Source organism: Phoxinus phoxinus, assembly GCF_949152265.1.
Source record: "Phoxinus phoxinus genome assembly, chromosome: 23".
Lineage (NCBI taxonomy): Eukaryota > Metazoa > Chordata > Actinopteri > Cypriniformes > Leuciscidae > Phoxinus > Phoxinus phoxinus.
The window spans coordinates 26,901,847-27,046,025 of NC_136898.1; positions in this window are offsets into that span (position 1 = coordinate 26,901,847).

Below are 144,179 nucleotides of genomic sequence, written 5' to 3' on the forward strand. Positions count from 1 at the left end.
TGGCATAAGAGTCTATGAACTTGAACTTTCTATACATACTCGTTGACTCCTTTTGAGGTTATGTCAGCCATAAAGAAGTCCATATTTGACCCAAGGAATATATTTCTGGTCCAAGAGTCCATGAACTTGAACTTTCCATACCAGAATCGACCTACTGAAAATATTATTGGCCAAAGAGATCTTGAACTTGAACTTTCTATACATACTCGTTGACTCCTTTTAAGGTTATGTCACCCATAAAGAAGTCCATAATTGACCCAAGGAATATATTTCTGGCCAAAGAGTCCTCAATCTTGAACTTTCTATATAGACTCCTCCTGATGCTCCATAAGCCGTATAGAAGTTCATATCTGACCTATTGAACTTATTTCTGGTCAAAGGGTCCTCAAAAGGTTTTAAGCGATATAAACTTGCGATCAATTTGATGTTAAATCGGTACTACAGAGGTCCCTTTTTGAACAGATGAACATATTTCTGACTTAAGAGTTCTTGAAGTTTAACTTCCATATATCCAGATTGACTTCTTGCGATGTTATAGTAGCAAGACAGGCTATAATTGACCCGCTGAAAATATTTCTGGTAAAACAGTTCTCGATTTTGAACTTTTTATACATGCTCATAGACTCCTTATGATGATTCATCAGCCACACAGCAGCCCATAAATTATCTACTGAACATTTTTCTGAAAAAAGAGTCCTCGATCTTGAACAATCAAAACACACTCATAGACTCTAGAATCTGATGTTTCTTCAGCCATGCAGTATTTCAGATTTGACTTATTGAACATATTTCTGACTGAAGCGTGATTGATCTTGAACTCTCTATTAATGATTGTAGACTCTTTCAGGTAGTAGTACATCAGCCAGACAATTGTCCATATTTCATTATTGAACATATTTCTGGTCCAAGAGTCCATGAACTTGACCTTTCCATACCAGAATCGACCTACTGAAAATATTACTGGCCAAAGAGTCCTCGATCTTGAACTTTCTACTTATAGACTCCTTCTGATGCTTCATAAGCACTTTAAAATTCCAAATCTGACCTATTGAACTTATTTCTGGTCAATGGGTCCTCAAAAGGTTTTAAGCGATATAAACTCATAGACTTATTCTGATGTGAAATCAGTAATAAAGAGGCCCCTTTTCTAACTACAGAACATATTTCTGGCCTAAGAGTTCTTGAACTTTCTATACATACTCGTTGACTCCTTTTGAGGTTATGTTAGCCATAAAGAAGTCCATAATTGACCCAAGGAATATATTTCTGGCCAAAGAGTCCTCAATCTTGATTTTTCTATATAGACTCCTCCTGATGCTCCATAAGCCGTATAGAAGTCCATATTGAACTTATTTCTGATCAAAGGGTCCTCAAAAGGTTTTAAGCGATATAAGCTTGCGATCATTCTGATGTTAAATCGGTAATACAGAGGTCCCTTTTTGAACAGATGAACATATTTCTGACTTAAGAGTTCTTGAACTTTAACTTCCATATATACAGATTGACTTCTTGTGATGTTATAGTAGCCAGGCAGGCTATAATTTACCCGCTGAAAAAAATTCTGGTAAAACAGTCCTCGATTTTGAACTTTTTATACATGCTCATAGACTCCTTATGATGATTCATCAGCCACACAGCAGCCCATAAATTATCTACTGAACATTTTTCTAGCAAAAGAGTCCTCGATCTTGAGCAATCAAAACACACTCATAGACTCTAGAATCTGATGTTTCTTCAGCCATGCAGTATTTCAGATTTGACTTATTGAACATATTTCTGACTGAAGCGTGATTGATCTTGAACTCTCTATTAATGATTATAGACTTTTTCAGGTAGTAGTACATCAGCCAGACAATTGTCCATATTTCACTATTGAACATATTTCTTGTCCAAGAGTCCATGAACTTGAACTTTCCATACCAGAATCGACCTACTGAAAATATTACTGGCCAAAGAGTCCTCGATCTTGAACTTTCTACTTATAGACTCCTTCTGATGCTTCATAAGCCCTTTAAAATTCCAAATCTGACCTATTGAACTTATTTCTGGTCAATGGGTCCTCAAAAGGTTTTAAGCGATATAAACTCATAGACTTATTCTGATGTGAAATCAGTAATAAAGAGGCCCCTTTTCTAACTACAGAACATATTTCTGGCCTAAGAGTTCTTGAACTTTCTATACATACTCGTTGACTCCTTTTGAGGTTATGTTAGCCATAAAGAAGTCCATAATTGACCCAAGGAATATATTTCTGGCCAAAGAGTCCTCAATCTTGATTTTTCTATATAGACTCCTCCTGATGCTCCATAAGCCGTATAGAAGTCCATATTGAACTTATTTCTGATCAAAGGGTCCTCAAAAGGTTTTAAGCGATATAAGCTTGCGATCATTCTGATGTTAAATCGGTAATACAGAGGTCCCTTTTTGAACAGATGAACATATTTCTGACTTAAGAGTTCTTGAACTTTAACTTCCATATATACAGATTGACTTCTTGCGATGTTATAGTAGCCAGGCAGGCTATAATTTACCCGCTGAAAAAAATTCTGGTAAAACAGTCCTCGATTTTGAACTTTTTATACATGCTCATAGACTCCTTATGATGATTCATCAGCCACACAGCAGCCCATAAATTATCTACTAAACATTTTTCTAGCAAAAGAGTCCTCGATCTTGAGCAATCAAAACACACTCATAGACTCTAGAATCTGATGTTTCTTCAGCCATGCAGTATTTCAGATTTGACTTATTGAACATATTTCTGACTGAAGCGTGATTGATCTTGAACTCTCTATTAATGATTATAGACTTTTTCAGGTAGTAGTACATCAGCCAGACAATTGTCCATATTTCACTATTGAACATATTTCTTGTCCAAGAGTCCATGAACTTGAACTTTCCATACCAGAATCGACCTACTGAAAATATTACTGGCCAAAGAGTCCTCGATCTTGAACTTTCTACTTATAGACTCCTTCTGATGCTTCATAAGCCCTTTAAAATTCCAAATCTGACCTATTGAACTTATTTCTGGTCAATGGGTCCTCAAAAGGTTTTAAGCGATATAAACTCATAGACTTATTCTGATGTGAAATCAGTAATAAAGAGGCCCCTTTTCTAACTACAGAACATATTTCTGGCCTAAGAGTTCTTGAACTTTCTATACATACTCGTTGACTCCTTTTGAGGTTATGTTAGCCATAAAGAAGTCCATAATTGACCCAAGGAATATATTTCTGGCCAAAGAGTTCTCAATCTTGATTTTTCTATATAGACTCCTCCTGATGCTCCATAAGCCGTATAGAAGTCCATATTGAACTTATTTCTGATCAAAGGGTCCTCAAAAGGTTTTAAGCGATATAAGCTTGCGATCATTCTGATGTTAAATCGGTAATACAGAGGTCCCTTTTTGAACAGATGAACATATTTCTGACTTAAGAGTTCTTGAACTTTAACTTCCATATATACAGATTGACTTCTTGCGATGTTATAGTAGCCAGGCAGGCTATAATTTACCCGCTGAAAAAAATTCTGGTAAAACAGTCCTCGATTTTGAACTTTTTATACATGCTCATAGACTCCTTATGATGATTCATCAGCCACACAGCAGCCCATAAATTATCTACTGAACATTTTTCTAGCAAAAGAGTCCTCGATCTTGAGCAATCAAAACACACTCATAGACTCTAGAATCTGATGTTTCTTCAGCCATGCAGTATTTCAGATTTGACTTATTGAACATATTTCTGACTGAAGCGTGATTGATCTTGAACTCTCTATTAATGATTATAGACTTTTTCAGGTAGTAGTACATCAGCCAGACAATTGTCCATATTTCACTATTGAACATATTTCTTGTCCAAGAGTCCATGAACTTGAACTTTCCATACCAGAATCGACCTACTGAAAATATTACTGGCCAAAGAGTCCTCGATCTTGAACTTTCTACTTATAGACTCCTTCTGATGCTTCATAAGCCCTTTAAAAGTCCAAATCTGACCTATTGAACTTATTTGTGGTCAATGGGTTCTCAAAAGGTTTTAAGCGATATAAACTCATAGACTTATTCTGATGTTAAATCAGTAATACAGAGGCCCCTTTTTGAACGACTGAACATATTTCTGGCATAAGAGTCTATGAACTTGAACTTTCTATACATACTCGTTGACTCCTTTTGAGGTTATGTCAGCCATAAAGAAGTCCATATTTGACCCAAGGAATATATTTCTGGTCCAAGAGTCCATGAACTTGAACTTTCCATACCAGAATCGACCTACTGAAAATATTATTGGCCAAAGAGATCTTGAACTTGAACTTTCTATACATACTCGTTGACTCCTTTTAAGGTTATGTCACCCATAAAGAAGTCCATAATTGACCCAAGGAATATATTTCTGGCCAAAGAGTCCTCAATCTTGAACTTTCTATATAGACTCCTCCTGATGCTCCATAAGCCGTATAGAAGTTCATATCTGACCTATTGAACTTATTTCTGGTCAAAGGGTCCTCAAAAGGTTTTAAGCGATATAAACTTGCGATCAATTTGATGTTAAATCGGTACTACAGAGGTCCCTTTTTGAACAGATGAACATATTTCTGACTTAAGAGTTCTTGAACTTTAACTTCCATATATCCAGATTGACTTCTTGCGATGTTATAGTAGCAAGACAGGCTATAATTGACCCGCTGAAAATATTTCTGGTAAAACAGTTCTCGATTTTGAACTTTTTATACATGCTCATAGACTCCTTATGATGATTCATCAGCCACACAGCAGCCCATAAATTATCTACTGAACATTTTTCTGAAAAAAGAGTCCTCGATCTTGAACAATCAAAACACACTCATAGACTCTAGAATCTGATGTTTCTTCAGCCATGCAGTATTTCAGATTTGACTTATTGAACATATTTCTGACTGAAGCGTGATTGATCTTGAACTCTCTATTAATGATTGTAGACTCTTTCAGGTAGTAGTACATCAGCCAGACAATTGTCCATATTTCATTATTGAACATATTTCTGGTCCAAGAGTCCATGAACTTGACCTTTCCATACCAGAATCGACCTACTGAAAATATTACTGGCCAAAGAGTCCTCGATCTTGAACTTTCTACTTATAGACTCCTTCTGATGCTTCATAAGCCCTTTAAAATTCCAAATCTGACCTATTGAACTTATTTCTGGTCAATGGGTCCTCAAAAGGTTTTAAGCGATATAAACTCATAGACTTATTCTGATGTGAAATCAGTAATAAAGAGGCCCCTTTTCTAACTACAGAACATATTTCTGGCCTAAGAGTTCTTGAACTTTCTATACATACTCGTTGACTCCTTTTGAGGTTATGTTAGCCATAAAGAAGTCCATAATTGACCCAAGGAATATATTTCTGGCCAAAGAGTCCTCAATCTTGATTTTTCTATATAGACTCCTCCTGATGCTCCATAAGCCGTATAGAAGTCCATATTGAACTTATTTCTGATCAAAGGGTCCTCAAAAGGTTTTAAGCGATATAAGCTTGCGATCATTCTGATGTTAAATCGGTAATACAGAGGTCCCTTTTTGAACAGATGAACATATTTCTGACTTAAGAGTTCTTGAACTTTAACTTCCATATATACAGATTGACTTCTTGCGATGTTATAGTAGCCAGGCAGGCTATAATTTACCCGCTGAAAAAAATTCTGGTAAAACAGTCCTCGATTTTGAACTTTTTATACATGCTCATAGACTCCTTATGATGATTCATCAGCCACACAGCAGCCCATAAATTATCTACTGAACATTTTTCTAGCAAAAGAGTCCTCGATCTTGAGCAATCAAAACACACTCATAGACTCTAGAATCTGATGTTTCTTCAGCCATGCAGTATTTCAGATTTGACTTATTGAACATATTTCTGACTGAAGCGTGATTGATCTTGAACTCTCTATTAATGATTATAGACTTTTTCAGGTAGTAGTACATCAGCCAGACAATTGTCCATATTTCACTATTGAACATATTTCTTGTCCAAGAGTCCATGAACTTGAACTTTCCATACCAGAATCGACCTACTGAAAATATTACTGGCCAAAGAGTCCTCGATCTTGAACTTTCTACTTATAGACTCCTTCTGATGCTTCATAAGCCCTTTAAAATTCCAAATCTGACCTATTGAACTTATTTCTGGTCAATGGGTCCTCAAAAGGTTTTAAGCGATATAAACTCATAGACTTATTCTGATGTGAAATCAGTAATAAAGAGGCCCCTTTTCTAACTACAGAACATATTTCTGGCCTAAGAGTTCTTGAACTTTCTATACATACTCGTTGACTCCTTTTGAGGTTATGTTAGCCATAAAGAAGTCCATAATTGACCCAAGGAATATATTTCTGGCCAAAGAGTCCTCAATCTTGATTTTTCTATATAGACTCCTCCTGATGCTCCATAAGCCGTATAGAAGTCCATATTGAACTTATTTCTGATCAAAGGGTCCTCAAAAGGTTTTAAGCGATATAAGCTTGCGATCATTCTGATGTTAAATCGGTAATACAGAGGTCCCTTTTTGAACAGATGAACATATTTCTGACTTAAGAGTTCTTGAACTTTAACTTCCATATATACAGATTGACTTCTTGCGATGTTATAGTAGCCAGGCAGGCTATAATTTACCCGCTGAAAAAAATTCTGGTAAAACAGTCCTCGATTTTGAACTTTTTATACATGCTCATAGACTCCTTATGATGATTCATCAGCCACACAGCAGCCCATAAATTATCTACTGAACATTTTTCTAGCAAAAGAGTCCTCGATCTTGAGCAATCAAAACACACTCATAGACTCTAGAATCTGATGTTTCTTCAGCCATGCAGTATTTCAGATTTGACTTATTGAACATATTTCTGACTGAAGCGTGATTGATCTTGAACTCTCTATTAATGATTATAGACTTTTTCAGGTAGTAGTACATCAGCCAGACAATTGTCCATATTTCACTATTGAACATATTTCTTGTCCAAGAGTCCATGAACTTGAACTTTCCATACCAGAATCGACCTACTGAAAATATTACTGGCCAAAGAGTCCTCGATCTTGAACTTTCTACTTATAGACTCCTTCTGATGCTTCATAAGCCCTTTAAAAGTCCAAATCTGACCTATTGAACTTATTTGTGGTCAATGGGTTCTCAAAAGGTTTTAAGCGATATAAACTCATAGACTTATTCTGATGTTAAATCAGTAATACAGAGGCCCCTTTTTGAACGACTGAACATATTTCTGGCATAAGAGTCTATGAACTTGAACTTTCTATACATACTCGTTGACTCCTTTTGAGGTTATGTCAGCCATAAAGAAGTCCATATTTGACCCAAGGAATATATTTCTGGTCCAAGAGTCCATGAACTTGAACTTTCCATACCAGAACCGACCTACTGAAAATATTATTGGCCAAAGAGATCTTGAACTTGAACTTTCTATACATACTCGTTGACTCCTTTTAAGGTTATGTCACCCATAAAGAAGTCCATAATTGACCCAAGGAATATATTTCTGGCCAAAGAGTCCTCAATCTTGAACTTTCTATATAGACTCCTCCTGATGCTCCATAAGCCGTATAGAAGTTCATATCTGACCTATTGAACTTATTTCTGGTCAAAGGGTCCTCAAAAGGTTTTAAGCGATATAAACTTGCGATCAATTTGATGTTAAATCGGTACTACAGAGGTCCCTTTTTGAACAGATGAACATATTTCTGACTTAAGAGTTCTTGAACTTTAACTTCCATATATCCAGATTGACTTCTTGCGATGTTATAGTAGCAAGACAGGCTATAATTGACCCGCTGAAAATATTTCTGGTAAAACAGTTCTCGATTTTGAACTTTTTATACATGCTCATAGACTCCTTATGATGATTCATCAGCCACACAGCAGCCCATAAATTATCTACTGAACATTTTTCTGAAAAAAGAGTCCTCGATCTTGAACAATCAAAACACACTCATAGACTCTAGAATCTGATGTTTCTTCAGCCATGCAGTATTTCAGATTTGACTTATTGAACATATTTCTGACTGAAGCGTGATTGATCTTGAACTCTCTATTAATGATTGTAGACTCTTTCAGGTAGTAGTACATCAGCCAGACAATTGTCCATATTTCATTATTGAACATATTTCTGGTCCAAGAGTCCATGAACTTGACCTTTCCATACCAGAATCGACCTACTGAAAATATTACTGGCCAAAGAGTCCTCGATCTTGAACTTTCTACTTATAGACTCCTTCTGATGCTTCATAAGCCCTTTAAAATTCCAAATCTGACCTATTGAACTTATTTCTGGTCAATGGGTCCTCAAAAGGTTTTAAGCGATATAAACTCATAGACTTATTCTGATGTGAAATCAGTAATAAAGAGGCCCCTTTTCTAACTACAGAACATATTTCTGGCCTAAGAGTTCTTGAACTTTCTATACATACTCGTTGACTCCTTTTGAGGTTATGTTAGCCATAAAGAAGTCCATAATTGACCCAAGGAATATATTTCTGGCCAAAGAGTCCTCAATCTTGATTTTTCTATATAGACTCCTCCTGATGCTCCATAAGCCGTATAGAAGTCCATATTAAACTTATTTCTGATCAAAGGGTCCTCAAAAGGTTTTAAGCGATATAAGCTTGCGATCATTCTGATGTTAAATCGGTAATACAGAGGTCCCTTTTTGAACAGATGAACATATTTCTGACTTAAGAGTTCTTGAACTTTAACTTCCATATATCCAGATTGACTTCTTGCGATGTTATAGTAGCAAGACAGGCTATAATTGACCCGCTGAAAATATTTCTGGTAAAACAGTTCTCGATTTTGAACTTTTTATACATGCTCATAGACTCCTTATGATGATTCATCAGCCACACAGCAGCCCATAAATTACCTACTGAACATTTTTCTGGCAAAAGAGTCCTCGATCTTGAACAATCAAAACACACTCATAGACTCTAGATTCTGATGTTTCTTCAGCCATGCAGTATTTCAGATTTGACTTATTGTACATATTTCTGACTGAAGCGTGATTGATCTTAAACTGATTAATGATTATCGACTCTTTCAGGTAGTAGTACATCAGCCAGACAATTGTCCATATTTAACTATTGAACATATTTCTGGTCCAAGAGTCCATGAACTTGAACTTTCCATACCAGAATCGACCTACTGAAAATATTACTGGTCAAAGAGTCCTCGATCTTGAACTTTCTACTTATAGACTCCTTCTGATGCTTCATAAGCACTTTAAAAGTCCAAATCTGACCTATTGAACTTATAGAAGCGTGATTGATCTTGAACTCTCTATTAATGATTATAGACTTTTTCAGGTAGTAGTACATCTGATCAAAGCGTCCTCAAAAGGTTTTAAGCGATATAAGCTTGCGATCATTCTGATGTTAAATCGGTAATACAGAGGTCCCTTTTTGAACAGATGAACATATTTCTGACTTAAGAGTACTTGAACTTTAACTTCCATATATACAGATTGACTTCTTGCGATGTTATAGTAGCCAGGCAGGCTATAATTTACCCGCTGAAAAAAATTCTGGTAAAACAGTCCTCGATTTTGAACTTTTTATACATGCTCATAGACTCCTTATGATGATTCATCAGCCACACAGCAGCCCATAAATTATCTACTGAACATTTTTCTAGCAAAAGAGTCCTCGATCTTGAACAATCAAAACACACTCATAGACTCTAGAATCTGATGTTTCTTCAGCCATGCAGTATTTCAGATTTCACTTATTGAACATATTTCTGACTGAAGCGTGATTGATCTTGAACTCTCTATTAATGATTATAGACTCTTTCAGGTAGTAGTACATCAGCCAGACAATTGTCCATATTTCACTATTGAACATATTTCTGGTCCAAGAGTCCATGTACTTGAACTTTCCATACCAGAATCGACCTACTGAAAATATTTAGGCCAAAGAGTCCTCGATCTTGAACTTTCTACTTATAGACTCCTTCTGATGCTTCATAAGCCCTTTAAAAGTCCATATCTGACCTATTGAACTTATTTGTGGTCAATGGGTCCTCAAAAGGTTTTAAGCGATATAAACTCATAGACTTATTCTGATGTTAAATCAGTAATACAGAGGCCCCTTTTTGAACTAATGAACATATTTCTGGCATAAGAGTCTATGAACTTGAACTTTCTATACATACTCGTTGACTCCTTTTGAGGTTAACAAAGAAGTCCATATTTGACCCAAGGAATATATTTCTGGTCCAAGAGTCCATGAACTTGAACTTTCCATACCAGAATCGACCTACTGAAAATATTATTGGCCAAGAGATCTTGAACTTGAACTTTCTATACATACTCGTTGACTCCTTTTAAGGTTATGTCAGCCATAAAGAAGTCCATATTTGACCCAAGGAATATATTTCTGGCCAAAGAGTCCTCAATCTTGAACTTTATATATAGACTCCTCCTGATGCTCCATAAGGCATATAGAAGTCCATATTTGACCTATTGAATTTATTTCTGGTCAAAGGTTCCTCAAAAGGTTTTAAGCGAGATAAACTTATAGACTCATTCTGAGGTTAAATCGGTTATACAGAGGCCCCTTTTTGAACTGATGAACATATTTCAGACCTAAGAGTTCTTGAACTTTAACTTACTATAATATATACAGATTGACTTCTTGCGATGTTATATTAGCCAGACAGGAGTCCATAACTGAAAATATTTCTGGTAAAACAGTCCTCGATTTTGAACTTTCTATACATACTCATTGACATTGCTATGCAGTATTTCAGATTTGACATATTGAACATATTTCTGACTGAAGCGTGATTGATCTTGAACTCTCTATTAATGATTATAGACTTTTTCAGGTAGTAGTACATCAGCCAGACAATTGTCCATATTTCACTATTGAACATATTTCTGGTCCAAGAGTCCATGAACTTGAACTTTCCATACCAGAATCGACCTTCTGAAAATATTACTGGCCAAAGAGTCCTTGATCTTGAACTTTCTACTTATAGACTCCTTCTGATGCTTCATAAGCCCTTTAAAAGTCCAAATCTGACCTATTGAACTTATTTCTGGTCAATGGGTCCTTAAAAGGTTTTAAGCGATATAAACTCATAGACTTATTCTGATGTTAAATCAGTAATACAGAGGCCCCTTTTTGAACTACTGAACATATTTCTGGCCTAAGAGTTTATGAACTTGAACTTTCTATACATACTCGTTGACTCCTTTTGAGGTTATGTCAGCCATAAAGAAGTCCATATTTGACCCAAGGAATATATTTCTGGCCAAAGAGTCCTCAATCTTGAACTTTATATATAGACTCCTCCTGATGCTCCATAAGGCATATAGAAGTCCATATCTGACCTATTGAATTTATTTCTGGTCAAAGGTTCCTCAAAAGGTTTTAAGCGAGATAAACTTATAGACTCATTCTGAGGTTAAATCGGTTATACAGAGGCCCCTTTTTGAACTGATGAACATATTTCAGACCTAAGAGTTCTTGAACTTTAACTTACTATAATATATACAGATTGACTTCTTGCGATGTTATATTAGCCAGACAGGAGTCCATAACTGAAAATATTTCTGGTAAAACAGTCCTCGATTTTGAACTTTCTATACATACTCATTGACATTGCTATGCAGTATTTCAGATTTGACATATTGAACATATTTCTGACTGAAGCGTGATTGATCTCGAACTCTCTATTAATGATTATAGACTCTTTCAGTTAGTAGTACATCAGCCAGACAATTGTCCATATTTCACTATTGAACATATTTCTGGTCCAAGAGTCCATGAACTTGTCCTTTCCATACCAGAATCGACCTACTGACAATATTACTGGCCAAAGAGTCATTTCTGGTCAATGGGTCCTCAAATGGTTTTAAACTATTTAAACTCATAGACTCCTTCTGATGTTAAATCAGCCAGACAGAGGCCCCTTTTTGAACTACTGAACATATTTCTGGCCTAAGATTTTTTGAACATTAACTTACTACATATTCATATTTGACCTACTGAAAATGTTTCTTGCCAAAGAGTACTCGAAACTTGACCTTTTTTATACATACTCTGTGACTCCATCTGATGTTAGGTCAGCTATACAGAAGTCCATAATTGACCCAAGGAACATTTTTCTGGCCAAAGTGTCCTCAATCTTGAACTTTCTATACATACTCATAGTCTCCTTCTGATTTTTCATAAGCCATATATATGTCCATAAATGGCCTATTATTATTTCTGGTCAAAGGTTCCTTAAACGTTTTTAAACTATGTAAAATCATAGACTCCTTCTGATAATAAATCAGCCATACAGAGGTCAAATTTTGACTCTTGAATCAATATGTATATGAAGTTAATGTTCTATGGTTCTTTGGCTAAAAATACATTCAGAGGGTCACATAGTGATTTAAGTGATTTATCATCAGAATAAGTCTATCAGTATTCAGTTAGCTAACTTGTGAGGACCCTTTTTGCCAAAAACATTTTCAATTCGCCAGATATGGACACCTATATGGCTTATGACGAATCAGAAAGAGTCTATGAAAGTTCAGATTGAGAAAGTTCAAATTGAGAACTCTGGCCAGAAATATGTTCTTTGGGCCAACAGTGGACTTCTGTATGGCTGATATAACATAAGAAGAAGTCAATGAGTATGTATAGAAATTTCAAGTTTCGAGTATTCTTTGGCCAGAAAAATGTTAAGTAGGCCAAATATTAAATTTTTCAGGCTGATATATGTATATGCGTATATATGTGTGTATTTATGTGTATATGTATATATGGTCATATGATGTGTATATGTGTGATGTTTTGTCTCTGTTTTTAGGGTGACTTTTTCTTAACATTCTGTCAAGGGTCTACAGATGTAAAATAGCCTTTTAGGCTAATTCTGGCACATTTACATTTATGTTTATTAATGTGCATTGCCCCTGTAAACACAATAAAAATCTCAGTAATATCAAATTAGGTCAAATCTGCAGTAGGTCAAATATGGAATTCTGTCTGCCTGATTTATCATCAGAAGGAGTCTCAAAGCGTATATAATTTAAAAGCATTTGAGGACCCTTTGACCAGAAATATGTTTAATCAGTCAGATATGGACTTCAATAAGAACATCTATATGGCTTATAAAGCATCAAAAGGGGTCTTGTATAGAAAGTTTGAGATCAAGGATTCATTGGCCAGAAAAATATTCGTTGGGTCAAATATGAACTTCAGTATGGCTTTACATCAGGAGTCAACAAGTATGTGTAGAAAGTTAAAGTTTTGAGTACTCCCTGGCCAGAAATATTTTTAGTAGTTAAAATTTTGACTGGCGTCTGGCTGATCTGAATTTATGGTAAGTTAATCTTTGGCCAGAAATGTGTTCAGCAGGTCAAAAGGAGTCTATAAGTATAGAAAGTTAATGTTAAAAATTTAACATTAGAAGGAGTTGATAAGTTTATAATAGTAAAGAAAATTCTTTGGACTAAAAATGTTTCAATCGGTCAAATTTGGATTACTCTCTGCCTGATATAACATTACGAGAAGTCAGTCTGTATGTATAGTGAGATAATGTTCAAGGACTCTGGCAAGAAATATGTTAAGTTGGTCAAAAAATTACTTTTGTATGGCAGATGTAACATCAAAAGGAGTCTGCAAGAATGTATGAATGCAAAAATGGACTACTGGATGGTTAATATAACATCGCAAAAAGTCAATCTGTATGTATAGTAAGATAATGTTCAAGAACTCTTTGGCCAGAAATATGTTCATTATGTCAAAAAGGGACCACTGTATAGCTGATTTATCATCAGAAGGAGTCTATAAGTTTATTTAGTTTAAAACCTCTTGAGGACCCTTTGACCAGAAATAAATTCGATAGGTCAGATATTGACATCTATATGGCTTATGAAGCATCAGAAGGAGTCTATGAATATGTATAGAAAGTCCAAGATCGAGGACTGTTTTACCAGAAATATTTTCCTTGGGTCAAATATGGACTACTGGCTGGTTAATATAACATAACAAGAAGTCAATCTGTATGTATAACAAGATAATGTTCAAGAACTCTTTGGCCAGATGTTCATTAGGTCAAAAAGGGGACCTGATGATTTATCATCAGAATGAGTCTATAACTTTATATAGTTTATAAACTTTTGAGAACCCTTTGAGCAGAAATAAGTTCAATAGTTCAGATATTGACATCTAAATGGCTTATGAAGCATCAGAAGGAGTCTATGAGTATGTATAGATAGTCCAAGATCGAGTACCTTTGGCCAGAAAAAAATTCAGAATGTCAAATATGGACTTCTGTATGGCTATTTTAACATCAGAAGGGGTTGATACATTTACAATAGTAAAAAACATTTTGAGGAGTCTTTAACCAAACATATGTTCAATCGATCAAATATGGACTACTGTCTGGCTGGTAAAACATCACGAGAAGTCTTTATAGTACGAGAAGTATTTATAGTAAGTTAATGTTCAAGGTCTCTGGTCAGAAATATGTTCAGTAGGTCAAATATGGACTATTGTATGGCTAATGTTCAAGATTGAACATCAAAAGGAGTCAACATGTATAGAAAGTTATATTGTGGAGAAAGTTCAAAGACACTTTGGTCAACAAAATTTTCAGCAGTTCATAAAGGAAGCTCTGTAAAGCTGATTTAACATCAGAAAGAGTCTATTCGTTTATTTAGTTTAAGAACTTTTGTAGAAACTTTGACCAGAAATAAGTAGTAGTAGTCTATGAGTATGTAGAGAAGGTTCAAGATTGAGGAGGCTTTTTCCAGCAATATGTCCAGTAGGTCAAATATGGACTTCTGCATGGCTGATTTAACATTAAAAGGAGTCTATCGAGGACTCTTTGGCAAGAAAGATTTTCCTTGGGTCAAATATGGACATCTGTATGGCTGACGTATAAGCTTTGCACTTGTTGCATTGCCATGCATACCAAACTAACTCATTCCCATGTGCATTAAAGAGATAACATACTCATTGCGTTGTGCTCTGAGGAGATAAACTGTACGCTGTTGCATTGCATTTCACAGACGATCTAACGTTGTGCCTTGAAAAATTACTTATACGCTATAAACTTGTTGCATTGCATTGCATACCAGAACTAACTCATTCCCATGTTCATTAAATAGATAACATGTGTTGTTGCATTGCATTGCACAAACGATCTAACTTTGTGCATTAAAAAATTACATACAAGCTATCCATTTGTTGCATTGCATACCAGAACTAACTCATTCACATGTGCATTAAAGGATAACATATGTTTGTTGCATTGCAATTGCACAAACGATCTAACTTTGCGCATTGAAAAATAACATATAAGCTATGCACTTGTTTCATTGCATACCAGAACTAACTCATTCCCATGTGCTTTAAGGAGATGACATATGTGTCTTTGCGTTGGAATAAACGATCTAAAATTGTGCATTGAAAAATATAAGCTATGCACTTGAATTAAAGAAATTAACATCTGTTGTTGCATTGCACAAACGATCTAACTTTGTGCATTGAAAAATAAAATACAATCCACTTGTTTCATTGCATACCAGAACTAACTCATTCCCATGTGCATTAAAGAGACAACATATGTTGTTGAATTGCATTGCACAAACAATCTAACTTTGTGCATTGACAAAAAACATTCCCATGTCCATTAAAGAGATTAACATATAAGCTATGAGTGCATTGCATACATACAGTAACTAACTCGTTCCGATTGTGCATTGAAGAGATACCATTTTTGGAGTAACATTCCATTGCATAAAAGATCTAAATTATATAGTTAGATATAACAATACATTATTATTGAACGCATCATTATTAGATCGTGTTATCTTTTCCTTGCACATGAGGTATGTTATTTGTAACGCAGAAGCTAATGCAATTTCCCGTCAATGCAAAAATGAATAAGTTAGTTGTTGTTGTATAGTTATATGTGTCATAGCAGGTATACAGAGGTCCCTCTTTGACCTACTGAACATATTTCTGTCCAAAGAGTTCTTTGGACAGAGGACCCTGGTTTTAAACCTCAGAAGGACATAGGCTATAGAATCCTACTGATGTTACATTACCCATACAAAACTCAATTTTTGACCTACTGGCAGAAAAAATTGAGTTGAAAACATTGACTCAATGTTTCTGCCAAGAGACCATGAATATTAACTTACTCAAATATACTCAAATACAGTCCATATTTGACCTATTGAACACTATTTTGGCCAAACAGTCCTCAAAATGTTTTTACTATTATAAACTTTTAGACTCCTTCTGATGTTAAATCAGCCACAGAGAAGTCCATATTTCAACTACTGAACATATTACTGGAAAAAGATTTCTCGATCTTGAACTTTCTAAACACACTCATAGACTCCTTCTGATGGTTCATAAGCCATTTCGAATTCCTTATCTGACATATTTCTGGTCAATGGGTCCTCAAAAGGTTTTAAAATATATACACTCACAGACTACTTCTGATGTTAAATCAAGCATACAGAGGTCCATTTTTTACCTACTCAACATATTTCTGGCCAAAGAGTATTCGAACTTGAACTTTCTAAATATTCTTGTTGACTCGTTCGGATGTTATATCAGCCATAAATGTTTTACCAACTGAACATATTTCTGGCCACAAACCTTGAATATTAACTTACTAACTGACTTCTCTCAATATTAAATCAGGCAGAAAGTTGACAAATTTTTGACCTACTAATTACTGGAAAAAGAGTTCTGACTCCTTCTGATGCTTCATAAGCCATTTAGAAGTCCATAGTCCATATCTGAACTACTCAACATATTTTTGTCCAAAGAGTCTTTGAACATTAACTTTCAATGCATATGGACTCCTCTTGATAATACATTAGCCATACAAAAGTCCATATTTGACCAACTGAACATATTCTGGTCAAAGAGACCATGATCTTGAACTTTCTGTACATGCTCATTGACTGTATCTTCAGCCATACAGTAGTTCAAATGTTATATTTTGAACATATTTCAAGACACCTTGAATTTCTGGCCTAAGAGTCTATGAACTTGAACTTTCTATACATACTCATTGACAGTGCAATGCAGTATTTCAGATTTGACATATTGAACATATTTCTGACTGAAGCGTGATTGATCTTGAACTCTCTATTAATGATTATAGACTTTTTCAGGTAGTAGTACATCAGCCAGACAATTGTCCATATTTCACTATTGAACATATTTCTGGTCCAAGAGTCCATGAACTTGAACTTTCCATACCAGAATCGACCTACTGAAAATATTACTGGCCAAAGAGTCCTCGATCTTGAACTTTCTACTTATAGACTCCTTCTGATGCTTCATAAGCCCTTTAAAAGTCCAAATCTGACCTATTGAACTTATAGAAGCGTGATTGATCTTGAACTCTCTATTAATGATTATAGACTTTTTCAGGTAGTAGTACATCTGGTCAATGGGTCCTCAAAAGGTTTTAAGCGATATAAACTCATAGACTTATTCTGATGTTAAATCAGTAATACAGAGGCCCCTTTTTAAACTACTGAACATATTTCTGGCCTATGAGTTCTTGAACTTGAACTTTCTATACATACTCGTTGACTCCTTTTGAGGTTACGTCAGCCATAAAGAAGTCCATATTTGACCCAAGGAATATATTTCTGGCCAAAGAGTCCTAAATCTTGAACTTTCTATATAGACTCCTCCTGATGCTCCATAAGCCGTATAGAAGTCCATATTGAACTTATTTCTGGTCAAAGGGTCCTCAAAAGGTTTTAAGCGATATAAACTTGCGATCATTCTGATGTTAAATTGGTACTACAGAGGTCCCTTTTTGAACAGATGAACATATTTCTGACTTAAGAGTTCTTGAACTTTAACTTCCATATATACAGATTGACTTCTTGCGATGTTATAGTAGCCAGACAGGCGATAATTGACCCGCTGAAAATATTTCTGGTAAAACAGTCCTCGATTTTGAACTTTTTATACATGCTCATAGACTCCTTATGATGATTCATCAGCCACACAGCAGCCCATAAATTACCTACTGAAAATTTTTCTGGCAAAAGAGTCCTCGATCTTGAACAATCAAAACACACTCATAGAATCTAAGAATCTGATGTTTCTTCAGCCATGCAGTATTTCAGATTTGACTTATTGAACATATTTCTGGCTGAAGCGTGATTGATCTTGAACTCTCTATTAATGATTATAGACTTTTTCAGGTAGTAGTACATTAGCCAGACAATTGTCCATATTTCACTATTGAACATATTTCTGGTCCAAGAGTCCATGAACTTGTACTTTCCATACCAGAATCGACCTTCTGAAAATATTACTGGCCAAAGAGTCCTTGATCTTGAACTTTCTACTTATAGACTCCTTCTGATGCTTCATAAGCCCTTTAAAAGTCAAAATCTGACCTATTGAACTTATTTCTGGTCAATGGGTCCTCAAAAGGTTTTAAGCGATATAAACTCATAGACTTATTCTGATGTTAAATCAATAATACAGAGGCCCCTTTTTGAACTACTGAACATATTTCTGGCCTAAGAGTTTATGAACTTTAACTTACTCTAATATATATTCAGATTGACTTCTTGCGATGTTATATTAGCCAGACAGGAGTCCATAACTGAAAATATTTCTGGTAAAACAGTCCTTGATTTTGAACTTTCTATACATACTTATTGACATTGCCATGCAGTATTTCAGATTTGACATACTGAACAAATTTCTGACTGAAGCGTGATTGATCTTGAACTCTCTATTAATGATTATAGACTCTTTCAGGTAGTAGTACATCAGCCAGACAATTGTCCATATTTCACTATTGAACATATTTCTGGTCCAAGAGTCCATGAACTTGAACTTTCCATACCAGAATCGACCTACTGAAAATATTACTGGCCAAAGAGATCTTGAACTTGAACTTTCTATACATACTCGTTGACTCCTTTTAAGGTTATGTCAGTGTAGTGGCTATTTTATGATATTCATTGATCTTTAGTAAAATATAGATGATTCAAAGAATGTCACATGTGTGACTCTCACTTGTTAGTGTGAGAAGATTCTGTTTATGTACCTGGGAAGGCAGAAGGGAGAGACACTCCAGAGAACAGACGAACGAGGACCTCTGACCTAGATGTCAGAAGGCCATTTGGTGAAGGAGGGCTTAGGAGTTGGCTCTAGTGACGAATCGAAACTAGTGTTATGGCTTCCTTGTCTATGGAAAACCACTGGATGGAAAACTACTGTGGGAGGAGGGCTCTGAAGAAGAAGACCTTGAATCTTAGATAAAAGCTGGTTCAGTCTGTCTGGGGGTGTGTCACTCTTCTGCACAGGGTAACAGCTGTGTATTAGACTGCTCCTTCTTGCAAGAATAAATACTTTAATTTTATAATTTGACTCTGAGTCTCCCTTACGCAGTGATGTTTGTTTGATGAATTTTTGCCACAACAATTTGGTGTCAGAAGTGGGATTCCTTGGACGATGCCTCCTGGACCTGAGATCGGACGGTGTTTGGCCACCTGGACTGAGTAAGTTCCAGCTCTACCTCGTAAACTTGAGAGAGATGGGGCCGACCGATTTCAGAGCCAGGAGGATCGGACACTGGAATCAAAAGAACTCAGGTGGCTCCGAACAACATATCTCTGGGTAAGGTATAATTCAATTAAGTTTAATTGGGGGAAGAGTGAAATTGAACCATATTGGCTGAGAACTGTTTTCTGTGGTACGTAATCTGAAATTAATTGAGATCTACGTACAGATCAAGATATTTCAAACAGATACGAGGAAAATAATCTGAAATTAATTGAGGTCTGTGACAGAACAAGATATTTCAAGCAGATAAATAATCTGGAATTAATTGAGAACTGTGACAGACCAAGACATTTCATACAGATAGGTACCTGAAATTAATTGTTCCACCACGGAGCAAATTATTTTTGGGTGCTGAAGCTAATTAGGGGGAACCAAGACAATCGTAACAGATTTTTTTGGTAAACCGTAATTAGGAGGACACTAATAGTGTAACCCGTCCGGCTGGGTTAAAAGAAAGGTCGGATTTGGCAGGGACGCCTGACAAATAAAGAGAACGCGCGTAAAAGAGAAATCCACAGAGAACAGATAAGCGGCCAATATGGGGAAGTATCAAAAGCAAGCTTGCGAAATTTTGGTATACCGGTGTTTTGTCAAATGAGATAAAATTAAGGGCAGAAATGTATGATATTGAGCACCACAAGATTCAAGATGGTGCGGGAATCAGTTGAACAGGGCAGTGAGAAACAAAGGTTGTTGTGTCTGCGTTCAACGTGTGTAAAAGTGAAAAAAAACAATGAGGTGTTGGCTTAAAGCAGATAAAAGAGAACGGAATCGATGTAGAATGTATTTCCATATAGTAAGATTGAATATAACTGATAAAAGGGTTTTTATTTTTCATCCATTAGATGGATGCATGACATTAGATGTCAGAAGATTTTGTTTGTAACAAAAGTTGAAGTAGCAAGCAGCAATAAGGCTGTCTTTGTGAAGGATTGAGATTTGAGTAATATGATATTTTGGTTTCTGTAAAAACAGTAAGTAGGATAAGTGGGACAGAGACAGTAATGATAATACTTGTTGAATCTGCAGACTAACCATTTTGAGAAGAAAACAACTGTAGAAAATGTATGTTATGAAAATAACATTTCTGATCAAATTTATGGAACTATATATGAACGGCTGTTAAGTCAGATTAAGAAATGGTATGAAAAGTGAGGTTCAGATTAAAATAATAAGGTATTGAGTATGATTAACAGGGATTAACATGAAATAAAGATAATTAATGTTTCATTTAGCAAAATGGGGAACAATTCTATATTTTAATGGTAAAATAAAGAGTGAAATTATGTTTATTTTTGGTTTGACAACCATTATCTTTTGAACCTAAAGACTCCAGCTATGCTGGGAGTACAGCAACAGCGCGTGCTTATTCAGCCCGGTTAAACAGAAACTTTGTGAAAACTTTGTTAAAACAATTTATGGATTTCCGTGCAGTTTATGAAAATTAATGTTCTGCCAATAATAATGATGAAGATTATGATTTGGCTAGTGTGATCCGACACTGGTGGACTGTAAGAGGAACAGAGAACTGCTTATCAGCTCTGTTTACATTCTGATTGGGACACACTGCTTCAAGGGTGTCAGTAAGCTGAAGCTGCTAGAAAGCTCACAGAGAGATCAAGTGTGCAGTAGGCAAGGGGACAGAGAATGTTTTAATTGTGGTCCGCTGCATTTAGCAGTAACTGAAAATGACCACTAAGAAAGGTGGAAAAGGAAGTTGATGGAATGTGAAAGTGACGTGTATTAATGTGGGTTTGAAAGTAGAACAGGATTTGAAGACGATATTAAAGTTTTCGTCTGAGAAAGAACTGATAATGTGAATGCAGTGCTAAGTAAATGAAAGAAAAAAGAAAGTTGATAGATGGAAGTCATAAGTAGAATGAAAGAAAAAAGAAAGTTGATAGATGGAAGTCGTAAGTAGATTGAAAGAGAAAAGAAAGTTGAAAGATTTAAGTTGTAAGGAAATCCTTTTAAAAGGAAAGAACTAAAGTACCAGTAGATGTAAATTGCAGATAAGCAAAATATTTGTAAAAGTAAAGGTAACTAAAAATATGATTGTCTTATAATGAAACGCTTAAAAAAAAAAAAGGTTTTGGAAGATCCTAATTGTAGATTGGTAAACCCCTAGAAGAGAAAATATGGAAAATATTGTCAGATAAAGTTGTAATTGAAAACCTGACAACTAAAATGTAGATGTTTTAATGAAACGTTATTGAGAAATAGAATAACTATTTGTTGCTAAATGTAAAAATGTAGAAAGGGATCTGATTAAACAAACAGCTTGGTAGTGTTGACCATGAAGCAGCTAGAAGATGTTTTGGTTTCAAAAGATAAGATTGGGACTTGGCTGAAACTGACTCAATATGAGTGGAAATTTGTAATGTCTAAATTCCCTGATGTATGGGCAAAAGACAACTATAAAATTATTCTAAAATTGAAAAGCGTATGTAATTTCTGGCAAAGATGCCTTAAGCTGCCAGAATTAAAAGATAAAGTAGAGAATGTTTAGTATGACAAAAAAAGTGTACCAAGTCCTGAAGGCCTCAGAGTCTCTGTCTCATTCAATGTCAGAAGGCTGTTATCTTAGCCTGTCATGACAATAAGCTATTTAGTAAAGCACAGTGTTTCAGTTGAAAATTATAGACACAGATGTTAAAAGAAATCATGTTAAAGGAAATCATTGCCATTCAGAGGGCAATTTGTACTTAAATATTTTAGATTTGTAAAACTGAATGACTTTAAAGAAGTCTTTAAAATAATAATGTAGACCTGAATGACAGAAGTGACATTTTTGTACTTTGTTATTTTAGGACCAGTAACGTATTTGTCTGATCTTAGCCTTCACCATGACACAGGACCTATGACCATGCTATAGATGTACACTGAATAGACGATGTGAATTTTGTTCACTGAGATTTTGTTGATTCGGACATGTCTAACAGATTTGAGTGATTAAATACTGTTGTTGTTAACCTGTCTCCCTTAACAATATTAGGCAGTCCAGATGGAGGTGAGGTGACTCTTGAATGTGTCTTTCCTAAGCTCCAGAGAAAAAAAAACAGCTGAGTTCTGTTGAAGAAACTGATTGTGTGATGCGAGCGGGTCACTAGTGGGTACGTGGCTACTCAAAGACGGGATGATTTTCCTGGCCAGGAGACATTCTAACGCAGGGGGTCCCGGACACTGCATCTCCGGATGGAGGTGTTATATGTGAGAAGGTATGAGAGTTGAGCGCTGATTACCAGAGGCCACTGGGGTCAGCAGAGCATTGTGGGGTCAGCAGAGCATTGTTTGACCGAGAGAATGTAAGTTCCTCTATACCACTCACCAGAGAAAACCCCCCCTCGCAATTCACTGTATGGCTTGTTTTCAACTGTGACAAGTCTGATGGAAATTATAGATAAAGAGCTGATGGGAAATGTGCTTTCAGGAGCCAGCTGAGACCATCTGATTGTCGTTATTTGTTGGGGAGACAGTGACATAACATATTAATTTATATCAGGAACATGATGTTGCCTTATGGGCAAGGAAAATTATAGAAGTGTTGATTTTGAACTAATATGTCTATAAGATGGTTTTAACTCCTGAAAATCATGAGACATGGTGGGTGGCTAAAGATTAAGACAGTTTTTAGTAGAGTTTGGATAACAAAGGTTAGGAATTGAGAATTTATACAAGTATTCAAATTAAAGACAATCTTAGGAATGCTCATAGCATAATGTATTTTAGATTATTGTAATGGTTCTAATTTGAGTTAAACATTTGTATATTAACATTTGTGAACTATTAAGGGTTCTAGACTATGATTAATTAAGTTTCAGTCTTAGGAGGCTGTTTGAAAAGATTATTTGTGTAAGAGAGACGGCTGAGTGGAGGAAGGGATTTGGTACTCTGTCTGTCTTTCTGTTATCAGGCCTGGTAAGGCAAGCTTAAACAAAATAATGATAATGAACCAAAACAACCCAGCTGACTTTTCTAAAGACAAAATAATGAACATTTGAAACGGTTTGAAGAGGCCATGTAAAATTATATAAAAGCTACAGAAAAATGTGAAGTTTAAATCTTATTTAAACCTTAAATATTATACTTTTAGAGTTAATAAAAAAAAAGAGCGAACATTGTAAATGAGCAGTTAACATGCTGTATACAGTGTCTAGCATGAGTGTGTGTGATGGTGACAGCACTTTATGTCTTGTAGGTGTTAAGTTTAGGGCAGCTATTCCGCCTGAATAGTGAGTATATTGTGTCTTTAACCTCTGGAGAGTGTTTTTTTTTTCATTACAGATGAGTTAAGGCAAGTGACAAATTTTAAAGAAGGCAAATGCTGAGTGAATCTGATGAGAAGATGATAGAGAACATGGGACTTTATTTGAGTTGATTGGTCATCACGCTCCGTCTGGTAGTAATTACTTTTGTCATTTATGATGTGGATTTGAATTACTTTTGGATAAGTTTAGGTATTTATATAAATTGGAATTGTGGAGTTGTAGATCGTGGGTTGAAATAAAAGAAGATGTTATAGATTTGACAGCAACAACAAAGATGTGACACATTGGCTAAGTCAATATCAAATTATGCAGAGAGCCATTTGATTTATGATTATCGTAAACAGGAGGAGAATGTTTTTTTTGACTGACATTGACCAAGTCTGTACAGCACGACCTGACGAGATGAAACTACTGACGACTTTTAAAAATGGTTGCGAGACAAAACAACAGGCCTGAAAAGCAGGATACGCAGTGAGAATGAGGGCCGTTGCCCTTCAAATACTTCGATAAGAAAATGAAATTGTGGCTTTAAGTGAAGAATGTAATATTTTTGTTTCAGAGACAGAGAAAGATGTCTGGAGGAAATTTGTCTGAAGACACTATGTTAAATGTTATGTTAAATTGATGATCGAGTTGTGTCGACCATCAAAAGGGGGATGCTTTATGTTTTATATTCTTTATGGAATAAATGTTGGGAGAACACTATGGGTAATTGGGTAAAAGCCCTGAAAGAAGCCAGTCTTCTGCCTAACAAAACTGCTGTCTGGATTGTTGTCAACAGGACGTTTCCAAGGGCATCGAAGGCCGTGGCAGAATAGTAGACAAAAGAAAATACGTACTTTACTATCTGATGATAACCTCAAAATTTGTTTTGCTTTACAGAGAGCATGCAGGATTGGGAGACAGGGCAAAATGTGCCCAATGAAATAATGGCAGAGCATAACTTTAAAATTTTCCTGTTGCAGAATGTCAGGATGGATTGCATCGAGCTGAACTGATTCTGCTTCCAAATGTATGAATATTGACTTGTGAACGATATGTGTTTTTCAGGGGAAAAGGACTCTGACTCTAATAAGCAAGAAATGTCTAATGATAATATGTTTCATTTTGTAAACAGATGGTGAAAATTCCACAGGTCACACCAAAAGGGACGAGGGAAAGACAAGCGTTCACTAACAAAATACTTAAAGTCTCCATTCACAGGTGACAGTAAGCAGGAAATGGTTCATTCCATTGGGGGTGTGGTGGTGATCCCATTAGTCCATGAGGCAAACGAGATGATCAACACGCCTGGAGGAGGATGTGGACCAACTAATGAATTAAGAATGTGGTTTTGGGATGATTTTGAGGACTTTATTTGAGTAAATTGAAATAGAGCTTAGTATTGATATTGGTATATGACAAATGATTTGATTGGTTACTGATTCATTAGAAAATATTTAAGGCAAATGTTTTGAGGAAGAGAAGATCTATTAATTCATGTAAATTATGGGGATTATTATTGAAGCTTATTAAGTAGAACCACTGCCTGATTGAATTAAAAGTAAAAGAACAAAATATGGTTAGGGAAATGGATATGGGGAAAATGTTGAATGTGCAGGAGTTATGATTGTATGTGTTATTCTGATAATTTTGTTATTCATGGGTGAATGTGAGAAAACTGGAATGTCTGTTCAATTGAAAATGACAGTCTATCTGGATGATGATGATGGTGAACAAAATTATGCAGATGATTCAAGTAGAGATTACAGTTAAATGTGTTGATGTTTTCTTTTTCTTTCTGAGAACGATTGATATGTAAAGAGGGTTAAAAGTAGCAGTCATCCGTGTTACGAGATGGCGTACAAGGACAGGGTTTGAAACTGAGGGATTTTTCTATTTTTTTTTTATTTTATTTTTTTTATTTTTTTTTTTATTTATTATCTGTTTGTTTTCCTACTGTGCTATAATCTTTTTCCTTACTAGTGTGACTGCGGTAGTGAGCCCGGCATTAGTAAATTGTTTACTTGCTTGCTAAATAATTAATGGGCCTTCCCCAACAAAAAAACAGCCTTATGCTTCTTCATTCTAAACTTTTTCTTCACAGGTTCAAGGAGAGTGATCTTTTATGATGTGATGTAATGACTTGAACTTGCATTTATTATTGTTGTTATTATTATTATTATGTTTGATTAATAATGATAAAAAGTGAGGAGTGTAGTGGCTATTTTATGATATTCATTGATCTTTAGTAAAATATAGATGATTCAAAGAATGTCACATGTGTGACTCTCACTTGTTAGTGTGAGAAGATTCTGTTTATGTACCTGGGAAGGCAGAAGGGAGAGACACTCCAGAGAACAGACGAACGAGGACCTCTGACCTAGATGTCAGAAGGCCATTTGGTGAAGGAGGGCTTAGGAGTTGGCTCTAGTGACGAATCGAAACTAGTGTTATGGCTTCCTTGTCTATGGAAAACCACTGGATGGAAAACTACTGTGGGAGGAGGGCTCTGAAGAAGAAGACCTTGAATCTTAGATAAAAGCTGGTTCAGTCTGTCTGGGGGTGTGTCACTCTTCTGCACAGGGTAACAGCTGTGTATTAGACTGCTCCTTCTTGCAAGAATAAATACTTTTAATTTTATAATTTGACTCTGAGTCTCCCTTACGCAGTGATGTTTGTTTGATGAATTTTTGCCACAACATCAGCAATAAAGAAGTCCAAAATTGACCCAAGGAATATATTTCTGGCCAAAGAGTCCTCAATCTTGAACTTTCTATATAGACTCCTCCTGATGCTCCATAAGCCGTATAGAAGTTCATATCTGACCTATTGAACATATTTCTGGTCAAAGGGTCCTCAAAAGGTTTTAAGCGAGATAAACTTATAGACTCATTCTGATGTTAAATCGGTTATACAGAGGCCCCTTTTTGAACTGATGAACATATTTCTGACCTAAGAGTTCTTGAACTTTAACTTACTATAATATATACAGATTGACTTCTTGCGATGTTATATTAGCCAGAAAGGAGTCCATAACTGAAAATATTTCTAGTAAAACAGTCCTCGATTTTGAACTTTCTATACATACTCATTGACATTGCCATGCAGTATTTCAGATTTGACATACTGAACATATTTCTGACTGAAGCGTGATTGATCTTGAACTCTCTATTAATGATTATAGACTCTTTCAGGTAGTAGTACATCAGCCAGACAATTGTCCATATTTCACTATTGAACATATTTCTGGTCCAAGAGTCCATGAACTTTAACTTTCCATACCAGAATCGACCTACTGAAAATATTACTGGCCAAAGAGATCTTGAACTTGAACTTTCTATACATACTCGTTGACTCCTTTTAAGGTTATGTCACCCATAAAGAAGTCCATAATTGACCCAAGGAATATATTTCTGGCCAAAGAGTCCTCAATCTTGAACTTTCTATGTAGACTCCTCCTGATGCTCCATAAGCCGTATAGAAGTCCATATTGAACTTTCCATACCAGAATCGAGCTACTGAAAATATTACTTGCCAAAGAGTCCTCGATCTTGGACTTTCTACTTATAGACTCCTTCTGATGCTTCATAAGCACTTTAAAAGTCCAAATCTGACCTATTGAACTTATAGAAGCGTGATTGATCTTGATCTCTCTATTAATGATTATAGACTTTTTCAGGTAGTAGTACATCTGGTCAATGGGTCCTCAAAAGGTTTTAAGCGATATAAACTCATAGACTTATTCTGATGTTAAATCAGTAATACAGAGGCCCCTTTTTAAACTACTGAACATATTTCTGGCCTAAGAGTTCTTGAACTTGAACTTTCTATACATACTCGTTGACTCCTTTTGAGGTTACGTCAGCCATAAAGAAGTCCATATTTGACCCAAGGAATATATTTCTGGCCAAAGAGTCCTCAATCTTGAACTTTCTATATAGACTCCTCCTGATGCTCCATAAGCCGTATAGAAGTTCATATCTGACCTATTGAACTTATTTCTGGTCAAAGGGTCCTCAAAAGGTTTTAAGCGATATAAACTTGCGATCAATTTGATGTTAAATCGGTACTACAGAGGTCCCTTTTTGAACAGATGAACATATTTCTGACTTAAGAGTTCTTGAACTTTAACTTCCATATATCCAGATCGACTTCTTGTGATGTTATAGTAGCAAGACAGGCTATAATTGATCCGCTGAAAATATTTCTGGTAAAACAGTTCTCGATTTTGAACTTTTTATACATGCTCATAGACTCCTTATGATGATTCATCAGCCACACAGCAGCCCATAAATTACCTACTGAACATTTTTCTGGCAAAAGAGTCCTTGATCTTGAACAATCAAAACACACTCATAGACTCTAGATTCTGATGTTTCTTCAGCCATGCAGTATTTCAGATTTGACTTATTGAACATATTTCTGACTGAAGCGTGATTGATCTTGAACTCTCTATTAATGATTATCGACTCTTTCAGGTAGTAGTACATCAGCCAGACAATTGTCCATATTTCACTGTTGAACATATTTCTGGTCCAAGAGTCCATGAACTTGAACTTTCCATACCAGAATCATCCTACTGAAAATATTACTGGCCAAAGAGTCCTCGATCTTGAACTTTCTACTTATAGACTCCTTCTGATGCTTCATAAGCCCTTTAAAAGTCCAAATCTGACCTATTGAACTTATTTGTAGTCAATGGGTCCTCAAAAGGTTTTAAGCGATATAAACTCATAGACTTATTCTGATGTTAAATCAGTAATACAGAGGCCCCTTTTTGAACGACTGAACATATTTCTGGCATAAGAGTCTATGAACTTGAACTTTCTATACATACTCGTTGACTCCTTTTGAGGTTATGTCAGCCATAAAGAAGTCCATATTTGACCCAAGGAATATATTTCTGGTCCAAGAGTCCATGAACTTGAACTTTCCATACCAGAATCGACCTACTGAAAATATTATTGGCCAAAGAGATCTTGAACTTGAACTTTCTATACATACTCGTTGACTCCTTTTAAGGTTATGTCACCCATAAAGAAGTCCATAATTGACCCAAGGAATATATTTCTGGCCAAAGAGTCCTCAATCTTGAACTTTCTATATAGACTCCTCCTGATGCTCCATAAGCCGTATAGAAGTTCATATCTGACCTATTGAACTTATTTCTGGTCAAAGGGTCCTCAAAAGGTTTTAAGCGATATAAACTTGCGATCAATTTGATGTTAAATCGGTACTACAGAGGTCCCTTTTTGAACAGATGAACATATTTCTGACTTAAGAGTTCTTGAACTTTAACTTCCATATATCCAGATCGACTTCTTGTGATGTTATAGTAGCAAGACAGGCTATAATTGACCCGCTGAAAATATTTCTGGTAAAACAGTTCTCGATTTTGAACTTTTTATACATGCTCATAGACTCCTTATGATGATTCATCAGCCACACAGCAGCCCATAAATTACCTACTGAACATTTTTCTGGCAAAAGAGTCCTTGATCTTGAACAATCAAAACACACTCATAGACTCTAGATTCTGATGTTTCTTCAGCCATGCAGTATTTCAGATTTGACTTATTGAACATATTTCTGACTGAAGCGTGATTGATCTTGAACTCTCTATTAATGATTATCGACTCTTTCAGGTAGTAGTACATCAGCCAGACAATTGTCCATATTTCACTGTTGAACATATTTCTGGTCCAAGAGTCCATGAACTTGAACTTTCCATACCAGAATCATCCTACTGAAAATATTACTGGCCAAAGAGTCCTCGATCTTGAACTTTCTACTTATAGACTCCTTCTGATGCTTCATAAGCCCTTTAAAAGTCCAAATCTGACCTATTGAACTTATTTGTGGTCAATGGGTCCTCAAAAGGTTTTAAGCGATATAAACTCATAGACTTATTCTGATGTTAAATCAGTAATACAGAGGCCCCTTTTTGAACGACTGAACATATTTCTGGCATAAGAGTCTATGAACTTGAACTTTCTATACATACTCGTTGACTCCTTTTGAGGTTATGTCAGCCATAAAGAAGTCCATATTTGACCCAAGGAATATATTTCTGGTCCAAGAGTCCATGAACTTGAACTTTCCATACCAGAATCGACCTACTGAAAATATTATTGGCCAAAGAGATCTTGAACTTGAACTTTCTATACATACTCGTTGACTCCTTTTAAGGTTATGTCACCCATAAAGAAGTCCATAATTGACCCAAGGAATATATTTCTGGCCAAAGAGTCCTCAATCTTGAACTTTCTATATAGACTCCTCCTGATGCTCCATAAGCCGTATAGAAGTTCATATCTGACCTATTGAACTTATTTCTGGTCAAAGGGTCCTCAAAAGGTTTTAAGCGATATAAACTTGCGATCAATTTGATGTTAAATCGGTACTACAGAGGTCCCTTTTTGAACAGATGAACATATTTCTGACTTAAGAGTTCTTAAACTTTAACTTCCATATATCCAGATTGACTTCTTGCGATGTTATAGTAGCAAGACAGGCTATAATTGACCCGCTGAAAATATTTCTGGTAAAACAGTTCTCGATTTTGAACTTTTTATACATGCTCATAGACTCCTTATGATGATTCATCAGCCACACAGCAGCCCATAAATTATCTACTGAACATTTTTCTGAAAAAAGAGTCCTCGATCTTGAACAATCAAAACACACTCATAGACTCTAGAATCTGATGTTTCTTCAGCCATGCAGTATTTCAGATTTGACTTATTGAACATATTTCTGACTGAAGCGTGATTGATCTTGAACTCTCTATTAATGATTGTAGACTCTTTCAGGTAGTAGTACATCAGCCAGACAATTGTCCATATTTCATTATTGAACATATTTCTGGTCCAAGAGTCCATGAACTTGACCTTTCCATACCAGAATCGACCTACTGAAAATATTACTGGCCAAAGAGTCCTCGATCTTGAACTTTCTACTTATAGACTCCTTCTGATGCTTCATAAGCCCTTTAAAATTCCAAATCTGACCTATTGAACTTATTTCTGGTCAATGGGTCCTCAAAAGGTTTTAAGCGATATAAACTCATAGACTTATTCTGATGTGAAATCAGTAATAAAGAGGCCCCTTTTCTAACTACAGAACATATTTCTGGCCTAAGAGTTCTTGAACTTTCTATACATACTCGTTGACTCCTTTTGAGGTTATGTTAGCCATAAAGAAGTCCATAATTGACCCAAGGAATATATTTCTGGCCAAAGAGTCCTCAATCTTGATTTTTCTATATAGACTCCTCCTGATGCTCCATAAGCCGTATAGAAGTCCATATTGAACTTATTTCTGATCAAAGGGTCCTCAAAAGGTTTTAAGCGATATAAACTTGCGATCAATTTGATGTTAAATCGGTACTACAGAGGTCCCTTTTTGAACAGATGAACATATTTCTGACTTAAGAGTTCTTGAACTTTAACTTCCATATATCCAGATCGACTTCTTGTGATGTTATAGTAGCAAGACAGGCTATAATTGACCCGCTGAAAATATTTCTGGTAAAACAGTTCTCGATTTTGAACTTTTTATACATGCTCATAGACTCCTTATGATGATTCATCAGCCACACAGCAGCCCATAAATTACCTACTGAACATTTTTCTGGCAAAAGAGTCCTTGATCTTGAACAATCAAAACACACTCATAGACTCTAGATTCTGATGTTTCTTCAGCCATGCAGTATTTCAGATTTGACTTATTGAACATATTTCTGACTGAAGCGTGATTGATCTTGAACTCTCTATTAATGATTATCGACTCTTTCAGGTAGTAGTACATCAGCCAGACAATTGTCCATATTTCACTGTTGAACATATTTCTGGTCCAAGAGTCCATGAACTTGAACTTTCCATACCAGAATCATCCTACTGAAAATATTACTGGCCAAAGAGTCCTCGATCTTGAACTTTCTACTTATAGACTCCTTCTGATGCTTCATAAGCCCTTTAAAAGTCCAAATCTGACCTATTGAACTTATTTGTGGTCAATGGGTCCTCAAAAGGTTTTAAGCGATATAAACTCATAGACTTATTCTGATGTTAAATCAGTAATACAGAGGCCCCTTTTTGAACGACTGAACATATTTCTGGCATAAGAGTCTATGAACTTGAACTTTCTATACATACTCGTTGACTCCTTTTGAGGTTATGTCAGCCATAAAGAAGTCCATATTTGACCCAAGGAATATATTTCTGGTCCAAGAGTCCATGAACTTGAACTTTCCATACCAGAATCGACCTACTGAAAATATTATTGGCCAAAGAGATCTTGAACTTGAACTTTCTATACATACTCGTTGACTCCTTTTAAGGTTATGTCACCCATAAAGAAGTCCATAATTGACCCAAGGAATATATTTCTGGCCAAAGAGTCCTCAATCTTGAACTTTCTATATAGACTCCTCCTGATGCTCCATAAGCCGTATAGAAGTTCATATCTGACCTATTGAACTTATTTCTGGTCAAAGGGTCCTCAAAAGGTTTTAAGCGATATAAACTTGCGATCAATTTGATGTTAAATCGGTACTACAGAGGTCCCTTTTTGAACAGATGAACATATTTCTGACTTAAGAGTTCTTAAACTTTAACTTCCATATATCCAGATTGACTTCTTGCGATGTTATAGTAGCAAGACAGGCTATAATTGACCCGCTGAAAATATTTCTGGTAAAACAGTTCTCGATTTTGAACTTTTTATACATGCTCATAGACTCCTTATGATGATTCATCAGCCACACAGCAGCCCATAAATTATCTACTGAACATTTTTCTGAAAAAAGAGTCCTCGATCTTGAACAATCAAAACACACTCATAGACTCTAGAATCTGATGTTTCTTCAGCCATGCAGTATTTCAGATTTGACTTATTGAACATATTTCTGACTGAAGCGTGATTGATCTTGAACTCTCTATTAATGATTGTAGACTCTTTCAGGTAGTAGTACATCAGCCAGACAATTGTCCATATTTCATTATTGAACATATTTCTGGTCCAAGAGTCCATGAACTTGACCTTTCCATACCAGAATCGACCTACTGAAAATATTACTGGCCAAAGAGTCCTCGATCTTGAACTTTCTACTTATAGACTCCTTCTGATGCTTCATAAGCCCTTTAAAATTCCAAATCTGACCTATTGAACTTATTTCTGGTCAATGGGTCCTCAAAAGGTTTTAAGCGATATAAACTCATAGACTTATTCTGATGTGAAATCAGTAATAAAGAGGCCCCTTTTCTAACTACAGAACATATTTCTGGCCTAAGAGTTCTTGAACTTTCTATACATACTCGTTGACTCCTTTTGAGGTTATGTTAGCCATAAAGAAGTCCATAATTGACCCAAGGAATATATTTCTGGCCAAAGAGTCCTCAATCTTGATTTTTCTATATAGACTCCTCCTGATGCTCCATAAGCCGTATAGAAGTCCATATTGAACTTATTTCTGATCAAAGGGTCCTCAAAAGGTTTTAAGCGATATAAGCTTGCGATCATTCTGATGTTAAATCGGTAATACAGAGGTCCCTTTTTGAACAGATGAACATATTTCTGACTTAAGAGTTCTTGAACTTTAACTTCCATATATACAGATTGACTTCTTGCGATGTTATAGTAGCCAGGCAGGCTATAATTTACCCGCTGAAAAAAATTCTGGTAAAACAGTCCTCGATTTTGAACTTTTTATACATGCTCATAGACTCCTTATGATGATTCATCAGCCACACAGCAGCCCATAAATTATCTACTGAACATTTTTCTAGCAAAAGAGTCCTCGATCTTGAGCAATCAAAACACACTCATAGACTCTAGAATCTGATGTTTCTTCAGCCATGCAGTATTTCAGATTTCACTTATTGAACATATTTCTGACTGAAGCGTGATTGATCTTGAACTCTCTATTAATGATTATCGACTCTTTCAGGTAGTAGTACATCAGCCAGACAATTGTCCATATTTCACTGTTGAACATATTTCTGGTCCAAGAGTCCATGAACTTGAACTTTCCATACCAGAATCATCCTACTGAAAATATTACTGGCCAAAGAGTCCTCGATCTTGAACTTTCTACTTATAGACTCCTTCTGATGCTTCATAAGCCCTTTAAAAGTCCAAATCTGACCTATTGAACTTATTTGTGGTCAATGGGTCCTCAAAAGGTTTTAAGCGATATAAACTCATAGACTTATTCTGATGTTAAATCAGTAATACAGAGGCCCCTTTTTGAACGACTGAACATATTTCTGGCATAAGAGTCTATGAACTTGAACTTTCTATACATACTCGTTGACTCCTTTTGAGGTTATGTCAGCCATAAAGAAGTCCATATTTGACCCAAGGAATATATTTCTGGTCCAAGAGTCCATGAACTTGAACTTTCCATACCAGAATCGACCTACTGAAAATATTATTGGCCAAAGAGATCTTGAACTTGAACTTTCTATACATACTCGTTGACTCCTTTTAAGGTTATGTCACCCATAAAGAAGTCCATAATTGACCCAAGGAATATATTTCTGGCCAAAGAGTCCTCAATCTTGAACTTTCTATATAGACTCCTCCTGATGCTCCATAAGCCGTATAGAAGTTCATATCTGACCTATTGAACTTATTTCTGGTCAAAGGGTCCTCAAAAGGTTTTAAGCGATATAAACTTGCGATCAATTTGATGTTAAATCGGTACTACAGAGGTCCCTTTTTGAACAGATGAACATATTTCTGACTTAAGAGTTCTTGAACTTTAACTTCCATATATCCAGATCGACTTCTTGTGATGTTATAGTAGCAAGACAGGCTATAATTGACCCGCTGAAAATATTTCTGGTAAAACAGTTCTCGATTTTGAACTTTTTATACATGCTCATAGACTCCTTATGATGATTCATCAGCCACACAGCAGCCCATAAATTACCTACTGAACATTTTTCTGGCAAAAGAGTCCTTGATCTTGAACAATCAAAACACACTCATAGACTCTAGATTCTGATGTTTCTTCAGCCATGCAGTATTTCAGATTTGACTTATTGAACATATTTCTGACTGAAGCGTGATTGATCTTGAACTCTCTATTAATGATTATCGACTCTTTCAGGTAGTAGTACATCAGCCAGACAATTGTCCATATTTCACTGTTGAACATATTTCTGGTCCAAGAGTCCATGAACTTGAACTTTCCATACCAGAATCATCCTACTGAAAATATTACTGGCCAAAGAGTCCTCGATCTTGAACTTTCTACTTATAGACTCCTTCTGATGCTTCATAAGCCCTTTAAAAGTCCAAATCTGACCTATTGAACTTATTTGTGGTCAATGGGTCCTCAAAAGGTTTTAAGCGATATAAACTCATAGACTTATTCTGATGTTAAATCAGTAATACAGAGGCCCCTTTTTGAACGACTGAACATATTTCTGGCATAAGAGTCTATGAACTTGAACTTTCTATACATACTCGTTGACTCCTTTTGAGGTTATGTCAGCCATAAAGAAGTCCATATTTGACCCAAGGAATATATTTCTGGTCCAAGAGTCCATGAACTTGAACTTTCCATACCAGAATCGACCTACTGAAAATATTATTGGCCAAAGAGATCTTGAACTTGAACTTTCTATACATACTCGTTGACTCCTTTTAAGGTTATGTCACCCATAAAGAAGTCCATAATTGACCCAAGGAATATATTTCTGGCCAAAGAGTCCTCAATCTTGAACTTTCTATATAGACTCCTCCTGATGCTCCATAAGCCGTATAGAAGTTCATATCTGACCTATTGAACTTATTTCTGGTCAAAGGGTCCTCAAAAGGTTTTAAGCGATATAAACTTGCGATCAATTTGATGTTAAATCGGTACTACAGAGGTCCCTTTTTGAACAGATGAACATATTTCTGACTTAAGAGTTCTTAAACTTTAACTTCCATATATCCAGATTGACTTCTTGCGATGTTATAGTAGCAAGACAGGCTATAATTGACCCGCTGAAAATATTTCTGGTAAAACAGTTCTCGATTTTGAACTTTTTATACATGCTCATAGACTCCTTATGATGATTCATCAGCCACACAGCAGCCCATAAATTATCTACTGAACATTTTTCTGAAAAAAGAGTCCTCGATCTTGAACAATCAAAACACACTCATAGACTCTAGAATCTGATGTTTCTTCAGCCATGCAGTATTTCAGATTTGACTTATTGAACATATTTCTGACTGAAGCGTGATTGATCTTGAACTCTCTATTAATGATTGTAGACTCTTTCAGGTAGTAGTACATCAGCCAGACAATTGTCCATATTTCATTATTGAACATATTTCTGGTCCAAGAGTCCATGAACTTGACCTTTCCATACCAGAATCGACCTACTGAAAATATTACTGGCCAAAGAGTCCTCGATCTTGAACTTTCTACTTATAGACTCCTTCTGATGCTTCATAAGCCCTTTAAAATTCCAAATCTGACCTATTGAACTTATTTCTGGTCAATGGGTCCTCAAAAGGTTTTAAGCGATATAAACTCATAGACTTATTCTGATGTGAAATCAGTAATAAAGAGGCCCCTTTTCTAACTACAGAACATATTTCTGGCCTAAGAGTTCTTGAACTTTCTATACATACTCGTTGACTCCTTTTGAGGTTATGTTAGCCATAAAGAAGTCCATAATTGACCCAAGGAATATATTTCTGGCCAAAGAGTCCTCAATCTTGATTTTTCTATATAGACTCCTCCTGATGCTCCATAAGCCGTATAGAAGTCCATATTGAACTTATTTCTGATCAAAGGGTCCTCAAAAGGTTTTAAGCGATATAAGCTTGCGATCATTCTGATGTTAAATCGGTAATACAGAGGTCCCTTTTTGAACAGATGAACATATTTCTGACTTAAGAGTTCTTGAACTTTAACTTCCATATATACAGATTGACTTCTTGCGATGTTATAGTAGCCAGGCAGGCTATAATTTACCCGCTGAAAAAAATTCTGGTAAAACAGTCCTCGATTTTGAACTTTTTATACATGCTCATAGACTCCTTATGATGATTCATCAGCCACACAGCAGCCCATAAATTATCTACTGAACATTTTTCTAGCAAAAGAGTCCTCGATCTTGAGCAATCAAAACACACTCATAGACTCTAGAATCTGATGTTTCTTCAGCCATGCAGTATTTCAGATTTGACTTATTGAACATATTTCTGACTGAAGCGTGATTGATCTTGAACTCTCTATTAATGATTATAGACTTTTTCAGGTAGTAGTACATCAGCCAGACAATTGTCCATATTTCACTATTGAACATATTTCTTGTCCAAGAGTCCATGAACTTGAACTTTCCATACCAGAATCGACCTACTGAAAATATTACTGGCCAAAGAATCCTCGATCTTGAACTTTCTACTTATAGACTCCTTCTGATGCTTCATAAGCCCTTTAAAAGTCCAAATCTGACCTATTGAACTTATTTGTGGTCAATGGGTTCTCAAAAGGTTTTAAGCGATATAAACTCATAGACTTATTCTGATGTTAAATCAGTAATACAGAGGCCCCTTTTTGAACGACTGAACATATTTCTGGCATAAGAGTCTATGAACTTGAACTTTCTCTATACATACTCGTTGACTCCTTTTGAGGTTATGTCAGCCATAAAGAAGTCCATATTTGACCCAAGGAATATATTTCTGGTCCAAGAGTCCATGAACTTGAACTTTCCATACCAGAATCGACCTACTGAAAATATTATTGGCCAAAGAGATCTTGAACTTGAACTATCTATACATACTCGTTGACTCCTTTTAAGGTTATGTCACCCATAAAGAAGTCCAGAATTGACCCAAGGAATATATTTCTGGCCAAAGAGTCCTCAATCTTGAACTTTCTATATAGACTCCTCCTGATGCTCCATAAGCCGTATAGAAGTTCATATCTGACCTATTGAACTTATTTCTGGTCAAAGGGTCCTCAAAAGGTTTTAAGCGATATAAACTTGCGATCAATTTGATGTTAAATCGGTACTACCGAGGTCCCTTTTTGAACAGATGAACATATTTCTGACTTAAGAGTTCTTGAACTTTAACTTCCATATATCCAGATTGACTTCTTGCGATGTTATAGTAGCAAGACAGGCTATAATTGACCCGCTGAAAATATTTCTGGTAAAACAGTTCTCGATTTTGAACTTTTTATACATGCTCATAGACTCCTTATGATGATTCATCAGCCACACAGCAGCCCATAAATTACCTACTGAACATTTTTCTGGCAAAAGAGTCCTCGATCTTGAACAATCAAAACACACTCATAGACTCTAGATTCTGATGTTTCTTCAGCCATGCAGTATTTCAGATTTGACTTATTGTACATATTTCTGACTGAAGCGTGATTGATCTTAAACTGATTAATGATTATCGACTCTTTCAGGTAGTAGTACATCAGCCAGACAATTGTCCATATTTAACTATTGAACATATTTCTGGTCCAAGAGTCCATGAACTTGAACTTTCCATACCAGAATCGACCTACTGAAAATATTACTGGTCAAAGAGTCCTCGATCTTGAACTTTCTACTTATAGACTCCTTCTGATGCTTCATAAGCACTTTAAAAGTCCAAATCTGACCTATTGAACTTATAGAAGCGTGATTGATCTTGAACTCTCTATTAATGATTATAGACTTTTTCAGGTAGTAGTACATCTGATCAAAGCGTCCTCAAAAGGTTTTAAGCGATATAAGCTTGCGATCATTCTGATGTTAAATCGGTAATACAGAGGTCCCTTTTTGAACAGATGAACATATTTCTGACTTAAGAGTACTTGAACTTTAACTTCCATATATACAGATTGACTTCTTGCGATGTTATAGTAGCCAGGCAGGCTATAATTTACCCGCTGAAAAAAATTCTGGTAAAACAGTCCTCGATTTTGAACTTTTTATACATGCTCATAGACTCCTTATGATGATTCATCAGCCACACAGCAGCCCATAAATTATCTACTGAACATTTTTCTAGCAAAAGAGTCCTCGATCTTGAACAATCAAAACACACTCATAGACTCTAGAATCTGATGTTTCTTCAGCCATGCAGTATTTCAGATTTCACTTATTGAACATATTTCTGACTGAAGCGTGATTGATCTTGAACTCTCTATTAATGATTATAGACTCTTTCAGGTAGTAGTACATCAGCCAGACAATTGTCCATATTTCACTATTGAACATATTTCTGGTCCAAGAGTCCATGTACTTGAACTTTCCATACCAGAATCGACCTACTGAAAATATTTAGGCCAAAGAGTCCTCGATCTTGAACTTTCTACTTATAGACTCCTTCTGATGCTTCATAAGCCCTTTAAAAGTCCATATCTGACCTATTGAACTTATTTGTGGTCAATGGGTCCTCAAAAGGTTTTAAGCGATATAAACTCATAGACTTATTCTGATGTTAAATCAGTAATACAGAGGCCCCTTTTTGAACTAATGAACATATTTCTGGCATAAGAGTCTATGAACTTGAACTTTCTATACATACTCGTTGACTCCTTTTGAGGTTAACAAAGAAGTCCATATTTGACCCAAGGAATATATTTCTGGTCCAAGAGTCCATGAACTTGAACTTTCCATACCAGAATCGACCTACTGAAAATATTATTGGCCAAGAGATCTTGAACTTGAACTTTCTATACATACTCGTTGACTCCTTTTAAGGTTATGTCAGCCATAAAGAAGTCCATATTTGACCCAAGGAATATATTTCTGGCCAAAGAGTCCTCAATCTTGAACTTTATATATAGACTCCTCCTGATGCTCCATAAGGCATATAGAAGTCCATATTTGACCTATTGAATTTATTTCTGGTCAAAGGTTCCTCAAAAGGTTTTAAGCGAGATAAACTTATAGACTCATTCTGAGGTTAAATCGGTTATACAGAGGCCCCTTTTTGAACTGATGAACATATTTCAGACCTAAGAGTTCTTGAACTTTAACTTACTATAATATATACAGATTGACTTCTTGCGATGTTATATTAGCCAGACAGGAGTCCATAACTGAAAATATTTCTGGTAAAACAGTCCTCGATTTTGAACTTTCTATACATACTCATTGACATTGCTATGCAGTATTTCAGATTTGACATATTGAACATATTTCTGACTGAAGCGTGATTGATCTTGAACTCTCTATTAATGATTATAGACTTTTTCAGGTAGTAGTACATCAGCCAGACAATTGTCCATATTTCACTATTGAACATATTTCTGGTCCAAGAGTCCATGAACTTGAACTTTCCATACCAGAATCGACCTTCTGAAAATATTACTGGCCAAAGAGTCCTTGATCTTGAACTTTCTACTTATAGACTCCTTCTGATGCTTCATAAGCCCTTTAAAAGTCCAAATCTGACCTATTGAACTTATTTCTGGTCAATGGGTCCTTAAAAGGTTTTAAGCGATATAAACTCATAGACTTATTCTGATGTTAAATCAGTAATACAGAGGCCCCTTTTTGAACTACTGAACATATTTCTGGCCTAAGAGTTTATGAACTTGAACTTTCTATACATACTCGTTGACTCCTTTTGAGGTTATGTCAGCCATAAAGAAGTCCATATTTGACCCAAGGAATATATTTCTGGCCAAAGAGTCCTCAATCTTGAACTTTATATATAGACTCCTCCTGATGCTCCATAAGGCATATAGAAGTCCATATCTGACCTATTGAATTTATTTCTGGTCAAAGGTTCCTCAAAAGGTTTTAAGCGAGATAAACTTATAGACTCATTCTGAGGTTAAATCGGTTATACAGAGGCCCCTTTTTGAACTGATGAACATATTTCAGACCTAAGAGTTCTTGAACTTTAACTTACTATAATATATACAGATTGACTTCTTGCGATGTTATATTAGCCAGACAGGAGTCCATAACTGAAAATATTTCTGGTAAAACAGTCCTCGATTTTGAACTTTCTATACATACTCATTGACATTGCTATGCAGTATTTCAGATTTGACATATTGAACATATTTCTGACTGAAGCGTGATTGATCTCGAACTCTCTATTAATGATTATAGACTCTTTCAGTTAGTAGTACATCAGCCAGACAATTGTCCATATTTCTGGTCCAAGAGTCCATGAACTTGTCCTTTCCATACCAGAATCGACCTACTGACAATATTACTGGCCAAAGAGTCATTTCTGGTCAATGGGTCCTCAAATGGTTTTAAACTATTTAAACTCATAGACTCCTTCTGATGTTAAATCAGCCAGACAGAGGCCCCTTTTTGAACTACTGAACATATTTCTGGCCTAAGATTTTTTGAACATTAACTTACTACATATTCATATTTGACCTACTGAAAATGTTTCTTGCCAAAGAGTACTCGAAACTTGACCTTTTTTATACATACTCTGTGACTCCATCTGATGTTAGGTCAGCTATACAGAAGTCCATAATTGACCCAAGGAACATTTTTCTGGCCAAAGTGTCCTCAATCTTGAACTTTCTATACATACTCATAGTCTCCTTCTGATTTTTCATAAGCCATATATATGTCCATAAATGGCCTATTATTATTTCTGGTCAAAGGTTCCTTAAACGTTTTTAAACTATGTAAAATCATAGACTCCTTCTGATAATAAATCAGCCATACAGAGGTCAAATTTTGACTCTTGAATCAATATGTATATGAAGTTAATGTTCTATGGTTCTTTGGCTAAAAATACATTCAGAGGGTCACATAGTGATTTAAGTGATTTATCATCAGAATAAGTCTATCAGTATTCAGTTAGCTAACTTGTGAGGACCCTTTTTGCCAAAAACATTTTCAATTCGCCAGATATGGACACCTATATGGCTTATGACGAATCAGAAAGAGTCTATGAAAGTTCAGATTGAGAAAGTTCAAATTGAGAACTCTGGCCAGAAATATGTTCTTTGGGCCAACAGTGGACTTCTGTATGGCTGATATAACATAAGAAGAAGTCAATGAGTATGTATAGAAATTTCAAGTTTCGAGTATTCTTTGGCCAGAAAAATGTTAAGTAGGCCAAATATTAAATTTTTCAGGCTGATATATGTATATGCGTATATATGTGTGTATTTATGTGTATATGTATATATGGTCATATGATGTGTATATGTGTGATGTTTTGTCTCTGTTTTTAGGGTGACTTTTTCTTAACATTCTGTCAAGGGTCTACAGATGTAAAATAGCCTTTTAGGCTAATTCTGGCACATTTACATTTATGTTTATTAATGTGCATTGCCCCTGTAAACACAATAAAAATCTCAGTAATATCAAATTAGGTCAAATCTGCAGTAGGTCAAATATGGAATTCTGTCTGCCTGATTTATCATCAGAAGGAGTCTCAAAGCGTATATAATTTAAAAGCATTTGAGGACCCTTTGACCAGAAATATGTTTAATCAGTCAGATATGGACTTCAATAAGAACATCTATATGGCTTATAAAGCATCAAAAGGGGTCTTGTATAGAAAGTTTGAGATCAAGGATTCATTGGCCAGAAAAATATTCGTTGGGTCAAATATGAACTTCAGTATGGCTTTACATCAGGAGTCAACAAGTATGTGTAGAAAGTTAAAGTTTTGAGTACTCCCTGGCCAGAAATATTTTTAGTAGTTAAAATTTTGACTGGCGTCTGGCTGATCTGAATTTATGGTAAGTTAATCTTTGGCCAGAAATGTGTTCAGCAGGTCAAAAGGAGTCTATAAGTATAGAAAGTTAATGTTAAAAATTTAACATTAGAAGGAGTTGATAAGTTTATAATAGTAAAGAAAATTCTTTGGACTAAAAATGTTTCAATCGGTCAAATTTGGATTACTCTCTGCCTGATATAACATTACGAGAAGTCAGTCTGTATGTATAGTGAGATAATGTTCAAGGACTCTGGCAAGAAATATGTTAAGTTGGTCAAAAAATTACTTTTGTATGGCAGATGTAACATCAAAAGGAGTCTGCAAGAATGTATGAATGCAAAAATGGACTACTGGATGGTTAATATAACATCGCAAAAAGTCAATCTGTATGTATAGTAAGATAATGTTCAAGAACTCTTTGGCCAGAAATATGTTCATTATGTCAAAAAGGGACCACTGTATAGCTGATTTATCATCAGAAGGAGTCTATAAGTTTATTTAGTTTAAAACCTCTTGAGGACCCTTTGACCAGAAATAAATTCGATAGGTCAGATATTGACATCTATATGGCTTATGAAGCATCAGAAGGAGTCTATGAATATGTATAGAAAGTCCAAGATCGAGGACTGTTTTACCAGAAATATTTTCCTTGGGTCAAATATGGACTACTGGCTGGTTAATATAACATAACAAGAAGTCAATCTGTATGTATAACAAGATAATGTTCAAGAACTCTTTGGCCAGATGTTCATTAGGTCAAAAAGGGGACCTGATGATTTTTCATCAGAATGAGTCTATAACTTTATATAGTTTATAAACTTTTGAGAACCCTTTGAGCAGAAATAAGTTCAATAGTTCAGATATTGACATCTAAATGGCTTATGAAGCATCAGAAGGAGTCTATGAGTATGTATAGATAGTCCAAGATCGAGTACCTTTGGCCAGAAAAAAATTCAGAATGTCAAATATGGACTTCTGTATGGCTATTTTAACATCAGAAGGGGTTGATACATTTACAATAGTAAAAAACATTTTGAGGAGTCTTTAACCAAACATATGTTCAATCGATCAAATATGGACTACTGTCTGGCTGGTAAAACATCACGAGAAGTCTTTATAGTACGAGAAGTATTTATAGTAAGTTAATGTTCAAGGTCTCTGGTCAGAAATATGTTCAGTAGGTCAAATATGGACTATTGTATGGCTAATGTTCAAGATTGAACATCAAAAGGAGTCAACATGTATAGAAAGTTATATTGTGGAGAAAGTTCAAAGACACTTTGGTCAACAAAATTTTCAGCAGTTCATAAAGGAAGCTCTGTAAAGCTGATTTAACATCAGAAAGAGTCTATTTGTTTATTTAGTTTAAGAACTTTTGTAGAAACTTTGACCAGAAATAAGTAGTAGTAGTCTATGAGTATGTAGAGAAGGTTCAAGATTGAGGAGGCTTTTTCCAGCAATATGTCCAGTAGGTCAAATATGGACTTCTGCATGGCTGATTTAACATTAAAAGGAGTCTATCGAGGACTCTTTGGCAAGAAAGATTTTCCTTGGGTCAAATATGGACATCTGTATGGCTGACGTATAAGCTTTGCACTTGTTGCATTGCCTTGCATACCAAACTAACTCATTCCCATGTGCATTAAAGAGATAACATACTCATTGCGTTGTGCTCTGAGGAGATAAACTGTACGCTGTTGCATTGCATTTCACAGACGATCTAACGTTGTGCCTTGAAAAATTACTTATACGCTATAAACTTGTTGCATTGCATTGCATACCAGAACTAACTCATTCCCATGTTCATTAAATAGATAACATGTGTTGTTGCATTGCATTGCACAAACGATCTAACTTTGTGCATTAAAAAATTACATACAAGCTATCCATTTGTTGCATTGCATACCAGAACTAACTCATTCACATGTGCATTAAAGGATAACATATGTTTGTTGCATTGCAATTGCACAAACGATCTAACTTTGTGCATTGAAAAATAACATATGTTATGCACTTGTTTCATTGCATACCAGAACTAACTCATTCCCATGTGCATTAAAGAGATGACATATGTGTTTTTGCATTGCAATAAATGATCTAAAATTGTGCATTGAAAAATATGCTATGCACTTGCATTGTATTGCATTGCATTGCATTGCATTGCATTTTATTGCATTGCATACCAGAACTAACTCATTCCCATGTGCATTAAAGAGATGACATTTGTGTTATTGCATTGCAATAAACGATCTAAAATTGTGCATTGAAAAATATAAGCTATGCACTTGAATTGCATTGCATTGCCTTGCATTGCATTTTATTGCATTGCATACCAGTATTAACTCATTCCCATGTGCATTAAAGAGATAACATTTGTTTTTGCATTGCAATTGCACAAACGATGTAATTTTGTGCATTGAAAAATAACATTTTGTAATTGCATACCAGAACTAACTCATTCCCATGTGCATTCAAGAGATGACATATGTGTATTTGCATTGCAATTAACGATCTAAAATTGTGCATTGAAAAATATAAGCTATGCACTGCATTCTATTGCATTGCATTGCATTGCATGCCAGAACTAACTCATTCCCATGTGCATTAAAGAGATGACATATGTGTTTTCGCATTGCAATAAACGATCTAAAATTGTGCATTGAAAAATATAAGCTATGCACTTGCATTGCATTGCATACCAGAACTAACTCAATCCCATGTGCATTAAAGAGATAACATATGTTGTTGCACTGCATAGGAGAACTAACTCATTCCCATGTACATTAATGGATAACATATGTTTGTTGCATTGCAATTGCACAAACGATCTAATTTTGTGTATTGAAAGATATCATATTAACTATGCACTTGTTTCATTGCATACCAGAACTAACTCATTCCCATGTGCATTAAAGAGATGACATATGTGGTTTTGCATTGCAATAAATGATCTAAAATTGTGCATTGAAAAATATGCTATGCACTTGCATTGTATTGCATTGCATTGCATTTTTTTGCATTGCATTGCATACCAGAACTAACTCATTCCCATGTGCATTAAAGAGATGACATTTGTGTTTTTGCATTGCAATAAACTATCTAAAATTGTGCATTGAAAAATATAAGCTATGCACTTGCATTGCATTTTATTGCATTGCATTGCATTGCATTGCATTGCATTGCATTGCATACCAGAACTAACTCATTCCCATGTGCATTAAAGAGTTGAAATATGTGTTTTTGCATTGCAATAAACGATCTAAAATTGTGCATTGAAAAATATAAGCTATGCACTTGCATTGCATTGCATTGCATTGCATTGCATTGCATTGCATTTTATTGCATTGCATTGCATTGCATTGCATTGCATAGCATTGCATTGCATTGCATTTTATTGCATTGCATTGCATTGCATTGCATTGCATTTTATTGCATTGCATTGCATTGCATTTTATTGCATTGCATTGCATACCAGAACTAACTCATTCCCATGTGCATTAAAGAGATGACATATGTTTGTTGCATTTCAATTGCACAAACAATCAAACTTTGTGCATTGAAAAATAACATATTGTAATTGCATACCAGAACTAACTCATTCCCATGTGCATTAAAGAGATGACATATGTGTTTTTGCATTGCAATAAACGATCTAAAATTGTGAATTGAAAAATATAAGTTATGCACTTGCATTGCATTGCATTTTATTGCATTGCATTGCATTGCATTTTATTGCATTGCATTTTATTGCATTGCATTGCATTGCATTGCATTGCATTTTATTGCATTGCATTGCATTGCATTGCATTGCATTGCATTGCATTGCATTGCATTGCATTTTATTGCATTTTATTGCATTTTATTGCATTGCATTGCATTACATACCAGAACTAACTCATTCCCATGTGCATTAAAGAGATGACATATGTTTGATGCATTTCAATTGCACAAACAATCAAACTTTGTGCATTGAAAAATAACATATTGTAATTGCATACCAGAACTAACTCATTCCCATGTGCATTAAAGAGATGACATATGTGTTTTTGCATTGCAATAAACAATCTAAAATTGTGAATTGAAAAATATAAGTTATGCACTTGCATTGCATTGCATTTTATTGCATTGCATTTTATTGCATGTTATTGCATTGCATTGCATTGCATTGCATTTTATTGCATTGCATTGCATTGCATTGCATTGCATTGCATTGCATTTTATTGCATTGCATTGCATTGCATTGCATTGCATTGCATTGCATTGCATTGCATTTTATTGCATTGCATTGCATTGCATTGCATTGCATTGCATTTTATTGCATTGCATTGCATTGCATTGCATTGCATTGCATTGCATTGCATTGCATTAAATTGCATTGCATTGCATTGCATTGCATTGCATTGCATTTTATTGCATTGCATTGCATACCAGAACTAACTCATTCCCATGTGCATTAAAGAGATGACATATGTTTGTTGCATTTCAATTGCACAAACAATCAAACTTTGTGCATTGAAAAATAACATATTGTAATTGCATACCAGAACTAACTCATTCCCATGTGCATTAAAGAGATGACATATGTGTTTTTGCATTGCAATAAACGATCTAAAATTGTGAATTGAAAAATATAAGTTATGCACTTGCATTGCATTGCATTGCATTGCATTGCATTGCATTTTATTGCATTGCATTTTATTGCATTGCATTGCATTGCATTTTATTGCATTTTATTGCATTGCATTGCATTGCATTGCATTGCATTGCATTTTATTGCATTGCATTGCATTGCATTGCATTGCATTTTATTGCATTGCATTGCATTGCATTTTATTGCATTGCATTTTATTGCATTGCATTGCATACAAGAACTAACTCATTCCCATGTGCATTAAAGAGATGACATATGTTTGTTGCATTTCAATTGCACAAACAATCAAACTTTGTGCATTGAAAAATAACATATTGTAATTGCATACCAGAACTAACTCATTCCCATGTGCATTAAAGAGATGACATATGTGTTTTTGCATTGCAATAAACGATCTAAAATTGTGCATTAAAAAATATAAGCTATGCACTTGCATTGCATTGCATTGCATTGAATTGCATTGCATTGCATTGCATTTTTATTGCATTGCATTGCATACCAGAACTAACTCATTCCCATGTGCATTAAAGAGATGACATATGTGTTTTTGCATTGCAATAAACGATCTAAAATTGTGCATTGAAAAATATAAGCTATGGACTTGCATTGCAATGCTTTGCATACCAGAACTAACTCATTCCCATGTGCATTAAAGGATAACATGTTTGTTGCATTGCAATTGTACAAACGATCTAACTTTGCGCATTGAAAAATAACATATAAGCTATGCACTTGTTTCATTGCATACCAGAACTAACTCATTCCCATGTGCTTTAAGGAGATGACATATGTGTCTTTGCGTTGGAATAAACGATCTAAAATTGTGCATTGAAAAATATAAGCTATGCACTTGAATTAAAGAAATTAACATCTGTTGTTGCATTGCACAAACGATCTAACTTTGTGCATTGAAAAATAAAATACAATCCACTTGTTTCATTGCATACCAGAACTAACTCATTCCCATGTGCATTAAAGAGACAACATATGTTGTTGAATTGCATTGCACAAACAATCTAACTTTGTGCATTGACAAAAAACATTCCCATGTCCATTAAAGAGATTAACATATAAGCTATGAGTGCATTGCATACATACAGTAACTAACTCGTTCCGATTGTGCATTGAAGAGATACCATTTTTGGAGTAACATTCCATTGCATAAAAGATCTAAATTATATAGTTAGATATAACAATACATTATTATTGAACGCATCATTATTAGATCGTGTTATCTTTTCCTTGCACATGAGGTATGTTATTTGTAACGCAGAAGCTAATGCAATTTCCCGTCAATGCAAAAATGAATAAGTTAGTTGTTGTTGTATAGTTATATGTGTCATAGCAGGTATACAGAGGTCCCTCTTTGACCTACTGAACATATTTCTGTCCAAAGAGTTCTTTGGACAGAGGACCCTGGTTTTAAACCTCAGAAGGACATAGGCTATAGAATCCTACTGATGTTACATTACCCATACAAAACTCAATTTTTGACCTACTAAACATGTTTCTGCCAAGAGACCATGAATATTAACTTACTCAAATATACTCAAATACAGTCCATATTTGACCTATTGAACACTATTTTGGCCAAACAGTCCTCAAAATGTTTTTACTATTATAAACTTTTAGACTCCTTCTGATGTTAAATCAGCCACAGAGAAGTCCATATTTCAACTACTGAACATATTACTGGAAAAAGATTTCTCGATCTTGAACTTTCTAAACACACTCATAGACTCCTTCTGATGGTTCATAAGCCATTTCGAATTCCTTATCTGACATATTTCTGGTCAATGGGTCCTCAAAAGGTTTTAAAATATATACACTCACAGACTACTTCTGATGTTAAATCAAGCATACAGAGGTCCATTTTTTACCTACTCAACATATTTCTGGCCAAAGAGTATTCGAACTTGAACTTTCTAAATATTCTTGTTGACTCGTTCGGATGTTATATCAGCCATAAATGTTTTACCAACTGAACATATTTCTGGCCACAAACCTTGAATATTAACTTACTAACTGACTTCTCTCAATATTAAATCAGGCAGAAAGTTGACAAATTTTTGACCTACTAATTACTGGAAAAAGAGTTCTGACTCCTTCTGATGCTTCATAAGCCATTTAGAAGTCCATAGTCCATATCTGAACTACTCAACATATTTTTGTCCAAAGAGTCTTTGAACATTAACTTTCAATGCATATGGACTCCTCTTGATAATACATTAGCCATACAAAAGTCCATATTTGACCAACTGAACATATTCTGGTCAAAGAGACCATGATCTTGAACTTTCTGTACATGCTCATTGACTGTATCTTCAGCCATACAGTAGTTCAAATGTTATATTTTGAACATATTTCAAGACACCTTGAATTTCTGGCCTAAGAGTCTATGAACTTGAACTTTCTATACATACTCATTGACAGTGCAATGCAGTATTTCAGATTTGACATATTGAACATATTTCTGACTGAAGCGTGATTGATCTTGAACTCTCTATTAATGATTATAGACTTTTTCAGGTAGTAGTACATCAGCCAGACAATTGTCCATATTTCACTATTGAACATATTTCTGGTCCAAGAGTCCATGAACTTGAACTTTCCATACCAGAATCGACCTACTGAAAATATTACTGGCCAAAGAGTCCTCGATCTTGAACTTTCTACTTATAGACTCCTTCTGATGCTTCATAAGCCCTTTAAAAGTCCAAATCTGACCTATTGAACTTATAGAAGCGTGATTGATCTTGAACTCTCTATTAATGATTATAGACTTTTTCAGGTAGTAGTACATCTGGTCAATGGGTCCTCAAAAGGTTTTAAGCGATATAAACTCATAGACTTATTCTGATGTTAAATCAGTAATACAGAGGCCCCTTTTTAAACTACTGAACATATTTCTGGCCTATGAGTTCTTGAACTTGAACTTTCTATACATACTCGTTGACTCCTTTTGAGGTTACGTCAGCCATAAAGAAGTCCATATTTGACCCAAGGAATATATTTCTGGCCAAAGAGTCCTAAATCTTGAACTTTCTATATAGACTCCTCCTGATGCTCCATAAGCCGTATAGAAGTCCATATTGAACTTATTTCTGGTCAAAGGGTCCTCAAAAGGTTTTAAGCGATATAAACTTGCGATCATTCTGATGTTAAATTGGTACTACAGAGGTCCCTTTTTGAACAGATGAACATATTTCTGACTTAAGAGTTCTTGAACTTTAACTTCCATATATACAGATTGACTTCTTGCGATGTTATAGTAGCCAGACAGGCAATAATTGACCCGCTGAAAATATTTCTGGTAAAACAGTCCTCGATTTTGAACTTTTTATACATGCTCATAGACTCCTTATGATGATTCATCAGCCACACAGCAGCCCATAAATTACCTACTGAAAATTTTTCTGGCAAAAGAGTCCTCGATCTTGAACAATCAAAACACACTCATAGAATCTAAGAATCTGATGTTTCTTCAGCCATGCAGTATTTCAGATTTGACTTATTGAACATATTTCTGACTGAAGCGTGATTGATCTTGAACTCTCTATTAATGATTATAGACTTTTTCAGGTAGTAGTACATTAGCCAGACAATTGTCCATATTTCACTATTGAACATATTTCTGGTCCAAGAGTCCATGAACTTGTACTTTCCATACCAGAATCGACCTTCTGAAAATATTACTGGCCAAAGAGTCCTTGATCTTGAACTTTCGACTTATAGACTCCTTCTGATGCTTCATAAGCCCTTTAAAAGTCAAAATCTGACCTATTGAACTTATTTCTGGTCAATGGGTCCTCAAAAGGTTTTAAGCGATATAAACTCATAGACTTATTCTGATGTCAAATCAGTAATACAGAGGCCCCTTTTTGAACTACTGAACATATTTCTGGCCTAAGAGTTTATGAACTTTAACTTACTCTAATATATATTCAGATTGACTTCTTGCGATGTTATATTAGCCAGACAGGAGTCCATAACTGAAAATATTTCTGGTAAAACAGTCCTTGATTTTGAACTTTCTATACATACTTATTGACATTGCCATGCAGTATTTCAGATTTGACATACTGAACAAATTTCTGACTGAAGCGTGATTGATCTTGAACTCTCTATTAATGATTATAGACTCTTTCAGGTAGTAGTACATCAGCCAGACAATTGTCCATATTTCACTATTGAACATATTTCTGGTCCAAGAGTCCATGAACTTGAACTTTCCATACCAGAATCGACCTACTGAAAATATTACTGGCCAAAGAGATCTTGAACTTGAACTTTCTATACATACTCGTTGACTCCTTTTAAGGTTATGTCAGCAATAAAGAAGTCCAAAATTGACCCAAGGAATATATTTCTGGCCAAAGAGTCCTCAATCTTGAACTTTCTATATAGACTCCTCCTGATGCTCCATAAGCCGTATAGAAGTTCATATCTGACCTATTGAACTTATTTCTGGTCAAAGGGTCCTCAAAAGGTTTTAAGCGAGATAAACTTATAGACTCATTCTGATGTTAAATCGGTTATACAGAGGCCCCTTTTTGAACTGATGAACATATTTCTGACCTAAGAGTTCTTGAACTTTAACTTACTATAATATATACAGATTGACTTCTTGCGATGTTATATTAGCCAGAAAGGAGTCCATAACTGAAAATATTTCTAGTAAAACAGTCCTCGATTTTGAACTTTCTATACATACTCATTGACATTGCCATGCAGTATTTCAGATTTGACATACTGAACTTATTTCTGACTGAAGCGTGATTGATCTTGAACTCTCTATTAATGATTATAGACTCTTTCAGGTAGTAGTACATCAGCCAGACAATTGTCCATATTTCACTATTGAACATATTTCTGGTCCAAGAGTCCATGAACTTTAACTTTCCATACCAGAATCGACCTACTGAAAATATTACTGGCCAAAGAGATCTTGAACTTGAACTTTCTATACATACTCGTTGACTCCTTTTAAGGTTATGTCACCCATAAAGAAGTCCATAATTGACCCAAGGAATATATTTCTGGCCAAAGAGTCCTCAATCTTGAACTTTCTATGTAGACTCCTCCTGATGCTCCATAAGCCGTATAGAAGTCCATATTGAACTTTCCATACCAGAATCGAGCTACTGAAAATATTACTTGCCAAAGAGTCCTCGATCTTGGACTTTCTACTTATAGACTCCTTCTGATGCTTCATAAGCCCTTTAAAAGTCCAAATCTGACCTATTGAACTTATAGAAGCGTGATTGATCTTGATCTCTCTATTAATGATTATAGACTTTTTCAGGTAGTAGTACATCTGCTCAAAAGGTTTTAAGCGATATAAACTCATAGACTTATTCTGATGTTAAATCAGTAATACAGAGGCCCCTTTTTAAACTACTGAACATATTTCTGGCCTAAGAGTTCTTGAACTTGAACTTTCTATACATACTCGTTGACTCCTTTTGAGGTTACGTCAGCCATAAAGAAGTCCATATTTGACCCAAGGAATATATTTCTGACCTATTGAACTTATTTCTGGTCAAAGGGTCCTCAAAAGGTTTTAAGCGATATAAACTTGCGATCAATTTGATGTTAAATCGGTACTACAGAGGTCCCTTTTTGAACAGATGAACATATTTCTGACTTAAGAGTTCTTGAACTTTAACTTCCATATATCCAGATCGACTTCTTGTGATGTTATAGTAGCAAGACAGGCTATAATTGACCCGCTGAAAATATTTCTGGTAAAACAGTTCTCGATTTTGAACTTTTTATACATGCTCATAGACTCCTTATGATGATTCATCAGCCACACAGCAGCCCATAAATTACCTACTGAACATTTTTCTGGCAAAAGAGTCCTTGATCTTGAACAATCAAAACACACTCATAGACTCTAGATTCTGATGTTTCTTCAGCCATGCAGTATTTCAGATTTGACTTATTGAACATATTTCTGACTGAAGCGTGATTGATCTTGAACTCTCTATTAATGATTATCGACTCTTTCAGGTAGTAGTACATCAGCCAGACAATTGTCCATATTTCACTGTTGAACATATTTCTGGTCCAAGAGTCCATGAACTTGAACTTTCCATACCAGAATCATCCTACTGAAAATATTACTGGCCAAAGAGTCCTCGATCTTGAACTTTCTACTTATAGACTCCTTCTGATGCTTCATAAGCCCTTTAAAAGTCCAAATCTGACCTATTGAACTTATTTGTGGTCAATGGGTCCTCAAAAGGTTTTAAGCGATATAAACTCATAGACTTATTCTGATGTTAAATCAGTAATACAGAGGCCCCTTTTTGAACGACTGAACATATTTCTGGCATAAGAGTCTATGAACTTGAACTTTCTATACATACTCGTTGACTCCTTTTGAGGTTATGTCAGCCATAAAGAAGTCCATATTTGACCCAAGGAATATATTTCTGGTCCAAGAGTCCATGAACTTGAACTTTCCATACCAGAATCGACCTACTGAAAATATTATTGGCCAAAGAGATCTTGAACTTGAACTTTCTATACATACTCGTTGACTCCTTTTAAGGTTATGTCACCCATAAAGAAGTCCATAATTGACCCAAGGAATATATTTCTGGCCAAAGAGTCCTCAATCTTGAACTTTCTATATAGACTCCTCCTGATGCTCCATAAGCCGTATAGAAGTTCATATCTGACCTATTGAACTTATTTCTGGTCAAAGGGTCCTCAAAAGGTTTTAAGCGATATAAACTTGCGATCAATTTGATGTTAAATCGGTACTACAGAGGTCCCTTTTTGAACAGATGAACATATTTCTGACTTAAGAGTTCTTGAACTTTAACTTCCATATATCCAGATCGACTTCTTGTGATGTTATAGTAGCAAGACAGGCTATAATTGACCCGCTGAAAATATTTCTGGTAAAACAGTTCTCGATTTTGAACTTTTTATACATGCTCATAGACTCCTTATGATGATTCATCAGCCACACAGCAGCCCATAAATTACCTACTGAACATTTTTCTGGCAAAAGAGTCCTTGATCTTGAACAATCAAAACACACTCATAGACTCTAGATTCTGATGTTTCTTCAGCCATGCAGTATTTCAGATTTGACTTATTGAACATATTTCTGACTGAAGCGTGATTGATCTTGAACTCTCTATTAATGATTATCGACTCTTTCAGGTAGTAGTACATCAGCCAGACAATTGTCCATATTTCACTGTTGAACATATTTCTGGTCCAAGAGTCCATGAACTTGAACTTTCCATACCAGAATCATCCTACTGAAAATATTACTGGCCAAAGAGTCCTCGATCTTGAACTTTCTACTTATAGACTCCTTCTGATGCTTCATAAGCCCTTTAAAAGTCCAAATCTGACCTATTGAACTTATTTGTGGTCAATGGGTCCTCAAAAGGTTTTAAGCGATATAAACTCATAGACTTATTCTGATGTTAAATCAGTAATACAGAGGCCCCTTTTTGAACGACTGAACATATTTCTGGCATAAGAGTCTATGAACTTGAACTTTCTATACATACTCGTTGACTCCTTTTGAGGTTATGTCAGCCATAAAGAAGTCCATATTTGACCCAAGGAATATATTTCTGGTCCAAGAGTCCATGAACTTGAACTTTCCATACCAGAATCGACCTACTGAAAATATTATTGGCCAAAGAGATCTTGAACTTGAACTTTCTATACATACTCGTTGACTCCTTTTAAGGTTATGTCACCCATAAAGAAGTCCATAATTGACCCAAGGAATATATTTCTGGCCAAAGAGTCCTCAATCTTGAACTTTCTATATAGACTCCTCCTGATGCTCCATAAGCCGTATAGAAGTTCATATCTGACCTATTGAACTTATTTCTGGTCAAAGGGTCCTCAAAAGGTTTTAAGCGATATAAACTTGCGATCAATTTGATGTTAAATCGGTACTACAGAGGTCCCTTTTTGAACAGATGAACATATTTCTGACTTAAGAGTTCTTGAACTTTAACTTCCATATATCCAGATTGACTTCTTGTGATGTTATAGTAGCAAGACAGGCTATAATTGACCCGCTGAAAATATTTCTGGTAAAACAGTTCTCGATTTTGAACTTTTTATACATGCTCATAGACTCCTTATGATGATTCATCAGCCACACAGCAGCCCATAAATTACCTACTGAACATTTTTCTGGCAAAAGAGTCCTTGATCTTGAACAATCAAAACACACTCATAGACTCTAGATTCTGATGTTTCTTCAGCCATGCAGTATTTCAGATTTGACTTATTGAACATATTTCTGACTGAAGAGTGATTGATCTTGAACTCTCTATTAATGATTATCGACTCTTTCAGGTAGTAGTACATCAGCCAGACAATTGTCCATATTTCACTGTTGAACATATTTCTGGTCCAAGAGTCCATGAACTTGAACTTTCCATACCAGAATCATCCTACTGAAAATATTACTGGCCAAAGAGTCCTCGATCTTGAACTTTCTACTTATAGACTCCTTCTGATGCTTCATAAGCCCTTTAAAAGTCCAAATCTGACCTATTGAACTTATTTGTGGTCAATGGGTCCTCAAAAGGTTTTAAGCGATATAAACTCATAGACTTATTCTGATGTTAAATCAGTAATACAGAGGCCCCTTTTTGAACGACTGAACATATTTCTGGCATAAGAGTCTATGAACTTGAACTTTCTATACATACTCGTTGACTCCTTTTGAGGTTATGTCAGCCATAAAGAAGTCCATATTTGACCCAAGGAATATATTTCTGGTCCAAGAGTCCATGAACTTGAACTTTCCATACCAGAATCGACCTACTGAAAATATTATTGGCCAAAGAGATCTTGAACTTGAACTTTCTATACATACTCGTTGACTCCTTTTAAGGTTATGTCACCCATAAAGAAGTCCATAATTGACCCAAGGAATATATTTCTGGCCAAAGAGTCCTCAATCTTGAACTTTCTATATAGACTCCTCCTGATGCTCCATAAGCCGTATAGAAGTTCATATCTGACCTATTGAACTTATTTCTGGTCAAAGGGTCCTCAAAAGGTTTTAAGCGATATAAACTTGCGATCAATTTGATGTTAAATCGGTACTACAGAGGTCCCTTTTTGAACAGATGAACATATTTCTGACTTAAGAGTTCTTGAACTTTAACTTCCATATATCCAGATTGACTTCTTGCGATGTTATAGTAGCAAGACAGGCTATAATTGACCCGCTGAAAATATTTCTGGTAAAACAGTTCTCGATTTTGAACTTTTTATACATGCTCATAGACTCCTTATGATGATTCATCAGCCACACAGCAGCCCATAAATTATCTACTGAACATTTTTCTGAAAAAAGAGTCCTCGATCTTGAACAATCAAAACACACTCATAGACTCTAGAATCTGATGTTTCTTCAGCCATGCAGTATTTCAGATTTGACTTATTGAACATATTTCTGACTGAAGCGTGATTGATCTTGAACTCTCTATTAATGATTGTAGACTCTTTCAGGTAGTAGTACATCAGCCAGACAATTGTCCATATTTCACTGTTGAACATATTTCTGGTCCAAGAGTCCATGAACTTGAACTTTCCATACCAGAATCATCCTACTGAAAATATTACTGGCCAAAGAGTCCTCGATCTTGAACTTTCTACTTATAGACTCCTTCTGATGCTTCATAAGCCCTTTAAAAGTCCAAATCTGACCTATTGAACTTATTTGTGGTCAATGGGTCCTCAAAAGGTTTTAAGCGATATAAACTCATAGACTTATTCTGATGTTAAATCAGTAATACAGAGGCCCCTTTTTGAACGACTGAACATATTTCTGGCATAAGAGTCTATGAACTTGAACTTTCTATACATACTCGTTGACTCCTTTTGAGGTTATGTCAGCCATAAAGAAGTCCATATTTGACCCAAGGAATATATTTCTGGCCAAAGAGTCCTCAATCTTGAACTTTATATATAGACTCCTCCTGATGCTCCATAAGGCATATAGAAGTCCATATCTGACCTATTGAATTTATTTCTGGTCAAAGGTTCCTCAAAAGGTTTTAAGCGAGATAAACTTATAGACTCATTCTGAGGTTAAATCGGTTATACAGAGGCCCCTTTTTGAACTGATGAACATATTTCAGACCTAAGAGTTCTTGAACTTTAACTTACTATAATATATACAGATTGACTTCTTGCGATGTTATATTAGCCAGACAGGAGTCCATAACTGAAAATATTTCTGGTAAAACAGTCCTCGATTTTGAACTTTCTATACATACTCATTGACATTGCTATGCAGTATTTCAGATTTGACATATTGAACATATTTCTGACTGAAGCGTGATTGATCTCGAACTCTCTATTAATGATTATAGACTCTTTCAGTTAGTAGTACATCAGCCAGACAATTGTCCATATTTCTGGTCCAAGAGTCCATGAACTTGTCCTTTCCATACCAGAATCGACCTACTGACAATATTACTGGCCAAAGAGTCATTTCTGGTCAATGGGTCCTCAAATGGTTTTAAACTATTTAAACTCATAGACTCCTTCTGATGTTAAATCAGCCAGACAGAGGCCCCTTTTTGAACTACTGAACATATTTCTGGCCTAAGATTTTTTGAACATTAACTTACTACATATTCATATTTGACCTACTGAAAATGTTTCTTGCCAAAGAGTACTCGAAACTTGACCTTTTTTATACATACTCTGTGACTCCATCTGATGTTAGGTCAGCTATACAGAAGTCCATAATTGACCCAAGGAACATTTTTCTGGCCAAAGTGTCCTCAATCTTGAACTTTCTATACATACTCATAGTCTCCTTCTGATTTTTCATAAGCCATATATATGTCCATAAATGGCCTATTATTATTTCTGGTCAAAGGTTCCTTAAACGTTTTTAAACTATGTAAAATCATAGACTCCTTCTGATAATAAATCAGCCATACAGAGGTCAAATTTTGACTCTTGAATCAATATGTATATGAAGTTAATGTTCTATGGTTCTTTGGCTAAAAATACATTCAGAGGGTCACATAGTGATTTAAGTGATTTATCATCAGAATAAGTCTATCAGTATTCAGTTAGCTAACTTGTGAGGACCCTTTTTGCCAAAAACATTTTCAATTCGCCAGATATGGACACCTATATGGCTTATGACGAATCAGAAAGAGTCTATGAAAGTTCAGATTGAGAAAGTTCAAATTGAGAACTCTGGCCAGAAATATGTTCTTTGGGCCAACAGTGGACTTCTGTATGGCTGATATAACATAAGAAGAAGTCAATGAGTATGTATAGAAATTTCAAGTTTCGAGTATTCTTTGGCCAGAAAAATGTTAAGTAGGCCAAATATTAAATTTTTCAGGCTGATATATGTATATGCGTATATATGTGTGTATTTATGTGTATATGTATATATGGTCATATGATGTGTATATGTGTGATGTTTTGTCTCTGTTTTTAGGGTGACTTTTTCTTAACATTCTGTCAAGGGTCTACAGATGTAAAATAGCCTTTTAGGCTAATTCTGGCACATTTACATTTATGTTTATTAATGTGCATTGCCCCTGTAAACACAATAAAAATCTCAGTAATATCAAATTAGGTCAAATCTGCAGTAGGTCAAATATGGAATTCTGTCTGCCTGATTTATCATCAGAAGGAGTCTCAAAGCGTATATAATTTAAAAGCATTTGAGGACCCTTTGACCAGAAATATGTTTAATCAGTCAGATATGGACTTCAATAAGAACATCTATATGGCTTATAAAGCATCAAAAGGGGTCTTGTATAGAAAGTTTGAGATCAAGGATTCATTGGCCAGAAAAATATTCGTTGGGTCAAATATGAACTTCAGTATGGCTTTACATCAGGAGTCAACAAGTATGTGTAGAAAGTTAAAGTTTTGAGTACTCCCTGGCCAGAAATATTTTTAGTAGTTAAAATTTTGACTGGCGTCTGGCTGATCTGAATTTATGGTAAGTTAATCTTTGGCCAGAAATGTGTTCAGCAGGTCAAAAGGAGTCTATAAGTATAGAAAGTTAATGTTAAAAATTTAACATTAGAAGGAGTTGATAAGTTTATAATAGTAAAGAAAATTCTTTGGACTAAAAATGTTTCAATCGGTCAAATTTGGATTACTCTCTGCCTGATATAACATTACGAGAAGTCAGTCTGTATGTATAGTGAGATAATGTTCAAGGACTCTGGCAAGAAATATGTTAAGTTGGTCAAAAAATTACTTTTGTATGGCAGATGTAACATCAAAAGGAGTCTGCAAGAATGTATGAATGCAAAAATGGACTACTGGATGGTTAATATAACATCGCAAAAAGTCAATCTGTATGTATAGTAAGATAATGTTCAAGAACTCTTTGGCCAGAAATATGTTCATTATGTCAAAAAGGGACCACTGTATAGCTGATTTATCATCAGAAGGAGTCTATAAGTTTATTTAGTTTAAAACCTCTTGAGGACCCTTTGACCAGAAATAAATTCGATAGGTCAGATATTGACATCTATATGGCTTATGAAGCATCAGAAGGAGTCTATGAATATGTATAGAAAGTCCAAGATCGAGGACTGTTTTACCAGAAATATTTTCCTTGGGTCAAATATGGACTACTGGCTGGTTAATATAACATAACAAGAAGTCAATCTGTATGTATAACAAGATAATGTTCAAGAACTCTTTGGCCAGATGTTCATTAGGTCAAAAAGGGGACCTGATGATTTTTCATCAGAATGAGTCTATAACTTTATATAGTTTATAAACTTTTGAGAACCCTTTGAGCAGAAATAAGTTCAATAGTTCAGATATTGACATCTAAATGGCTTATGAAGCATCAGAAGGAGTCTATGAGTATGTATAGATAGTCCAAGATCGAGTACCTTTGGCCAGAAAAAAATTCAGAATGTCAAATATGGACTTCTGTATGGCTATTTTAACATCAGAAGGGGTTGATACATTTACAATAGTAAAAAACATTTTGAGGAGTCTTTAACCAAACATATGTTCAATCGATCAAATATGGACTACTGTCTGGCTGGTAAAACATCACGAGAAGTCTTTATAGTACGAGAAGTATTTATAGTAAGTTAATGTTCAAGGTCTCTGGTCAGAAATATGTTCAGTAGGTCAAATATGGACTATTGTATGGCTAATGTTCAAGATTGAACATCAAAAGGAGTCAACATGTATAGAAAGTTATATTGTGGAGAAAGTTCAAAGACACTTTGGTCAACAAAATTTTCAGCAGTTCATAAAGGAAGCTCTGTAAAGCTGATTTAACATCAGAAAGAGTCTATTTGTTTATTTAGTTTAAGAACTTTTGTAGAAACTTTGACCAGAAATAAGTAGTAGTAGTCTATGAGTATGTAGAGAAGGTTCAAGATTGAGGAGGCTTTTTCCAGCAATATGTCCAGTAGGTCAAATATGGACTTCTGCATGGCTGATTTAACATTAAAAGGAGTCTATCGAGGACTCTTTGGCAAGAAAGATTTTCCTTGGGTCAAATATGGACATCTGTATGGCTGACGTATAAGCTTTGCACTTGTTGCATTGCCTTGCATACCAAACTAACTCATTCCCATGTGCATTAAAGAGATAACATACTCATTGCGTTGTGCTCTGAGGAGATAAACTGTACGCTGTTGCATTGCATTTCACAGACGATCTAACGTTGTGCCTTGAAAAATTACTTATACGCTATAAACTTGTTGCATTGCATTGCATACCAGAACTAACTCATTCCCATGTTCATTAAATAGATAACATGTGTTGTTGCATTGCATTGCACAAACGATCTAACTTTGTGCATTAAAAAATTACATACAAGCTATCCATTTGTTGCATTGCATACCAGAACTAACTCATTCACATGTGCATTAAAGGATAACATATGTTTGTTGCATTGCAATTGCACAAACGATCTAACTTTGTGCATTGAAAAATAACATATGTTATGCACTTGTTTCATTGCATACCAGAACTAACTCATTCCCATGTGCATTAAAGAGATGACATATGTGTTTTTGCATTGCAATAAATGATCTAAAATTGTGCATTGAAAAATATGCTATGCACTTGCATTGTATTGCATTGCATTGCATTGCATTGCATTTTATTGCATTGCATACCAGAACTAACTCATTCCCATGTGCATTAAAGAGATGACATTTGTGTTATTGCATTGCAATAAACGATCTAAAATTGTGCATTGAAAAATATAAGCTATGCACTTGAATTGCATTGCATTGCCTTGCATTGCATTTTATTGCATTGCATACCAGTATTAACTCATTCCCATGTGCATTAAAGAGATAACATTTGTTTTTGCATTGCAATTGCACAAACGATGTAATTTTGTGCATTGAAAAATAACATTTTGTAATTGCATACCAGAACTAACTCATTCCCATGTGCATTCAAGAGATGACATATGTGTATTTGCATTGCAATTAACGATCTAAAATTGTGCATTGAAAAATATAAGCTATGCACTGCATTCTATTGCATTGCATTGCATTGCATGCCAGAACTAACTCATTCCCATGTGCATTAAAGAGATGACATATGTGTTTTCGCATTGCAATAAACGATCTAAAATTGTGCATTGAAAAATATAAGCTATGCACTTGCATTGCATTGCATACCAGAACTAACTCAATCCCATGTGCATTAAAGAGATAACATATGTTGTTGCACTGCATAGGAGAACTAACTCATTCCCATGTACATTAATGGATAACATATGTTTGTTGCATTGCAATTGCACAAACGATCTAATTTTGTGTATTGAAAGATATCATATTAACTATGCACTTGTTTCATTGCATACCAGAACTAACTCATTCCCATGTGCATTAAAGAGATGACATATGTGGTTTTGCATTGCAATAAATGATCTAAAATTGTGCATTGAACAATATGCTATGCACTTGCATTGTATTGCATTGCATTGCATTTTTTTGCATTGCATTGCATACCAGAACTAACTCATTCCCATGTGCATTAAAGAGATGACATTTGTGTTTTTGCATTGCAATAAACTATCTAAAATTGTGCATTGAAAAATATAAGCTATGCACTTGCATTGCATTTTATTGCATTGCATTGCATTGCATTGCATTGCATTGCATTGCATACCAGAACTAACTCATTCCCATGTGCATTAAAGAGTTGAAATATGTGTTTTTGCATTGCAATAAACGATCTAAAATTGTGCATTGAAAAATATAAGCTATGCACTTGCATTGCATTGCATTGCATTGCATTGCATTGCATTGCATTTTATTGCATTGCATTGCATTGCATTGCATTGCATAGCATTGCATTGCATTGCATTTTATTGCATTGCATTGCATTGCATTGCATTGCATTTTATTGCATTGCATTGCATTGCATTTTATTGCATTGCATTGCATACCAGAACTAACTCATTCCCATGTGCATTAAAGAGATGACATATGTTTGTTGCATTTCAATTGCACAAACAATCAAACTTTGTGCATTGAAAAATAACATATTGTAATTGCATACCAGAACTAACTCATTCCCATGTGCATTAAAGAGATGACATATGTGTTTTTGCATTGCAATAAACGATCTAAAATTGTGAATTGAAAAATATAAGTTATGCACTTGCATTGCATTGCATTTTATTGCATTGCATTGCATTGCATTTTATTGCATTGCATTTTATTGCATTGCATTGCATTGCATTGCATTGCATTTTATTGCATTGCATTGCATTGCATTGCATTGCATTGCATTGCATTGCATTGCATTGCATTTTATTGCATTTTATTGCATTTTATTGCATTGCATTGCATTACATACCAGAACTAACTCATTCCCATGTGCATTAAAGAGATGACATATGTTTGATGCATTTCAATTGCACAAACAATCAAACTTTGTGCATTGAAAAATAACATATTGTAATTGCATACCAGAACTAACTCATTCCCATGTGCATTAAAGAGATGACATATGTGTTTTTGCATTGCAATAAACAATCTAAAATTGTGAATTGAAAAATATAAGTTATGCACTTGCATTGCATTGCATTTTATTGCATTGCATTTTATTGCATGTTATTGCATTGCATTGCATTGCATTGCATTTTATTGCATTGCATTGCATTGCATTGCATTGCATTTTATTGCATTGCATTGCATTGCATTGCATTGCATTGCATTGCATTGCATTGCATTGCATTGCATTTTATTGCATTGCATTGCATTGCATTGCATTGCATTGCATTTTATTGCATTGCATTGCATTGCATTGCATTGCATTGCATTGCATTGCATTAAATTGCATTGCATTGCATTGCATTGCATTGCATTGCATTTTATTGCATTGCATTGCATACCAGAACTAACTCATTCCCATGTGCATTAAAGAGATGACATATGTTTGTTGCATTTCAATTGCACAAACAATCAAACTTTGTGCATTGAAAAATAACATATTGTAATTGCATACCAGAACTAACTCATTCCCATGTGCATTAAAGAGATGACATATGTGTTTTTGCATTGCAATAAACGATCTAAAATTGTGAATTGAAAAATATAAGTTATGCACTTGCATTGCATTGCATTGCATTGCATTGCATTGCATTTTATTGCATTGCATTTTATTGCATTGCATTGCATTGCATTTTATTGCATTTTATTGCATTGCATTGCATTGCATTGCATTGCATTGCATTTTATTGCATTGCATTGCATTGCATTGCATTTTATTGCATTGCATTGCATTGCATTTTATTGCATTGCATTTTATTGCATTGCATTGCATACAAGAACTAACTCATTCCCATGTGCATTAAAGAGATGACATATGTTTGTTGCATTTCAATTGCACAAACAATCAAACTTTGTGCATTGAAAAATAACATATTGTAATTGCATACCAGAACTAACTCATTCCCATGTGCATTAAAGAGATGACATATGTGTTTTTGCATTGCAATAAACGATCTAAAATTGTGCATTAAAAAATATAAGCTATGCACTTGCATTGCATTGCATTGCATTGAATTGCATTGCATTGCATTGCATTTTTATTGCATTGCATTGCATACCAGAACTAACTCATTCCCATGTGCATTAAAGAGATGACATATGTGTTTTTGCATTGCAATAAACGATCTAAAATTGTGCATTGAAAAATATAAGCTATGGACTTGCATTGCAATGCATTGCATACCAGAACTAACTCATTCCCATGTGCATTAAAGGATAACATGTTTGTTGCATTGCAATTGTACAAACGATCTAACTTTGCGCATTGAAAAATAACATATAAGCTATGCACTTGTTTCATTGCATACCAGAACTAACTCATTCCCATGTGCTTTAAGGAGATGACATATGTGTCTTTGCGTTGGAATAAACGATCTAAAATTGTGCATTGAAAAATATAAGCTATGCACTTGAATTAAAGAAATTAACATCTGTTGTTGCATTGCACAAACGATCTAACTTTGTGCATTGAAAAATAAAATACAATCCACTTGTTTCATTGCATACCAGAACTAACTCATTCCCATGTGCATTAAAGAGACAACATATGTTGTTGAATTGCATTGCACAAACAATCTAACTTTGTGCATTGACAAAAAACATTCCCATGTCCATTAAAGAGATTAACATATAAGCTATGAGTGCATTGCATACATACAGTAACTAACTCGTTCCGATTGTGCATTGAAGAGATACCATTTTTGGAGTAACATTCCATTGCATAAAAGATCTAAATTATATAGTTAGATATAACAATACATTATTATTGAACGCATCATTATTAGATCGTGTTATCTTTTCCTTGCACATGAGGTATGTTATTTGTAACGCAGAAGCTAATGCAATTTCCCGTCAATGCAAAAATGAATAAGTTAGTTGTTGTTGTATAGTTATATGTGTCATAGCAGGTATACAGAGGTCCCTCTTTGACCTACTGAACATATTTCTGTCCAAAGAGTTCTTTGGACAGAGGACCCTGGTTTTAAACCTCAGAAGGACATAGGCTATAGAATCCTACTGATGTTACATTACCCATACAAAACTCAATTTTTGACCTACTAAACATGTTTCTGCCAAGAGACCATGAATATTAACTTACTCAAATATACTCAAATACAGTCCATATTTGACCTATTGAACACTATTTTGGCCAAACAGTCCTCAAAATGTTTTTACTATTATAAACTTTTAGACTCCTTCTGATGTTAAATCAGCCACAGAGAAGTCCATATTTCAACTACTGAACATATTACTGGAAAAAGATTTCTCGATCTTGAACTTTCTAAACACACTCATAGACTCCTTCTGATGGTTCATAAGCCATTTCGAATTCCTTATCTGACATATTTCTGGTCAATGGGTCCTCAAAAGGTTTTAAAATATATACACTCACAGACTACTTCTGATGTTAAATCAAGCATACAGAGGTCCATTTTTTACCTACTCAACATATTTCTGGCCAAAGAGTATTCGAACTTGAACTTTCTAAATATTCTTGTTGACTCGTTCGGATGTTATATCAGCCATAAATGTTTTACCAACTGAACATATTTCTGGCCACAAACCTTGAATATTAACTTACTAACTGACTTCTCTCAATATTAAATCAGGCAGAAAGTTGACAAATTTTTGACCTACTAATTACTGGAAAAAGAGTTCTGACTCCTTCTGATGCTTCATAAGCCATTTAGAAGTCCATAGTCCATATCTGAACTACTCAACATATTTTTGTCCAAAGAGTCTTTGAACATTAACTTTCAATGCATATGGACTCCTCTTGATAATACATTAGCCATACAAAAGTCCATATTTGACCAACTGAACATATTCTGGTCAAAGAGACCATGATCTTGAACTTTCTGTACATGCTCATTGACTGTATCTTCAGCCATACAGTAGTTCAAATGTTATATTTTGAACATATTTCAAGACACCTTGAATTTCTGGCCTAAGAGTCTATGAACTTGAACTTTCTATACATACTCATTGACAGTGCAATGCAGTATTTCAGATTTGACATATTGAACATATTTCTGACTGAAGCGTGATTGATCTTGAACTCTCTATTAATGATTATAGACTTTTTCAGGTAGTAGTACATCAGCCAGACAATTGTCCATATTTCACTATTGAACATATTTCTGGTCCAAGAGTCCATGAACTTGAACTTTCCATACCAGAATCGACCTACTGAAAATATTACTGGCCAAAGAGTCCTCGATCTTGAACTTTCTACTTATAGACTCCTTCTGATGCTTCATAAGCCCTTTAAAAGTCCAAATCTGACCTATTGAACTTATAGAAGCGTGATTGATCTTGAACTCTCTATTAATGATTATAGACTTTTTCAGGTAGTAGTACATCTGGTCAATGGGTCCTCAAAAGGTTTTAAGCGATATAAACTCATAGACTTATTCTGATGTTAAATCAGTAATACAGAGGCCCCTTTTTAAACTACTGAACATATTTCTGGCCTATGAGTTCTTGAACTTGAACTTTCTATACATACTCGTTGACTCCTTTTGAGGTTACGTCAGCCATAAAGAAGTCCATATTTGACCCAAGGAATATATTTCTGGCCAAAGAGTCCTAAATCTTGAACTTTCTATATAGACTCCTCCTGATGCTCCATAAGCCGTATAGAAGTCCATATTGAACTTATTTCTGGTCAAAGGGTCCTCAAAAGGTTTTAAGCGATATAAACTTGCGATCATTCTGATGTTAAATTGGTACTACAGAGGTCCCTTTTTGAACAGATGAACATATTTCTGACTTAAGAGTTCTTGAACTTTAACTTCCATATATACAGATTGACTTCTTGCGATGTTATAGTAGCCAGACAGGCAATAATTGACCCGCTGAAAATATTTCTGGTAAAACAGTCCTCGATTTTGAACTTTTTATACATGCTCATAGACTCCTTATGATGATTCATCAGCCACACAGCAGCCCATAAATTACCTACTGAAAATTTTTCTGGCAAAAGAGTCCTCGATCTTGAACAATCAAAACACACTCATAGAATCTAAGAATCTGATGTTTCTTCAGCCATGCAGTATTTCAGATTTGACTTATTGAACATATTTCTGACTGAAGCGTGATTGATCTTGAACTCTCTATTAATGATTATAGACTTTTTCAGGTAGTAGTACATTAGCCAGACAATTGTCCATATTTCACTATTGAACATATTTCTGGTCCAAGAGTCCATGAACTTGTACTTTCCATACCAGAATCGACCTTCTGAAAATATTACTGGCCAAAGAGTCCTTGATCTTGAACTTTCGACTTATAGACTCCTTCTGATGCTTCATAAGCCCTTTAAAAGTCAAAATCTGACCTATTGAACTTATTTCTGGTCAATGGGTCCTCAAAAGGTTTTAAGCGATATAAACTCATAGACTTATTCTGATGTCAAATCAGTAATACAGAGGCCCCTTTTTGAACTACTGAACATATTTCTGGCCTAAGAGTTTATGAACTTTAACTTACTCTAATATATATTCAGATTGACTTCTTGCGATGTTATATTAGCCAGACAGGAGTCCATAACTGAAAATATTTCTGGTAAAACAGTCCTTGATTTTGAACTTTCTATACATACTTATTGACATTGCCATGCAGTATTTCAGATTTGACATACTGAACAAATTTCTGACTGAAGCGTGATTGATCTTGAACTCTCTATTAATGATTATAGACTCTTTCAGGTAGTAGTACATCAGCCAGACAATTGTCCATATTTCACTATTGAACATATTTCTGGTCCAAGAGTCCATGAACTTGAACTTTCCATACCAGAATCGACCTACTGAAAATATTACTGGCCAAAGAGATCTTGAACTTGAACTTTCTATACATACTCGTTGACTCCTTTTAAGGTTATGTCAGCAATAAAGAAGTCCAAAATTGACCCAAGGAATATATTTCTGGCCAAAGAGTCCTCAATCTTGAACTTTCTATATAGACTCCTCCTGATGCTCCATAAGCCGTATAGAAGTTCATATCTGACCTATTGAACTTATTTCTGGTCAAAGGGTCCTCAAAAGGTTTTAAGCGAGATAAACTTATAGACTCATTCTGATGTTAAATCGGTTATACAGAGGCCCCTTTTTGAACTGATGAACATATTTCTGACCTAAGAGTTCTTGAACTTTAACTTACTATAATATATACAGATTGACTTCTTGCGATGTTATATTAGCCAGAAAGGAGTCCATAACTGAAAATATTTCTAGTAAAACAGTCCTCGATTTTGAACTTTCTATACATACTCATTGACATTGCCATGCAGTATTTCAGATTTGACATACTGAACTTATTTCTGACTGAAGCGTGATTGATCTTGAACTCTCTATTAATGATTATAGACTCTTTCAGGTAGTAGTACATCAGCCAGACAATTGTCCATATTTCACTATTGAACATATTTCTGGTCCAAGAGTCCATGAACTTTAACTTTCCATACCAGAATCGACCTACTGAAAATATTACTGGCCAAAGAGATCTTGAACTTGAACTTTCTATACATACTCGTTGACTCCTTTTAAGGTTATGTCACCCATAAAGAAGTCCATAATTGACCCAAGGAATATATTTCTGGCCAAAGAGTCCTCAATCTTGAACTTTCTATGTAGACTCCTCCTGATGCTCCATAAGCCGTATAGAAGTCCATATTGAACTTTCCATACCAGAATCGAGCTACTGAAAATATTACTTGCCAAAGAGTCCTCGATCTTGGACTTTCTACTTATAGACTCCTTCTGATGCTTCATAAGCCCTTTAAAAGTCCAAATCTGACCTATTGAACTTATAGAAGCGTGATTGATCTTGATCTCTCTATTAATGATTATAGACTTTTTCAGGTAGTAGTACATCTGCTCAAAAGGTTTTAAGCGATATAAACTCATAGACTTATTCTGATGTTAAATCAGTAATACAGAGGCCCCTTTTTAAACTACTGAACATATTTCTGGCCTAAGAGTTCTTGAACTTGAACTTTCTATACATACTCGTTGACTCCTTTTGAGGTTACGTCAGCCATAAAGAAGTCCATATTTGACCCAAGGAATATATTTCTGACCTATTGAACTTATTTCTGGTCAAAGGGTCCTCAAAAGGTTTTAAGCGATATAAACTTGCGATCAATTTGATGTTAAATCGGTACTACAGAGGTCCCTTTTTGAACAGATGAACATATTTCTGACTTAAGAGTTCTTGAACTTTAACTTCCATATATCCAGATCGACTTCTTGTGATGTTATAGTAGCAAGACAGGCTATAATTGACCCGCTGAAAATATTTCTGGTAAAACAGTTCTCGATTTTGAACTTTTTATACATGCTCATAGACTCCTTATGATGATTCATCAGCCACACAGCAGCCCATAAATTACCTACTGAACATTTTTCTGGCAAAAGAGTCCTTGATCTTGAACAATCAAAACACACTCATAGACTCTAGATTCTGATGTTTCTTCAGCCATGCAGTATTTCAGATTTGACTTATTGAACATATTTCTGACTGAAGCGTGATTGATCTTGAACTCTCTATTAATGATTATCGACTCTTTCAGGTAGTAGTACATCAGCCAGACAATTGTCCATATTTCACTGTTGAACATATTTCTGGTCCAAGAGTCCATGAACTTGAACTTTCCATACCAGAATCATCCTACTGAAAATATTACTGGCCAAAGAGTCCTCGATCTTGAACTTTCTACTTATAGACTCCTTCTGATGCTTCATAAGCCCTTTAAAAGTCCAAATCTGACCTATTGAACTTATAGAAGCGTGATTGATCTTGATCTCTCTATTAATGATTATAGACTTTTTCAGGTAGTAGTACATCTGCTCAAAAGGTTTTAAGCGATATAAACTCATAGACTTATTCTGATGTTAAATCAGTAATACAGAGGCCCCTTTTTAAACTACTGAACATATTTCTGGCCTAAGAGTTCTTGAACTTGAACTTTCTATACATACTCGTTGACTCCTTTTGAGGTTACGTCAGCCATAAAGAAGTCCATATTTGACCCAAGGAATATATTTCTGACCTATTGAACTTATTTCTGGTCAAAGGGTCCTCAAAAGGTTTTAAGCGATATAAACTTGCGATCAATTTGATGTTAAATCGGTACTACAGAGGTCCCTTTTTGAACAGATGAACATATTTCTGACTTAAGAGTTCTTGAACTTTAACTTCCATATATCCAGATCGACTTCTTGTGATGTTATAGTAGCAAGACAGGCTATAATTGACCCGCTGAAAATATTTCTGGTAAAACAGTTCTCGATTTTGAACTTTTTATACATGCTCATAGACTCCTTATGATGATTCATCAGCCACACAGCAGCCCATAAATTACCTACTGAACATTTTTCTGGCAAAAGAGTCCTTGATCTTGAACAATCAAAACACACTCATAGACTCTAGATTCTGATGTTTCTTCAGCCATGCAGTATTTCAGATTTGACTTATTGAACATATTTCTGACTGAAGCGTGATTGATCTTGAACTCTCTATTAATGATTATCGACTCTTTCAGGTAGTAGTACATCAGCCAGACAATTGTCCATATTTCACTGTTGAACATATTTCTGGTCCAAGAGTCCATGAACTTGAACTTTCCATACCAGAATCATCCTACTGAAAATATTACTGGCCAAAGAGTCCTCGATCTTGAACTTTCTACTTATAGACTCCTTCTGATGCTTCATAAGCCCTTTAAAAGTCCAAATCTGACCTATTGAACTTATTTGTGGTCAATGGGTCCTCAAAAGGTTTTAAGCGATATAAACTCATAGACTTATTCTGATGTTAAATCAGTAATACAGAGGCCCCTTTTTGAACGACTGAACATATTTCTGGCATAAGAGTCTATGAACTTGAACTTTCTATACATACTCGTTGACTCCTTTTGAGGTTATGTCAGCCATAAAGAAGTCCATATTTGACCCAAGGAATATATTTCTGGTCCAAGAGTCCATGAACTTGAACTTTCCATACCAGAATCGACCTACTGAAAATATTATTGGCCAAAGAGATCTTGAACTTGAACTTTCTATACATACTCGTTGACTCCTTTTAAGGTTATGTCACCCATAAAGAAGTCCATAATTGACCCAAGGAATATATTTCTGGCCAAAGAGTCCTCAATCTTGAACTTTCTATATAGACTCCTCCTGATGCTCCATAAGCCGTATAGAAGTTCATATCTGACCTATTGAACTTATTTCTGGTCAAAGGGTCCTCAAAAGGTTTTAAGCGATATAAACTTGCGATCAATTTGATGTTAAATCGGTACTACAGAGGTCCCTTTTTGAACAGATGAACATATTTCTGACTTAAGAGTTCTTGAACTTTAACTTCCATATATCCAGATTGACTTCTTGTGATGTTATAGTAGCAAGACAGGCTATAATTGACCCGCTGAAAATATTTCTGGTAAAACAGTTCTCGATTTTGAACTTTTTATACATGCTCATAGACTCCTTATGATGATTCATCAGCCACACAGCAGCCCATAAATTACCTACTGAACATTTTTCTGGCAAAAGAGTCCTTGATCTTGAACAATCAAAACACACTCATAGACTCTAGATTCTGATGTTTCTTCAGCCATGCAGTATTTCAGATTTGACTTATTGAACATATTTCTGACTGAAGAGTGATTGATCTTGAACTCTCTATTAATGATTATCGACTCTTTCAGGTAGTAGTACATCAGCCAGACAATTGTCCATATTTCACTGTTGAACATATTTCTGGTCCAAGAGTCCATGAACTTGAACTTTCCATACCAGAATCATCCTACTGAAAATATTACTGGCCAAAGAGTCCTCGATCTTGAACTTTCTACTTATAGACTCCTTCTGATGCTTCATAAGCCCTTTAAAAGTCCAAATCTGACCTATTGAACTTATTTGTGGTCAATGGGTCCTCAAAAGGTTTTAAGCGATATAAACTCATAGACTTATTCTGATGTTAAATCAGTAATACAGAGGCCCCTTTTTGAACGACTGAACATATTTCTGGCATAAGAGTCTATGAACTTGAACTTTCTATACATACTCGTTGACTCCTTTTGAGGTTATGTCAGCCATAAAGAAGTCCATATTTGACCCAAGGAATATATTTCTGGTCCAAGAGTCCATGAACTTGAACTTTCCATACCAGAATCGACCTACTGAAAATATTATTGGCCAAAGAGATCTTGAACTTGAACTTTCTATACATACTCGTTGACTCCTTTTAAGGTTATGTCACCCATAAAGAAGTCCATAATTGACCCAAGGAATATATTTCTGGCCAAAGAGTCCTCAATCTTGAACTTTCTATATAGACTCCTCCTGATGCTCCATAAGCCGTATAGAAGTTCATATCTGACCTATTGAACTTATTTCTGGTCAAAGGGTCCTCAAAAGGTTTTAAGCGATATAAACTTGCGATCAATTTGATGTTAAATCGGTACTACAGAGGTCCCTTTTTGAACAGATGAACATATTTCTGACTTAAGAGTTCTTGAACTTTAACTTCCATATATCCAGATTGACTTCTTGTGATGTTATAGTAGCAAGACAGGCTATAATTGACCCGCTGAAAATATTTCTGGTAAAACAGTTCTCGATTTTGAACTTTTTATACATGCTCATAGACTCCTTATGATGATTCATCAGCCACACAGCAGCCCATAAATTACCTACTGAACATTTTTCTGGCAAAAGAGTCCTTGATCTTGAACAATCAAAACACACTCATAGACTCTAGATTCTGATGTTTCTTCAGCCATGCAGTATTTCAGATTTGACTTATTGAACATATTTCTGACTGAAGAGTGATTGATCTTGAACTCTCTATTAATGATTATCGACTCTTTCAGGTAGTAGTACATCAGCCAGACAATTGTCCATATTTCACTGTTGAACATATTTCTGGTCCAAGAGTCCATGAACTTGAACTTTCCATACCAGAATCATCCTACTGAAAATATTACTGGCCAAAGAGTCCTCGATCTTGAACTTTCTACTTATAGACTCCTTCTGATGCTTCATAAGCCCTTTAAAAGTCCAAATCTGACCTATTGAACTTATTTGTGGTCAATGGGTCCTCAAAAGGTTTTAAGCGATATAAACTCATAGACTTATTCTGATGTTAAATCAGTAATACAGAGGCCCCTTTTTGAACGACTGAACATATTTCTGGCATAAGAGTCTATGAACTTGAACTTTCTATACATACTCGTTGACTCCTTTTGAGGTTATGTCAGCCATAAAGAAGTCCATATTTGACCCAAGGAATATATTTCTGGTCCAAGAGTCCATGAACTTGAACTTTCCATACCAGAATCGACCTACTGAAAATATTATTGGCCAAAGAGATCTTGAACTTGAACTTTCTATACATACTCGTTGACTCCTTTTAAGGTTATGTCACCCATAAAGAAGTCCATAATTGACCCAAGGAATATATTTCTGGCCAAAGAGTCCTCAATCTTGAACTTTCTATATAGACTCCTCCTGATGCTCCATAAGCCGTATAGAAGTTCATATCTGACCTATTGAACTTATTTCTGGTCAAAGGGTCCTCAAAAGGTTTTAAGCGATATAAACTTGCGATCAATTTGATGTTAAATCGGTACTACAGAGGTCCCTTTTTGAACAGATGAACATATTTCTGACTTAAGAGTTCTTGAACTTTAACTTCCATATATCCAGATTGACTTCTTGCGATGTTATAGTAGCAAGACAGGCTATAATTGACCCGCTGAAAATATTTCTGGTAAAACAGTTCTCGATTTTGAACTTTTTATACATGCTCATAGACTCCTTATGATGATTCATCAGCCACACAGCAGCCCATAAATTATCTACTGAACATTTTTCTGAAAAAAGAGTCCTCGATCTTGAACAATCAAAACACACTCATAGACTCTAGAATCTGATGTTTCTTCAGCCATGCAGTATTTCAGATTTGACTTATTGAACATATTTCTGACTGAAGCGTGATTGATCTTGAACTCTCTATTAATGATTGTAGACTCTTTCAGGTAGTAGTACATCAGCCAGACAATTGTCCATATTTCATTATTGAACATATTTCTGGTCCAAGAGTCCATGAACTTGACCTTTCCATACCAGAATCGACCTACTGAAAATATTACTGGCCAAAGAGTCCTCGATCTTGAACTTTCTACTTATAGACTCCTTCTGATGCTTCATAAGCCCTTTAAAATTCCAAATCTGACCTATTGAACTTATTTCTGGTCAATGGGTCCTCAAAAGGTTTTAAGCGATATAAACTCATAGACTTATTCTGATGTGAAATCAGTAATAAAGAGGCCCCTTTTCTAACTACAGAACACATTTCTGGCCTAAGAGTTCTTGAACTTTCTATACATACTCGTTGACTCCTTTTGAGGTTATGTTAGCCATAAAGAAGTCCATAATTGACCCAAGGAATATATTTCTGGCCAAAGAGTCCTCAATCTTGATTTTTCTATATAGACTCCTCCTGATGCTCCATAAGCCGTATAGAAGTCCATATTGAACTTATTTCTGATCAAAGGGTCCTCAAAAGGTTTTAAGCGATATAAGCTTGCGATCATTCTGATGTTAAATCGGTAATACAGAGGTCCCTTTTTGAACAGATGAACATATTTCTGACTTAAGAGTTCTTGAACTTTAACTTCCATATATACAGATTGACTTCTTGCGATGTTATAGTAGCCAGGCAGGCTATAATTTACCCGCTGAAAAAAATTCTGGTAAAACAGTCCTCGATTTTGAACTTTTTATACATGCTCATAGACTCCTTATGATGATTCATCAGCCACACAGCAGCCCATAAATTATCTACTGAACATTTTTCTAGCAAAAGAGTCCTCGATCTTGAGCAATCAAAACACACTCATAGACTCTAGAATCTGATGTTTCTTCAGCCATGCAGTATTTCAGATTTGACTTATTGAACATATTTCTGACTGAAGCGTGATTGATCTTGAACTCTCTATTAATGATTATAGACTTTTTCAGGTAGTAGTACATCAGCCAGACAATTGTCCATATTTCACTATTGAACATATTTCTTGTCCAAGAGTCCATGTACTTGAACTTTCCATACCAGAATCGACCTACTGAAAATATTACTGGCCAAAGAGTCCTCGATCTTGAACTTTCTACTTATAGACTCCTTCTGATGCTTCATAAGCCCTTTAAAAGTCCAAATCTGACCTATTGAACTTATTTGTGGTCAATGGGTTCTCAAAAGGTTTTAAGCGATATAAACTCATAGACTTATTCTGATGTTAAATCAGTAATACAGAGGCCCCTTTTTGAACGACTGAACATATTTCTGGCATAAGAGTCTATGAACTTGAACTTTCTATACATACTCGTTGACTCCTTTTGAGGTTATGTCAGCCATAAAGAAGTCCATATTTGACCCAAGGAATATATTTCTGGTCCAAGAGTCCATGAACTTGAACTTTCCATACCAGAATCGACCTACTGAAAATATTATTGGCCAAAGAGATCTTGAACTTGAACTTTCTATACATACTCGTTGACTCCTTTTAAGGTTATGTCACCCATAAAGAAGTCCATAATTGACCCAAGGAATATATTTCTGGCCAAAGAGTCCTCAATCTTGAACTTTCTATATAGACTCCTCCTGATGCTCCATAAGCCGTATAGAAGTTCATATCTGACCTATTGAACTTATTTCTGGTCAAAGGGTCCTCAAAAGGTTTTAAGCGATATAAACTTGCGATCAATTTGATGTTAAATCGGTACTACAGAGGTCCCTTTTTGAACAGATGAACATATTTCTGACTTAAGAGTTCTTGAACTTTAACTTCCATATATCCAGATTGACTTCTTGCGATGTTATAGTAGCAAGACAGGCTATAATTGACCCGCTGAAAATATTTCTGGTAAAACAGTTCTCGATTTTGAACTTTTTATACATGCTCATAGAATCCTTATGATGATTCATCAGCCACACAGCAGCCCATAAATTATCTACTGAACATTTTTCTGAAAAAAGAGTCCTCGATCTTGAACAATCAAAACACACTCATAGACTCTAGAATCTGATGTTTCTTCAGCCATGCAGTATTTCAGATTTGACTTATTGAACATATTTCTGACTGAAGCGTGATTGATCTTGAACTCTCTATTAATGATTGTAGACTCTTTCAGGTAGTAGTACATCAGCCAGACAATTGTCCATATTTCATTATTGAACATATTTCTGGTCCAAGAGTCCATGAACTTGACCTTTCCATACCAGAATCGACCTACTGAAAATATTACTGGCCAAAGAGTCCTCGATCTTGAACTTTCTACTTATAGACTCCTTCTGATGCTTCATAAGCCCTTTAAAATTCCAAATTTGACCTATTGAACTTATTTCTGGTCAATGGGTCCTCAAAAGGTTTTAAGCGATATAAACTCATAGACTTATTCTGATGTGAAATCAGTAATAAAGAGGCCCCTTTTCTAACTACAGAACATATTTCTGGCCTAAGAGTTCTTGAACTTTCTATACATACTCGTTGACTCCTTTTGAGGTTATGTTAGCCATAAAGAAGTCCATAATTGACCCAAGGAATATATTTCTGGCCAAAGAGTCCTCAATCTTGATTTTTCTATATAGACTCCTCCTGATGCTCCATAAGCCGTATAGAAGTCCATATTAAACTTATTTCTGATCAAAGGGTCCTCAAAAGGTTTTAAGCGATATAAGCTTGCGATCATTCTGATGTTAAATCGGTAATACAGAGGTCCCTTTTTGAACAGATGAACATATTTCTGACTTAAGAGTTCTTGAACTTTAACTTCCATATATACAGATTGACTTCTTGCGATGTTATAGTAGCCAGGCAGGCTATAATTTACCCGCTGAAAAAAATTCTGGTAAAACAGTCCTCGATTTTGAACTTTTTATACATGCTCATAGACTCCTTATGATGATTCATCAGCCACACAGCAGCCCATAAATTATCTACTGAACATTTTTCTAGCAAAAGAGTCCTCGATCTTGAGCAATCAAAACACACTCATAGACTCTAGAATCTGATGTTTCTTCAGCCATGCAGTATTTCAGATTTGACTTATTGAACATATTTCTGACTGAAGCGTGATTGATCTTGAACTCTCTATTAATGATTATAGACTTTTTCAGGTAGTAGTACATCAGCCAGACAATTGTCCATATTTCACTATTGAACATATTTCTTGTCCAAGAGTCCATGAACTTGAACTTTCCATACCAGAATCGACCTACTGAAAATATTACTGGCCAAAGAGTCCTCGATTTTGAACTTTCTACTTATAGACTCCTTCTGATGCTTCATAAGCCCTTTAAAAGTCCAAATCTGACCTATTGAACTTATTTGTGGTCAATGGGTTCTCAAAAGGTTTTAAGCGATATAAACTCATAGACTTATTCTGATGTTAAATCAGTAATACAGAGGCCCCTTTTTGAACGACTGAACATATTTCTGGCATAAGAGTCTATGAACTTGAACTTTCTATACATACTCGTTGACTCCTTTTGAGGTTATGTCAGCCATAAAAAAGTCCATATTTGACCCAAGGAATATATTTCTGGTCCAAGAGTCCATGAACTTGAACTTTCCATCAATCGACCTACTGAAAATATTATTGGCCAAAGAGATCTTGAACTTGAACTTTCTATACATACTCGTTGACTCCTTTTAAGGTTATGTCACCCATAAAGAAGTCCATAATTGACCCAAGGAATATATTTCTGGCCAAAGAGTCCTCAATCTTGAACTTTCTATATAGACTCCTCCTGATGCTCCATAAGCCGTATAGAAGTTCATATCTGACCTATTGAACTTATTTCTGGTCAAAGGGTCCTCAAAAGGTTTTAAGCGATATAAACTTGCGATCAATTTGATGTTAAATCGGTACTACCGAGGTCCCTTTTTGAACAGATGAACATATTTCTGACTTAAGAGTTCTTGAACTTTAACTTCCATATATCCAGATTGACTTCTTGCGATGTTATAGTAGCAAGACAGGCTATAATTGACCCGCTGAAAATATTTCTGGTAAAACAGTTCTCGATTTTGAACTTTTTATACATGCTCATAGACTCCTTATGATGATTCATCAGCCACACAGCAGCCCATAAATTACCTACTGAACATTTTTCTGGCAAAAGAGTCCTCGATCTTGAACAATCAAAACACACTCATAGACTCTAGATTCTGATGTTTCTTCAGCCATGCAGTATTTCAGATTTGACTTATTGTACATATTTCTGACTGAAGCGTGATTGATCTTAAACTGATTAATGATTATCGACTCTTTCAGGTAGTAGTACATCAGCCAGACAATTGTCCATATTTAACTATTGAACATATTTCTGGTCCAAGAGTCCATGAACTTGAACTTTCCATACCAGAATCGACCTACTGAAAATATTACTGGTCAAAGAGTCCTCGATCTTGAACTTTCTACTTATAGACTCCTTCTGATGCTTCATAAGCACTTTAAAAGTCCAAATCTGACCTATTGAACTTATAGAAGCGTGATTGATCTTGAACTCTCTATTAATGATTATAGACTTTTTCAGGTAGTAGTACATCTGATCAAAGCGTCCTCAAAAGGTTTTAAGCGATATAAGCTTGCGATCATTCTGATGTTAAATCGGTAATACAGAGGTCCCTTTTTGAACAGATGAACATATTTCTGACTTAAGAGTACTTGAACTTTAACTTCCATATATACAGATTGACTTCTTGCGATGTTATAGTAGCCAGGCAGGCTATAATTTACCCGCTGAAAAAAATTCTGGTAAAACAGTCCTCGATTTTGAACTTTTTATACATGCTCATAGACTCCTTATGATGATTCATCAGCCACACAGCAGCCCATAAATTATCTACTGAACATTTTTCTAGCAAAAGAGTCCTCGATCTTGAACAATCAAAACACACTCATAGACTCTAGAATCTGATGTTTCTTCAGCCATGCAGTATTTCAGATTTCACTTATTGAACATATTTCTGACTGAAGCGTGATTGATCTTGAACTCTCTATTAATGATTATAGACTCTTTCAGGTAGTAGTACATCAGCCAGACAATTGTCCATATTTCACTATTGAACATATTTCTGGTCCAAGAGTCCATGTACTTGAACTTTCCATACCAGAATCGACCTACTGAAAATATTTAGGCCAAAGAGTCCTCGATCTTGAACTTTCTACTTATAGACTCCTTCTGATGCTTCATAAGCCCTTTAAAAGTCCATATCTGACCTATTGAACTTATTTGTGGTCAATGGGTCCTCAAAAGGTTTTAAGCGATATAAACTCATAGACTTATTCTGATGTTAAATCAGTAATACAGAGGCCCCTTTTTGAACTAATGAACATATTTCTGGCATAAGAGTCTATGAACTTGAACTTTCTATACATACTCGTTGACTCCTTTTGAGGTTAACAAAGAAGTCCATATTTGACCCAAGGAATATATTTCTGGTCCAAGAGTCCATGAACTTGAACTTTCCATACCAGAATCGACCTACTGAAAATATTATTGGCCAAGAGATCTTGAACTTGAACTTTCTATACATACTCGTTGACTCCTTTTAAGGTTATGTCAGCCATAAAGAAGTCCATATTTGACCCAAGGAATATATTTCTGGCCAAAGAGTCCTCAATCTTGAACTTTATATATAGACTCCTCCTGATGCTCCATAAGGCATATAGAAGTCCATATTTGACCTATTGAATTTATTTCTGGTCAAAGGTTCCTCAAAAGGTTTTAAGCGAGATAAACTTATAGACTCATTCTGAGGTTAAATCGGTTATACAGAGGCCCCTTTTTGAACTGATGAACATATTTCAGACCTAAGAGTTCTTGAACTTTAACTTACTATAATATATACAGATTGACTTCTTGCGATGTTATATTAGCCAGACAGGAGTCCATAACTGAAAATATTTCTGGTAAAACAGTCCTCGATTTTGAACTTTCTATACATACTCATTGACATTGCTATGCAGTATTTCAGATTTGACATATTGAACACATTTCTGACTGAAGCGTGATTGATCTTGAACTCTCTATTAATGATTATAGACTTTTTCAGGTAGTAGTACATCAGCCAGACAATTGTCCATATTTCACTATTGAACATATTTCTGGTCCAAGAGTCCATGAACTTGAACTTTCCATACCAGAATCGACCTTCTGAAAATATTACTGGCCAAAGAGTCCTTGATCTTGAACTTTCTACTTATAGACTCCTTCTGATGCTTCATAAGCCCTTTAAAAGTCCAAATCTGACCTATTGAACTTATTTCTGGTCAATGGGTCCTTAAAAGGTTTTAAGCGATATAAACTCATAGACTTATTCTGATGTTAAATCAGTAATACAGAGGCCCCTTTTTGAACTACTGAACATATTTCTGGCCTAAGAGTTTATGAACTTGAACTTTCTATACATACTCGTTGACTCCTTTTGAGGTTATGTCAGCCATAAAGAAGTCCATATTTGACCCAAGGAATATATTTCTGGCCAAAGAGTCCTCAATCTTGAACTTTATATATAGACTCCTCCTGATGCTCCATAAGGCATATAGAAGTCCATATCTGACCTATTGAATTTATTTCTGGTCAAAGGTTCCTCAAAAGGTTTTAAGCGAGATAAACTTATAGACTCATTCTGAGGTTAAATCGGTTATACAGAGGCCCCTTTTTGAACTGATGAACATATTTCAGACCTAAGAGTTCTTGAACTTTAACTTACTATAATATATACAGATTGACTTCTTGCGATGTTATATTAGCCAGACAGGAGTCCATAACTGAAAATATTTCTGGTAAAACAGTCCTCGATTTTGAACTTTCTATACATACTCATTGACATTGCTATGCAGTATTTCAGATTTGACATATTGAACATATTTCTGACTGAAGCGTGATTGATCTCGAACTCTCTATTAATGATTATAGACTCTTTCAGTTAGTAGTACATCAGCCAGACAATTGTCCATATTTCACTATTGAACATATTTCTGGTCCAAGAGTCCATGAACTTGTCCTTTCCATACCAGAATCGACCTACTGACAATATTACTGGCCAAAGAGTCATTTCTGGTCAATGGGTCCTCAAATGGTTTTAAACTATTTAAACTCATAGACTCCTTCTGATGTTAAATCAGCCAGACAGAGGCCCCTTTTTGAACTACTGAACATATTTCTGGCCTAAGATTTTTTGAACATTAACTTACTACATATTCATATTTGACCTACTGAAAATGTTTCTTGCCAAAGAGTACTCGAAACTTGACCTTTTTTATACATACTCTGTGACTCCATCTGATGTTAGGTCAGCTATACAGAAGTCCATAATTGACCCAAGGAACATTTTTCTGGCCAAAGTGTCCTCAATCTTGAACTTTCTATACATACTCATAGTCTCCTTCTGATTTTTCATAAGCCATATATATGTCCATAAATGGCCTATTATTATTTCTGGTCAAAGGTTCCTTAAACGTTTTTAAACTATGTAAAATCATAGACTCCTTCTGATAATAAATCAGCCATACAGAGGTCAAATTTTGACTCTTGAATCAATATGTATATGAAGTTAATGTTCTATGGTTCTTTGGCTAAAAATACATTCAGAGGGTCACATAGTGATTTAAGTGATTTATCATCAGAATAAGTCTATCAGTATTCAGTTAGCTAACTTGTGAGGACGCTTTTTGCCAAAAACATTTTCAATTCGCCAGATATGGACACCTATATGGCTTATGACGAATCAGAAAGAGTCTATGAAAGTTCAGATTGAGAAAGTTCAAATTGAGAACTCTGGCCAGAAATATGTTCTTTGGGCCAACAGTGGACTTCTGTATGGCTGATATAACATAAGAAGAAGTCAATGAGTATGTATAGAAATTTCAAGTTTCGAGTATTCTTTGGCCAGAAAAATGTTAAGTAGGCCAAATATTAAATTTTTCAGGCTGATATATGTATATGCGTATATATGTGTGTATTTATGTGTATATGTATATATGGTCATATGATGTGTATATGTGTGATGTTTTGTCTCTGTTTTTAGGGTGACTTTTTCTTAACATTCTGTCAAGGGTCTACAGATGTAAAATAGCCTTTTAGGCTAATTCTGGCACATTTACATTTATGTTTATTAATGTGCATTGCCCCTGTAAACACAATAAAAATCTCAGTAATATCAAATTAGGTCAAATCTGCAGTAGGTCAAATATGGAATTCTGTCTGCCTGATTTATCATCAGAAGGAGTCTCAAAGCGTATATAATTTAAAAGCATTTGAGGACCCTTTGACCAGAAATATGTTTAATCAGTCAGATATGGACTTCAATAAGAACATCTATATGGCTTATAAAGCATCAAAAGGGGTCTTGTATAGAAAGTTTGAGATCAAGGATTCATTGGCCAGAAAAATATTCGTTGGGTCAAATATGAACTTCAGTATGGCTTTACATCAGGAGTCAACAAGTATGTGTAGAAAGTTAAAGTTTTGAGTACTCCCTGGCCAGAAATATTTTTAGTAGTTAAAATTTTGACTGGCGTCTGGCTGATCTGAATTTATGGTAAGTTAATCTTTGGCCAGAAATGTGTTCAGCAGGTCAAAAGGAGTCTATAAGTATAGAAAGTTAATGTTAAAAATTTAACATTAGAAGGAGTTGATAAGTTTATAATAGTAAAGAAAATTCTTTGGACTAAAAATGTTTCAATCGGTCAAATTTGGATTACTCTCTGCCTGATATAACATTACGAGAAGTCAGTCTGTATGTATAGTGAGATAATGTTCAAGGACTCTGGCAAGAAATATGTTAAGTTGGTCAAAAAATTACTTTTGTATGGCAGATGTAACATCAAAAGGAGTCTGCAAGAATGTATGAATGCAAAAATGGACTACTGGATGGTTAATATAACATCGCAAAAAGTCAATCTGTATGTATAGTAAGATAATGTTCAAGAACTCTTTGGCCAGAAATATGTTCATTATGTCAAAAAGGGACCACTGTATAGCTGATTTATCATCAGAAGGAGTCTATAAGTTTATTTAGTTTAAAACCTCTTGAGGACCCTTTGACCAGAAATAAATTCGATAGGTCAGATATTGACATCTATATGGCTTATGAAGCATCAGAAGGAGTCTATGAATATGTATAGAAAGTCCAAGATCGAGGACTGTTTTACCAGAAATATTTTCCTTGGGTCAAATATGGACTACTGGCTGGTTAATATAACATAACAAGAAGTCAATCTGTATGTATAACAAGATAATGTTCAAGAACTCTTTGGCCAGATGTTCATTAGGTCAAAAAGGGGACCTGATGATTTTTCATCAGAATGAGTCTATAACTTTATATAGTTTATAAACTTTTGAGAACCCTTTGAGCAGAAATAAGTTCAATAGTTCAGATATTGACATCTAAATGGCTTATGAAGCATCAGAAGGAGTCTATGAGTATGTATAGATAGTCCAAGATCGAGTACCTTTGGCCAGAAAAAAATTCAGAATGTCAAATATGGACTTCTGTATGGCTATTTTAACATCAGAAGGGGTTGATACATTTACAATAGTAAAAAACATTTTGAGGAGTCTTTAACCAAACATATGTTCAATCGATCAAATATGGACTACTGTCTGGCTGGTAAAACATCACGAGAAGTCTTTATAGTACGAGAAGTATTTATAGTAAGTTAATGTTCAAGGTCTCTGGTCAGAAATATGTTCAGTAGGTCAAATATGGACTATTGTATGGCTAATGTTCAAGATTGAACATCAAAAGGAGTCAACATGTATAGAAAGTTATATTGTGGAGAAAGTTCAAAGACACTTTGGTCAACAAAATTTTCAGCAGTTCATAAAGGAAGCTCTGTAAAGCTGATTTAACATCAGAAATAGTCTATTTGTTTATTTAGTTTAAGAACTTTTGTAGAAACTTTGACCAGAAATAAGTAGTAGTAGTCTATGAGTATGTAGAGAAGGTTCAAGATTGAGGAGGCTTTTTCCAGCAATATGTCCAGTAGGTCAAATATGGACTTCTGCATGGCTGATTTAACATTAAAAGGAGTCTATCGAGGACTCTTTGGCAAGAAAGATTTTCCTTGGGTCAAATATGGACATCTGTATGGCTGACGTATAAGCTTTGCACTTGTTGCATTGCCTTGCATACCAAACTAACTCATTCCCATGTGCATTAAAGAGATAACATACTCATTGCGTTGTGCTCTGAGGAGATAAACTGTACGCTGTTGCATTGCATTTCACAGACGATCTAACGTTGTGCCTTGAAAAATTACTTATACGCTATAAACTTGTTGCATTGCATTGCATACCAGAACTAACTCATTCCCATGTTCATTAAATAGATAACATGTGTTGTTGCATTGCATTGCACAAACGATCTAACTTTGTGCATTAAAAAATTACATACAAGCTATCCATTTGTTGCATTGCATACCAGAACTAACTCATTCACATGTGCATTAAAGGATAACATATGTTTGTTGCATTGCAATTGCACAAACGATCTAACTTTGTGCATTGAAAAATAACATATGTTATGCACTTGTTTCATTGCATACCAGAACTAACTCATTCCCATGTGCATTAAAGAGATGACATATGTGTTTTTGCATTGCAATAAATGATCTAAAATTGTGCATTGAAAAATATGCTATGCACTTGCATTGTATTGCATTGCATTGCATTGCATTGCATTTTATTGCATTGCATACCAGAACTAACTCATTCCCATGTGCATTAAAGAGATGACATTTGTGTTATTGCATTGCAATAAACGATCTAAAATTGTGCATTGAAAAATATAAGCTATGCACTTGAATTGCATTGCATTGCCTTGCATTGCATTTTATTGCATTGCATACCAGTATTAACTCATTCCCATGTGCATTAAAGAGATAACATTTGTTTTTGCATTGCAATTGCACAAACGATGTAATTTTGTGCATTGAAAAATAACATTTTGTAATTGCATACCAGAACTAACTCATTCCCATGTGCATTCAAGAGATGACATATGTGTATTTGCATTGCAATTTACGATCTAAAATTGTGCATTGAAAAATATAAGCTATGCACTGCATTCTATTGCATTGCATTGCATTGCATGCCAGAACTAACTCATTCCCATGTGCATTAAAGAGATGACATATGTGTTTTCGCATTGCAATAAACGATCTAAAATTGTGCATTGAAAAATATAAGCTATGCACTTGCATTGCATTGCATACCAGAACTAACTCAATCCCATGTGCATTAAAGAGATAACATATGTTGTTGCACTGCATAGGAGAACTAACTCATTCCCATGTACATTAATGGATAACATATGTTTGTTGCATTGCAATTGCACAAACGATCTAATTTTGTGTATTGAAAGATATCATATTAACTATGCACTTGTTTCATTGCATACCAGAACTAACTCATTCCCATGTGCATTAAAGAGATGACATATGTGGTTTTGCATTGCAATAAATGATCTAAAATTGTGCATTGAAAAATATGCTATGCACTTGCATTGTATTGCATTGCATTGCATTTTTTTGCATTGCATTGCATACCAGAACTAACTCATTCCCATGTGCATTAAAGAGATGACATTTGTGTTTTTGCATTGCAATAAACTATCTAAAATTGTGCATTGAAAAATATAAGCTATGCACTTGCATTGCATTTTATTGCATTGCATTGCATTGCATTGCATTGCATACCAGAACTAACTCATTCCCATGTGCATTAAAGAGTTGAAATATGTGTTTTTGCATTGCAATAAACGATCTAAAATTGTGCATTGAAAAATATAAGCTATGCACTTGCATTGCATTGCATTGCATTGCATTGCATTGCATTGCATTGCATTGCATTTTATTGCATTGCATTGCATTGCATTGCATTGCATAGCATTGCATTGTATTGCATTTTATTGCATTGCATTGCATTGCATTGCATTTTATTGCATTGCATTGCATTGCATTTTATTGCATTGCATTGCATACCAGAACTAACTCATTCCCATGTGCATTAAAGAGATGACATATGTTTGTTGCATTTCAATTGCACAAACAATCAAACTTTGTGCATTGAAAAATAACATATTGTAATTGCATACCAGAACTAACTCATTCCCATGTGCATTAAAGAGATGACATGTGTTTTTGCATTGCAATAAACGATCTAAAATTGTGAATTGAAAAATATAAGTTATGCACTTGCATTGCATTGCATTTTATTGCATTGCATTGCATTGCATTTTATTGCATTGCATTTTATTGCATTGCATTGCATTGCATTGCATTTTATTGCATTGCATTGCATTGCATTGCATTGCATTGCATTGCATTGCATTGCATTGCATTGCATTTTATTGCATTGCATTGCATTGCATTGCATTGCATTGCATTGCATTGCATTGCATTTTATTGCATTGCATTGCATTGCATTGCATTGCATTGCATTGCATTGCATTGCATTGCATTGCATTAAATTGCATTGCATTGCATTGCATTGCATTGCATTGCATTTTATTGCATTGCATTTTATTGCATTGCATTTTATTGCATTGCATACCAGAACTAACTCATTCCCATGTGCATTAAAGAGATGACATATGTTTGTTGCATTTCAATTGCACAAACAATCAAACTTTGTGCATTGAAAAATAACATATTGTAATTGCATACCAGAACTAACTCATTCCCATGTGCATTAAAGAGATGACATATGTGTTTTTGCATTGCAATAAACGATCTAAAATTGTGAATTGAAAAATATAAGTTATGCACTTGCATTGCATTGCATTTTATTGCATTGCATTGCATTGCATTGCATTTTATTGCATTGCATTTTATTGCATTGCATTGCATTGCATTTTATTGCATTTTATTGCATTGCATTGCATTGCATTGCATTGCATTGCATTTTATTGCATTGCATTGCATTGCATTGCATTGCATTGCATTGCATTTTATTGCATTGCATTGCATTGCATTTTATTGCATTGCATTTTATTGCATTGCATTGCATACAAGAACTAACTCATTCCCATGTGCATTAAAGAGATGACATATGTTTGTTGCATTTCAATTGCACAAACAATCAAACTTTGTGCATTGAAAAATAACATATTGTAATTGCATACCAGAACTAACTCATTCCCATGTGCATTAAAGAGATGACATATGTGTTTTTGCATTGCAATAAACGATCTAAAATTGTGCATTAAAAAATATAAGCTATGCACTTGCATTGCATTGCATTGCATTGAATTGCATTGCATTGCATTGCATTTTTATTGCATTGCATTGCATACCAGAACTAACTCATTCCCATGTGCATTAAAGAGATGACATATGTGTTTTTGCATTGCAATAAACGATCTAAAATTGTGCATTGAAAAATATAAGCTATGGACTTGCATTGCAATGCATTGCATACCAGAACTAACTCATTCCCATGTGCATTAAAGGATAACATGTTTGTTGCATTGCAATTGTACAAACGATCTAACTTTGCGCATTGAAAAATAACATATAAGCTATGCACTTGTTTCATTGCATACCAGAACTAACTCATTCCCATGTGCTTTAAGGAGATGACATATGTGTCTTTGCGTTGGAATAAACGATCTAAAATTGTGCATTGAAAAATATAAGCTATGCACTTGAATTAAAGAAATTAACATCTGTTGTTGCATTGCACAAACGATCTAACTTTGTGCATTGAAAAATAAAATACAATCCACTTGTTTCATTGCATACCAGAACTAACTCATTCCCATGTGCATTAAAGAGACAACATATGTTGTTGAATTGCATTGCACAAACAATCTTACTTTGTGCATTGACAAAAAACATTCCCATGTCCATTAAAGAGATTAACATATAAGCTATGAGTGCATTGCATACATACAGTAACTAACTCGTTCCGATTGTGCATTGAAGAGATACCATTTTTGGAGTAACATTCCATTGCATAAAAGATCTAAATTATATAGTTAGATATAACAATACATTATTATTGAACGCATCATTATTAGATCGTGTTATCTTTTCCTTGCACATGAGGTATGTTATTTGTAACGCAGAAGCTAATGCAATTTCCCGTCAATGCAAAAATGAATAAGTTAGTTGTTGTTGTATAGTTATATGTGTCATAGCAGGTATACAGAGGTCCCTCTTTGACCTACTGAACATATTTCTGTCCAAAGAGTTCTTTGGACAGAGGACCCTGGTTTTAAACCTCAGAAGGACATAGGCTATAGAATCCTACTGATGTTACATTACCCATACAAAACTCAATTTTTGACCTACTAAACATGTTTCTGCCAAGAGACCATGAATATTAACTTACTCAAATATACTCAAATACAGTCCATATTTGACCTATTGAACACTATTTTGGCCAAACAGTCCTCAAAATGTTTTTACTATTATAAACTTTTAGACTCCTTCTGATGTTAAATCAGCCACAGAGAAGTCCATATTTCAACTACTGAACATATTACTGGAAAAAGATTTCTCGATCTTGAACTTTCTAAACACACTCATAGACTCCTTCTGATGGTTCATAAGCCATTTCGAATTCCTTATCTGACATATTTCTGGTCAATGGGTCCTCAAAAGGTTTTAAAATATATACACTCACAGACTACTTCTGATGTTAAATCAAGCATACAGAGGTCCATTTTTTACCTACTCAACATATTTCTGGCCAAAGAGTATTCGAACTTGAACTTTCTAAATATTCTTGTTGACTCGTTCGGATGTTATATCAGCCATAAATGTTTTACCAACTGAACATATTTCTGGCCACAAACCTTGAATATTAACTTACTAACTGACTTCTCTCAATATTAAATCAGGCAGAAAGTTGACAAATTTTTGACCTACTAATTACTGGAAAAAGAGTTCTGACTCCTTCTGATGCTTCATAAGCCATTTAGAAGTCCATAGTCCATATCTGAACTACTCAACATATTTTTGTCCAAAGAGTCTTTGAACATTAACTTTCAATGCATATGGACTCCTCTTGATAATACATTAGCCATACAAAAGTCCATATTTGACCAACTGAACATATTCTGGTCAAAGAGACCATGATCTTGAACTTTCTGTACATGCTCATTGACTGTATCTTCAGCCATACAGTAGTTCAAATGTTATATTTTGAACATATTTCAAGACACCTTGAATTTCTGGCCTAAGAGTCTATGAACTTGAACTTTCTATACATACTCATTGACAGTGCAATGCAGTATTTCAGATTTGACATATTGAACATATTTCTGACTGAAGCGTGATTGATCTTGAACTCTCTATTAATGATTATAGACTTTTTCAGGTAGTAGTACATCAGCCAGACAATTGTCCATATTTCACTATTGAACATATTTCTGGTCCAAGAGTCCATGAACTTGAACTTTCCATACCAGAATCGACCTACTGAAAATATTACTGGCCAAAGAGTCCTCGATCTTGAACTTTCTACTTATAGACTCCTTCTGATGCTTCATAAGCCCTTTAAAAGTCCAAATCTGACCTATTGAACTTATAGAAGCGTGATTGATCTTGAACTCTCTATTAATGATTATAGACTTTTTCAGGTAGTAGTACATCTGGTCAATGGGTCCTCAAAAGGTTTTAAGCGATATAAACTCATAGACTTATTCTGATGTTAAATCAGTAATACAGAGGCCCCTTTTTAAACTACTGAACATATTTCTGGCCTATGAGTTCTTGAACTTGAACTTTCTATACATACTCGTTGACTCCTTTTGAGGTTACGTCAGCCATAAAGAAGTCCATATTTGACCCAAGGAATATATTTCTGGCCAAAGAGTCCTAAATCTTGAACTTTCTATATAGACTCCTCCTGATGCTCCATAAGCCGTATAGAAGTCCATATTGAACTTATTTCTGGTCAAAGGGTCCTCAAAAGGTTTTAAGCGATATAAACTTGCGATCATTCTGATGTTAAATTGGTACTACAGAGGTCCCTTTTTGAACAGATGAACATATTTCTGACTTAAGAGTTCTTGAACTTTAACTTCCATATATACAGATTGACTTCTTGCGATGTTATAGTAGCCAGACAGGCAATAATTGACCCGCTGAAAATATTTCTGGTAAAACAGTCCTCGATTTTGAACTTTTTATACATGCTCATAGACTCCTTATGATGATTCATCAGCCACACAGCAGCCCATAAATTACCTACTGAAAATTTTTCTGGCAAAAGAGTCCTCGATCTTGAACAATCAAAACACACTCATAGAATCTAAGAATCTGATGTTTCTTCAGCCATGCAGTATTTCAGATTTGACTTATTGAACATATTTCTGACTGAAGCGTGATTGATCTTGAACTCTCTATTAATGATTATAGACTTTTTCAGGTAGTAGTACATTAGCCAGACAATTGTCCATATTTCACTATTGAACATATTTCTGGTCCAAGAGTCCATGAACTTGTACTTTCCATACCAGAATCGACCTTCTGAAAATATTACTGGCCAAAGAGTCCTTGATCTTGAACTTTCTACTTATAGACTCCTTCTGATGCTTCATAAGCCCTTTAAAAGTCAAAATCTGACCTATTGAACTTATTTCTGGTCAATGGGTCCTCAAAAGGTTTTAAGCGATATAAACTCATAGACTTATTCTGATGTCAAATCAGTAATACAGAGGCCCCTTTTTGAACTACTGAACATATTTCTGGCCTAAGAGTTTATGAACTTTAACTTACTCTAATATATATTCAGATTGACTTCTTGCGATGTTATATTAGCCAGACAGGAGTCCATAACTGAAAATATTTCTGGTAAAACAGTCCTTGATTTTGAACTTTCTATACATACTTATTGACATTGCCATGCAGTATTTCAGATTTGACATACTGAACAAATTTCTGACTGAAGCGTGATTGATCTTGAACTCTCTATTAATGATTATAGACTCTTTCAGGTAGTAGTACATCAGCCAGACAATTGTCCATATTTCACTATTGAACATATTTCTGGTCCAAGAGTCCATGAACTTGAACTTTCCATACCAGAATCGACCTACTGAAAATATTACTGGCCAAAGAGATCTTGAACTTGAACTTTCTATACATACTCGTTGACTCCTTTTAAGGTTATGTCAGCAATAAAGAAGTCCAAAATTGACCCAAGGAATATATTTCTGGCCAAAGAGTCCTCAATCTTGAACTTTCTATATAGACTCCTCCTGATGCTCCATAAGCCGTATAGAAGTTCATATCTGACCTATTGAACTTATTTCTGGTCAAAGGGTCCTCAAAAGGTTTTAAGCGAGATAAACTTATAGACTCATTCTGATGTTAAATCGGTTATACAGAGGCCCCTTTTTGAACTGATGAACATATTTCTGACCTAAGAGTTCTTGAACTTTAACTTACTATAATATATACAGATTGACTTCTTGCGATGTTATATTAGCCAGAAAGGAGTCCATAACTGAAAATATTTCTAGTAAAACAGTCCTCGATTTTGAACTTTCTATACATACTCATTGACATTGCCATGCAGTATTTCAGATTTGACATACTGAACATATTTCTGACTGAAGCGTGATTGATCTTGAACTCTCTATTAATGATTATAGACTCTTTCAGGTAGTAGTACATCAGCCAGACAATTGTCCATATTTCACTATTGAACATATTTCTGGTCCAAGAGTCCATGAACTTTAACTTTCCATACCAGAATCGACCTACTGAAAATATTACTGGCCAAAGAGATCTTGAACTTGAACTTTCTATACATACTCGTTGACTCCTTTTAAGGTTATGTCACCCATAAAGAAGTCCATAATTGACCCAAGGAATATATTTCTGGCCAAAGAGTCCTCAATCTTAAACTTTCTATGTAGACTCCTCCTGATGCTCCATAAGCCGTATAGAAGTCCATATTGAACTTTCCATACCAGAATCGAGCTACTGAAAATATTACTTGCCAAAGAGTCCTCGATCTTGGACTTTCTACTTATAGACTCCTTCTGATGCTTCATAAGCACTTTAAAAGTCCAAATCTGACCTATTGAACTTATAGAAGCGTGATTGATCTTGATCTCTCTATTAATGATTATAGACTTTTTCAGGTAGTAGTACATCTGGTCAATGGGTCCTCAAAAGGTTTTAAGCGATATAAACTCATAGACTTATTCTGATGTTAAATCAGTAATACAGAGGCCCCTTTTTAAACTACTGAACATATTTCTGGCCTAAGAGTTCTTGAACTTGAACTTTCTATACATACTCGTTGACTCCTTTTGAGGTTACGTCAGCCATAAAGAAGTCCATATTTGACCCAAGGAATATATTTCTGGCCAAAGAGTCCTCAATCTTGAACTTTCTATATAGACTCCTCCTGATGCTCCATAAGCCGTATAGAAGTTCATATCTGACCTATTGAACTTATTTCTGGTCAAAGGGTCCTCAAAAGGTTTTAAGCGATATAAACTTGCGATCAATTTGATGTTAAATCGGTACTACAGAGGTCCCTTTTTGAACAGATGAACATATTTCTGACTTAAGAGTTCTTGAACTTTAACTTCCATATATCCAGATCGACTTCTTGTGATGTTATAGTAGCAAGACAGGCTATAATTGACCCGCTGAAAATATTTCTGGTAAAACAGTTCTCGATTTTGAACTTTTTATACATGCTCATAGACTCCTTATGATGATTCATCAGCCACACAGCAGCCCATAAATTACCTACTGAACATTTTTCTGGCAAAAGAGTCCTTGATCTTGAACAATCAAAACACACTCATAGACTCTAGATTCTGATGTTTCTTCAGCCATGCAGTATTTCAGATTTGACTTATTGAACATATTTCTGACTGAAGCGTGATTGATCTTGAACTCTCTATTAATGATTATCGACTCTTTCAGGTAGTAGTACATCAGCCAGACAATTGTCCATATTTCACTGTTGAACATATTTCTGGTCCAAGAGTCCATGAACTTGAACTTTCCATACCAGAATCATCCTACTGAAAATATTACTGGCCAAAGAGTCCTCGATCTTGAACTTTCTACTTATAGACTCCTTCTGATGCTTCATAAGCCCTTTAAAAGTCCAAATCTGACCTATTGAACTTATTTGTGGTCAATGGGTCCTCAAAAGGTTTTAAGCGATATAAACTCATAGACTTATTCTGATGTTAAATCAGTAATACAGAGGCCCCTTTTTGAACGACTGAACATATTTCTGGCATAAGAGTCTATGAACTTGAACTTTCTATACATACTCGTTGACTCCTTTTGAGGTTATGTCAGCCATAAAGAAGTCCATATTTGACCCAAGGAATATATTTCTGGTCCAAGAGTCCATGAACTTGAACTTTCCATACCAGAATCGACCTACTGAAAATATTATTGGCCAAAGAGATCTTGAACTTGAACTTTCTATACATACTCGTTGACTCCTTTTAAGGTTATGTCACCCATAAAGAAGTCCATAATTGACCCAAGGAATATATTTCTGGCCAAAGAGTCCTCAATCTTGAACTTTCTATATAGACTCCTCCTGATGCTCCATAAGCCGTATAGAAGTTCATATCTGACCTATTGAACTTATTTCTGGTCAAAGGGTCCTCAAAAGGTTTTAAGCGATATAAACTTGCGATCAATTTGATGTTAAATCGGTACTACAGAGGTCCCTTTTTGAACAGATGAACATATTTCTGACTTAAGAGTTCTTAAACTTTAACTTCCATATATCCAGATTGACTTCTTGCGATGTTATAGTAGCAAGACAGGCTATAATTGACCCGCTGAAAATATTTCTGGTAAAACAGTTCTCGATTTTGAACTTTTTATACATGCTCATAGACTCCTTATGATGATTCATCAGCCACACAGCAGCCCATAAATTATCTACTGAACATTTTTCTGAAAAAAGAGTCCTCGATCTTGAACAATCAAAACACACTCATAGACTCTAGAATCTGATGTTTCTTCAGCCATGCAGTATTTCAGATTTGACTTATTGAACATATTTCTGACTGAAGCGTGATTGATCTTGAACTCTCTATTAATGATTGTAGACTCTTTCAGGTAGTAGTACATCAGCCAGACAATTGTCCATATTTCATTATTGAACATATTTCTGGTCCAAGAGTCCATGAACTTGACCTTTCCATACCAGAATCGACCTACTGAAAATATTACTGGCCAAAGAGTCCTCGATCTTGAACTTTCTACTTATAGACTCCTTCTGATGCTTCATAAGCCCTTTAAAATTCCAAATCTGACCTATTGAACTTATTTCTGGTCAATGGGTCCTCAAAAGGTTTTAAGCGATATAAACTCATAGACTTATTCTGATGTGAAATCAGTAATAAAGAGGCCCCTTTTCTAACTACAGAACATATTTCTGGCCTAAGAGTTCTTGAACTTTCTATACATACTCGTTGACTCCTTTTGAGGTTATGTTAGCCATAAAGAAGTCCATAATTGACCCAAGGAATATATTTCTGGCCAAAGAGTCCTCAATCTTGATTTTTCTATATAGACTCCTCCTGATGCTCCATAAGCCGTATAGAAGTCCATATTGAACTTATTTCTGATCAAAGGGTCCTCAAAAGGTTTTAAGCGATATAAACTTGCGATCAATTTGATGTTAAATCGGTACTACAGAGGTCCCTTTTTGAACAGATGAACATATTTCTGACTTAAGAGTTCTTGAACTTTAACTTCCATATATCCAGATCGACTTCTTGTGATGTTATAGTAGCAAGACAGGCTATAATTGACCCGCTGAAAATATTTCTGGTAAAACAGTTCTCGATTTTGAACTTTTTATACATGCTCATAGACTCCTTATGATGATTCATCAGCCACACAGCAGCCCATAAATTACCTACTGAACATTTTTCTGGCAAAAGAGTCCTTGATCTTGAACAATCAAAACACACTCATAGACTCTAGATTCTGATGTTTCTTCAGCCATGCAGTATTTCAGATTTGACTTATTGAACATATTTCTGACTGAAGCGTGATTGATCTTGAACTCTCTATTAATGATTATCGACTCTTTCAGGTAGTAGTACATCAGCCAGACAATTGTCCATATTTCACTGTTGAACATATTTCTGGTCCAAGAGTCCATGAACTTGAACTTTCCATACCAGAATCATCCTACTGAAAATATTACTGGCCAAAGAGTCCTCGATCTTGAACTTTCTACTTATAGACTCCTTCTGATGCTTCATAAGCCCTTTAAAAGTCCAAATCTGACCTATTGAACTTATTTGTGGTCAATGGGTCCTCAAAAGGTTTTAAGCGATATAAACTCATAGACTTATTCTGATGTTAAATCAGTAATACAGAGGCCCCTTTTTGAACGACTGAACATATTTCTGGCATAAGAGTCTATGAACTTGAACTTTCTATACATACTCGTTGACTCCTTTTGAGGTTATGTCAGCCATAAAGAAGTCCATATTTGACCCAAGGAATATATTTCTGGTCCAAGAGTCCATGAACTTGAACTTTCCATACCAGAATCGACCTACTGAAAATATTATTGGCCAAAGAGATCTTGAACTTGAACTTTCTATACATACTCGTTGACTCCTTTTAAGGTTATGTCACCCATAAAGAAGTCCATAATTGACCCAAGGAATATATTTCTGGCCAAAGAGTCCTCAATCTTGAACTTTCTATATAGACTCCTCCTGATGCTCCATAAGCCGTATAGAAGTTCATATCTGACCTATTGAACTTATTTCTGGTCAAAGGGTCCTCAAAAGGTTTTAAGCGATATAAACTTGCGATCAATTTGATGTTAAATCGGTACTACAGAGGTCCCTTTTTGAACAGATGAACATATTTCTGACTTAAGAGTTCTTGAACTTTAACTTCCATATATCCAGATCGACTTCTTGTGATGTTATAGTAGCAAGACAGGCTATAATTGACCCGCTGAAAATATTTCTGGTAAAACAGTTCTCGATTTTGAACTTTTTATACATGCTCATAGACTCCTTATGATGATTCATCAGCCACACAGCAGCCCATAAATTACCTACTGAACATTTTTCTGGCAAAAGAGTCCTTGATCTTGAACAATCAAAACACACTCATAGACTCTAGATTCTGATGTTTCTTCAGCCATGCAGTATTTCAGATTTGACTTATTGAACATATTTCTGACTGAAGCGTGATTGATCTTGAACTCTCTATTAATGATTATCGACTCTTTCAGGTAGTAGTACATCAGCCAGACAATTGTCCATATTTCACTGTTGAACATATTTCTGGTCCAAGAGTCCATGAACTTGAACTTTCCATACCAGAATCATCCTACTGAAAATATTACTGGCCAAAGAGTCCTCGATCTTGAACTTTCTACTTATAGACTCCTTCTGATGCTTCATAAGCCCTTTAAAAGTCCAAATCTGACCTATTGAACTTATTTGTGGTCAATGGGTCCTCAAAAGGTTTTAAGCGATATAAACTCATAGACTTATTCTGATGTTAAATCAGTAATACAGAGGCCCCTTTTTGAACGACTGAACATATTTCTGGCATAAGAGTCTATGAACTTGAACTTTCTATACATACTCGTTGACTCCTTTTGAGGTTATGTCAGCCATAAAGAAGTCCATATTTGACCCAAGGAATATATTTCTGGTCCAAGAGTCCATGAACTTGAACTTTCCATACCAGAATCGACCTACTGAAAATATTATTGGCCAAAGAGATCTTGAACTTGAACTTTCTATACATACTCGTTGACTCCTTTTAAGGTTATGTCACCCATAAAGAAGTCCATAATTGACCCAAGGAATATATTTCTGGCCAAAGAGTCCTCAATCTTGAACTTTCTATATAGACTCCTCCTGATGCTCCATAAGCCGTATAGAAGTTCATATCTGACCTATTGAACTTATTTCTGGTCAAAGGGTCCTCAAAAGGTTTTAAGCGATATAAACTTGCGATCAATTTGATGTTAAATCGGTACTACAGAGGTCCCTTTTTGAACAGATGAACATATTTCTGACTTAAGAGTTCTTAAACTTTAACTTCCATATATCCAGATTGACTTCTTGCGATGTTATAGTAGCAAGACAGGCTATAATTGACCCGCTGAAAATATTTCTGGTAAAACAGTTCTCGATTTTGAACTTTTTATACATGCTCATAGACTCCTTATGATGATTCATCAGCCACACAGCAGCCCATAAATTATCTACTGAACATTTTTCTGAAAAAAGAGTCCTCGATCTTGAACAATCAAAACACACTCATAGACTCTAGAATCTGATGTTTCTTCAGCCATGCAGTATTTCAGATTTGACTTATTGAACATATTTCTGACTGAAGCGTGATTGATCTTGAACTCTCTATTAATGATTGTAGACTCTTTCAGGTAGTAGTACATCAGCCAGACAATTGTCCATATTTCATTATTGAACATATTTCTGGTCCAAGAGTCCATGAACTTGACCTTTCCATACCAGAATCGACCTACTGAAAATATTACTGGCCAAAGAGTCCTCGATCTTGAACTTTCTACTTATAGACTCCTTCTGATGCTTCATAAGCCCTTTAAAATTCCAAATCTGACCTATTGAACTTATTTCTGGTCAATGGGTCCTCAAAAGGTTTTAAGCGATATAAACTCATAGACTTATTCTGATGTGAAATCAGTAATAAAGAGGCCCCTTTTCTAACTACAGAACATATTTCTGGCCTAAGAGTTCTTGAACTTTCTATACATACTCGTTGACTCCTTTTGAGGTTATGTTAGCCATAAAGAAGTCCATAATTGACCCAAGGAATATATTTCTGGCCAAAGAGTCCTCAATCTTGATTTTTCTATATAGACTCCTCCTGATGCTCCATAAGCCGTATAGAAGTCCATATTGAACTTATTTCTGATCAAAGGGTCCTCAAAAGGTTTTAAGCGATATAAGCTTGCGATCATTCTGATGTTAAATCGGTAATACAGAGGTCCCTTTTTGAACAGATGAACATATTTCTGACTTAAGAGTTCTTGAACTTTAACTTCCATATATACAGATTGACTTCTTGCGATGTTATAGTAGCCAGGCAGGCTATAATTTACCCGCTGAAAAAAATTCTGGTAAAACAGTCCTCGATTTTGAACTTTTTATACATGCTCATAGACTCCTTATGATGATTCATCAGCCACACAGCAGCCCATAAATTATCTACTGAACATTTTTCTAGCAAAAGAGTCCTCGATCTTGAGCAATCAAAACACACTCATAGACTCTAGAATCTGATGTTTCTTCAGCCATGCAGTATTTCAGATTTGACTTATTGAACATATTTCTGACTGAAGCGTGATTGATCTTGAACTCTCTATTAATGATTATAGACTTTTTCAGGTAGTAGTACATCAGCCAGACAATTGTCCATATTTCACTATTGAACATATTTCTTGTCCAAGAGTCCATGAACTTGAACTTTCCATACCAGAATCGACCTACTGAAAATATTACTGGCCAAAGAATCCTCGATCTTGAACTTTCTACTTATAGACTCCTTCTGATGCTTCATAAGCCCTTTAAAAGTCCAAATCTGACCTATTGAACTTATTTGTGGTCAATGGGTTCTCAAAAGGTTTTAAGCGATATAAACTCATAGACTTATTCTGATGTTAAATCAGTAATACAGAGGCCCCTTTTTGAACGACTGAACATATTTCTGGCATAAGAGTCTATGAACTTGAACTTTCTATACATACTCGTTGACTCCTTTTGAGGTTATGTCAGCCATAAAGAAGTCCATATTTGACCCAAGGAATATATTTCTGGTCCAAGAGTCCATGAACTTGAACTTTCCATACCAGAATCGACCTACTGAAAATATTATTGGCCAAAGAGATCTTGAACTTGAACTTTCTATACATACTCGTTGACTCCTTTTAAGGTTATGTCACCCATAAAGAAGTCCATAATTGACCCAAGGAATATATTTCTGGCCAAAGAGTCCTCAATCTTGAACTTTCTATATAGACTCCTCCTGATGCTCCATAAGCCGTATAGAAGTTCATATCTGACCTATTGAACTTATTTCTGGTCAAAGGGTCCTCAAAAGGTTTTAAGCGATATAAACTTGCGATCAATTTGATGTTAAATCGGTACTACAGAGGTCCCTTTTTGAACAGATGAACATATTTCTGACTTAAGAGTTCTTGAACTTTAACTTCCATATATCCAGATCGACTTCTTGTGATGTTATAGTAGCAAGACAGGCTATAATTGACCCGCTGAAAATATTTCTGGTAAAACAGTTCTCGATTTTGAACTTTTTATACATGCTCATAGACTCCTTATGATGATTCATCAGCCACACAGCAGCCCATAAATTACCTACTGAACATTTTTCTGGCAAAAGAGTCCTTGATCTTGAACAATCAAAACACACTCATAGACTCTAGATTCTGATGTTTCTTCAGCCATGCAGTATTTCAGATTTGACTTATTGAACATATTTCTGACTGAAGCGTGATTGATCTTGAACTCTCTATTAATGATTATCGACTCTTTCAGGTAGTAGTACATCAGCCAGACAATTGTCCATATTTCACTGTTGAACATATTTCTGGTCCAAGAGTCCATGAACTTGAACTTTCCATACCAGAATCATCCTACTGAAAATATTACTGGCCAAAGAGTCCTCGATCTTGAACTTTCTACTTATAGACTCCTTCTGATGCTTCATAAGCCCTTTAAAAGTCCAAATCTGACCTATTGAACTTATTTGTGGTCAATGGGTCCTCAAAAGGTTTTAAGCGATATAAACTCATAGACTTATTCTGATGTTAAATCAGTAATACAGAGGCCCCTTTTTGAACGACTGAACATATTTCTGGCATAAGAGTCTATGAACTTGAACTTTCTATACATACTCGTTGACTCCTTTTGAGGTTATGTCAGCCATAAAGAAGTCCATATTTGACCCAAGGAATATATTTCTGGTCCAAGAGTCCATGAACTTGAACTTTCCATACCAGAATCGACCTACTGAAAATATTATTGGCCAAAGAGATCTTGAACTTGAACTTTCTATACATACTCGTTGACTCCTTTTAAGGTTATGTCACCCATAAAGAAGTCCATAATTGACCCAAGGAATATATTTCTGGCCAAAGAGTCCTCAATCTTGAACTTTCTATATAGACTCCTCCTGATGCTCCATAAGCCGTATAGAAGTTCATATCTGACCTATTGAACTTATTTCTGGTCAAAGGGTCCTCAAAAGGTTTTAAGCGATATAAACTTGCGATCAATTTGATGTTAAATCGGTACTACAGAGGTCCCTTTTTGAACAGATGAACATATTTCTGACTTAAGAGTTCTTAAACTTTAACTTCCATATATCCAGATTGACTTCTTGCGATGTTATAGTAGCAAGACAGGCTATAATTGACCCGCTGAAAATATTTCTGGTAAAACAGTTCTCGATTTTGAACTTTTTATACATGCTCATAGACTCCTTATGATGATTCATCAGCCACACAGCAGCCCATAAATTATCTACTGAACATTTTTCTGAAAAAAGAGTCCTCGATCTTGAACAATCAAAACACACTCATAGACTCTAGAATCTGATGTTTCTTCAGCCATGCAGTATTTCAGATTTGACTTATTGAACATATTTCTGACTGAAGCGTGATTGATCTTGAACTCTCTATTAATGATTGTAGACTCTTTCAGGTAGTAGTACATCAGCCAGACAATTGTCCATATTTCATTATTGAACATATTTCTGGTCCAAGAGTCCATGAACTTGACCTTTCCATACCAGAATCGACCTACTGAAAATATTACTGGCCAAAGAGTCCTCGATCTTGAACTTTCTACTTATAGACTCCTTCTGATGCTTCATAAGCCCTTTAAAATTCCAAATCTGACCTATTGAACTTATTTCTGGTCAATGGGTCCTCAAAAGGTTTTAAGCGATATAAACTCATAGACTTATTCTGATGTGAAATCAGTAATAAAGAGGCCCCTTTTCTAACTACAGAACATATTTCTGGCCTAAGAGTTCTTGAACTTTCTATACATACTCGTTGACTCCTTTTGAGGTTATGTTAGCCATAAAGAAGTCCATAATTGACCCAAGGAATATATTTCTGGCCAAAGAGTCCTCAATCTTGATTTTTCTATATAGACTCCTCCTGATGCTCCATAAGCCGTATAGAAGTCCATATTGAACTTATTTCTGATCAAAGGGTCCTCAAAAGGTTTTAAGCGATATAAGCTTGCGATCATTCTGATGTTAAATCGGTAATACAGAGGTCCCTTTTTGAACAGATGAACATATTTCTGACTTAAGAGTTCTTGAACTTTAACTTCCATATATACAGATTGACTTCTTGCGATGTTATAGTAGCCAGGCAGGCTATAATTTACCCGCTGAAAAAAATTCTGGTAAAACAGTCCTCGATTTTGAACTTTTTATACATGCTCATAGACTCCTTATGATGATTCATCAGCCACACAGCAGCCCATAAATTATCTACTGAACATTTTTCTAGCAAAAGAGTCCTCGATCTTGAGCAATCAAAACACACTCATAGACTCTAGAATCTGATGTTTCTTCAGCCATGCAGTATTTCAGATTTGACTTATTGAACATATTTCTGACTGAAGCGTGATTGATCTTGAACTCTCTATTAATGATTATAGACTTTTTCAGGTAGTAGTACATCAGCCAGACAATTGTCCATATTTCACTATTGAACATATTTCTTGTCCAAGAGTCCATGAACTTGAACTTTCCATACCAGAATCGACCTACTGAAAATATTACTGGCCAAAGAATCCTCGATCTTGAACTTTCTACTTATAGACTCCTTCTGATGCTTCATAAGCCCTTTAAAAGTCCAAATCTGACCTATTGAACTTATTTGTGGTCAATGGGTTCTCAAAAGGTTTTAAGCGATATAAACTCATAGACTTATTCTGATGTTAAATCAGTAATACAGAGGCCCCTTTTTGAACGACTGAACATATTTCTGGCATAAGAGTCTATGAACTTGAACTTTCTATACATACTCGTTGACTCCTTTTGAGGTTATGTCAGCCATAAAGAAGTCCATATTTGACCCAAGGAATATATTTCTGGTCCAAGAGTCCATGAACTTGAACTTTCCATACCAGAATCGACCTACTGAAAATATTATTGGCCAAAGAGATCTTGAACTTGAACTTTCTATACATACTCGTTGACTCCTTTTAAGGTTATGTCACCCATAAAGAAGTCCATAATTGACCCAAGGAATATATTTCTGGCCAAAGAGTCCTCAATCTTGAACTTTCTATATAGACTCCTCCTGATGCTCCATAAGCCGTATAGAAGTTCATATCTGACCTATTGAACTTATTTCTGGTCAAAGGGTCCTCAAAAGGTTTTAAGCGATATAAACTTGCGATCAATTTGATGTTAAATCGGTACTACAGAGGTCCCTTTTTGAACAGATGAACATATTTCTGACTTAAGAGTTCTTGAACTTTAACTTCCATATATCCAGATCGACTTCTTGTGATGTTATAGTAGCAAGACAGGCTATAATTGACCCGCTGAAAATATTTCTGGTAAAACAGTTCTCGATTTTGAACTTTTTATACATGCTCATAGACTCCTTATGATGATTCATCAGCCACACAGCAGCCCATAAATTACCTACTGAACATTTTTCTGGCAAAAGAGTCCTTGATCTTGAACAATCAAAACACACTCATAGACTCTAGATTCTGATGTTTCTTCAGCCATGCAGTATTTCAGATTTGACTTATTGAACATATTTCTGACTGAAGCGTGATTGATCTTGAACTCTCTATTAATGATTATCGACTCTTTCAGGTAGTAGTACATCAGCCAGACAATTGTCCATATTTCACTGTTGAACATATTTCTGGTCCAAGAGTCCATGAACTTGAACTTTCCATACCAGAATCATCCTACTGAAAATATTACTGGCCAAAGAGTCCTCGATCTTGAACTTTCTACTTATAGACTCCTTCTGATGCTTCATAAGCCCTTTAAAAGTCCAAATCTGACCTATTGAACTTATTTGTGGTCAATGGGTCCTCAAAAGGTTTTAAGCGATATAAACTCATAGACTTATTCTGATGTTAAATCAGTAATACAGAGGCCCCTTTTTGAACGACTGAACATATTTCTGGCATAAGAGTCTATGAACTTGAACTTTCTATACATACTCGTTGACTCCTTTTGAGGTTATGTCAGCCATAAAGAAGTCCATATTTGACCCAAGGAATATATTTCTGGTCCAAGAGTCCATGAACTTGAACTTTCCATACCAGAATCGACCTACTGAAAATATTATTGGCCAAAGAGATCTTGAACTTGAACTTTCTATACATACTCGTTGACTCCTTTTAAGGTTATGTCACCCATAAAGAAGTCCATAATTGACCCAAGGAATATATTTCTGGCCAAAGAGTCCTCAATCTTGAACTTTCTATATAGACTCCTCCTGATGCTCCATAAGCCGTATAGAAGTTCATATCTGACCTATTGAACTTATTTCTGGTCAAAGGGTCCTCAAAAGGTTTTAAGCGATATAAACTTGCGATCAATTTGATGTTAAATCGGTACTACAGAGGTCCCTTTTTGAACAGATGAACATATTTCTGACTTAAGAGTTCTTAAACTTTAACTTCCATATATCCAGATTGACTTCTTGCGATGTTATAGTAGCAAGACAGGCTATAATTGACCCGCTGAAAATATTTCTGGTAAAACAGTTCTCGATTTTGAACTTTTTATACATGCTCATAGACTCCTTATGATGATTCATCAGCCACACAGCAGCCCATAAATTATCTACTGAACATTTTTCTGAAAAAAGAGTCCTCGATCTTGAACAATCAAAACACACTCATAGACTCTAGAATCTGATGTTTCTTCAGCCATGCAGTATTTCAGATTTGACTTATTGAACATATTTCTGACTGAAGCGTGATTGATCTTGAACTCTCTATTAATGATTGTAGACTCTTTCAGGTAGTAGTACATCAGCCAGACAATTGTCCATATTTCATTATTGAACATATTTCTGGTCCAAGAGTCCATGAACTTGACCTTTCCATACCAGAATCGACCTACTGAAAATATTACTGGCCAAAGAGTCCTCGATCTTGAACTTTCTACTTATAGACTCCTTCTGATGCTTCATAAGCCCTTTAAAATTCCAAATCTGACCTATTGAACTTATTTCTGGTCAATGGGTCCTCAAAAGGTTTTAAGCGATATAAACTCATAGACTTATTCTGATGTGAAATCAGTAATAAAGAGGCCCCTTTTCTAACTACAGAACATATTTCTGGCCTAAGAGTTCTTGAACTTTCTATACATACTCGTTGACTCCTTTTGAGGTTATGTTAGCCATAAAGAAGTCCATAATTGACCCAAGGAATATATTTCTGGCCAAAGAGTCCTCAATCTTGATTTTTCTATATAGACTCCTCCTGATGCTCCATAAGCCGTATAGAAGTCCATATTGAACTTATTTCTGATCAAAGGGTCCTCAAAAGGTTTTAAGCGATATAAGCTTGCGATCATTCTGATGTTAAATCGGTAATACAGAGGTCCCTTTTTGAACAGATGAACATATTTCTGACTTAAGAGTTCTTGAACTTTAACTTCCATATATACAGATTGACTTCTTGCGATGTTATGGTAGCCAGGCAGGCTATAATTTACCCGCTGAAAAAAATTCTGGTAAAACAGTCCTCGATTTTGAACTTTTTATACATGCTCATAGACTCCTTATGATGATTCATCAGCCACACAGCAGCCCATAAATTATCTACTGAACATTTTTCTAGCAAAAGAGTCCTCGATCTTGAGCAATCAAAACACACTCATAGACTCTAGAATCTGATGTTTCTTCAGCCATGCAGTATTTCAGATTTGACTTATTGAACATATTTCTGACTGAAGCGTGATTGATCTTGAACTCTCTATTAATGATTATAGACTTTTTCAGGTAGTAGTACATCAGCCAGACAATTGTCCATATTTCACTATTGAACATATTTCTTGTCCAAGAGTCCATGAACTTGAACTTTCCATACCAGAATCGACCTACTGAAAATATTACTGGCCAAAGAATCCTCGATCTTGAACTTTCTACTTATAGACTCCTTCTGATGCTTCATAAGCCCTTTAAAAGTCCAAATCTGACCTATTGAACTTATTTGTGGTCAATGGGTTCTCAAAAGGTTTTAAGCGATATAAACTAATAGACTTATTCTGATGTTAAATCAGTAATACAGAGGCCCCTTTTTGAACGACTGAACATATTTCTGGCATAAGAGTCTATGAACTTGAACTTTCTCTATACATACTCGTTGACTCCTTTTGAGGTTATGTCAGCCATAAAGAAGTCCATATTTGACCCAAGGAATATATTTCTGGTCCAAGAGTCCATGAACTTGAACTTTCCATACCAGAATCGACCTACTGAAAATATTATTGGCCAAAGAGATCTTGAACTTGAACTATCTATACATACTCGTTGACTCCTTTTAAGGTTATGTCACCCATAAAGAAGTCCAGAATTGACCCAAGGAATATATTTCTGGCCAAAGAGTCCTCAATCTTGAACTTTCTATATAGACTCCTCCTGATGCTCCATAAGCCGTATAGAAGTTCATATCTGACCTATTGAACTTATTTCTGGTCAAAGGGTCCTCAAAAGGTTTTAAGCGATATAAACTTGCGATCAATTTGATGTTAAATCGGTACTACCGAGGTCCCTTTTTGAACAGATGAACATATTTCTGACTTAAGAGTTCTTGAACTTTAACTTCCATATATCCAGATTGACTTCTTGCGATGTTATAGTAGCAAGACAGGCTATAATTGACCCGCTGAAAATATTTCTGGTAAAACAGTTCTCGATTTTGAACTTTTTATACATGCTCATAGACTCCTTATGATGATTCATCAGCCACACAGCAGCCCATAAATTACCTACTGAACATTTTTCTGGCAAAAGAGTCCTCGATCTTGAACAATCAAAACACACTCATAGACTCTAGATTCTGATGTTTCTTCAGCCATGCAGTATTTCAGATTTGACTTATTGTACATATTTCTGACTGAAGCGTGATTGATCTTAAACTGATTAATGATTATCGACTCTTTCAGGTAGTAGTACATCAGCCAGACAATTGTCCATATTTAACTATTGAACATATTTCTGGTCCAAGAGTCCATGAACTTGAACTTTCCATACCAGAATCGACCTACTGAAAATATTACTGGTCAAAGAGTCCTCGATCTTGAACTTTCTACTTATAGACTCCTTCTGATGCTTCATAAGCACTTTAAAAGTCCAAATCTGACCTATTGAACTTATAGAAGCGTGATTGATCTTGAACTCTCTATTAATGATTATAGACTTTTTCAGGTAGTAGTACATCTGATCAAAGCGTCCTCAAAAGGTTTTAAGCGATATAAGCTTGCGATCATTCTGATGTTAAATCGGTAATACAGAGGTCCCTTTTTGAACAGATGAACATATTTCTGACTTAAGAGTACTTGAACTTTAACTTCCATATATACAGATTGACTTCTTGCGATGTTATAGTAGCCAGGCAGGCTATAATTTACCCGCTGAAAAAAATTCTGGTAAAACAGTCCTCGATTTTGAACTTTTTATACATGCTCATAGACTCCTTATGATGATTCATCAGCCACACAGCAGCCCATAAATTATCTACTGAACATTTTTCTAGCAAAAGAGTCCTCGATCTTGAACAATCAAAACACACTCATAGACTCTAGAATCTGATGTTTCTTCAGCCATGCAGTATTTCAGATTTCACTTATTGAACATATTTCTGACTGAAGCGTGATTGATCTTGAACTCTCTATTAATGATTATAGACTCTTTCAGGTAGTAGTACATCAGCCAGACAATTGTCCATATTTCACTATTGAACATATTTCTGGTCCAAGAGTCCATGTACTTGAACTTTCCATACCAGAATCGACCTACTGAAAATATTTAGGCCAAAGAGTCCTCGATCTTGAACTTTCTACTTATAGACTCCTTCTGATGCTTCATAAGCCCTTTAAAAGTCCATATCTGACCTATTGAACTTATTTGTGGTCAATGGGTCCTCAAAAGGTTTTAAGCGATATAAACTCATAGACTTATTCTGATGTTAAATCAGTAATACAGAGGCCCCTTTTTGAACTAATGAACATATTTCTGGCATAAGAGTCTATGAACTTGAACTTTCTATACATACTCGTTGACTCCTTTTGAGGTTAACAAAGAAGTCCATATTTGACCCAAGGAATATATTTCTGGTCCAAGAGTCCATGAACTTGAACTTTCCATACCAGAATCGACCTACTGAAAATATTATTGGCCAAGAGATCTTGAACTTGAACTTTCTATACATACTCGTTGACTCCTTTTAAGGTTATGTCAGCCATAAAGAAGTCCATATTTGACCCAAGGAATATATTTCTGGCCAAAGAGTCCTCAATCTTGAACTTTATATATAGACTCCTCCTGATGCTCCATAAGGCATATAGAAGTCCATATTTGACCTATTGAATTTATTTCTGGTCAAAGGTTCCTCAAAAGGTTTTAAGCGAGATAAACTTATAGACTCATTCTGAGGTTAAATCGGTTATACAGAGGCCCCTTTTTGAACTGATGAACATATTTCAGACCTAAGAGTTCTTGAACTTTAACTTACTATAATATATACAGATTGACTTCTTGCGATGTTATATTAGCCAGACAGGAGTCCATAACTGAAAATATTTCTGGTAAAACAGTCCTCGATTTTGAACTTTCTATACATACTCATTGACATTGCTATGCAGTATTTCAGATTTGACATATTGAACATATTTCTGACTGAAGCGTGATTGATCTTGAACTCTCTATTAATGATTATAGACTTTTTCAGGTAGTAGTACATCAGCCAGACAATTGTCCATATTTCACTATTGAACATATTTCTGGTCCAAGAGTCCATGAACTTGAACTTTCCATACCAGAATCGACCTTCTGAAAATATTACTGGCCAAAGAGTCCTTGATCTTGAACTTTCTACTTATAGACTCCTTCTGATGCTTCATAAGCCCTTTAAAAGTCCAAATCTGACCTATTGAACTTATTTCTGGTCAATGGGTCCTTAAAAGGTTTTAAGCGATATAAACTCATAGACTTATTCTGATGTTAAATCAGTAATACAGAGGCCCCTTTTTGAACTACTGAACATATTTCTGGCCTAAGAGTTTATGAACTTGAACTTTCTATACATACTCGTTGACTCCTTTTGAGGTTATGTCAGCCATAAAGAAGTCCATATTTGACCCAAGGAATATATTTCTGGCCAAAGAGTCCTCAATCTTGAACTTTATATATAGACTCCTCCTGATGCTCCATAAGGCATATAGAAGTCCATATCTGACCTATTGAATTTATTTCTGGTCAAAGGTTCCTCAAAAGGTTTTAAGCGAGATAAACTTATAGACTCATTCTGAGGTTAAATCGGTTATACAGAGGCCCCTTTTTGAACTGATGAACATATTTCAGACCTAAGAGTTCTTGAACTTTAACTTACTATAATATATACAGATTGACTTCTTGCGATGTTATATTAGCCAGACAGGAGTCCATAACTGAAAATATTTCTGGTAAAACAGTCCTCGATTTTGAACTTTCTATACATACTCATTGACATTGCTATGCAGTATTTCAGATTTGACATATTGAACATATTTCTGACTGAAGCGTGATTGATCTCGAACTCTCTATTAATGATTATAGACTCTTTCAGTTAGTAGTACATCAGCCAGACAATTGTCCATATTTCTGGTCCAAGAGTCCATGAACTTGTCCTTTCCATACCAGAATCGACCTACTGACAATATTACTGGCCAAAGAGTCATTTCTGGTCAATGGGTCCTCAAATGGTTTTAAACTATTTAAACTCATAGACTCCTTCTGATGTTAAATCAGCCAGACAGAGGCCCCTTTTTGAACTACTGAACATATTTCTGGCCTAAGATTTTTTGAACATTAACTTACTACATATTCATATTTGACCTACTGAAAATGTTTCTTGCCAAAGAGTACTCGAAACTTGACCTTTTTTATACATACTCTGTGACTCCATCTGATGTTAGGTCAGCTATACAGAAGTCCATAATTGACCCAAGGAACATTTTTCTGGCCAAAGTGTCCTCAATCTTGAACTTTCTATACATACTCATAGTCTCCTTCTGATTTTTCATAAGCCATATATATGTCCATAAATGGCCTATTATTATTTCTGGTCAAAGGTTCCTTAAACGTTTTTAAACTATGTAAAATCATAGACTCCTTCTGATAATAAATCAGCCATACAGAGGTCAAATTTTGACTCTTGAATCAATATGTATATGAAGTTAATGTTCTATGGTTCTTTGGCTAAAAATACATTCAGAGGGTCACATAGTGATTTAAGTGATTTATCATCAGAATAAGTCTATCAGTATTCAGTTAGCTAACTTGTGAGGACCCTTTTTGCCAAAAACATTTTCAATTCGCCAGATATGGACACCTATATGGCTTATGACGAATCAGAAAGAGTCTATGAAAGTTCAGATTGAGAAAGTTCAAATTGAGAACTCTGGCCAGAAATATGTTCTTTGGGCCAACAGTGGACTTCTGTATGGCTGATATAACATAAGAAGAAGTCAATGAGTATGTATAGAAATTTCAAGTTTCGAGTATTCTTTGGCCAGAAAAATGTTAAGTAGGCCAAATATTAAATTTTTCAGGCTGATATATGTATATGCGTATATATGTGTGTATTTATGTGTATATGTATATATGGTCATATGATGTGTATATGTGTGATGTTTTGTCTCTGTTTTTAGGGTGACTTTTTCTTAACATTCTGTCAAGGGTCTACAGATGTAAAATAGCCTTTTAGGCTAATTCTGGCACATTTACATTTATGTTTATTAATGTGCATTGCCCCTGTAAACACAATAAAAATCTCAGTAATATCAAATTAGGTCAAATCTGCAGTAGGTCAAATATGGAATTCTGTCTGCCTGATTTATCATCAGAAGGAGTCTCAAAGCGTATATAATTTAAAAGCATTTGAGGACCCTTTGACCAGAAATATGTTTAATCAGTCAGATATGGACTTCAATAAGAACATCTATATGGCTTATAAAGCATCAAAAGGGGTCTTGTATAGAAAGTTTGAGATCAAGGATTCATTGGCCAGAAAAATATTCGTTGGGTCAAATATGAACTTCAGTATGGCTTTACATCAGGAGTCAACAAGTATGTGTAGAAAGTTAAAGTTTCGAGTACTCCTTGGCCAGAAATATTTTTAGTAGTTAAAATTTTGACTGGCGTCTGGCTGATCTGAATTTATGGTAAGTTAATCTTTGGCCAGAAATGTGTTCAGCAGGTCAAAAGGAGTCTATAAGTATAGAAAGTTAATGTTAAAAATTTAACATTAGAAGGAGTTGATAAGTTTATAATAGTAAAGAAAATTCTTTGGACTAAAAATGTTTCAATCGGTCAAATTTGGATTACTCTCTGCCTGATATAACATTACGAGAAGTCAGTCTGTATGTATAGTGAGATAATGTTCAAGGACTCTGGCAAGAAATATGTTAAGTTGGTCAAAAAATTACTTTTGTATGGCAGATGTAACATCAAAAGGAGTCTGCAAGAATGTATGAATGCAAAAATGGACTTTTGAGAACCCTTTGAGCAGAAATAAGTTCAATAGTTCAGATATTGACATCTAAATGGCTTATGAAGCATCAGAAGGAGTCTATGAGTATGTATAGATAGTCCAAGATCGAGTACCTTTGGCCAGAAAGAAATTCAGAATGTCAAATATGGACTTCTGTATGGCTATTTTAACATCAGAAGGGGTTGATACATTTACAATAGTAAAAAACATTTTGAGGAGTCTTTAACCAAACATATGTTCAATCGATCAAATATGGACTACTGTCTGGCTGGTAAAACATCACGAGAAGTCTTTATAGTACGAGAAGTATTTATAGTAAGTTAATGTTCAAGGTCTCTGGTCAGAAATATGTTCAGTAGGTCAAATATGGACTATTGTATGGCTAATGTTCAAGATTGAACATCAAAAGGAGTCAACATGTATAGAAAGTTATATTGTGGAGAAAGTTCAAAGACACTTTGGTCAACAAAATTTTCAGCAGTTCATAAAGGAAGCTCTGTAAAGCTGATTTAACATCAGAAAGAGTCTATTTGTTTATTTAGTTTAAGAACTTTTGTAGAAACTTTGACCAGAAATAAGTAGTAGTAGTCTATGAGTATGTAGAGAAGGTTCAAGATTGAGGAGGCTTTTTCCAGCAATATGTCCAGTAGGTCAAATATGGACTTCTGCATGGCTGATTTAACATTAAAAGGAGTCTATCGAGGACTCTTTGGCAAGAAAGATTTTCCTTGGGTCAAATATGGACATCTGTATGGCTGACGTATAAGCTTTGCACTTGTTGCATTGCCTTGCATACCAAACTAACTCATTCCCATGTGCATTAAAGAGATAACATACTCATTGCGTTGTGCTCTGAGGAGATAAACTGTACGCTGTTGCATTGCATTTCACAGACGATCTAACGTTGTGCCTTGAAAAATTACTTATACGCTATAAACTTGTTGCATTGCATTGCATACCAGAACTAACTCATTCCCATGTTCATTAAATAGATAACATGTGTTGTTGCATTGCATTGCACAAACGATCTAACTTTGTGCATTAAAAAATTACATACAAGCTATCCATTTGTTGCATTGCATACCAGAACTAACTCATTCACATGTGCATTAAAGGATAACATATGTTTGTTGCATTGCAATTGCACAAACGATCTAACTTTGTGCATTGAAAAATAACATATGTTATGCACTTGTTTCATTGCATACCAGAACTAACTCATTCCCATGTGCATTAAAGAGATGACATATGTGTTTTTGCATTGCAATAAATGATCTAAAATTGTGCATTGAAAAATATGCTATGCACTTGCATTGTATTGCATTGCATTGCATTGCATTGCATTTTATTGCATTGCATACCAGAACTAACTCATTCCCATGTGCATTAAAGAGATGACATTTGTGTTATTGCATTGCAATAAACGATCTAAAATTGTGCATTGAAAAATATAAGCTATGCACTTGAATTGCATTGCATTGCCTTGCATTGCATTTTATTGCATTGCATACCAGTATTAACTCATTCCCATGTGCATTAAAGAGATAACATTTGTTTTTGCATTGCAATTGCACAAACGATGTAATTTTGTGCATTGAAAAATAACATTTTGTAATTGCATACCAGAACTAACTCATTCCCATGTGCATTCAAGAGATGACATATGTGTATTTGCATTGCAATTAACGATCTAAAATTGTGCATTGAAAAATATAAGCTATGCACTGCATTCTATTGCATTGCATTGCATTGCATGCCAGAACTAACTCATTCCCATGTGCATTAAAGAGATGACATATGTGTTTTCGCATTGCAATAAACGATCTAAAATTGTGCATTGAAAAATATAAGCTATGCACTTGCATTGCATTGCATACCAGAACTAACTCAATCCCATGTGCATTAAAGAGATAACATATGTTGTTGCACTGCATAGGAGAACTAACTCATTCCCATGTACATTAATGGATAACATATGTTTGTTGCATTGCAATTGCACAAACGATCTAATTTTGTGTATTGAAAGATATCATATTAACTATGCACTTGTTTCATTGCATACCAGAACTAACTCATTCCCATGTGCATTAAAGAGATGACATATGTGGTTTTGCATTGCAATAAATGATCTAAAATTGTGCATTGAAAAATATGCTATGCACTTGCATTGTATTGCATTGCATTGCATTTTTTTGCATTGCATTGCATACCAGAACTAACTCATTCCCATGTGCATTAAAGAGATGACATTTGTGTTTTTGCATTGCAATAAACTATCTAAAATTGTGCATTGAAAAATATAAGCTATGCACTTGCATTGCATTTTATTGCATTGCATTGCATTGCATTGCATTGCATTGTATTGCATTGCATACCAGAACTAACTCATTCCCATGTGCATTAAAGAGTTGAAATATGTGTTTTTGCATTGCAATAAACGATCTAAAATTGTGCATTGAAAAATATAAGCTATGCACTTGCATTGCATTGCATTGCATTGCATTGCATTGCATTTTATTGCATTGCATTGCATTGCATTGCATTGCATTGCATTGCATTGCATAGCATTGCATTGCATTGCATTTTATTGCATTGCATTGCATTGCATTGCATTGCATTTTATTGCATTGCATTGCATTGCATTTTATTGCATTGCATTGCATACCAGAACTAACTCATTCCAATGTGCATTAAAGAGATGACATATGTTTGTTGCATTTCAATTGCACAAACAATCAAACTTTGTGCATTGAAAAATAACATATTGTAATTGCATACCAGAACTAACTCATTCCCATGTGCATTAAAGAGATGACATATGTGTTTTTGCATTGCAATAAACAATCTAAAATTGTGAATTGAAAAATATAAGTTATGCACTTGCATTGCATTGCATTTTATTGCATTGCATTGCATTTTATTGCATTGCATTTTATTGCATTGCATTGCATTGCATTGCATTGCATTGCATTGCATTGCATTTTATTGCATTGCATTGCATTGCATTGCATTGCATTGCATTTTATTGCATTTTATTGCATTGCATTGCATTACATACCAGAACTAACTCATTCCCATGTGCATTAAAGAGATGACATATGTTTGATGCATTTCAATTGCACAAACAATCAAACTTTGTGCATTGAAAAATAACATATTGTAATTGCATACCAGAACTAACTCATTCCCATGTGCATTAAAGAGATGACATATGTGTTTTTGCATTGCAATAAACAATCTAAAATTGTGAATTGAAAAATATAAGTTATGCACTTGCATTGCATTGCATTTTATTGCATTGCATTGCATTTTATTGCATTGCATTTTATTGCATTGCATTGCATTGCATTGCATTTTATTGCATTTTATTGCATTGCATTGCATTGCATTGCATTGCATTGCATTTTATTGCATTGCATTGCATTGCATTACATTGCATTGCATTGCATTGCATTGCATTGCATTTTATTGCATTGCATTGCATTGCATTGCATTGCATTGCATTGCATTGCATTGCATTTTATTGCATTGCATTGCATTGCATTGCATTGCATTGCATTGCATTGCATTGCATTGCATTGCATTCCATTGCATTGCATTGCATTAAATTGCATTGCATTGCATTGCATTGCATTGCATTTTATTGCATTGCATTTTATTGCATTGCATTTTATTGCATTGCATACCAGAACTAACTCATTCCCATGTGCATTAAAGAGATGACATATGTTTGTTGCATTTCAATTGCACAAACAATCAAACTTTGTGCATTGAAAAATAACATATTGTAATTGCATACCAGAACTAACTCATTCCCATGTGCATTAAAGAGATGACATATGTGTTTTTGCATTGCAATAAACGATCTAAAATTGTGAATTGAAAAATATAAGTTATGCACTTGCATTGCATTGCATTTTATTGCATTGCATTGCATTGCATTGCATTTTATTGCATTGCATTTTATTGCATTGCATTGCATTGCATTGCATTTTATTGCATTTTATTGCATTGCATTGCATTGCATTGCATTGCATTGCATTGCATTTTATTGCATTGCATTGCATTGCATTGCATTGCATTGCATTTTATTGCATTGCATTGCATTGCATTGCATTTTATTGCATTGCATTGCATTGCATTTTATTGCATTGCATTTTATTGCATTGCATTGCATACAAGAACTAACTCATTCCCATGTGCATTAAAGAGATGACATATGTTTGTTGCATTTCAATTGCACAAACAATCAAACTTTGTGCATTGAAAAATAACATATTGTAATTGCATACCAGAACTAACTCATTCCCATGTGCATTAAAGAGATGACATATGTGTTTTTGCATTGCAATAAACGATCTAAAATTGTGCATTAAAAAATATAAGCTATGCACTTGCATTGCATTGCATTGCATTGAATTGCATTGCATTGCATTGCATTTTTATTGCATTGCATTGCATACCAGAACTAACTCATTCCCATGTGCATTAAAGAGATGACATATGTGTTTTTGCATTGCAATAAACGATCTAAAATTGTGCATTGAAAAATATAAGCTATGGACTTGCATTGCAATGCATTGCATACCAGAACTAACTCATTCCCATGTGCATTAAAGGATAACATGTTTGTTGCATTGCAATTGTACAAACGATCTAACTTTGCGCATTGAAAAATAACATATAAGCTATGCACTTGTTTCATTGCATACCAGAACTAACTCATTCCCATGTGCTTTAAGGAGATGACATATGTGTCTTTGCGTTGGAATAAACGATCTAAAATTGTGCATTGAAAAATATAAGCTATGCACTTGAATTAAAGAAATTAACATCTGTTGTTGCATTGCACAAACGATCTAACTTTGTGCATTGAAAAATAAAATACAATCCACTTGTTTCATTGCATACCAGAACTAACTCATTCCCATGTGCATTAAAGAGACAACATATGTTGTTGAATTGCATTGCACAAACAATCTAACTTTGTGCATTGACAAAAAACATTCCCATGTCCATTAAAGAGATTAACATATAAGCTATGAGTGCATTGCATACATACAGTAACTAACTCGTTCCGATTGTGCATTGAAGAGATACCATTTTTGGAGTAACATTCCATTGCATAAAAGATCTAAATTATATAGTTAGATATAACAATACATTATTATTGAACGCATCATTATTAGATCGTGTTATCTTTTCCTTGCACATGAGGTATGTTATTTGTAACGCAGAAGCTAATGCAATTTCCCGTCAATGCAAAAATGAATAAGTTAGTTGTTGTTGTATAGTTATATGTGTCATAGCAGGTATACAGAGGTCCCTCTTTGACCTACTGAACATATTTCTGTCCAAAGAGTTCTTTGGACAGAGGACCCTGGTTTTAAACCTCAGAAAGACATAGGCTATAGAATCCTACTGATGTTACATTACCCATACAAAACTCAATTTTTGACCTACTAAACATGTTTCTGCCAAGAGACCATGAATATTAACTTACTCAAATATACTCAAATACAGTCCATATTTGACCTATTGAACACTATTTTGGCCAAACAGTCCTCAAAATGTTTTTACTATTATAAACTTTTAGACTCCTTCTGATGTTAAATCAGCCACAGAGAAGTCCATATTTCAACTACTGAACATATTACTGGAAAAAGATTTCTCGATCTTGAACTTTCTAAACACACTCATAGACTCCTTCTGATGGTTCATAAGCCATTTCGAATTCCTTATCTGACATATTTCTGGTCAATGGGTCCTCAAAAGGTTTTAAAATATATACACTCACAGACTACTTCTGATGTTAAATCAAGCATACAGAGGTCCATTTTTTACCTACTCAACATATTTCTGGCCAAAGAGTATTCGAACTTGAACTTTCTAAATATTCTTGTTGACTCGTTCGGATGTTATATCAGCCATAAATGTTTTACCAACTGAACATATTTCTGGCCACAAACCTTGAATATTAACTTACTAACTGACTTCTCTCAATATTAAATCAGGCAGAAAGTTGACAAATTTTTGACCTACTAATTACTGGAAAAAGAGTTCTGACTCCTTCTGATGCTTCATAAGCCATTTAGAAGTCCATAGTCCATATCTGAACTACTCAACATATTTTTGTCCAAAGAGTCTTTGAACATTAACTTTCAATGCATATGGACTCCTCTTGATAATACATTAGCCATACAAAAGTCCATATTTGACCAACTGAACATATTCTGGTCAAAGAGACCATGATCTTGAACTTTCTGTACATGCTCATTGACTGCTTCCGATGTATCTTCAGCCATACAGTAGTTCAAATGTTATATTTTGAACATATTTCAAGACACCTTGAATTTCTGGCCTAAGAGTCTATGAACTTGAACTTTCTATACATACTCATTGACAGTGCAATGCAGTATTTCAGATTTGACATATTGAACATATTTCTGACTGAAGCGTGATTGATCTTGAACTCTCTATTAATGATTATAGACTTTTTCAGGTAGTAGTACATCAGCCAGACAATTGTCCATATTTCACTATTGAACATATTTCTGGTCCAAGAGTCCATGAACTTGAACTTTCCATACCAGAATCGACCTACTGAAAATATTACTGGCCAAAGAGTCCTCGATCTTGAACTTTCTACTTATAGACTCCTTCTGATGCTTCATAAGCCCTTTAAAAGTCCAAATCTGACCTATTGAACTTATAGAAGCGTGATTGATCTTGAACTCTCTATTAATGATTATAGACTTTTTCAGGTAGTAGTACATCTGGTCAATGGGTCCTCAAAAGGTTTTAAGCGATATAAACTCATAGACTTATTCTGATGTTAAATCAGTAATACAGAGGCCCCTTTTTAAACTACTGAACATATTTCTGGCCTATTAGTTCTTGAACTTGAACTTTCTATACATACTCGTTGACTCCTTTTGAGGTTACGTCAGCCATAAAGAAGTCCATATTTGACCCAAGGAATATATTTCTGGCCAAAGAGTCCTAAATCTTGAACTTTCTATATAGACTCCTCCTGATGCTCCATAAGCCGTATAGAAGTCCATATTGAACTTATTTCTGGTCAAAGGGTCCTCAAAAGGTTTTAAGCGATATAAACTTGCGATCATTCTGATGTTAAATTGGTACTACAGAGGTCCCTTTTTGAACAGATGAACATATTTCTGACTTAAGAGTTCTTGAACTTTAACTTCCATATATACAGATTGACTTCTTGCGATGTTATAGTAGCCAGACAGGCGATAATTGACCCGCTGAAAATATTTCTGGTAAAACAGTCCTCGATTTTGAACTTTTTATACATGCTCATAGACTCCTTATGATGATTCATCAGCCACACAGCAGCCCATAAATTACCTACTGAAAATTTTTCTGGCAAAAGAGTCCTCGATCTTGAACAATCAAAACACACTCATAGAATCTAAGAATCTGATGTTTCTTCAGCCATGCAGTATTTCAGATTTGACTTATTGAACATATTTCTGACTGAAGCGTGATTGATCTTGAACTCTCTATTAATGATTATAGACTTTTTCAGGTAGTAGTACATTAGCCAGACAATTGTCCATATTTCACTATTGAACATATTTCTGGTCCAAGAGTCCATGAACTTGTACTTTCCATACCAGAATCGACCTTCTGAAAATATTACTGGCCAAAGAGTCCTTGATCTTGAACTTTCTACTTATAGACTCCTTCTGATGCTTCATAAGCCCTTTAAAAGTCAAAATCTGACCTATTGAACTTATTTCTGGTCAATGGGTCCTCAAAAGGTTTTAAGCGATATAAACTCATAGACTTATTCTGATGTTAAATCAGTAATACAGAGGCCCCTTTTTGAACTACTGAACATATTTCTGGCCTAAGAGTTTATGAACTTTAACTTACTCTAATATATATTCAGATTGACTTCTTGCGATGTTATATTAGCCAGACAGGAGTCCATAACTGAAAATATTTCTGGTAAAACAGTCCTTGATTTTGAACTTTCTATACATACTTATTGACATTGCCATGCAGTATTTCAGATTTGACATACTGAACAAATTTCTGACTGAAGCGTGATTGATCTTGAACTCTCTATTAATGATTATAGACTCTTTCAGGTAGTAGTACATCAGCCAGACAATTGTCCATATTTCACTATTGAACATATTTCTGGTCCAAGAGTCCATGAACTTGAACTTTCCATACCAGAATCGACCTACTGAAAATATTACTGGCCAAAGAGATCTTGAACTTGAACTTTCTATACATACTCGTTGACTCCTTTTAAGGTTATGTCAGCAATAAAGAAGTCCAAAATTGACCCAAGGAATATATTTCTGGCCAAAGAGTCCTCAATCTTGAACTTTCTATATAGACTCCTCCTGATGCTCCATAAGCCGTATAGAAGTTCATATCTGACCTATTGAACTTATTTCTGGTCAAAGGGTCCTCAAAAGGTTTTAAGCGAGATAAACTTATAGACTCATTCTGATGTTAAATCGGTTATACAGAGGCCCCTTTTTGAACTGATGAACATATTTCTGACCTAAGAGTTCTTGAACTTTAACTTACTATAATATATACAGATTGACTTCTTGCGATGTTATATTAGCCAGAAAGGAGTCCATAACTGAAAATATTTCTAGTAAAACAGTCCTCGATTTTGAACTTTCTATACATACTCATTGACATTGCCATGCAGTATTTCAGATTTGACATACTGAACATATTTCTGACTGAAGCGTGATTGATCTTGAACTCTCTATTAATGATTATAGACTCTTTCAGGTAGTAGTACATCAGCCAGACAATTGTCCATATTTCACTATTGAACATATTTCTGGTCCAAGAGTCCATGAACTTTAACTTTCCATACCAGAATCGACCTACTGAAAATATTACTGGCCAAAGAGATCTTGAACTTGAACTTTCTATACATACTCGTTGACTCCTTTTAAGGTTATGTCACCCATAAAGAAGTCCATAATTGACCCAAGGAATATATTTCTGGCCAAAGAGTCCTCAATCTTGAACTTTCTATGTAGACTCCTCCTGATGCTCCATAAGCCGTATAGAAGTCCATATTGAACTTTCCATACCAGAATCGAGCTACTGAAAATATTACTTGCCAAAGAGTCCTCGATCTTGGACTTTCTACTTATAGACTCCTTCTGATGCTTCATAAGCCCTTTAAAAGTCCAAATCTGACCTATTGAACTTATAGAAGCGTGATTGATCTTGATCTCTCTATTAATGATTATAGACTTTTTCAGGTAGTAGTACATCTGGTCAATGGGTCCTCAAAAGGTTTTAAGCGATATAAACTCATAGACTTATTCTGATGTTAAATCAGTAATACAGAGGCCCCTTTTTAAACTACTGAACATATTTCTGGCCTAAGAGTTCTTGAACTTGAACTTTCTATACATACTCGTTGACTCCTTTTGAGGTTACGTCAGCCATAAAGAAGTCCATATTTGACCCAAGGAATATATTTCTGGCCAAAGAGTCCTCAATCTTGAACTTTCTATATAGACTCCTCCTGATGCTCCATAAGCCGTATAGAAGTTCATATCTGACCTATTGAACTTATTTCTGGTCAAAGGGTCCTCAAAAGGTTTTAAGCGATATAAACTTGCGATCAATTTGATGTTAAATCGGTACTACAGAGGTCCCTTTTTGAACAGATGAACATATTTCTGACTTAAGAGTTCTTGAACTTTAACTTCCATATATCCAGATCGACTTCTTGTGATGTTATAGTAGCAAGACAGGCTATAATTGACCCGCTGAAAATATTTCTGGTAAAACAGTTCTCGATTTTGAACTTTTTATACATGCTCATAGACTCCTTATGATGATTCATCAGCCACACAGCAGCCCATAAATTACCTACTGAACATTTTTCTGGCAAAAGAGTCCTTGATCTTGAACAATCAAAACACACTCATAGACTCTAGATTCTGATGTTTCTTCAGCCATGCAGTATTTCAGATTTGACTTATTGAACATATTTCTGACTGAAGCGTGATTGATCTTGAACTCTCTATTAATGATTATCGACTCTTTCAGGTAGTAGTACATCAGCCAGACAATTGTCCATATTTCACTGTTGAACATATTTCTGGTCCAAGAGTCCATGAACTTGAACTTTCCATACCAGAATCATCCTACTGAAAATATTACTGGCCAAAGAGTCCTCGATCTTGAACTTTCTACTTATAGACTCCTTCTGATGCTTCATAAGCCCTTTAAAAGTCCAAATCTGACCTATTGAACTTATTTGTGGTCAATGGGTCCTCAAAAGGTTTTAAGCGATATAAACTCATAGACTTATTCTGATGTTAAATCAGTAATACAGAGGCCCCTTTTTGAACGACTGAACATATTTCTGGCATAAGAGTCTATGAACTTGAACTTTCTATACATACTCGTTGACTCCTTTTGAGGTTATGTCAGCCATAAAGAAGTCCATATTTGACCCAAGGAATATATTTCTGGTCCAAGAGTCCATGAACTTGAACTTTCCATACCAGAATCGACCTACTGAAAATATTATTGGCCAAAGAGATCTTGAACTTGAACTTTCTATACATACTCGTTGACTCCTTTTAAGGTTATGTCACCCATAAAGAAGTCCATAATTGACCCAAGGAATATATTTCTGGCCAAAGAGTCCTCAATCTTGAACTTTCTATATAGACTCCTCCTGATGCTCCATAAGCCGTATAGAAGTTCATATCTGACCTATTGAACTTATTTCTGGTCAAAGGGTCCTCAAAAGGTTTTAAGCGATATAAACTTGCGATCAATTTGATGTTAAATCGGTACTACAGAGGTCCCTTTTTGAACAGATGAACATATTTCTGACTTAAGAGTTCTTGAACTTTAACTTCCATATATCCAGATTGACTTCTTGTGATGTTATAGTAGCAAGACAGGCTATAATTGACCCGCTGAAAATATTTCTGGTAAAACAGTTCTCGATTTTGAACTTTTTATACATGCTCATAGACTCCTTATGATGATTCATCAGCCACACAGCAGCCCATAAATTACCTACTGAACATTTTTCTGGCAAAAGAGTCCTTGATCTTGAACAATCAAAACACACTCATAGACTCTAGATTCTGATGTTTCTTCAGCCATGCAGTATTTCAGATTTGACTTATTGAACATATTTCTGACTGAAGCGTGATTGATCTTGAACTCTCTATTAATGATTATCGACTCTTTCAGGTAGTAGTACATCAGCCAGACAATTGTCCATATTTCACTGTTGAACATATTTCTGGTCCAAGAGTCCATGAACTTGAACTTTCCATACCAGAATCATCCTACTGAAAATATTACTGGCCAAAGAGTCCTCGATCTTGAACTTTCTACTTATAGACTCCTTCTGATGCTTCATAAGCCCTTTAAAAGTCCAAATCTGACCTATTGAACTTATTTGTGGTCAATGGGTCCTCAAAAGGTTTTAAGCGATATAAACTCATAGACTTATTCTGATGTTAAATCAGTAATACAGAGGCCCCTTTTTGAACGACTGAACATATTTCTGGCATAAGAGTCTATGAACTTGAACTTTCTATACATACTCGTTGACTCCTTTTGAGGTTATGTCAGCCATAAAGAAGTCCATATTTGACCCAAGGAATATATTTCTGGTCCAAGAGTCCATGAACTTGAACTTTCCATACCAGAATCGACCTACTGAAAATATTATTGGCCAAAGAGATCTTGAACTTGAACTTTCTATACATACTCGTTGACTCCTTTTAAGGTTATGTCACCCATAAAGAAGTCCATAATTGACCCAAGGAATATATTTCTGGCCAAAGAGTCCTCAATCTTGAACTTTCTATATAGACTCCTCCTGATGCTCCATAAGCCGTATAGAAGTTCATATCTGACCTATTGAACTTATTTCTGGTCAAAGGGTCCTCAAAAGGTTTTAAGCGATATAAACTTGCGATCAATTTGATGTTAAATCGGTACTACAGAGGTCCCTTTTTGAACAGATGAACATATTTCTGACTTAAGAGTTCTTGAACTTTAACTTCCATATATCCAGATTGACTTCTTGCGATGTTATAGTAGCAAGACAGGCTATAATTGACCCGCTGAAAATATTTCTGGTAAAACAGTTCTCGATTTTGAACTTTTTATACATGCTCATAGACTCCTTATGATGATTCATCAGCCACACAGCAGCCCATAAATTATCTACTGAACATTTTTCTGAAAAAAGAGTCCTCGATCTTGAACAATCAAAACACACTCATAGACTCTAGAATCTGATGTTTCTTCAGCCATGCAGTATTTCAGATTTGACTTATTGAACATATTTCTGACTGAAGCGTGATTGATCTTGAACTCTCTATTAATGATTGTAGACTCTTTCAGGTAGTAGTACATCAGCCAGACAATTGTCCATATTTCATTATTGAACATATTTCTGGTCCAAGAGTCCATGAACTTGACCTTTCCATACCAGAATCGACCTACTGAAAATATTACTGGCCAAAGAGTCCTCGATCTTGAACTTTCTACTTATAGACTCCTTCTGATGCTTCATAAGCCCTTTAAAATTCCAAATCTGACCTATTGAACTTATTTCTGGTCAATGGGTCCTCAAAAGGTTTTAAGCGATATAAACTCATAGACTTATTCTGATGTGAAATCAGTAATAAAGAGGCCCCTTTTCTAACTACAGAACATATTTCTGGCCTAAGAGTTCTTGAACTTTCTATACATACTCGTTGACTCCTTTTGAGGTTATGTTAGCCATAAAGAAGTCCATAATTGACCCAAGGAATATATTTCTGGCCAAAGAGTCCTCAATCTTGATTTTTCTATATAGACTCCTCCTGATGCTCCATAAGCCGTATAGAAGTCCATATTAAACTTATTTCTGATCAAAGGGTCCTCAAAAGGTTTTAAGCGATATAAGCTTGCGATCATTCTGATGTTAAATCGGTAATACAGAGGTCCCTTTTTGAACAGATGAACATATTTCTGACTTAAGAGTTCTTGAACTTTAACTTCCATATATACAGATTGACTTCTTGCGATGTTATAGTAGCCAGGCAGGCTATAATTTACCCGCTGAAAAAAATTCTGGTAAAACAGTCCTCGATTTTGAACTTTTTATACATGCTCATAGACTCCTTATGATGATTCATCAGCCACACAGCAGCCCATAAATTATCTACTGAACATTTTTCTAGCAAAAGAGTCCTCGATCTTGAGCAATCAAAACACACTCATAGACTCTAGAATCTGATGTTTCTTCAGCCATGCAGTATTTCAGATTTGACTTATTGAACATATTTCTGACTGAAGCGTGATTGATCTTGAACTCTCTATTAATGATTATAGACTTTTTCAGGTAGTAGTACATCAGCCAGACAATTGTCCATATTTCACTATTGAACATATTTCTTGTCCAAGAGTCCATGAACTTGAACTTTCCATACCAGAATCGACCTACTGAAAATATTACTGGCCAAAGAGTCCTCGATCTTGAACTTTCTACTTATAGACTCCTTCTGATGCTTCATAAGCCCTTTAAAATTCCAAATCTGACCTATTGAACTTATTTCTGGTCAATGGGTCCTCAAAAGGTTTTAAGCGATATAAACTCATAGACTTATTCTGATGTGAAATCAGTAATAAAGAGGCCCCTTTTCTAACTATAGAACATATTTCTGGCCTAAGAGTTCTTGAACTTTCTATACATACTCGTTGACTCCTTTTGAGGTTATGTTAGCCATAAAGAAGTCCATAATTGACCCAAGGAATATATTTCTGGCCAAAGAGTCCTCAATCTTGATTTTTCTATATAGACTCCTCCTGATGCTCCATAAGCCGTATAGAAGTCCATATTGAACTTATTTCTGATCAAAGGGTCCTCAAAAGGTTTTAAGCGATATAAGCTTGCGATCATTCTGATGTTAAATCGGTAATACAGAGGTCCCTTTTTGAACAGATGAACATATTTCTGACTTAAGAGTTCTTGAACTTTAACTTCCATATATACAGATTGACTTCTTGCGATGTTATAGTAGCCAGGCAGGCTATAATTTACCCGCTGAAAAAAATTCTGGTAAAACAGTCCTCGATTTTGAACTTTTTATACATGCTCATAGACTCCTTATGATGATTCATCAGCCACACAGCAGCCCATAAATTACCTACTGAACATTTTTCTAGCAAAAGAGTCCTCGATCTTGAGCAATCAAAACACACTCATAGACTCTAGAATCTGATGTTTCTTCAGCCATGCAGTATTTCAGATTTGACTTATTGAACATATTTCTGACTGAAGCGTGATTGATCTTGAACTCTCTATTAATGATTATAGACTTTTTCAGGTAGTAGTACATCAGCCAGACAATTGTCCATATTTCACTATTGAACATATTTCTGGTCCAAGAGTCCATGAACTTGAACTTTCCATACCAGAATCGACCTACTGAAAATATTACTGGCCAAAGAGTCCTCGATCTTGAACTTTCTACTTATAGACTCCTTCTGATGCTTCATAAGCCCTTTAAAAGTCCAAATCTGACCTATTGAACTTATTTGTGGTCAATGGGTTCTCAAAAGGTTTTAAGCGATATAAACTCATAGACTTATTCTGATGTTAAATCAGTAATACAGAGGCCCCTTTTTGAACGACTGAACATATTTCTGGCATAAGAGTCTATGAACTTGAACTTTCTATACATACTCGTTGACTCCTTTTGAGGTTATGTCAGCCATAAAGAAGTCCATATTTGACCCAAGGAATATATTTCTGGTCCAAGAGTCCATGAACTTGAACTTTCCATACCAGAATCGACCTACTGAAAATATTATTGGCCAAAGAGATCTTGAACTTGAACTTTCTATACATACTCGTTGACTCCTTTTAAGGTTATGTCACCCATAAAGAAGTCCATAATTGACCCAAGGAATATATTTCTGGCCAAAGAGTCCTCAATCTTGAACTTTCTATATAGACTCCTCCTGATGCTCCATAAGCCGTATAGAAGTTCATATCTGACCTATTGAACTTATTTCTGGTCAAAGGGTCCTCAAAAGGTTTTAAGCGATATAAACTTGCGATCAATTTGATGTTAAATCGGTACTACAGAGGTCCCTTTTTGAACAGATGAACATATTTCTGACTTAAGAGTTCTTGAACTTTAACTTCCATATATCCAGATTGACTTCTTGCAATGTTATAGTAGCAAGACAGGCTATAATTGACCCGCTGAAAATATTTCTGGTAAAACAGTTCTCGATTTTGAACTTTTTATACATGCTCATAGACTCCTTATGATGATTCATCAGCCACACAGCAGCCCATAAATTATCTACTGAGCATTTTTCTGAAAAAAGAGTCCTCGATCTTGAACAATCAAAACACACTCATAGACTCTAGAATCTGATGTTTCTTCAGCCATGCAGTATTTCAGATTTGACTTATTGAACATATTTCTGACTGAAGCGTGATTGATCTTGAACTCTCTATTAATGATTGTAGACTCTTTCAGGTAGTAGTACATCAGCCACACAATTGTCCATATTTCATTATTGAACATATTTCTGGTCCAAGAGTCCATGAACTTGACCTTTCCATACCAGAATCGACCTACTGAAAATATTACTGGCCAAAGAGTCCTCGATCTTGAACTTTCTACTTATAGACTCCTTCTGATGCTTCATAAGCCCTTTAAAATTCCAAATCTGACCTATTGAACTTATTTCTGGTCAATGGGTCCTCAAAAGGTTTTAAGCGATATAAACTCATAGACTTATTCTGATGTGAAATCAGTAATAAAGAGGCCCCTTTTCTAACTACAGAACATATTTCTGGCCTAAGAGTTCTTGAACTTTCTATACATACTCGTTGACTCCTTTTGAGGTTATGTTAGCCATAAAGAAGTCCATAATTGACCCAAGGAATATATTTCTGGCCAAAGAGTCCTCAATCTTGATTTTTCTATATAGACTCCTCCTGATGCTCCATAAGCCGTATAGAAGTCCATATTAAACTTATTTCTGATCAAAGGGTCCTCAAAAGGTTTTAAGCGATATAAGCTTGCGATCATTCTGATGTTAAATCGGTAATACAGAGGTCCCTTTTTGAACAGATGAACATATTTCTGACTTAAGAGTTCTTGAACTTTAACTTCCATATATACAGATTGACTTCTTGCGATGTTATAGTAGCCAGGCAGGCTATAATTTACCCGCTGAAAAAAATTCTGGTAAAACAGTCCTCGATTTTGAACTTTTTATACATGCTCATAGACTCCTTATGATGATTCATCAGCCACACAGCAGCCCATAAATTATCTACTGAACATTTTTCTAGCAAAAGAGTCCTCGATCTTGAGCAATCAAAACACACTCATAGACTCTAGAATCTGATGTTTCTTCAGCCATGCAGTATTTCAGATTTGACTTATTGAACATATTTCTGACTGAAGCGTGATTGATCTTGAACTCTCTATTAATGATTATAGACTTTTTCAGGTAGTAGTACATCAGCCAGACAATTGTCCATATTTCACTATTGAACATATTTCTTGTCCAAGAGTCCATGAACTTGAACTTTCCATACCAGAATCGACCTACTGAAAATATTACTGGCCAAAGAGTACTCGATCTTGAACTTTCTACTTATAGACTCCTTCTGATGCTTCATAAGCCCTTTAAAATTCCAAATCTGACCTATTGAACTTATTTCTGGTCAATGGGTCCTCAAAAGGTTTTAAGCGATATAAACTCATAGACTTATTCTGATGTGAAATCAGTAATAAAGAGGCCCCTTTTCTAACTACAGAACATATTTCTGGCCTAAGAGTTCTTGAACTTTCTATACATACTCGTTGACTCCTTTTGAGGTTATGTTAGCCATAAAGAAGTCCATAATTGACCCAAGGAATATATTTCTGGCCAAAGAGTCCTCAATCTTGATTTTTCTATATAGACTCCTCCTGATGCTCCATAAGCCGTATAGAAGTCCATATTGAACTTATTTCTGATCAAAGGGTCCTCAAAAGGTTTTAAGCGATATAAGCTTGCGATCATTCTGATGTTAAATCGGTAATACAGAGGTCCCTTTTTGAACAGATGAACATATTTCTGACTTAAGAGTTCTTGAACTTTAACTTCCATATATACAGATTGACTTCTTGCGATGTTATAGTAGCCAGGCAGGCTATAATTTACCCGCTGAAAAAAATTCTGGTAAAACAGTCCTCGATTTTGAACTTTTTATACATGCTCATAGACTCCTTATGATGATTCATCAGCCACACAGCAGCCCATAAATTACCTACTGAACATTTTTCTAGCAAAAGAGTCCTCGATCTTGAGCAATCAAAACACACTCATAGACTCTAGAATCTGATGTTTCTTCAGCCATGCAGTATTTCAGATTTGACTTATTGAACATATTTCTGACTGAAGCGTGATTGATCTTGAACTCTCTATTAATGATTATAGACTTTTTCAGGTAGTAGTACATCAGCCAGACAATTGTCCATATTTCACTATTGAACATATTTCTGGTCCAAGAGTCCATGAACTTGAACTTTCCATACCAGAATCGACCTACTGAAAATATTACTGGCCAAAGAGTCCTCGATCTTGAACTTTCTACTTATAGACTCCTTCTGATGCTTCATAAGCCCTTTAAAAGTCCAAATCTGACCTATTGAACTTATTTGTGGTCAATGGGTTCTCAAAAGGTTTTAAGCGATATAAACTCATAGACTTATTCTGATGTTAAATCAGTAATACAGAGGCCCCTTTTTGAACGACTGAACATATTTCTGGCATAAGAGTCTATGAACTTGAACTTTCTATACATACTCGTTGACTCCTTTTGAGGTTATGTCAGCCATAAAGAAGTCCATATTTGACCCAAGGAATATATTTCTGGTCCAAGAGTCCATGAACTTGAACTTTCCATACCAGAATCGACCTACTGAAAATATTATTGGCCAAAGAGATCTTGAACTTGAACTTTCTATACATACTCGTTGACTCCTTTTAAGGTTATGTCACCCATAAAGAAGTCCATAATTGACCCAAGGAATATATTTCTGGCCAAAGAGTCCTCAATCTTGAACTTTCTATATAGACTCCTCCTGATGCTCCATAAGCCGTATAGAAGTTCATATCTGACCTATTGAACTTATTTCTGGTCAAAGGGTCCTCAAAAGGTTTTAAGCGATATAAACTTGCGATCAATTTGATGTTAAATCGGTACTACAGAGGTCCCTTTTTGAACAGATGAACATATTTCTGACTTAAGAGTTCTTGAACTTTAACTTCCATATATCCAGATTGACTTCTTGCAATGTTATAGTAGCAAGACAGGCTATAATTGACCCGCTGAAAATATTTCTGGTAAAACAGTTCTCGATTTTGAACTTTTTATACATGCTCATAGACTCCTTATGATGATTCATCAGCCACACAGCAGCCCATAAATTATCTACTGAGCATTTTTCTGAAAAAAGAGTCCTCGATCTTGAACAATCAAAACACACTCATAGACTCTAGAATCTGATGTTTCTTCAGCCATGCAGTATTTCAGATTTGACTTATTGAACATATTTCTGACTGAAGCGTGATTGATCTTGAACTCTCTATTAATGATTGTAGACTCTTTCAGGTAGTAGTACATCAGCCACACAATTGTCCATATTTCATTATTGAACATATTTCTGGTCCAAGAGTCCATGAACTTGACCTTTCCATACCAGAATCGACCTACTGAAAATATTACTGGCCAAAGAGTCCTCGATCTTGAACTTTCTACTTATAGACTCCTTCTGATGCTTCATAAGCCCTTTAAAATTCCAAATCTGACCTATTGAACTTATTTCTGGTCAATGGGTCCTCAAAAGGTTTTAAGCGATATAAACTCATAGACTTATTCTGATGTGAAATCAGTAATAAAGAGGCCCCTTTTCTAACTACAGAACATATTTCTGGCCTAAGAGTTCTTGAACTTTCTATACATACTCGTTGACTCCTTTTGAGGTTATGTTAGCCATAAAGAAGTCCATAATTGACCCAAGGAATATATTTCTGGCCAAAGAGTCCTCAATCTTGATTTTTCTATATAGACTCCTCCTGATGCTCCATAAGCCGTATAGAAGTCCATATTAAACTTATTTCTGATCAAAGGGTCCTCAAAAGGTTTTAAGCGATATAAGCTTGCGATCATTCTGATGTTAAATCGGTAATACAGAGGTCCCTTTTTGAACAGATGAACATATTTCTGACTTAAGAGTTCTTGAACTTTAACTTCCATATATACAGATTGACTTCTTGCGATGTTATAGTAGCCAGGCAGGCTATAATTTACCCGCTGAAAAAAATTCTGGTAAAACAGTCCTCGATTTTGAACTTTTTATACATGCTCATAGACTCCTTATGATGATTCATCAGCCACACAGCAGCCCATAAATTATCTACTGAACATTTTTCTAGCAAAAGAGTCCTCGATCTTGAGCAATCAAAACACACTCATAGACTCTAGAATCTGATGTTTCTTCAGCCATGCAGTATTTCAGATTTGACTTATTGAACATATTTCTGACTGAAGCGTGATTGATCTTGAACTCTCTATTAATGATTATAGACTTTTTCAGGTAGTAGTACATCAGCCAGACAATTGTCCATATTTCACTATTGAACATATTTCTTGTCCAAGAGTCCATGAACTTGAACTTTCCATACCAGAATCGACCTACTGAAAATATTACTGGCCAAAGAGTACTCGATCTTGAACTTTCTACTTATAGACTCCTTCTGATGCTTCATAAGCCCTTTAAAATTCCAAATCTGACCTATTGAACTTATTTCTGGTCAATGGGTCCTCAAAAGGTTTTAAGCGATATAAACTCATAGACTTATTCTGATGTGAAATCAGTAATAAAGAGGCCCCTTTTCTAACTACAGAACATATTTCTGGCCTAAGAGTTCTTGAACTTTCTATACATACTCGTTGACTCCTTTTGAGGTTATGTTAGCCATAAAGAAGTCCATAATTGACCCAAGGAATATATTTCTGGCCAAAGAGTCCTCAATCTTGATTTTTCTATATAGACTCCTCCTGATGCTCCATAAGCCGTATAGAAGTCCATATTGAACTTATTTCTGATCAAAGGGTCCTCAAAAGGTTTTAAGCGATATAAGCTTGCGATCATTCTGATGTTAAATCGGTAATACAGAGGTCCCTTTTTGAACAGATGAACATATTTCTGACTTAAGAGTTCTTGAACTTTAACTTCCATATATACAGATTGACTTCTTGCGATGTTATAGTAGCCAGGCAGGCTATAATTTACCCGCTGAAAAAAATTCTGGTAAAACAGTCCTCGATTTTGAACTTTTTATACATGCTCATAGACTCCTTATGATGATTCATCAGCCACACAGCAGCCCATAAATTATCTACTGAACATTTTTCTAGCAAAAGAGTCCTCGATCTTGAGCAATCAAAACACACTCATAGACTCTAGAATCTGATGTTTCTTCAGCCATGCAGTATTTCAGATTTGACTTATTGAACATATTTCTGACTGAAGCGTGATTGATCTTGAACTCTCTATTAATGATTATAGACTTTTTCAGGTAGTAGTACATCAGCCAGACAATTGTCCATATTTCACTATTGAACATATTTCTTGTCCAAGAGTCCATGAACTTGAACTTTCCATACCAGAATCGACCTACTGAAAATATTACTGGCCAAAGAGTCCTCGATCTTGAACTTTCTACTTATAGACTCCTTCTGATGCTTCATAAGCCCTTTAAAAGTCCAAATCTGACCTATTGAACTTATTTGTGGTCAATGGGTTCTCAAAAGGTTTTAAGCGATATAAACTCATAGACTTATTCTGATGTTAAATCAGTAATACAGAGGCCCCTTTTTGAACGACTGAACATATTTCTGGCATAAGAGTCTATGAACTTGAACTTTCTATACATACTCGTTGACTCCTTTTGAGGTTATGTCAGCCATAAAGAAGTCCATATTTGACCCAAGGAATATATTTCTGGTCCAAGAGTCCATGAGCTTGAACTTTCCATACCAGAATCGACCTACTGAAAATATTATTGGCCAAAGAGATCTTGAACTTGAACTTTCTATACATACTCGTTGACTCCTTTTAAGGTTATGTCACCCATAAAGAAGTCCATAATTGACCCAAGGAATATATTTCTGGCCAAAGAGTCCTCAATCTTGAACTTTCTATATAGACTCCTCCTGATGCTCCATAAGCCGTATAGAAGTTCATATCTGACCTATTGAACTTATTTCTGGTCAAAGGGTCCTCAAAAGGTTTTAAGCGATATAAACTTGCGATCAATTTGATGTTAAATCGGTACTACAGAGGTCCCTTTTTGAACAGATGAACATATTTCTGACTTAAGAGTTCTTGAACTTTAACTTCCATATATCCAGATTGACTTCTTGCGATGTTATAGTAGCAAGACAGGCTATAATTGACCCGCTGAAAATATTTCTGGTAAAACAGTTCTCGATTTTGAACTTTTTATACATGCTCATAGACTCCTTATGATGATTCATCAGCCACACAGCAGCCCATAAATTATCTACTGAGCATTTTTCTGAAAAAAGAGTCCTCGATCTTGAACAATCAAAACACACTCATAGACTCTAGAATCTGATGTTTCTTCAGCCATGCAGTATTTCAGATTTGACTTATTGAACATATTTCTGACTGAAGCGTGATTGATCTTGAACTCTCTATTAATGATTGTAGACTCTTTCAGGTAGTAGTACATCAGCCACACAATTGTCCATATTTCATTATTGAACATATTTCTGGTCCAAGAGTCCATGAACTTGACCTTTCCATACCAGAATCGACCTACTGAAAATATTACTGGCCAAAGAGTCCTCGATCTTGAACTTTCTACTTATAGACTCCTTCTGATGCTTCATAAGCCCTTTAAAATTCCAAATCTGACCTATTGAACTTATTTCTGGTCAATGGGTCCTCAAAAGGTTTTAAGCGATATAAACTCATAGACTTATTCTGATGTGAAATCAGTAATAAAGAGGCCCCTTTTCTAACTACAGAACATATTTCTGGCCTAAGAGTTCTTGAACTTTCTATACATACTCGTTGACTCCTTTTGAGGTTATGTTAGCCATAAAGAAGTCCATAATTGACCCAAGGAATATATTTCTGGCCAAAGAGTCCTCAATCTTGATTTTTCTATATAGACTCCTCCTGATGCTCCATAAGCCGTATAGAAGTCCATATTAAACTTATTTCTGATCAAAGGGTCCTCAAAAGGTTTTAAGCGATATAAGCTTGCGATCATTCTGATGTTAAATCGGTAATACAGAGGTCCCTTTTTGAACAGATGAACATATTTCTGACTTAAGAGTTCTTGAACTTTAACTTCCATATATACAGATTGACTTCTTGCGATGTTATAGTAGCCAGGCAGGCTATAATTTACCCGCTGAAAAAAATTCTGGTAAAACAGTCCTCGATTTTGAACTTTTTATACATGCTCATAGACTCCTTATGATGATTCATCAGCCACACAGCAGCCCATAAATTATCTACTAAACATTTTTCTAGCAAAAGAGTCCTCGATCTTGAGCAATCAAAACACACTCATAGACTCTAGAATCTGATGTTTCTTCAGCCATGCAGTATTTCAGATTTGACTTATTGAACATATTTCTGACTGAAGCGTGATTGATCTTGAACTCTCTATTAATGATTATAGACTTTTTCAGGTAGTAGTACATCAGCCAGACAATTGTCCATATTTCACTATTGAACATATTTCTTGTCCAAGAGTCCATGAACTTGAACTTTCCATACCAGAATCGACCTACTGAAAATATTACTGGCCAAAGAGTCCTCGATCTTGAACTTTCTACTTATAGACTCCTTCTGATGCTTCATAAGCCCTTTAAAATTCCAAATCTGACCTATTGAACTTATTTGTGGTCAATGGGTTCTCAAAAGGTTTTAAGCGATATAAACTCATAGACTTATTCTGATGTTAAATCAGTAATACAGAGGCCCCTTTTTGAACGACTGAACATATTTCTGGCATAAGAGTCTATGAACTTGAACTTTCTATACATACTCGTTGACTCCTTTTGAGGTTATGTCAGCCATAAAGAAGTCCATATTTGACCCAAGGAATATATTTCTGGTCCAAGAGTCCATGAACTTGAACTTTCCATACCAGAATCGACCTACTGAAAATATTATTGGCCAAAGAGATCTTGAACTTGAACTTTCTATACATACTCGTTGACTCCTTTTAAGGTTATGTCACCCATAAAGATGTCCAGAATTGACCCAAGGAATATATTTCTGGCCAAAGAGTCCTCAATCTTGAACTTTCTATATAGACTCCTCCTGATGCTCTATAAGCCGTATAGAAGTTCATATCTGACCTATTGAACTTATTTCTGGTCAAAGGGTCCTCAAAAGGTTTTAAGCGATATAAACTTGCGATCAATTTGATGTTAAATCGGTACTACCGAGGTCCCTTTTTGAACAGATGAACATATTTCTGACTTAAGAGTTCTTGAACTTTAACTTCCATATATCCAGATTGACTTCTTGCGATGTTATAGTAGCAAGACAGGCTATAATTGACCCGCTGAAAATATTTCTGGTAAAACAGTTCTCGATTTTGAACTTTTTATACATGCTCATAGACTCCTTATGATGATTCATCAGCCACACAGCAGCCCATAAATTATCTACTAAACATTTTTCTAGCAAAAGAGTCCTCGATCTTGAGCAATCAAAACACACTCATAGACTCTAGAATCTGATGTTTCTTCAGCCATGCAGTATTTCAGATTTGACTTATTGAACATATTTCTGACTGAAGCGTGATTGATCTTGAACTCTCTATTAATGATTATAGACTTTTTCAGGTAGTAGTACATCAGCCAGACAATTGTCCATATTTCACTATTGAACATATTTCTTGTCCAAGAGTCCATGAACTTGAACTTTCCATACCAGAATCGACCTACTGAAAATATTACTGGCCAAAGAGTCCTCGATCTTGAACTTTCTACTTATAGACTCCTTCTGATGCTTCATAAGCCCTTTAAAATTCCAAATCTGACCTATTGAACTTATTTGTGGTCAATGGGTTCTCAAAAGGTTTTAAGCGATATAAACTCATAGACTTATTCTGATGTTAAATCAGTAATACAGAGGCCCCTTTTTGAACGACTGAACATATTTCTGGCATAAGAGTCTATAAACTTGAACTTTCTATACATACTCGTTGACTCCTTTTGAGGTTATGTCAGCCATAAAGAAGTCCATATTTGACCCAAGGAATATATTTCTGGTCCAAGAGTCCATGAACTTGAACTTTCCATACCAGAATCGACCTACTGAAAATATTATTGGCCAAAGAGATCTTGAACTTGAACTTTCTATACATACTCGTTGACTCCTTTTAAGGTTATGTCACCCATAAAGAAGTCCAGAATTGACCCAAGGAATATATTTCTGGCCAAAGAGTCCTCAATCTTGAACTTTCTATATAGACTCCTCCTGATGCTCTATAAGCCGTATAGAAGTTCATATCTGACCTATTGAACTTATTTCTGGTCAAAGGGTCCTCAAAAGGTTTTAAGCGATATAAACTTGCGATCAATTTGATGTTAAATCGGTACTACCGAGGTCCCTTTTTGAACAGATGAACATATTTCTGACTTAAGAGTTCTTGAACTTTAACTTCCATATATCCAGATTGACTTCTTGCGATGTTATAGTAGCAAGACAGGCTATAATTGACCCGCTGAAAATATTTCTGGTAAAACAGTTCTCGATTTTGAACTTTTTATACATGCTCATAGACTCCTTATGATGATTCATCAGCCACACAGCAGCCCATAAATTACCTACTGAACATTTTTCTGGCAAAAGAGTCCTCGATCTTGAACAATCAAAACACACTCATAGACTCTAGATTCTGATGTTTCTTCAGCCATGCAGTATTTCAGATTTGACTTATTGTACATATTTCTGACTGAAGCGTGATTGATCTTAAACTCTCTATTGATGATTATCGACTCTTTCAGGTAGTAGTACATCAGCCAGACAATTGTCCATATTTAACTATTGAACATATTTCTGGTCCAAGAGTCCATGAACTTGAACTTTCCATACCAGAATCGACCTACTGAAAATATTACTGGTCAAAGAGTCCTCGATCTTGAACTTTCTACTTATAGACTCCTTCTGATGCTTCATAAGCACTTTAAAAGTCCAAATCTGACCTATTGAACTTATAGAAGCGTGATTGATCTTGAACTCTCTATTAATGATTATAGACTTTTTCAGGTAGTAGTACATCTGATCAAAGCGTCCTCAAAAGGTTTTAAGCGTTATAAGCTTGCGATCATTCTGATGTTAAATCGGTAATACAGAGGTCCCTTTTTGAACAGATGAACATATTTCTGACTTAAGAGTTCTTGAACTTTAACTTCCATATATACAGATTGACTTCTTGCGATGTTATAGTAGCCAGACAGGCTATAATTTACCCGCTGAAAAAAATTCTGGTAAAACAGTCCTCGATTTTGAACTTTTTATACATGCTCATAGACTCCTTATGATGATTCATCAGCCACACAGCAGCCCATAAATTATCTACTGAACATTTTTCTAGCAAAAGAGTCCTCGATCTTGAACAATCAAAACACACTCATAGACTCTAGAATCTGATGTTTCTTCAGCCATGCAGTATTTCAGATTTCACTTATTGAACATATTTCTGACTGAAGCGTGATTGATCTTGAACTCTCTATTAATGATTATAGACTCTTTCAGGTAGTAGTACATCAGCCAGACAATTGTCCATATTTCACTATTGAACATATTTCTGGTCCAAGAGTCCATGTACTTGAACTTTCCATACCAGAATCGACCTACTGAAAATATTTAGGCCAAAGAGTCCTCGATCTTGAACTTTCTACTTATAGACTCCTTCTGATGCTTCATAAGCCCTTTAAAAGTCCAAATCTGACCTATTGAACTTATTTGTGGTCAATGGGTCCTCAAAAGGTTTTAAGCGATATAAACTCATAGACTTATTCTGATGTTAAATCAGTAATACAGAGGCCCCTTTTTGAACTACTGAACATATTTCTGGCATAAGAGTCTATGAACTTGAACTTTCTATACATACTCGTTGACTCCTTTTGAGGTTAATAAAGAAGTCCATATTTGACCCAAGGAATATATTTCTGGTCCAAGAGTCCATGAACTTGAACTTTCCATACCAGAATCGACCTACTGAAAATATTATTGGCCAAGAGATCTTGAACTTGAACTTTCTATACATACTCGTTGACTCCTTTTAAGGTTATGTCAGCCATAAAGAAGTCCATATTTGACCCAAGGAATATATTTCTGGCCAAAGAGTCCTCAATCTTGAACTTTATATATAGACTCCTCCTGATGCTCCATAAGGCATATAGAAGTCCATATTTGACCTATTGAATTTATTTCTGGTCAAAGGTTCCTCAAAAGGTTTTAAGCGAGATAAACTTATAGACTCATTCTGAGGTTAAATCGGTTATACAGAGGCCCCTTTTTGAACTGATGAACATATTTCAGACCTAAGAGTTCTTGAACTTTAACTTACTATAATATATACAGATTGACTTCTTGCGATGTTATATTAGCCAGACAGGAGTCCATAACTGAAAATATTTCTGGTAAAACAGTCCTCGATTTTGAACTTTCTATACATACTCATTGACATTGCTATGCAGTATTTCAGATTTGACATATTGAACATATTTCTGACTGAAGCGTGATTGATCTTGAACTCTCTATTAATGATTATAGACTTTTTCAGGTAGTAGTACATCAGCCAGACAATTGTCCATATTTCACTATTGAACATATTTCTGGTCCAAGAGTCCATGAACTTGAACTTTCCATACCAGAATCGACCTTCTGAAAATATTACTGGCCAAAGAGTCCTTGATCTTGAACTTTCTACTTATAGACTCCTTCTGATGCTTCATAAGCCCTTTAAAAGTCCAAATCTGACCTATTGAACTTATTTCTGGTCAATGGGTCCTTAAAAGGTTTTAAGCGATATAAACTCATAGACTTATTCTGATGTTAAATCAGTAATACAGAGGCCCCTTTTTGAACTACTGAACATATTTCTGGCCTAAGAGTTTATGAACTTGAACTTTCTATACATACTCGTTGACTCCTTTTGAGGTTATGTCAGCCATAAAGAAGTCCATATTTGACCCAAGGAATATATTTCTGGCCAAAGAGTCCTCAATCTTGAACTTTATATATAGACTCCTCCTGATGCTCCATAAGGCATATAGAAGTCCATATCTGACCTATTGAATTTATTTCTGGTCAAAAGTTCCTCAAAAGGTTTTAAGCGAGATAAACTTATAGACTCATTCTGAGGTTAAATCGGTTATACAGAGGCCCCTTTTTGAACTGATGAACATATTTCAGACCTAAGAGTTCTTGAACTTTAACTTACTATAATATATACAGATTGACTTCTTGCGATGTTATATTAGCCAGACAGGAGTCCATAACTGAAAATATTTCTGGTAAAACAGTCCTCGATTTTGAACTTTCTATACATACTCATTGACATTGCTATGCAGTATTTCAGATTTGACATATTGAACATATTTCTGACTGAAGCGTGATTGATCTCGAACTCTCTATTAATGATTATAGACTCTTTCAGTTAGTAGTACATCAGCCAGACAATTGTCCATATTTCACTATTGAACATATTTCTGGTCCAAGAGTCCATGAACTTGTCCTTTCCATACCAGAATCGACCTACTGACAATATTACTGGCCAAAGAGTCATTTCTGGTCAATGGGTCCTCAAATGGTTTTAAACTATTTAAACTCATAGACTCCTTCTGATGTTAAATCAGCCAGACAGAGGCCCCTTTTTGAACTACTGAACATATTTCTGGCCTAAGATTTTTTGAACATTAACTTACTACATATTCATATTTGACCTACTGAAAATGTTTCTTGCCAAAGAGTACTCGAAACTTGACCTTTTTTATACATACTCTGTGACTCCATCTGATGTTAGGTCAGCTATACAGAAGTCCATAATTGACCCAAGGAACATTTTTCTGGCCAAAGTGTCCTCAATCTTGAACTTTCTATACATACTCATAGTCTCCTTCTGATTTTTCATAAGCCATATATATGTCCATAAATGGCCTATTATTATTTCTGGTCAAAGGTTCCTTAAACGTTTTTAAACTATGTAAAATCATAGACTCCTTCTGATAATAAATCAGCCATACAGAGGTCAAATTTTGACTCTTGAATCAATATGTATATGAAGTTAATGTTCTATGGTTCTTTGGCTAAAAATACATTCAGAGGGTCACATAGTGATTTAAGTGATTTATCATCAGAATAAGTCTATCAGTATTCAGTTAGCTAACTTGTGAGGACCCTTTTTGCCAAAAACATTTTCAATTCGCCAGATATGGACACCTATATGGCTTATGACGAATCAGAAAGAGTCTATGAAAGTTCAGATTGAGAAAGTTCAAATTGAGAACTCTGGCCAGAAATATGTTCTTTGGGCCAACAGTGGACTTCTGTATGGCTGATATAACATAAGAAGAAGTCAATGAGTATGTATAGAAATTTCAAGTTTCGAGTATTCTTTGGCCAGAAAAATGTTAAGTAGGCCAAATATTAAATTTTTCAGGCTGATATATGTATATGCGTATATATGTGTGTATTTATGTGTATATGTATATATGGTCATATGATGTGTATATGTGTGATGTTTTGTCTCTGTTTTTAGGGTGACTTTTTCTTAACATTCTGTCAAGGGTCTACAGATGTAAAATAGCCTTTTAGGCTAATTCTGGCACATTTACATTTATGTTTATTAATGTGCATTGCCCCTGTAAACACAATAAAAATCTCAGTAATATCAAATTAGGTCAAATCTGCAGTAGGTCAAATATGGAATTCTGTCTGCCTGATTTATCATCAGAAGGAGTCTCAAAGCGTATATAATTTAAAAGCATTTGAGGACCCTTTGACCAGAAATATGTTTAATCAGTCAGATATGGACTTCAATAAGAACATCTATATGGCTTATAAAGCATCAAAAGGGGTCTTGTATAGAAAGTTTGAGATCGAGGATTCATTGGCCAGAAAAATATTCGTTGGGTCAAATATGAACTTCAGTATGGCTTTACATCAGGAGTCAACAAGTATGTGTAGAAAGTTAAAGTTTCGAGTACTCCTTGGCCAGAAATATTTTTAGTAGTTAAAATTTTGACTGGCGTCTGGCTGATCTGAATTTATGGTAAATTAATCTTTGGCCAGAAATGTGTTCAGCAGGTCAAAAGGAGTCTATAAGTATAGAAAGTTAATGTTAAAAATTTAACATTAGAAGGAGTTGATAAGTTTATAATAGTAAAGAAAATTCTTTGGACTAAAAATGTTTCAATCGGTCAAATTTGGATTACTCTCTGCCTGATATAACATTACGAGAAGTCAGTCTGTATGTATAGTGAGATAATGTTCAAGGACTCTGGCAAGAAATATGTTAAGTTGGTCAAAAAATTACTTTTGTATGGCGGATGTAACATCAAAAGGAGTCTGCAAGAATGTATGAATGCAAAAATGGACTACTGGATGGTTAATATAACATCGCAAAAAGTCAATCTGTATGTATAGTAAGATAATGTTCAAGAACTCTTTGGCCAGAAATATGTTCATTATGTCAAAAAGGGACCACTGTATAGCTGATTTATCATCAGAAGGAGTCTATAAGTTTATTTAGTTTAAAACCTCTTGAGGACCCTTTGACCAGAAATAAATTCGATAGGTCAGATATTGACATCTATATGGCTTATGAAGCATCAGAAGGAGTCTATGAATATGTATAGAAAGTCCAAGATCGAGGACTGTTTTACCAGAAATATTTTCCTTGGGTCAAATATGGACTACTGGCTGGTTAATATAACATAACAAGAAGTCAATCTGTATGTATAACAAGATAATGTTCAAGAACTCTTTGGCCAGATGTTCATTAGATCAAAAAGGGGACCTGATGATTTATCATCAGAATGAGTCTATAACTTTATATAGTTTATAAACTTTTGAGAACCCTTTGAGCAGAAATAAGTTCAATAGTTCAGATATTGACATCTAAATGGCTTATGAAGCATCAGAAGGAGTCTATGAGTATGTATAGATAGTCCAAGATCGAGTACCTTTGGCCAGAAAAAAATTCAGAATGTCAAATATGGACTTCTGTATGGCTATTTTAACATCAGAAGGGGTTGATACATTTACAATAGTAAAAAAACATTTTGAGGAGTCTTTGGCCAAACATATGTTCAATCGATCAAATATGGACTACTGTCTGGCTGGTAAAACATCACGAGAAGTCTTTATAGTACGAGAAGTATTTATAGTAAGTTAAAACCTGTTAGCCTTCACCAGAGCGAGGACGCACTGAAGCGTTTTTTTTTTATATAGTTCAAAGTTACTATCAGATTTAATGTTATTACCTTGACAAACTATACATCATTAAAAAGATATAAGTCTCACGTTTCAGTATTTGACCACTATTGTATTCTGAGAAACTTATAGTGACAGTTATGTCTTAATTTGTGTCAGGATTTATGTATTGAAAAAATGAGTCGATACCTTTAATATGAATTATGAGCATCAGCCGCGTCCATTCAAAAAAAAACTCCCGTGTTGTCATGAGAACGCGTGACAAAACAACGTCCCTCAGGGCTTTTGGCTCAAAAATGTGCAGATTTGGAGAAATATTGATAGATTCTCATAGGTTTACATCATATTTCTATAGACAGGAATAATATTTATTGAATTTATATCCAAATGCGTCGATCTAAACATAAAGAGCGCTGGATACTCTGATGTACTGTGTTTTCAATCCATACAGCAGACTGAGGGCGCCATTTGCACATAATTTTTCCAAATATGGTGCACACTGCACTCACAAAGAAGAACCATAACCTGTGACCTTCCAGGACGTCACTCACATAAACAACGCTATCAGAGATCGCTGTAACATGCAGATAAAGATGTTTTGAAGACAATAAACATGATTGCAATGATATTTGATTTACCTGTGTTCTTCGAGTCATGTCAGGTATTTTTATAATAATAGATTATATTTATAATGTAATGCTAATCGATATAGACTTTAGCATTGTGCAGAATACCATACCATAATATATGTTCTGTCTGATTTTCTTTTCTGAAGCCAAATAAGATCATAGAAGATTATTTAAAACACTCGACTTGCGCTATAAAGTAAGTTTGGAGCACACACATGGTTTTAATCTCATAAATTGTCGTGTATTGATGGTGTGCTAAGCTAACATGCTAGCTAGCTCTCTAGTTGCACCTGCCATCTAGCTGTTATTTTTTATGATTTTTTTCTAAATCGGAATGCTTACTGAAATATTTCTTTATTTAAGAAAGGCATTTGATACAGTTTCAAATGTGAAGTGAAGATTATGAAAGAAATTAGGGGGTGAAAAAACGTGAATAGCCAGTCGTTAGGCATTATAATGGAGACAAAGGAAAAGCATATTTATGGCCATAAGCAGGCTGGAGAGGTTGTAAATGTGAGCAGGAGAGACTGTCACTGAATGGGTCTCGTTTGCACCACAAAACAATAGAGACAATAGACTGAATAGATGCTAATAGATGACAATAAACACAAGTTTGCATTTTAGAGTCAATTCAAAATAAAGTCATTTGAGATGATCTTGAAAAACATTTAACAAAATACAGAGTTTTAGACTTATCACCTTCAAATTTTAAATATAACATGGTCAGACATGTGTCTTTAGCTGGAGTGCATTTCTAGAGTGCTGACGGGCCAACTTCAATTTAATTTTCATGAAGATGTTTCATAAAAATACATTTCTAATAACTTACACAACTTTGTGACAATAATTCATTCTACATTTCCAATAAAGTGCCAGGTGTCAGCTTTCAAATGAGATCATGCTTGTGCTTTTAGGACAAAGCGTCAATGAACTGAATCTGTTTTCGGTTGAGAATGCAATTTCTGGGGATTTTTCAAAAGTGGCGCTGAAGGCTAACAGGTTTAATGTTCAAGGTCTCTGGTCAGAAATATGTTCAGTAGGTCAAATATGGACTATTGTATGGCTAATGTTCAAGATTGAACATCAAAAGGAGTCAACATGTATAGAAAGTTATATTGTGGAGAAAGTTCAAAGACACTTTGGTCAACAAAATTTTCAGCAGTTCATAAAGGAAGCTCTGTAAAGCTGATTTAACATCAGAAAGAGTCTATTCGTTTATTTAGTTTAAGAACTTTTGTAGAAACTTTGACCAGAAATAAGTAGTAGTAGTCTATGAGTATGTAGAGAAGGTTCAAGATTGAGGAGGCTTTTTCCAGCAATATGTCCAGTAGGTCAAATATGGACTTCTGCATGGCTGATTTAACATTAAAAGGAGTCTATCGAGGACTCTTTGGCAAGAAAGATTTTCCTTGGGTCAAATATGGACATCTGTATGGCTGACGTATAAGCTTTGCACTTGTTGCATTGCCTTGCATACCAAACTAACTCATTCCCATGTGCATTAAAGAGATAACATACTCATTGCGTTGTGCTCTGAGGAGATAAACTGTACGCTGTTGCATTGCATTTCACAGACGATCTAACGTTGTGCCTTGAAAAATTACTTATACGCTATAAACTTGTTGCATTGCATTGCATACCAGAACTAACTCATTCCCATGTTCATTAAATAGATAACATGTGTTGTTGCATTGCATTGCACAAACGATCTAACTTTGTGCATTAAAAAATTACATACAAGCTATCCATTTGTTGCATTGCATACCAGAACTAACTCATTCACATGTGCATTAAAGGATAACATATGTTTGTTGCATTGCAATTGCACAAACGATCTAACTTTGTGCATTGAAAAATAACATATGTTATGCACTTGTTTCATTGCATACCAGAACTAA